At 40.6% G+C, this 144,179-nt stretch overlaps 1 protein-coding gene across 1 annotated transcript; it reads left to right on the top strand.

Annotated features, from left to right (window-relative positions):
• Positions 1 to 59,158: 59,158 nt before the first annotated feature.
• On the top strand, positions 59,159 to 141,759 carry LOC132819572 (plasminogen-like). The gene is given in 17 exon segments (XM_060831141.1): positions 59,159 to 59,245; positions 62,795 to 62,994; positions 76,000 to 76,139; positions 82,610 to 82,730; positions 89,575 to 89,693; positions 96,025 to 96,187; positions 96,448 to 96,569; positions 100,674 to 100,830; positions 112,855 to 113,045; positions 114,212 to 114,360; positions 117,132 to 117,228; positions 125,365 to 125,485; positions 128,273 to 128,347; positions 128,786 to 128,926; positions 135,632 to 135,738; positions 138,397 to 138,542; positions 141,601 to 141,759. Coding segments are annotated over 17 exon segments (2,295 nt in total).
• Positions 141,760 to 144,179: the final 2,420 nt, after the last annotated feature.

The raw sequence follows: 144,179 nt of genomic DNA, 5'->3' as shown, positions 1-144,179 counted from the left end.
CCCACTTAGTTCTGGGGTACACCTAATCAGGTCCTGGGGATTTATCCACTTTTGTGCATTTTAAGAACATCCAGCACTTCCTCCTATGTAATATGGATATTTTTTCAAAATGTCACCACCTACTACATTCTATATCTTCCACATACTTTTCCACAGTAAACACTGATGCAAAATACTCATTTACTATCTCCTCCATCTCCTGCAGCTCCACACAATGGCTGCCTTGCTGATCTTTGAAGGAGAAAGTGAGGACTGCAGATGCTGGAGACCGGAGTTGAAAAATGTGTGCTGGAAAAACACAGCAGGCCAGGCAGCATCTGAGGAGCAGGACAATCGACGTTTCGGGCATGAGCCCTTCTTCAGGAACGAGGCTGCTGTGCCAAGTGGACTGAGATAAAAGGTAGGGGGGAGGGAATTTGGGGGAGGGGCGCTGGGAATATGATAGGTGGAAGGAGGTGAGGGCGAGGGTGCTAGGCCAGAGAGGGGGTGGGGGTGGAGAGGTCAGGAAGAAGATTGTAGGTCAAGAGGGCGGTGATGAATCTGAGGGTTGGGACTGAGATAAGGTCAGGGGAGGGGAAATGAGGAAGCTGGAGAAATCTGCATTCATCCCGTGTGGTTGGAGGGTTCCTAGGCGGAAGATGAGGCACTCTTCCTGCAGGCGTCATGTGGCCAAGGTCTGGCGACGGAGGAGGCCCATGGCTACTCCTTTGGTTTGGAGAAAGTGGGAGGATTGGAAGGAGAAGTTGTTAAGAGTGAGGACCAGTTTAGTCAGTCTAAGGAGGGTGTCAGTGGAAGGGTCCTGGTTGGGTCGGCAGGAGAGGAAGAAGCGGAGGACTTGAAGGCCTTCATGATGGGGGATGGAAATGTATAGGGACTGGATGTCCATTGTGAAGATAAGGCGTTGGGGGCCGGGGAAGCGAAAATCATGGAGGAGGTGGAGGGCATGCGTGGTGTCCCGAATGTAGGTGGGGAGTTCTTGGACTTAGGGGGCCATGACAGTGTTGACGTATGCAGAGATGAGTTCGGTGGGGCAGGAGCAGGCTGAGACAATGGGTCGGCCACGGCAGACGGGTTTGTGGATTTTGGGTAGGAGGTAGAAATGAGCGGTGCGGGGTTGTGGGACTATGAGGTTGGAGGCAATGGATGGGAGATCTCCTGAGGTGATAAGGTTATGAATGGTCTGGGAGATGATGGTTTGGTGGTGTGAGGTGGGGTCATGGTCAAGAGGGCAGTAGGATGAGGTGTCCGTGAGTTGGTGTCTAGCTTCAGCGGTCTAAAGATCTAGATTACACCTCCTCCCACCCTGCCGCCTGTAAAAGCACCATCCCATATTTCCAATTCCTCTGCCTCCGTCACTTCTGCTCCAAGGAAGACCAATTCCACTACCAAACAACTCAAATGGCCTCCTTCTTCAAAGACCGCAATTTCCCCTCTGACATGATCAACGACATCTCCACCACATCTCCTCCACTTCCCGCACCTCTGCCCTTGAACCCTGCCCCTCCAATCGCCACCAGGACAGAACCCCACTGGTCCTCACCTTCCACCCCACCAATCTCTGGATACATCGTATCATCCTCCGTCATTTCCGCCACCTCCAGACAGACCCCACCACCAGGGATATATTTCCCTCTCCACCCACATCAGCATTCAGGAGAGACCATTCCCTCCGTGACTCCCTCATCAGGTCCACACCCCCCACCAACCCAACCTCCACTCCCGGCACCTTCCCCTGCAACCGCAAGAAGTGCAAAACTTGCGTCCACACCTTCCCCCTCACCTCCCTCCAAGGCCCCAATGGATCCTTCTATATCCGTTGCAAATTCACCTGCACCTCCACACACATCATTTACTGTATCCGCTGCACCGATGTGGTCTCCTCTACATTGGGGAGACAGGCCGCCTACTTGCAGAACGTTTCAGGGAACATCTCTGGAACAAACGCACCAACCAACCCAACTGCCCCGTGGCTGAACAGTTTAGCTCCCCCTCCCACTCTGCCAAGGACATGCATGTCCTGTATTTTTCCAGCATCACATTTTTCAACACAAGGCCTTATTCTCTCCCTAGTTGACTTTTTGTCCTTAATGTATTTGTAAAAACCATTGGATTCTCCTTAATTCTACTTGCCAAAGCTATCTCATGCCCCCTTTGTGCCCTCCTGATTTCCCTTTTAAATATACTCCAACTGCCTTTATACTCTTCCACGAATTCATTTGATCTATCTTGACATATGCTTCCTTCTTTTGCTTAACCAAACCCTACATTTATTTAGTCATCCAGCATTCCCTATACTTACCAGCCTTTCCTTTCACCCTAGCATGAATATACAGTCTCTGAACTCCCGTTATCTAATTTCTGAAGGTTTCCCAGTTTCCAGCTGTCCCTTTGCCTGTGACCATCTGCCCCCAATCAACTTTTGAAAGTTCTTGCCTAATACCGTTAAAATTAGCTTTTCTCCAATTTAGAACTTCAACTTTTAGATCTGGTCTATCCTTTCCATCGCTATTTCAAAACTAATAGAATTATGGTCACTGACCCCAAAGTGCTCCCCCACTGTCATCTGCCACCTGCCCTGCCTTAATTCCCAAGAGTAGATCAAGTTTTGCACCTTTTCTAGTAGGTACATGCATATACTGAATCAAAAAGTTTCTTTTGCATACTTAACAAATTCCTCTCCATCTAAACTCTTAACACTATGGCAGTCCCAGTCTATGTTTGGAAAGTTAAACTCCCCTACCATAACCACCCTATTATCTTACAGATAACTGACATCTCCTTACAAATTTGATTCTGAATTTCTCTCTGACTATTCCAAAGTCTATAGTATAATCCCAATGAGCTGATCATCCCTTTCTTATTTCTCAGTTCTACCCAAATAACTTCCCTGGATGTATTTCCAGGAATATCCTCCCTCAGTACAGCTGTAATGCTATCCCTTATCAAAAATGCCACGCCGCCTCCTCACTTGCCTCCCTTTTTGTCCTTCCTGTAACATTTGTATCCTGGAAAATTAAGTTACCAGAGCTGAAAATGTGTTGCTGGTTAAAGCACAGCAGGTCAGGCAGCATCCAAGGAACAGGAAATTCGACATTTCGGACCAGAGCCCTTCATCAGGAATGAGGAGAGGGTGCCAGGCAGGCTAAGATAAAAGGTAGGGAGGAGGGACTTGGGGGAGGGGTGATGGAGATGTGATAGGTGGAAGGAGGTCAAGGTGAGGGTGATAGGTCGGAGTGGGGTGGGGGCGGAGAGGTCAGGAAGAGGATTGCAGGTTAGGAGGGCGGTGCTGAGTTCAAGGGAATCAACTGAGACAAGGTGGGGGGAGGGGAAATGAGGAAACTGGAGAAATCTGAGTTCATCCCTTGTAGTTGGAGGGTTCCCAGGCGGAAGATGAGGCGCTCTTCCTCCAACTGTCGTGTTGTTATGTTTTGGCGGTGGAGGAGTCCAAGGACCTGCATGTCTTCGGTGGAGTGGGAGGGAGAGTTAAGGTGTTGAGCCACGGGGTGGTTGGGTTGGTTGGTCCGGGCATCCCAGAGGTGTTCCCTGAAGCGTTCTGCAGGTAGGCGGCCCGTCTCCCCAATATAGAGGAGGCCACATCGGGTGCAGCGGATACAATAGATGATGTGTGTGGAGGTGCAGGTGAATTTGTGGCGGATATGGAAGGATCCCTTGGGACCTTGGAGAGAAGTAAGGGAAGAGGTATGGGCGCAAGTTTTGCATTTCCTGCGGTTGCAGGGGAAGGTGCCGGGAGTGGAGGTTGGGTTGGTTGGGGGTGTGGACCTGACGAGGGGGTCACGAAGGAGTGGTTTTTGCGGAACGCTGATAGGGGAGGGGAGGGAAATATATCCCTGGTGGTGGGGTCCGTTTGGAGTTGGTGGAAATGACGGCAGATGATACGCTGTATATGGAGGTTGGTGGGGTGGTAGGTGAGAACCAGTGGGGTTCTGTCTTGGTGGCAGTTGGGGGGCGGGGCTCAAGGGCGGAGGAGCGGGAAGTGGAGGAGATGCGGTGGAGAGCATCGTCAATCACATCTGGGGGCAAATCTGCGGTCCTTGAAGAAGGAGGCCATCTGGGCTGTACGGTATTGGAACTGGTCCTCCTGGGAGCAGATGCGGCGGAGACGAAGGAATTGGGAATATGGGATGGAGTTTTTACAGGGGGCAGGGTGGGAGGAGGTGTAGTCCAGGTAGCTGTGGGAGTCAGTCGGTTTATAGTAGATGTCTGTGTTGAGTCGGTTGGAGGAAGAGCGCCTCATCTTCCTTTTGGGAACCCTCCAACCACAAGGGATGAACTCAGATTTCTCCAGTTTCCTCATTTCCCCTCCCCCCACCTTGTCTCAGTCGATTCCCTTGAACTCAGCACCGCCCTCCTAACCTGCAATCCTCTTCCTGACCTCTCCGCCCCCACCCCACTCCGGCCTATCACCCTCACCTTGACCTCCTTCCACCTATCACATCTCCAACACCCCTCCCCCAAGTCCCTCCTCCCTACCTTTTATCTTAGCTTGCCTGGCACCCTCTCCTCATTCCTGATGAAGGGCTCTGGCCCGAAACGTTGAATTTCCTGTTCCTTGGATGCTGCCTGACCTGTTGTGCTTTAACCAGCAACACATTTTCAGCTCTGATCTCCAGCATCTGCAGACCTCACTTTTTACTCGAATATATTAAGTTACCAGTCTCATCTATCCTTGAACCACGTTTCTGTAATTGCTATGATATCCCAATCTCATGTTCCTAACCATGGCCTGAGTTCATCTGCCTGTTAGGCCTCTTGCATTGAAATAAGTGCAGTTTAATTTATCAGTCCTACCTTGTTCTCTGCTTTGTCCCTGCTTATTTGACTGGCTTCTTTTCTCAACTGTACCAGTCTCAGATTGATCTCTTTCCTCACTATCTCCCTGGGTCCCATCCCCCAGAGTAGCTCTAGCAAATCTCCCTGCCAGTATATTAGTCCCCTTTCAATTCAGGTGCAATCCGTCCTTCTTGTACAGGTCACTTCTACCCCTGAGGAGATTCCAATGATCCAAAAATGTGAATCTTTCTCCCATACACCAGCTTCTCAGCCATGCATTCATCTGTTTTATCCTCCTATTCTTACCCTCACTAGTTTGCAGCACTGGGAGTAATCTAGATATTATTACTCTCAAGGATCTCCTTTTTAAATTCTTGCCTAACTCTCTGTATTCTCCTTTCAGAATCTCATCCTTTTCCCTTCCTATGTCATTGGTTTCAATGTGTACAATGACTTCCTGCTGGTTCCTCTTCCCCTTGAGAACATTCCGCACCCTCTCTGAGACATCCTTGATCCTGGCACCAGGGAGGCAACACACCATTCTGATTTTTCGCTGCTGGCCACAGAAACATCTGTTTGTACCTCAGACTAGAGAGTCCCCTAACACAATTGATCTCTTGGAACCCCTCGTACCCCTCATTGCATTAGACCCTGTCTCGATACCAGAAACTTGGATGTTCACGCTACATTCCCCTGAGAATCCATCACCCCCTACACTTTCCAAAACAGCATACTTGTTTGAAATGCAGATAGCCACAGAAGACTCCTGCACTAGCTGCCTACCTCTCTTCCCTTTCCTGGAGTTAACCCATCAATGTGACTGTATCTGCGACTTCTCTCCCTTCCTTTAACTGCCATCCATCGAATCCCCTTTCTCTTGAAAATTCCTCATTGCCTCCAACTGTCCCTCCAACCAATCCATTCAATTTGATAGGATTCACAACCAATGGCATGCATTGCAGGTAGAATCCTCAACAACACATAAGCTCTCCCTAAACTCCGACATCCAACAAGAAGAGCATATCATGCTACTAAAGGCCATTTTTGTTTCTTTCAATCTGCAGACTCAGAAAATAGCACCATCTTATTCCTCTACAAAACACTGCTCCAGGCTAACGTAATACTTGTGGCTTATACTTTTAAGTTTAATCAAGAGACATATCTCAATAAAATATATAATCAAGGAAGTACCCACTCTAACCACTACTGCAGACTTGCTGTAAGGCCAGACTTAAAAATATTCATTTATGCTGTGACCTCTCCCAAACAGGTTCCTCTAGGATTAGTTGTGAATTTCACTGTTTGTTAATTTTCCCAGATACACCCTGATGTCCGGCGATATATGACTTCAAACAGCAAATTCAGTAACTGCGCAGGTTCACTGCTGTGTCAGTTAGCAGTATGAGTTTCTTTCTCTCTCTCTCTCTCTCTCCTGCACTGATATCACCATGTGTTGCTTTTGTCTGTTCCTTTCCCTTTTAAACGTGCTGTTGTTCTGCCTTTTTTTCCCTCCAAAATTCCAAAACAATGCTACAGCATATAAAACAGTAATTGCTGTTCCTGGAATTAGATTAGATTAGATTAGATTAGATTACTTAGATTATATGAGATTACTTACAGTGTGGAAACAGGCCCTTCGGCCCTACAAGTCCACACCGACCTGCCGAAGCGCAACCCACACAGACCCATTCCCCTACATTTACCCCTTCACCTAACACTGCGGGCAATTTAACATGGCCAATTCACCTAGCCTGCACATTTTTGGATTGTGGGAGGAAACCGGAGCACCTGGAGCAAACCCACGCAGACACAGCGAGAATGTGCAAACTCCACACAAAGAGTCACCTGAGGCGGGAATTGATCCCAGGTTTCTGGCGCTGTGAGGCAGCAGTGCTAACCACTGTGAGGAAATTACCTCCAACACCTAAAATACCTCAAAAAAGGAGCAGCCTATTAAACTAGAACTCTTTCCTGTCCTCCATCTTGGATTGCCCAGAGTCCTCAATTGAAGAAGCTGAGACTATTCTGTTGGGGGAAGAAATGATTGACAGTAAATTTGATAGAGATATACAAAATCTTGAAGGAATTAGAAAAAGTAAATAGAGACAAATTGCTTTCATTGGTGGAATGATCAAGGTTCAATGTATACAGATTTGACGTAATTAACGTAATGACAACATGAGGAAAACCTTTTATTAACATACTGAGTGGCTAGGATCCAGTCCTGATAAAAGGTTCCAACTTGAAATGTTGACTCTCTTCCTCCACTGATGCTGCCTGACCTGCTGTGCTTTTTCCAGCTCCAGTCTTTATCCACTCTGATTCTCCAGCATCTGCAGTTTTCATTATCTCCAAGGGTCTGGAATGCACTACTGGAGAGAGTGAGATGGAAACAGATCCAATTATGGCATTCAAATGGCTGAAAGTGAAACATTTTTAGGGCTACCAGGAAAAGAAAGAGATGTGATACAAATTACTCTTGTCGATAGCCAGTGCGGGCACAGTGGAATGAATAACTTCCTTCTGGGTTGTACCCATTCTATAATTGATGTGTCATGTAACCATTTATCCTAATCCCTTGGAGATTATTTGAAATAATAGAAGGACTTGTGCGCTATATAAACAGACCGCTAGTCTGTGATGTCTATGATCAAATGCTGCATTATGATATTGAGTCACACAGATCAGAATAAGTTATGTCTTAGCCTTAGTCCTTATGGCAGATAAGGTCTACTGAGAACATAGAGTATTACAATTATCCTTGATGTTCTTGATGGAGGGAACATAAGATAGGAACATTAGAAACAGGACTAAGAGGCGGCAAATCAGCCCTTATGAGGTTGTTCTGCTATTCAGTAAGATTATGTGTGACTTTCTATCTCATTTCTGCCTTCTTGCACAATTTCCAAATCCTTCATTCTGTTAATTTCCAAAACTTTTATCAATATTTTATAAGTAATGCTGGTGAAAAATTTGGGGAATTAAATGAAGTAGCATAACATTATTAGTGATAAAGAAACTGGAACTGAGGACAAAGCAATAGAATGTGGTCATCTTCCAATCAGGATGGGATGTTTATGCACCTGGAGAATGGATAAATGATGGGATTGTGTGGGTGGGAGGACTAAATGGGGGCAATCATAAAGGGAAAGGAATTAGCCAGGATTCAGATCACTCGTCAACAATCTCTAGAGTCATTGAAATGTACAGCACGGATATAGATCCTTCAGTCTTACTCATCCATGCCAACCAGATATACTAAACTATTCTAGACCCATATCCCTCTAAATCCTTCCTATTCATATACCCATCCAAATGTTTTAAATGTAAATTTACCAGCTTCCATCACTTCCTCTGGCAGCTCATTCCATATATGCACCACCCTCTGCGTGAAAAAGTTATCCCTTAGTTCCCTTTTAAACGTGTCCTCTCTCACCCTAAATCTATCCCTCTTGTTCTAGAGTCCTCCACCCGACAGAAAAGACCTTGTCTATTTACCCTGTCCCTTATGATTTTATAAACCTCTATAAGGTCACCCCTCAGCCTCCAATGTTTCAGGGAAAACAGCCACAGCCTATTCAGCCACTCCCAATAGCTCAAACCCCCCAACCCTGGCAACATTCTTGCAAATCTTTTCTGAGCACTTTCAAGGTTTACAATTATCCGGGTGTGTATGTAGTAAGTAAATGGTTGAGCTTACTTGTGATGAATTTCAAAGTTTCATGGCCTACCATCAACTGCTGCCTTTACGTAATCATGGAAACTGAATTAGAATATGAAATGACTGATGGAGTTTATGAATATTACAGTATGAGTTAAAAAAATGCTGGACTAAATTAAAATGGATGAAAAACATAAACATGGGTTGATAACATTTGTATTCTTTAGTGATTAAGTATGCAATAATCAAGATTTGTGAATCGGTCGTGAAGCAGAACATTTTTGACTCAGTTGTCATCCAAACAAATACAGCAACTATTGTCTGATACTTCTAATGTGTTCCTAGGAATACCACACTTAACACAAATCAGTTTCCAGGAAGAAGCCATATAATATGTTCCTGACCTTCTAATTTTTGTACTAAAAACCTATCTGATTATCGTGAATCTAATTGGTCCTAAAATCCTCTTTAACTTCACTGCTCTTATAAACATACAATTCTTTCTCCCTTGCTACTTTCCACCATGCACTCATTGCATTTCTCACTTCCTCTCATTTTCCCCTTCTCACCCCAGACCCCTCACAACCTTAACTCTTTTGGTCCCTTCCAAGTTACTCTCATCATTTCAATCATTATCCCTCACTCCTTATCATTCACCATCCTCACTTCTTCCCATTCAGGCCCCCTTTCCCACATCCATTAGCACACCCGTCTTGTTGTGTCTTTCCTGAGTCCTTGTGATGAGCAAGGCAGTGAGCAGGGATGTAGGAGTGGGATGGAATGAGGGGGCTGGGAGTGAAAGTGGCAATTGGGAAGGAATGTTGAGGTCTAGGTAGAGGGGAGCAAGAGGGAAATGGAAGTGGCAAACAGGAGACAATGTGAGGGAAATAGTGAGGAAGGCTGGGAGAGGGATATGCTGAGAAGAGAGAAATGAGGAGGATCAAAGAGATAAATGGCAAAAAGGGCATGACATGGGATACATTGAGAGAATCAGAAAACAGGTCAACAATCAATGGAAAAGACTGAATAGTTTGGGAGAGGACTGTTTTGAGCAGGGAGTGAGTAAGGAATTGAGAGAGATTTTAAACTATAATAAAGATCTATATAAGGATATCAGCTGTTGCTTACAATGATTCATGTTGAAATTGCCACCTAATCTTGGCTTGAATAATATTATACAGCATGTGACTAATTTGTAAGCAAGTTCTGATTGTATGACCTGTTATTGCTTTATGTTTCGGATATTGGAGGCTGAGGAGAACATTATCATTTTAGTCCCACTCCTCCATGGCCCACAACATGAAATAAAAATACTTTTTCAGTTATCATGACGTCAGTCAAATACCTTATCTACATCAGGTTTTAAACAAGTGGATCTGTCCACCAGCTTTCTAAATAAACACACATTGATTTATTAACAAAACAAAACGTAGTCAATAAAGATCCAACAAATGATTAAGTAATATAGAAATGATTAAACTTTATAACTATCTTGCAAACGCATACATTCTTCAGGAAAAGTGGAAAAAAAATGCTTCTGCACAAGAGCCTGTTTTTTTAAAAAAATACTTTTTGCCAAATGAGGTGTTCTTAGAGACAAAGGGATAAAGTGTTGGATGTTCAGGAGTCTGTTGTTCCAATGATTTGTCATGTGTGAGCAAGTCACTAATCACGCATAATTGTCTTGGAAGATTTGCTGATGCTAGCTGCTCAGGAACTATAATATTAAGAAGCTTCTTCAAACACTTTTTCAAAAGAACATCCTGAATTCAAGAAGAGAGATTTTTTTTTCAGAAATGTGACAGATTAGCCAGGCCATTTGTTCTTAGCAAGCTTTCCTTCAATTCAGCAACTTTAGCAGACTTTCCTCCAACTTAGCTGGTTCTTAATATGCTTTTCTCCAAATGAACTAAATAAAAACAAATAACTTCTCCAAACCAGTTCCTGTTAAGAACAGCTCCAGCAGAGGTTTATAGCAAAGCAAGAAATTACCACGTTATGTGATGTTTAGGAAGCCTAATTTAAAAACAGAACCACTGTCCACAGTGAACCTTGAATTACCTTGTTTTAAAGAAACAACTCCAGTTATTTCCACAAAACATGAAATTAAACAATTTTCAAGAATCCTTCAAGGCCTGTGCCCTCTAAGCAATATTAATTATAAAGCATTGTTTTAACAGTTTCCCATTCCTAAGCAGATAAAAGTTCAGTGCATATAACAATCAATATATAACTGCAACAATTTGCATTTAAATAGTGTCCTGAATATAGCATAACATCCAAATGCACTTTGTAACAGAGAAAAATCGGCACTGAGTCAAGAAAGAGATACTGGAGTGTTTGGTTGCAGTACTAGATTTTATGAATCATCTTGACAGATTAGAGTAAGATGAAGATTGAAAGAGATTTGCTAGGAGAATGCTGAAGTTAAGAGACCTGAAAAGGTGAAACAGAGGGTATGAAAGGTGTAGAGCATGACATATTTGGACAAAACTAGTGCTCTGTGAGAACCATAGGACTGGTGGACATCACACATAATAAACTAACATAAAGGTTTTAAATAACATTCTCTAAAATTATCTATTCAAAGTCACATTAACTTTAATAATTCCTTAGAGTGCTCTAAATATTCAGAATTCAAACAATTGTGCAATATGCATTTTGGAAAATATAAACATCCCCTCTAAGACTTAATGTATTTTAGCGAAATAAAATATAAGTTATGAACAGTAATCAGTAATATTTGAAAAAGCAAAAGTGACCAATAAACAACACATTATTTTTCAATTAGGATCAGAAACTCCTGGTTCAAGTCCCATGCTCCAGACATATGTCATGTTATTTCTGAACAGGTTGATTAAAATAACCATTTGGGAATCAGAGAGACAATTTATGCTTTTAATGAAGCATTCATTAATTTATTTTAAACAAGACTTATGACTATTTGGTTTTCATGCTATAGCTCGCCAGCCAGCACTAAATCATTTGTGGTGCCAATTTACAGTTTGACAATTTTCCTCTAATGCTCTTTGTACAGATATAACAATTTGAAGAAACCGAAGTGTTGAAGTGAGCCATGCACTTCACTGTTTTAGAACATAGAACGGTGCAGCACAGTACAGACCCTTCAGCCCACAATGTTGTGCCTTGCATTTATTTTAATCTAAGATCAACCTAACCTACACATCCCTCAACTTAGTCATCCATGTGCTTGTCCAGCAATCGCTTAAATATTCCTAATGTCTCTGATTCTACTACCACTGCTGGCAATGCATTCCATGCACCCACCATCTTCTGCATAAAGAATCTACCTCCGACATCTCCCCTATATCTTTCTTCAATCACCTTAAATTTATGACCCCTCGTGACAGCCACTTCTGCCCTGGGGAAAAGTCCCTGGCGATCTACTGTATCTATGCCTCTCATTACCTTGTACACTTCTATCAAGTCACCTCTCTTCCTTCTTCTCTCCAGTGTGAAAAGGCTGAGCCCACTCAACCTCTCTTCATAAGACAAGCCCACCAACTGAGATAGCATCCTGGTAAATCTCCTCTGCCCCCTCTCTAAACATCGGTATCCTTCCTATAATGAGGCGACCAGACCTGAACACAATATTCCAAATGTGGTCTAACCAGGGTTTTATACAGCTGCAGCAAAACCTCACAGTTCTTAAACTCAATCCCCCGTTAATGAAAGCCAAAACGCCACACATCTTCTTAACAACCTTATCAACTTGGATGGCAACTTTGAAATATCTATGTATGTGGACCCCAAGATCCCACTGTTCCTCCACACTGCCAAGACTCCTGACTTTAACTTTGTATTCAGATTTCAAATTCAACCTTTCAAAATAAATCACTTCACATTTATCCAGATTGAACTCCATCTGCCACTTCTCAGCCCAGCTCTGCATTCTGACAATGTCTTCTTATAGCCTGCAATAGCCCTCAACACTATGTACAACACCACCGACCCTTGTGTCATCGCCAAACTTAATAATCCACCCTTCCACTTCTTCATCCAAGTCATTTATAAAAACTACAAAGAGCAGAGGTCCAAGAACAGATCCCTGCTGGACACCACTGGTCACCGACCTCTGGGCAGAATACTTTACATTCACCACCACTCATTGTCTTTTATTGGCCACCAATTCTGTATCCAGGCAGCCAAATTTCCCTGTATCCCATACCTCCTAACTCCTAGTGTGGGGAACTTTATCAAATGCCTTACTGAAATCCAGATACCCCACTTCCACTGCTCGATCTTTGTCAACTTGTCTCGTCACATCCTCAAAGAACTCAATAAGGCTTGTGAGGCATGACCTACCCCTCACAAAGCCATGCTGACTATTTTAAATCAAACTATGTTTTTCCAAATAGACATAAATCCTCCCAGAATCCTTTGCAGTACCTTGCTTACCACAGGTGCAAGAGTGACTGGTCTGTAATTCCTAGGGACTTCCATTTTCCCTTTCTTGAACAGAGAAACAACAGTCGCCTCTCTCTAACCAGCCAGTAGTATTCCCGTGGAGAGTGAGAATGTAAAGATCATCACCATTTTGTTAAATTTGCCAAATCTCTGGAGATAGGCACTCAATTGGGCTACATAGAAAGGTAAAAAAAGAGTTGTTGACAATCTGTTGTCATGTAGTCAGATATAAATAAATAGGTTGCAGCTTGAAGTTACCTCTGATGTGTCAAAATGACCCTGGAAACTAAACAGGTGTGTAATCAGAAAAAAACATCAACACTAGCTAAAGAAGGACACCTTAAGCAAGTGACCAAATGCTTGATTTGAGAGATTAAGCAATATTTTTAAAAAGGCAAGAGACAAAAAGGTTTATACAGTGAATTCCAGATCTTAGATCTTAAGTGGCTGCAACACAGCTACCCATTAAGAGACCAAGGAAAGGGCAGGGCAAAAGTGTAAAGGTCAAATTTTGAGGAATTAAGAGATTTTGGCATATTAGGAAAACAGTATTAGTTCGACTGTTTTGTTTAAGAGAACCACAGGGCCTGGCAATATTATTAGAAAAGATCACAACTGGTTCATATTATAATATAATTTGACATGAAAGCAACTGAACTGATTTATGTTAGTTGCTTAAACTCAGTCCAACTAGGACTTCTCAATCCTCATCATAATTGTTGTGTATCTTTATAAATATAGTGTACTGGCACTTTACAAGTCCAAATACATGATGTAGTGGTGACATTATCAGTCTCTTTGGGTAGAAACAATATTAACAATGGAGAAGATATACAGATCAATTCTTGGCAACCAGAACAAATGTGCCAGAGACAACATTAATTGAAGATCTACAAATCACTGTGCCAAAATAGAGACCTGAATATACCTGAGGACAGAACAGTAACTGAGGCAGCTGAGGAAGATAGTACCTTACTAGAGAATGCCATGACATTATGCAGACCTCTGAACATTTAGTCATCTCAGGAAAAGACAACAATGGAAGATGTTCCTAGTACACCTCAACACCAGAGTTAAAGCCAAAGAGAAAAATAAACAGACGCTTGAGGCTTAAATTGACAGCTCCATCGGAATTGCTGTCCTCCAGAATGTCTTACCTACTGACTTTGGTATGTATGATTGTAAATATTATGCATGTTTTCATTGCAGGAACCTCTCATATAAAGAAAGGGGGAGGAGAAAATGTTGCATACTTGTGCAAGTATGGTGAACTGTCACTTTTAAGAGTCCAATCATGCGATGTAATGATGATGTCATTGGTTAGTTTGGGCTGGAGACATTTTAGTGGCCTTGATGCCTGTAGAATGAACATCTCCTTAATAAAGCTCCTGGTGTTTAATATTCGGGCCTCTTGGTCTGATCATCATATATAGGTGCATTTTACAATCACATAGATTTCTGAATTTTCTTCAGCAACTAAATTGATTTGAAGTTATGCCAGCTATATTTCAAAGGATTACTTGAGCGCGACAATACCTCTGAGATGATCACCTTGTTTCTATTCAAATGTGGACTGGGTCTAACTGGATTAATGATAGCAGCTGTTCAATGTTGTCTGAGTCCAATGTTGATAGTTCCTAAGTAATGGTCAATTTTTATAATTGCAGAATTATGTTCCAGGAACAACAGAACAAGTGTAGATCATTCAGCCCCTTGAGCCTTCTCTACCTCTTAGTTCAATCACAGTTGCTGACCTACGCCTCAACCCAACCCCTGACCTTTGTCCTATGTTGCCTGATATCCTCACAGCAAAGAAATCTCCCAGTCTGAGCCCTGAAAATGTTGATTGGTCAATCACATCTTGAGAGAGAAAAATCCAGATTTCCACTCTCATTCAGGAGGAAAAAGGTACTTCCTGATTTCAAGTTGTGCATAGGTGGCATATAGGTGCTAATATTACATTAGCAGAACACAAGGCACTGAGTACTTCTGTTTCCCAATACAGTAGCTTAAAAATTGCGTGTGCTAGGTGTCAGTGCTCCATCAATTTAAATTCATTTCTTCCATACCAGTTGTTGAGTCATGCATTCAACTCATTGATCTAATTTATCATCATCAGCAGCTCTAAGTGTCCATACACATGGGCCAGCATGTGAATAGAGTCTAGATTAGAGTGGTGCTGGAAAAGCACAGCAGGTGAGGCAGCATCCAAGAAGCAGGAACATTGACGTTTCGGGCAAAAGTCCTTCGTTAGGAATGGAGGCAGATGAAAGGCTTTTGCCCGAAACCTCGATTTTCCTGCTCCTCGGATGCTGTCTGACCTGCTGTGCTTTTCCAGCACCACTCGAATCTAGACTCTGGTTTCCAGCATCTGCAGTCCTCACTTTTTCCTCAGCATGTGAACACATTGACTTCTGATTCCAGAAGTTGCTGCCATGCACAGACCTTTGTAGCAGCAGGAAAAATAAGACAAAGTGTAGTTTACTATATGACAATTTGTTTGTGGATTAAGTAATAACCCAGAGATTATTATTTCTAGGATCTATTTCTTTGTTCTCCCCATCTCAAAGTTCCTCTCTGAACCTAAGAAAATGTCCTGGTCCCTGGCACTGGTCAGGCAACACAGCATTCGGGATTTATTTTTCTGACTGCAGAGAACAGTACCTGACTAGAAGCAATCAGCATGGCCTTGTGCGTGGGAGATCATGCCTCACAAATCAGTCAGAGTTCTTTGATGAAGTGACCAGAAGGTTGATGAGGGCAGAGCCATAGACATACTCTACATGGATTTCAGTAAGGTCTTTTATAAGGTTCCATATGATAGGCTGCTCTGAAAGGTTAGATCGCATGGGATCCACGGAGGGCTGGCAAATTCGATATACAATTGGTGTGATGGTAGGAAGCAGAGGTTAATAATAGTGGAAGGATCCTTGTCGGACTGGAGGCCTGTGACCAGTGGTGTATTTCTGGGGTCAGTGCTGGGCCCGTTGCTGTTTGTTGTCAAAATCAATGATTTGGATGAGAGGCATGATTAGTAAATTGACAGATGACTCTAAAGTAGGTGGTATTGTGGGTTTTGAGGAAGGTTACCAAAAATTGCAATAGGACCTTGATCAGCTGGGGAAGTGGGCCAAGAAATGGCAAATGGAGTTTAATATAGATAAGTGTGAGGTCTAGCATTTTGGAAAGTCGGATCAAGGTAGGAGATTCATGGTGAATGGTAAGGCCTTAAGTAGTGTAGTGGATCAGAGGGACTTTGGAGTTCAGGTGCACGGTTCTCTGAAAGTGGAGTTGAAAAGTGTGGTGCTGGAAAGGCGCAGCAGGCCAGGCAGCATCCGAGGAGCAGGAAAATCAATGTTTCGGGGCATCAGCCCTTCTTCAGGAATGAGGTTGGTGTGCCAAGCGGGCTGAGATGTCATAGGTAGACAGTGCAGTGAAGAAGGCTTTTGGCACACCGTCCCTCAGCAGTCAGGGCATTGAGTATAAAAGCTGGGAGGTTATTTTGTAGTTATTTTACGTTGTTAAGGCTGAACTTGGAGTATTGTGTTGGGTTTGGTCACCTTGCTAAAGGTAGGATGTTATTAAACTGGAAAGAGTGCAAAAGAAATTTACAACAATGTTGTCTGGAATCAATGGTCTGAGTTATAGGGAAAGGTTGGACAAGCTAGAACTTTTTTCTTTAGAATGTCAGAGACTGAGGGGGGATCTTACAGAAGTATATAAGATCATGAGAGGCATGGATAGGGTGAATGCACTCAGTCTTTTTCCCAGGGTGGGGGAATCACGCACTAGAGGGCAGGAGTTTAAGGTTAAAGGGATTACATAGAATTCTTTCTCATCAGACAGACGCGGACAGGGTATTCACTTGATTGACCTAGGATAGCGACGATCCATATGTTGCAGACTGACATTGACAGTGTGCATGTGTTTTTGCAAGCTTTGTATCTTAATTTAGAGATGTTCTCTTACTATAAAGCGTTCTGCCTTGACATGAACAGCAGCAGTCTATACTTATAGTTAACAGCACTAATTTTAAGAAAATTGCTCCTAAACTGACAGCAGACAGTAATCATATGCTCCATAAAATCATTGCCACTTCTGCAGTATGGACTCCTGTGACAGCCTGGGCTTTTGCCCAAAACATCGATTTTCCTGCTCCTCGGATGCTGCCCGACCTGCTGTGCTTTTCCAGCACCACTCTAATCTAGACTCTAGTTTCCAGCATCTGCGGTCCTTGTTTTTACTTATCCTGTGACAGCCTGCACACACAGATTGGACTGCACACAAAGATTGTCACTAATAGATCCTACTACTTTACTGGTTAATCTCTTGTGACCATAATACTTATAAATGTGTTTGGATTTTCTTAATATTAACCACAAGTATTTTTTGCCCTCTTCCCTCTCCTAATTTCTATTTCACTGTACTTTCTAATAAAAACAAAAAAACTCCAAAATAAAGATGTTAGTGAGAGGTTATGTCTGGTGGCCAGAATTGGATGTAGAAGTAGCTGGGTTGGTGATGCAGGGCCCAGAGTGCCAATAAGGACAAAAATTACCACCAGCAGCTTCCCCACATTCGTGGGAATTGGTTGGGTAAACCCTGAACTCAGTTACACTTCAATTATGCCAATCCTTTCACATGGTCAATGTTCTTAGTCATTGTGGATGCACATTCAAAGGAGTTGGATGTGCATAGGGTTCATTCGTCAAACATGTGGACGATGATGGAAAAACTGCACGCATCTTTTGCAATGCACAGACTCCTAGAAGTGTTGGTCACAGAAAACAGGTCATCATATACCAGCAAAGAATTTGAGTATTTCCTGAAGTTGAATGATATCCGACGTATAAGGACAGCTCCATACCATTCATCATCCAATGGTCTGGCAGGAGTCCTAACTTTGAAAGCAGACTCAAAGAAACAGCCTACAGTTTTACCAGATACCAAACTGTCCCAATTTCTATTTGATTAGAGGACCACCCCTCATGCAACTGTAGGGATAGCTCCAGCAGAGTTGGTAATGGGGAGAAGACTCCACACCAGGTTAAATCTGATCTTCTTGGACCTGTCAGGAGGGGAAGAAATGGCATTAGGAATGCCAATGTCAGACACAAGACTCTGCTAAATGAAAGAAACAGTTTATTTCACGGTGTTATGAGCCAGGCCAGATCCCCTTTTCAAGAAGGTAGCCCAGACCCTAACTTTGCTAGTTGTTTTAGGAAGATGTAAGGTGGATGTTCCAGGAGTGATGTAGCTGGTCAAACCATTCAGTTTTGAACAAAACAGAGTTTATTTACAAACTAACAAATGAAACACAAACAAAAGAGAACAGAATACAGAATAACTTAGTCTCTGAAAACGCAACCGACTCTATCACAACTTAATGATGCTGTTTCAATTGCCTGCACCACCTCCATAAACACACCCTTTGGCAAAAAGAGGTAAATTCAAACCCAGGTTCTTACAGGAGAGAGAGATCTCAGAGAGGATTCGCTGGGGATCATTTCTGAAGCATCGAACCTCTATTCACTCCAGCAGCTTCTCAGAGTCCCCAGCTAAAACTAAACCAAGCTAGAAAAATTCCTGAACTAGGAGAACTAGCCATTCCCTATCATTGTATGACTGTTATAAAATAAAACCAAAAGCTGTTTTTCCCTGCTTATTGCCTTGGTATTACCTGTCAGCCATAATCAAAGTGGCCTTATCCCAGACAAATCAGAACCTCTGTCTTTTACACCCCTTTTGAAAAAAAACAAGAACAACATAACCTTGTTAAAGGAGCAGCATCATTGCAAGGGACAAAGTTTGCTGTAGAAATCATGGCAATGGTCCTGCATGGGGAAGAGACATGGTTGATGAGAGGTTAATTCTAGTGATGTATAACTTTGAGTCAGAGCAAGGGTCCTGAACTAGCATGTGAATGACATGAAAGCTACAAATTTGCAAATGGTGCAGGAGCACAACATGCCCAGCAGATTAAAACAGTCTTTCCAACTGTTCTGAAACACATTTGGTTCTCCTTTTTCCATTAAGCATTGAAGATACCTAGGAGTCTGAAAAGGAGATGATGGATGTCATCACCTCAATGCTTTTGCCACCTGAAAAAGACAATTAATTTCCTCTGAGATGATCCAGGGACATGAGGCAAGCCAGTGTGTTGTACACCATCTGTATCAAAGGCACAGTTGCAGGAACCTGACCCAGGATGAGCTACAAAAAAAAAGAACCTGCCTAAGTGTTTGGATTCATAGGAGTAGGGATGTAATGATTGAAATAAGGTCAGCCAGGTGGACCTTATAGGAACGCTAACTCTGATTTCTTTCCACAGATGCTGCCAGATCTACAGAGCTTTTCCAGCAATTTCCATTCTTGATCTTCATAGGTTCTGTGTTCCCTGACTGGAGCTGTTAATCTGGTCCAATCAGGGAACCCTGGCTGACAGATATGAACAGGAGTGTTGGAGATTCCATTTGCTCTGACAGCTGGCTCTGAGGAAGCTGGATCAGTGTCAAGGACTGTCCATGTGTAAATAAAAGGTTTACAGGTAACCATCCTCTGTGGGGTTATTTCATGTACAATCAAGAATTCTAGTACTGAGGGAACATTTCATGACTAGACAAATAAATGTGATAGGAAGAATTTAGGTTACTTTTGGTCTGCAGTAAATCAGAAGGAGTTAGGAAAAAATAAAAGCAGCAGATTAAACCGAAAGACATTAACAACTGGCTTGTGAACCAGATAGAACACAATGAGTACAGGAAAAAACTGGGAAAAATGCATAACTAACCCCTCTATTAATTCCTCCATGAATTAAACAGTGGGTCAGTGTTATTTAGATTAGATTACCTACAGTGTGGAAACAGGCCCTTCAGCCCAACAAGTCCATACTGACCCGCCACCTACCCAAACCCATTCCCCTATACCTAACACTATGGGCAATGTAGCATGGCCAATTCACCTAACCTGCACGTTTTTGGACTGTAGGAAGAAACCGGAGCACCCGGAGGAAACCCAAGCAGACACTGGGAGAATGTGCAAACTCCACACAGACAGTCGCCTGTGGCAGGAATTGAACCCAGGTCTCCGGCACTGTGAGGCAGCAGTGCTGACCACTGTGCCACCCACCATTTAGCCTAGGAGAAAATATGCTCAACAATATTTTTGTGCATTAATGCACAATTCACTTGTGGAAAATATATGAGTCTTTAAAGTGGGCAAAATAATAAAATATGGAAGAGATACAATTTCCACAGCACCAAAACAGGTTTGACTCAAGTATTATCCACTAAATTGTACAGGTTACATTTCATGTTGTGAGCAAATAAATGTCAACATCAAGGCTGCCTTGCTTTAAGTGGGAATCAGTTGAATGCAGGAATTCAAGGTTGGCGAATATGATTGAAGTAATGGAGGAATGTGAATGGAATGTGAACTAGCAAATATTAAATATAAGTGGCCTGTGAGGCACTGACATCAAGCAAACAGTTTTAGTTCTGAAAAACATGTCTAAAGGATTAAAGAAAGCAAAGATGATGATGACAAGTCATGTTTATTAATCATTAAGTAATTAGAGAAGGTTATTATAACGTTATTGTTTATGGCCTCATTCCTGCCACTTCCTCGGACTGCCCTGGGCCACCTGATCTTGCGAATGTTGCCTTATTTTGCCATTGCCACTGAGAAAAGGAATTAGATGAAGATGAAGATGAAAGACAAAAGAAGAAAGAAAAGGAGATAGAAGGATGCCATTGAGCTGGTGCTGGGGAACGGACGGGTTGAGGAGTCAGAATGATGCCTAAGCTGCTGCTGTTGCCATCTTTTGATGTAAATTCATTGGAAGCAGTTCAGAGGAGGTTGACTAGACTAATATCTATAATAGGCAAGGTGCCTTGTGAGAAAACGTTGAACAGGCTTAGCTCGTACTTGCTGGAATTTAGAAGAATATGAGGTGATTTGATTGAAACATAAAATCCTGAGGAAGCTTGATGAGGTGAACATGGAAATGATGTTGGGTCAGCCATTTCAGATCAAGATAAAGACAACTTTTTCCTCCAGGTCATTCTAGGGCAGGCAATACATGCTAGCCCAGACAATATGTTCCATGAATGAATGAAAAAGAAATCACAGTGTTGTGTATATTTGGAACCATTCCTCAAAGATTGGCAGATGCAGAGTCATACAGAGTTTGAAGATTTTTAAACCAGAGGGGGACGTTTTGCAAGCAAGGGGTTAAATGTTTTTGGGGTTCTGTGGGAACATGGAGCTGAAATTACGATCAGACCAGTCATGAAGGACGTTAGGTTTGAAGAACTAAATTGCTTAATCCTCCTTCTAACTTGTATATTTTTATGTCTATAATTCCCTGGCAATGTTCTGTTCTACTTTTAAATATATGAATTGTGTTCATTACCGACTTGTTCTCTGACACCCCTTTTTTTTGTTTTTATACTTTAGATTTTTTCTAAAAAGTTGTTAAACATAAATAGCAATGCCTTTTTCTGAGATTATTTTAAAATAATTGGATGCAATCAATCCAGACCAGGGATTAATCCTCACTGAATTTGATTAGTTGTTAACATTTTTTATTTTAAAACATTAATCTCATTGCTCATCTCATCATTTAATGTCACGCCCACCTGTTCTATCTCCCTGGTAAATACCGAAACAAAATAATTAGTTAAGATTTCTGCAATCTTTCTATCATTTTCTGTGATACCTTCCTGTCTATCCATTAATGGGATAATTCCCATTATAGTCTTCCTTGACTGCAAAAGATTTTGCTATTTTGTTTTATATTGCTTTAAAAAACAATCCTAATTTCTTTGTATTGTCTCTTTTCACAGACTTTGTTTTTACCATTAACTTACGGCCTTTGGGGTGACTGGCTGGACCAACATTAATTCCCCATCCTGAATTGCCCTTGAGACAATGGTGGTGAGTTGTCTTTTTGAACCACTGCAGTCTATTTTATGTTGGTACACACATTATACTGTTAGGATGGTAGTTTCAGGACTTTGATCACACAATGCTAAAGGCACAGCAATATAATTCCAAACCAGAACAATGAGTGGCTTAGAAGGGAATTTGCAAGTGGTGGTGTTCCCATGTAGCTGCTGCCTGCATCTTTCTAGATGGTAGTGGCCATGAGTTTGGAAGGTGTGGTTTCTTGATGAATTTTTGCAGGGTATCTTTTAGATGGCACACAGAGCTGTTACTGAGTATCAGTGGTGAAGGGAATAGATGTTTGTGAATGTGGTGCCAATCAAACAGACTTGCTTTGTTCTGGATGATTTCAAGCTTCTTGAATATTTGGGGAGCAACACTTAGCCAGACAAATGGAGAGCATTCCATCACTCTCCCCACTTGTGTCTTGTAGACAAGCTTTGAGGAATAAAGAAATGAGTTGTTCACTGCAAGATTTCTAGCTTCTGACCTGTGGTTGTAGCCATAGTAATTTTATAGCTGTCCAGTTCTGTTTATGATGAATGGTAACCACCAGGACGTTGATAGTTGGGGATCCAGTGATGGTGCAGTTGAATGTCACTGGGCAATCGTTAGATTTTCTTTTGTTTCAGATTGTCATTGCCTGGCATTTGTGTGATGTGAATGTTGTTGCCACTTGTCAGCCCAACCCAGGATGTTGTCTAGGTCTTGCTGCATTTGGACATTGACTGTTTCTGTATCTGAGAAATTGTGGGTGGTGCAGAACATTGTGTAAGCATCAGCAAATATCCCCACTCCTGACCTTACGATGGAGAGAAACAGCTGAAGATGGTTGGGCCTAGACCTGAGGAACTCCTCTGCTATCTATGTAGACTATAAAACCATAAGATGTAGGAGTAGAATTAGGCCATTTGGCCCATTGAGTCTGCTTTGCCATTTGATCATGGTTCATATGTTTCTCAACCTCATTCTCCCAGCTTCTCTCCATAACCCTTGATCTCCTTAGCAACCAAGAATCTACCTATCCAACAGGCATTCAATAAGGCATCACACACAAGGCTGCTTATTAATAGCATCCAATGCTGAGATGAATAAATTAGCATGGATAGAGGATTGGTTAACTAATAAAAGGCAGACAGTTGGGATAAAGAGGCATTTTGAGGATGACCACTTGTAACAAGGACCAGTGTTATGGTCACAATTAGTTGCAATACATATTAATGATCTGGATGAGGGAAATAAATATGCTATTGTGAATGACACAAAAGTCAGAGGGTGAAGTAAGTAGTGAGGATGATGCAAAGAGTCTACGGGGGGGGATGAAAACTTATTAAATGGAATACAATATGGAAACATGCGAGGTTAGTGGATTTTGGCAGGAAGAATAGAAGGGCTGAATATTGTTTATTTGGAGAAAGATTGCAGATAACTGAATAGCAGGGGAACTTGAGGATTCTTGTGCAGTAATCACAAAAAGGCAACAACCAAGTTTAGCAAGTAATAGGCATGGCAAGTGGAATTTATTTCAAAAACAATGGAGTGTAAAAAAATGCGTTTTTTGCTAAAACTGTACAAGGCACTAGTCGGACCACATCAAGGTCAAGGTAAAGTAGCTGTCGTCCCACCTTCCTGTTGAAGAGGCAACTAGCGGTGGTTTAACCTGAGGGTCACTATGCCCCAGGCAAGGTGCAAGATTGAGAAGGTGGGACCATCATGGTAACCTCAACTAGTCCAGGGTGGTACCTGCTCTGTTGGTGTCACTTTACCTCACAAACCAGCCAACTGAACTAATCAACCCACTGAACACATCTAAAATACCATGAAAAGATTTGGTTCCCTTATCTAAGGAAATATCCATTATAATTGGAGGCACCTCAAAGAAGATTCATCAGGAATGGAGGGATTCTCTGATGAGAAGAGATTGAGTAGTTTGGGATTGCATTCATTGGAATTTAGAAGAATGAAAGGGGACTGTATTGAAATATGTAAGATTCATAGGAAGCTTGACAGTTTAGATGCAGAGAGACTGATTCCCTTTTGGGAGAGTCTAGGACCAGAGGACATAATCTCAGAGCGATGAATACAGTGATGAGGAGGTTTTTGTGTGTTAAAGGGTGGTCAAAGTGTGGAATTCTTTACTAAAGAGGGATGTAGAGGCTGATTCAGATTTTTAATCTTAAAAGGATTAATGTTTACGGACATATAACAGGAAGTGGAGTTAAGAATGATCATATCAGTGAATGGCAGAACAGACTCAATGTGCTGAATGACTTCTTTCTGTACCTAAGTCTTTGTCAACAAAGCCTACACTCAGTGAAACAACTTTTCTCTTACAAGAAAAAGGAACCCTGAATCAGTGAATGTCCTTCAACATGTTTGAGTCACATAGTTGACATCATTGAAAACAATCATTCTGCGTAAGCTATGAGTTTCAGGTCTAGGGCTTGCAACAATGTGAAAAAGACATTGCACATGAATGACAAGATTGACTTCTTGGTAGTATTTGTTGCTAAGTGGATGATGTTGGTGTATAGAACAGAGCAGTGGATGATGTTGGCGTATAGAACAGAGCAGTGGATGATGTGAGCAACATAACTGGTAGTTTAGGCTATTTGAATATAAATATATTTACTTTGACAACTCATGAGATTGTTAATTCCTTCCTGCACTGTATCCAGAGTGAAGCATGCCATAAGTTATGAATGGTTACGTTTCAATTTTGTTTTTATTAATTGCATGGGATTTAGGACATTACTGGTCAAGACAGCATTTATTACATGTCCTTAGTTGCTCTGAGGATAGTATTAGTGAGCTGCCTTCTTGAGCTGCCACAGTTTTGAGATTAGGAACAAAACCACGATTTTGTCTCAGCAAAATTGAAGGAATGGTAATATATTTCCAAGTCAGTCAAGTAAGACTCAGACACTTGCTTAAGCAGTTTGTTGGACCAAGTGCCTGGGTCAGCATTTAATGCTCATGCCTAATTGCTCTTGAGAAGTTGGTGGTGAGCTGCTTTATTGAACCACTGCAATCCATTTGAATCCAGTTTTTTTTAGATTTTGTAGCAATTGATACAACTGGATGGCTTGCTAAGCCATTTCAGAGGGCAGTTAAGAATTAACCACATTGCAGTGGTTCTGGTGTCACATGATAGCCAGCCCTGGTAAGTTCAGCAGTTTACTTTCCTAAACGACAGTAATGAACCAGATGGGATTTTCGGACAATCAACAGTAGTTTCAGGGCCATCATTAGACTTTTGATTCCATGTTTTATTGAATTCAAATTTCACTAAGCCTGGATGACTAACTAGCAGCAATACCATTAGGTTTTGCTTCCTCTTTGATGAACCTTTCAGCAGTCAGACTTCAGAGAAAGCTGAGGAAATTAGTTGTAGGATTCTGACTTGTACATTATAAATAGTACTAGGATTCTAGCTGTTATGGCACAGGGAAGATTATGTGGTAGCGGTATATTTAGAAATGGGACTAAATGTTCCCTCCTAAAATAAAAAAAACATATTAATGGGTTTACCTAAGTGGCTCCTTTCTTTGAAGTTGCCAGAACAATTGTTGATTTGCAGTCAAAAATTACTATCACTTGAAACTCTAGTGATTTGAATGATTGCTATTGTATATTATTTTGGTTTCATCATTGAATATCCTTTTTATTCCTTCATATTTTATTTTGAAGAAAGTATATTTTTCTTGGCTCCATTATTTTTTAGTATGTGATTTACAACTTATCGAAATAAACAGATAGTCTTTTTAAGAGAAGCCAATTTATTTCTAAAGACTCTCATATCAAATGCTCAGGATGTCAGCTTGGATACAAATAAATCGAAGCAAGTTATATCTAAATTTATAAATAAGCCAAAACATTCAATTTTACTAAATGCATGCTGACATCTAGTGGCAAGATACAAAACTGAATTAGTCTTTTATTAAGATAGCAATGTACGAGTAGAAATAGCCATGTGGGAATATGACATGGTGGCATAAAGTGTGGCTGAAAATTGGTGAGGACTGGCTGTTTAATATTCAAGAAAATAAAATGATCAGAAAAGATAGGGAAAAAGGAAGGTTGGGAGGCAACGTTATTGGGGAAGACTAAACAAGATAATAATGGTGCAAATTGGCGATGCCTTTGAGAATGCATAGACAGAATCCATTTGACTAGTGTCAAGTGGCAGAAAGGGTAGATCCAGGCTACTGGAGGCATTCCAGAGGTATCCAAATCGTATGAGAGAATAGTGGAACAAATCTGCAGGGAAATAGCAGAGATGCAGTATATAGTGAGATTGGGGGATTTTGTCGCACAATTATCATACAAACATACAAATTACAAACAGAAGTTGGGTCATTGAGTCCCTTGAGTCTGATCTGCCAATCAATAAATTCATGGTTGCTTAACATTTGGTAACATTTAAACTCCTTGCTTAACAAGAACCTATCTACCTTCACCTCAAAAATATGTATCCCACTACTTTTTCAGGAGGAGAGTTTCAAAGACTCATGACCCTCTGACAGAAAAAAAACCTGACTCAAAATATTTTTAAACAGTGAGCTCTAGTTCTAGATTCTCCCATAAGAGAAAACACCTTTCCCACATCAACCCTGTCAAGACACCTCAGGATCTTATGTGTTTCAGCATAGGTTTAAGGTGAGAGGGAAAAGACTTAAAAGGGAGTTATGGGACAATTTTTTCAAATAAATGTGTGGATGGAATGAGCTGCCAGAAGATGTGGTGGAGGCTAGTACAATCACAACATTTAAAAGGCATCTGGATGGGTATACGAATAGGAAAGATTTAGACGGATATGGGCCAAATATTGGCAAATGGGACTACATTCATTTAGGATGTCTGGTCAGTTGGACCAAAGGGATTGTTTCTGTGCTGTACATCTCTATGACTCTATGACTCTGTACAGATTAGGTATAGTCCAACAAGGGTGAAAGATAGGGAAACCAAAGTCAGTACTTCTGGGGGGGAAGAGAGATATAAAGATTGTGGTAAAACAAAACAAAATGACTGGGTGTTTAATGTACACGGAGTGACTCCTTCACTCAAGAACAAGGATAAGGACATATAAAATAAGGAGAAATAGGAGGTGAAGAAATTAAGAATTGTGAAAAGAAAATGTGAGAATTAGAAGGGACGCCAAAGAGCTTCTACCAGCATGTCAAAACCAAGCAGGGAGTGAGTCTTTCAGGGCAAAAAGGTAAGATTTTCGTGGTTAACTGTTTTTGATTTGAGGTTGTATGAACTCAGTTGCATGTTTCGAGCATGGATCTTCATGCGACTGAACAAGACAGTTCTTGACCCACAGACGTTTGGCACAAGGGGCAGATACAGATTGACTTCCTATATTTTCCTTCTATTTGACTGCTCTAAATATTATGACACAAAGCGTGATGTGGCTTGATGGACTAGTTGTTGCTATGTTGACCAAGTGATAGCAAGCTGTAATCATTGTAAATGTTGTAGCTCTTCAAGGAGAGGCTCAGAGTGCAATTGATATATTTGCTTTGCCCTCTGTTGGAACTTTGGGCATTTGTGAATTGAGAAAACAGGAGCTAGTGGGGGAGATGCTTTTCAGTAATCTCGAAAGGTCCAGTCCACTGGAGTATATTTTCCAATTTTTTTTTTAAATGCTTATGAAGCTGGCTTAAAGAAGGTTATTGTTTGATTGTTTCCACCCTTTCTATTGAATGTGAAGGACGGATTGGAGTATTGCTTAGTGCTGGTATGAGTTGTTGATAAAAATCCAAGTCTCATGCTGTTCACTTCGACACTCGGAAAATTAACTTGTGGAGATATTTGTTGCCGAACAATCACTGCCATGGTTTGTAAGAGGATGGGGTGATGTGACTGATCCAGTAGTGGCCTTTTGATAAAAGTGACTACCAAGGTGTGGAAAGTGTTCAGCATATTCCATGATCTATCAACATGTATAGGATAAGGAATATCTGACTGATCAGGTGTGGTTTAATATATGAGTTTTGTCATTCAAGGGCAGGCTGAGTTTCTTGTCTTCAGAATTGAGGTGATCAAGAGTGGCTTGCAAATATGACGCATTGTGGGTAATGTCACTGTAGTCATGAGGTGATTAAGAATTTTCAATATATAAGTAGGCAGTATTTAATACTGACACAAGAGGGCAGTCGATCTTCAATGAAGTTTGTAGCTTGTAACTGTTATGGGAACTTTACATAGTCATGCTTGACCCTGACCTGGGTTTTAAAAAGAGAGTCATGGGTACACATGTAGGCTATTCAGCCCATCTAGTCTGCTCTAACGTTTAGTTAGATGATGGTTGATCCTTTCCCTCATTATCCCCCTTTCCCTTAATGATTTTTAGTTTTCAGAAATCCATCGATTTCTGTCTTGCATATGTTCAATGATTGAACTTCCACAGTTTTCTAGAGTAGAGAATTCCAAATATTCACCATCATTTAAGTCAGAAAATCTTCTTCATCTCAGTCTTAAATAGCTTACCCCTTAATCTGAGATTATGCCCCCCTCATTCTAGAGTTACCAGCCACAGGAAATATTTTATTTACATCCACCCAATAAGAACTTTGTAAAATTTTTGGCAACAGTTCTCATTCTTTGAAACTCCAGAGAATACAGGGCCAGATTTTAAAATCAAAATAATTCCATCATGCCACAGATTAGTCTAGTGAACCTCCCTTTTCCTTAGATAGGGAGACCAGGTTCCGCCTTACCATGGTTCTATATAATTGCAGCAATATACCTCTACATCTTATGATAAGCCAACATACCATTTATCTTCTAATTAATTGAATTCCGCTGAGTACAAGCTTAATCTAGTCAACCTTGCTGCATAATAAAATCCCTCCAATCTAAAAACAACCTTGTGAACTATGTCTTGACTATCTCCAATACCAATATGTATTTCCTGTGATCTGATTAATGCCTTATATACTTTTAGCAATATCTCCATATTTTTAATACTATATTCCATTTGAAATACAAGCAAATAGTCCATTTGCTTTCCTTATTACCCACTCGTGACTCATACATTAGCTTCTGATTCATGCACGAGAACACAGATCCCTCTGCAGCTTTCTGCTGTCTTTCTGCATGTAAATAATATTCAGTCCTTTATTCTTACTTCCAAAGTACACTGCATCTCATTTTCCCACATTATATTCTATCTGTCAATTTTCCCCTTCACCTAACCTGCCTAATTATCCTCACTACTTGCCTTCCCATCTATTTTTGTGTCGTCTACAAATTTTACAATAATGCATTCACTTCGTTCATCCAATTAATTAAAAGATATTGTAAATAATTGTGGCTCCAGTATTGATCCCTGTGGAATCTACTTGTTACAGGTTGCCTTCCCTGAGATACTCCCTTTATTGCAATTCTCTGTTTTCTATTGTTTAACCAATCCTCTATCTAGAAAGTGAGGACTGCAGATGTTGGAAAGTCAGTGTCGAAAAGGGTGATGCTGGAAAAGCACAGCAGGTCAGGTAGCATCCGAGGAACAGGTCAGTCAATGTTTCGGGCATAAGTCTTTCATCAAAAGTGTGTGTGTGTGTGTGTGTGTGTGGTGGTTGATGGGCGCTGAGAGATAAATGGGGCGGGTGAAGATGGGGCTGGGGGAAGGTAGGTGGAATGGTGATTGGTGGATGCAGATGGGAGGTGAAGCAGATAGGTGGGAAGGAAGATGGACAGGTACGACAGGTGAAGAGGGCAGTGCTGAGTTGGAGGGTTAGATCAGGGATGAGGTGGGGGAGGGGACATTTGGAAACGAGTGAAGTCGATGTTGATGACGTATGTTTGTAAGGTCTCAAGGTGGAAGATGAGGTGTTCATCCTCCACTCGTCAGATGGCTTGCATTTGGTGAGTTGGCATCCTGCCACTGCACCAGGTGTAAAACCTGCACTCACATTTCCGCCCAAGGCCCCAAAGGATAATTTCATAACCAGCAGAGATTTTCCTGCAATCCACCCATCTCATTTACAACATCCGTTGCTCTCGATATGGTCACCTCTAAAGTTTGTGAGAAGATTTGTAGCTTGGGTGCTCGTTGTTGTGGTTCTGTTCGCTGAGCTGGGAGTTTTTCTTGCAAACATTTCGTCCCCTTTCTAGGTGACATCTTCAGTGCTTGGGAGCCTCCTGTGAAGTACTTCTGTGCTGATTCCTCCGGCATTTATGCTGGTTTGAATCTGGTGCTTCCAGTTGTCAGTTGCTGTCCGTTGCAGTGGCTAGTATATAGGGTCTAGGTCGATGTGTCTGTTGATAGAATTCGTGGATGAGTGCCATGCCTCTAGGAATTCCCTGGCTGTTCTCTGTTTGGCCTGCCCTATAATAGTGGTGTTGTCCCAATCGAATTCATGTTGTTTGTTATCTGAGTGTATGGCTACTAGGGATAGCTGGTCGTGTCGCTTCATGGCTAGTTGTGGCAACTAGCCACGAAACGACACGACCAGCTATCCCTAGTAGCCATACACTCAGATAACAAACAACATGAATTCGATTGGGACAACACCACTATTATAGGGCAGGCCAAACAGAGAACAGCCAGGGAATTCCTAGAAGCATGGCACTCATCCACGAATTCTATCAACAGACACATCGACCTAGACCCTATATACCGGCCACTGCAACGGACAGCAACTGACAACCGGAAGCGGCAGATTCAAATCAGTATAAATGCTGGCGGAATCAGCACAGAAGCGCTTCACAGGAGGCTCCCAAGCACTGAAGATGTCACCTAGAAAGGGGACGAAACGTTTGCAAGAAAAACTCCCAGCTCGGCGAACAGAACCATAACAATGATCACCTCTACCTGACAGGTCGCCAACTTATGGAGCAATTCAGAGAACATCTCTGAGACACATGCACCAAATAACCCCACCACCCTGTGACCAACCACTTCAACTTGCCGTTTCACATCCCAAGGGCATGCAATTCCTGGCCCTCTTCACTGCCAAAGCAAACCCACCCGCCAACTAGAGCAAGAACGTTTCATCTTCTGCTTTGGGACCTTACAACCACATGGCATCAATATGGACTTCACTAGTTTTCAAATCTCCTCTCGCCCCACCTCACCTCATTCCAGATCCAACCCTCCAACTCAGCACTGCCCTCTTTACCTGTCCTACCTATCCATCTTCCTTCCCATCTATCCACTCTACCCTCCCAGCCAACCTATCACAATTTCCTCCCACCTGCATCCACCTTTCACCATCTCACTTACCTTTCCTCCACCTCTACCCCCACCCTTCTATTTATCTCTCAGCCCCTTTCTCCCTCCATATTCCTGACGAATGGCTTAAGCCCAAAACATTAATCTACTGCTCCTTGGATGCTGCCTGACCTGTTGTGCTTTTCCAGCGCCACACTTTCTGACTCAATTCTCTATCCAAACTAACATTGTGTGTGCAAAACCACAGAAAATGTAGCTTTACTTGTGGTTATTGAATGTTTTTTGGAAATCCAAACATATAAATAACTTATTCAATGCTTTTGGAAATCCAAATATATTACATCTACTGGTTCCCCTATATCTATCCTGCTTGTTACTTCCTCTAAGAATTCTAATAATTTTTTCATGTATGATTTCCCCTTCATGAAGCTATGCTGACTTTGCTTGATCATATTATTTTTTCTAAATGCTCTGCTATTACATCCTTTATAATGGTTTCTAACATTTTCCCAATGCCAAATGTTAAACTAACTGGCCTATAGTTAACTGTATAGTGATTGTCTCCCTTTTTGGAATAAGAGTATTACATGGCAGTTTTCCAATCCTCTAGAAATCTTCCAGAATTTATGGACTTCTGAAAGATTACTACTAATGCACCCATTATCTATGTAGCCACTTCTTTTAAAAACCTAGGGTAAGGGGCCAGAGGAGTTATCAGCTTTTAGATCTTCGAAGTTTTTGATTTATGGGCCTTCTTTTTGATTTTCAAAGGACACTTTCCATTCTCACTAACTCATTCATTAGGTGATACAGTCACATAGTAGCGTTACCTTTGTGTATTCATGTTGGTATTTGAACTCACATTAAAGCAGAACTAGAAGAATTCATCATTGTCTTTGATGCTTTTTGAACCAATTAAACTTGAAGTCAAAACACAAAGGGAAAGCATTAATTTCTGAGACACTGTGATAACTGGACCATGGGCAAGGTTCCTGATTTCTGATGGCTCCAGCTATTAAACTTGTGGATGAAGAGACGTAAACTGGCTCCTTTCCTTTTTCACCCACCCCTTGATGATTGCAACAAGGTTAATTTGAAAAGGATTCTTTCCTTTGTGAATACCATTCTCCTAGATCAATTTAACATATGCCTTGAAAAGAATCCAATTTATCCAGGCTTTGTTGAATTAACAAAAAGAACAAGTTGTTAATTACTACACATGAGAAGAATTAGTAACACAACACAAATAACAGGTTAGACCTAAAGGATATAAGTTATTAAAAAAACAAGTCAGTCTCTAAATTGTTCGGATAATTGAATGTTGCATCTGTTGCAGTGGAGGTTGCTGGCAATGTTGACATTGATAGTTGAATAGTTGGTTTCACAATTTTTAATTTTGCAGATTGGTTGAAATTATGTAGTCCTGATTCCTTTAAACTGTGATTAAATTCCAGCATTCAGGGTGAGAAAGAGTCATTTTGTCTGCTGTTGGTTTTCCACTACTGAGTTTTTACCTGCAGCACAGTGGTGATCAGGGGATAATTGTTTAACTGTTTCCTTCACTCTATGCTAACCCTCAAACAGAAGGATTCAATCCCATTTATATACACCAGGTGTGTTTAAACTGGCTTTTTCATCCTAATTTTTGTGAACTCTTCAAAGGGAAAAAATACAAAATTCAGTTTAGGACATAATCCACAGGGGGTTGCTTGCTGTTGAGCAGATGGTCATCAGTCTCACATTATCTTTGTAGTCACAAAAGATTGCAGTCCAGTGTGTTTTGACATCCCTCTTCCTTCTATCCTTTGAAGGGCTGGTGTTTGAAGCCCCCACACTATCCCAGCTTCTATTATTGTGACATTCTGTGGATCTCTCTTTCTCCAAAAAAGCACTTAATTCAAATCTACAGTCATTTTTGGCCATATCAGATCCCCTTAAACAAAAGCACATTTTGAAGTTAAAAGTTAAAAATGTCTACATTACTTCGGGGTTCTGACTCATGATCATGTCAATACCTCAGTATTTAAACTGGCATGGACCCCACTCCACTCCTCCAACCCAAACCAACACATCCCATCCCATTAAATTCAATGTTCTGGACCTGACATCACCACTACCCTATTTGCCACAGCACTGAATAGACACCCAGCCCACCCCTAACCAGATCTCTTAACACCTGGTCCAACACACCACCCTAATTCAAGCAAACACCATCTTGATCAACCTGGCTGACTCCCTTGGACAGGACACACTCATGGAACTGATATCCTCACCCAAGTCAATACCTCCTGGGACCCAATTTTCTTCCTACCAAACACTCAAACTGACTCCACCATACCCCACCAGGATGTTTCAGGGCTCTCCGCTTCTTCATGGAGCAAAGGCCATACCTACCCACTACAACCTCATCCACTTGGCTGTGCCTGTGCTCACCCTCAACAACTTCTCTTTTAACTCCTCTCATTGTCTTCAGGTCAGGTGGGGTGGCCATGGGTAAATGCATGGGACCCAGTTATGCCTGTCTCTTCATGGGGTGCGTGAAACATTCCTTTTTTCAGTCCTATTCCAGTTCCCACCCACTACTGTCTCTCTGATATATTGATTATATATCGGTGCTGCTTTCCTCTCGCATCTGGAATTGGAAAAGTTCAACAATTTTGCTGTCAATTTCCACCCCGCACTCACTTTCATCAGTCCAGTGACTCCTCCCTTCCCTTCCTCGATATCTCTGTTTCCATTTTTAGGGATAACCTGATCACTAATATCCACTATTAACCCACAGACTCCCACAGCTACCTGGACTATACATCCTTGAACTCTGCTTCCCATAAAGACTTCATTCCATTCTCTCAGTTCTCCATCTCCTTTGCATTTGTTCTGAAGAGGTCAACTTTGACAAGGGAACCTCCAAAATGTCCACCTTCTTCCCCGCTGCTGTCGACGGGGCTCTCATTCGGGTCTGACCCTCTCCCCCACATCCGCCCTCATTCCCTCTCTTCCCTCCCACAAATACGATAGAGTTTCCCTTGTCCTTACCTATCATCACACCAGCATTCACATCCAGAAGATCATCAGCCGCCATTTCTGCCAACTTCAGCAAGAGGCCACCACCCTCCCTTATCTGCTTTTCACAGGGACCATTCCCTCTAGGGCACCTTGGTCCACTTTTCCTTCATTCCCAACACACCCACACAGCCTTAACTGCATCTTCCTCTGTAATGCCTGAAGGTGTAACACCTGCCCATTTACTTCCTCCCTGCTCAATATCTAAGGCCCCAGCATACACTGGGTGACTGCTTCACAGGAGACCTACGTTCTGCCTACAAAAGTGATCCTGAGCTTCCAGTTGCTTGCCACTTTACCACTCCATCCTCTTCCCTGACCAACATCTCTGTCTCAAGTTGGCTGCAGTGCTCCAGCGAAGCTCAGCACAAGCTGGAAGGACAACATATCATTTTCTGCTTGGCGACCCTGCAGCCCTGGGGACTCAATATTGAGTTCAATAATTTTAGGGTCTGAACTCTCCGATATCCTAGTCCCCAACTCCACAAACCAGGCGTTGTTATCGCACAGTCTACCATTACGCACTACCTGTTGTTAGCTGCTAAACAGTCTCCATTAACAGCTATTCACTCTGCTAGCCAGATCATTATCTATTCCCTTGTCTGTCCAAGTATTCTTCTCTCATATTTGTTGCTGGTCTGATTGACGATCTTCACAAAAACTTTAAAGTCCCTCTCAGTCTTTGGACTCTATCTCCACCTAACATTTATTCCTTACTCCCTCCCCCCCTCGCTATCTTCTGCATGTAAACTGATATTTTCCTAGCTATGGTCTGTTCAAGGAAGGGTCACCAGACATGAAACATTAACTCTGATTTGTCTTCACAGATGCTGCGAGACCTGCTAAGCTTTTCCAGCAACTTTTGTTTTAACCCAGAGGGGGTTACCTGGGGCAACAGTCCAGGCCTAACTGTGTAGGTATAAAGACACATAGTAAACTGTTCCTGGTTCAAATTTCTACAGCCTTACATTGAGGTCTTTTCTAACTTATAATTAGATGCAAACATAATGTCCAGTCAGCCTGATTTCAGTGGACCCAACACGATCCCCTAACCTGGCAATCTTCCAACCTGACCTGGTTCCTAACCTCTCCTGCCAGACTTGAGACCCCCTGACCCGATATTGTTCCTTTGTGCCAGACCTCAACTGCCAACCCTCCATCTCTGGACTGACAACCACACGACGACGTGACCTGACATCTCTCCATCCACTAGACCCGACACCCACAATCCTGATCTGATGCCACCCCTGCCTCTCTTCCCCCTCCCCATTCTTGGGATTTGCAAAAAAACACTTTCCCAGCTGAAACAAAACTGCAGCTGCTTCCTAGTTCTGGCCTTAGACTCACTAATTCTGGCTCTCAGCTGTCAGCTGCTACTGAACATCGGCCCTATCCCCATTCCTAGCCCTTCTATTCTCGTCTCCCAGGTCCTGGATGTCGACTCTAGGAATCCTCTCAGATCTTGGCTCTATGTTTCCCACTTGTGGACTTCTGCATCCTGTTCCCCAACAATTCTTTCACATCTGGCACTAACTTACCTTGCTGACTGCTGCTCTCATCCAATTGCCATTTCTTTTGTCTCCCTTGTTTGTTGCTCATAGATTTACTATAAATCTATCAGTACTGACCTATCAGAGTTAAAAATCACACAACACAGGTTACCTGGTGACAATCATCTGATGAAAGAGCGTCACTCCAAAAGCTAGTGTGCTTCCAATTAAACCTGTTGGACTATAACTGGTGTTGTGTGATTTTTAACTTTGTACACCCCAGTCCAACACCGGCATCTCCAAATCATGATCTATCAGAGGTAAGCATAAGAGGGAACCACCCTGTGATTGAAGGAGCTGAAGGATGTGACTGCATTGAACTGAAAAATCAAATGATCTAAAAAACTCTAATCCCATGAACATGACCTTGTACTTTAAATGTTAACAACTAAACCATAACACAATGCACAGAAATGAGTTATGCAGGCATGAAGGGGTTAGTTGTAACTTTGCAGAATAGTGAGTCAGCTGAATCTTTGGCTTATTAGAAGACTGGAAGTAACATTATCACAAACAGTATTGCAAAGTAACTGCTGCTACCTAATACAATGAAGCAACAATGATACAGAAGGGACATTCACATATCCACTAATCCTGAAACCAGATATCTCTCATCATACAGTAGGGACCGCATCGAGTTAATCATCTCAAGGAGATCAATTTACAACAGAATGCAGGAGCTATATATCTCAGGCAATTTGGTTGAGAAAGACAAGAGATGTTTGGTTGAATTTTGCCTTAACAAAGCAGCTGGTTGGTTAATATATCTGTAAAATGAAAGTAAGGTTTCCAGTTTGTATTCAAGTCTCCTGTTGTTTGTTCTCTTTAAAAACAGCTTGTTAGGTATAAGGTTAAAAAAGTAAAATAATACAATAAAATGTAATGAGCAAAGGTAGTGGAGTGATTTTAATTAATTTAATTAAATAGGGTAGAGATAGTAGGTCAGAAAAGTGAGTTTAGCTGCAAAGCCTGGGACATGCTGAGCATTAAGGTGATCCACAATGATCACATCTGTAGGAAGTTTTTGAAGCTTGAGCAACTTTGGATCCATGTTGAGGATCTGGAGTCAAAGCTGCAGACATTGCATTGCCTCAGGGACGGGAAATGTTATCTGGACACTTTGTTCCAAGTGGTAACCACAGTCTTTAACTTAGGCCATTCTGATTTGGACAAGATGGTGCAATTGTGGGTGAGGCAGGTAAGGGGACCCAAGAGACAGCTCTCAAGGGTTTCAGTCCCTGCAAATGTGCAATAGAGCAATGTTCTTGCAAGCTATGCAGATGTTCATGGAGACTGTAGAGAGGATGAGCAACTGACCTTGGCGTCATGGTAAGAGAAGTTATTCAAGTGAAGGGAGGAAATAGGAACATGATAGGGTTAGGGGACTGTATAATTCGGGGGATGGATGCTACTTTCTGTACCTGTGAGCATGAGTGTCAGGCTGTGTTGCCTGCCTTGGTGCCAGGGTTAAGGAAATCTGCTGAGTACTGGAGAGGAAATTGAAGAGGGAGGGAAGGGATCCATTATTGTCATCCATGTCGGTGCGAATGACATTGATTGAACTGAAAAGGAAGTTGAGCTGAAAGACTTTGAACAGTTAGGAGCTAAACTAAAATGCAGAATCTACAATGATTGTAATCCTCAGATTATAACTAAATACCTTTACTTGATTTACTCTCTTAATGTAGGCTTATAGATTGGCATGGGAGGAATAGGTTTTGTTCATGGGTGACTGGCACCAATACTGGGATGGAAGGGAGCTATTTTGGTTGAACAGGATTCAGTCAAACTGTGCTGGGGCCAATGTCCTGGTGAATTAAAATCAGGCATTTTGAGGGCTATAAATGGATAAAGGAGGAATTTTGGGGATGACAACCCATTATTAGCGGAGTGCAACATGGATTAGAGTTGGAGTCACTATATATATATACACACATATATATATATATATATATATATCTATATATATATAAAGAGATGAAGGAAGTGAATGGACTATCATTGCCAGAAAGAACAGTTGAGCAAGTGCATTGCTGCTACAGACTGAGGATGTCCCAGGAAGTTATCACAAAATTGTGTCAATTGCTGGAGAGAGATTTAGAGACTTGGAATCCTGGTGGCTGTCAATTGCACTAATTTTTTTTATACAACTGGCTGTTTCCAAGGACCCACTGCAGACCTACTTGGGATCTCTATCTTCAACCCACAAATATATAAAGGCTATTACTGTTGTTTTTGCCAAATCATGTGACTTCTACACTTTTCCCTATGAGGAGCCCAGTGCTACAGCTCAGACAGTAGGCTATGCTGGCATAGCTATCATCCCCAGTGTGCAGAGCACCATATAATGTACACAGGTCACATTGAGAATACCATATCATAATGCAGCTGTCTTCATAAAAAAAAGGTTCCATTCTATCAATGTACAATTTATCTGAGTTGATTGGTACCATATCATAGAAATCTTCACTGGGTATGCTGGATGCTTGCGAACTCTGATGTTCCAGGTTTATTTCAAGGGCCACATGCCTTACAACAACAGGGAGACAAGGCCTACCCTCTGTATGACTGTGGTCTGCAAACCCATGACTGAGGCCAAGTGCAGATACAATGCTGTCCATTCTTCAATTAAGGCTGTCATCAAGCAAATGATAGACCTCCTGAAGATCAGGTTCTGGTGCTTTGAATGTGATCTTTTGGTATGTGCAGTCCATGGCAGTAATGCTCCTTGTTCATCTGGAGGAAATGGTATTGAGGGTGGTAGATTCTGGACCTTCTGTATCCCTGCCACATCCTGAAGGCACCTTCAGCTATGACTCCTTCAAGTGCAAGCTGTTCAGCAGCCACTGGAGATCACAGGTCCTGGTGCAACAAAGGCACAGAGAAAGTGAGGAGGAACAAATGTGCCAGCAAGAAAGCCATCCTTACCTGGTCTGGCCTACATGTGACTCCAGATCCAAAGCAATGTGGTTGACTCTTAACAATTAGGGATGGGCAATAAATGCTGGCCTGACTAATAACACCCACATCCCGTGAATGAATAAACAAAAGTCCAAGACCCCAAGATGCTAAACAACTGCTGTGGTTGGGTCCATTAGTCACAGTTCCAATGAACTGTATGAAGAATATACGTGACATGAGCAGTCAGCATTCGCATCACATAGAAATGATAATTCAGCATAGTTGTTGATACAGTCTGACATGGAGGATTCCAACAGGGAGGAGCATGGAATGCCTTGGCTTTCAGTAAATAGACATTTAGGACTGACCGGGGCCCATTTCACAACTGGCTGGGAAAGACAATACTAACTGATGAATGACCAGAGTCGAGAATGTGGTGCTGGAGAAGCACAGCAGGTCAGGCAGCACCTGAGGAGCAGGAGAATCAACATTTTGGGCATAAGTCCTTCGTCAAGAAGTCATAGAGTCATCGAGATATACAGCACGGAAACAGATCCTTTGGTCCAATTTGTCCATATCGACCAGATATCCTAAATAAATCTAGTTCCATTTGCCAGCATTTGGCCCATAACCCTCTAAACTCTTCCTATTCATATATCTAACCAGATGCCTTTTAAATATTGTAATAATACCAGCCTCCACCACTTACTCTGGCAACCATTCCATACCTTAAGTTCCTTTTAAATCTTTCCCCTCTCATTTTAAACCTATGCCCTCTAGTTTTAGACTCCTCCCACCCAGGGACTGTATCAATGTCCCTCATGATTTTATAAACCTCTATAAGATAACCCCTCAGCCTCCAATGTTCCAGGGAAAATAGCCCCAGTCTATTCAGCGTCTCCCTAAAGCTCAAATCCTCCTTGTATATCTTTTCTGTACCTTTCAAGTTTTACAATATCTTTCCTATTGTAGGGTGACCAAAATTGCAATAGTGGCCATAATCAATGTCCTGTACAGCTGCAACATAGCCTCCCAACTCCTATACTCAATGCACTGATCAATAAAGGCAAGCATACCAAACACCTTCTTCACTATCCTATCCACCTGTGACCCCACTTTCAAGGAACAATGAACCTACACTCCAAGGTCTCTTTGTTCAGCAACATTCCCCAGGACCTTAACATTAAGTCCTATCCTGATTTGCCTTTTCAAAATGCAGCATCTCATATTTATCTAAATTAAACTCCATCTGCCACTCCTCGGCCCAGTGGTCCATCTGATCAAGATCATCTTGTACTCTGAGGTAACCTTCTTTGTTGTCCTGCTAAATCTTGGGAAGAGAGCATAGAAGAAGAATTGATGTATTTACGGTGGATTTGATATACCATTTCATGAAGTGGAGATTCAGAGAAATGCAGTTTGACCTTAAAATTATTGTGAGGTTATTTAGGAGGCACATCGAGAAACGCGTTTTCAGACAAAATGTAATGAAAATTTGGAATTCTTTCTGCTTAAATGTGCATGAATTTTGAGCCGAGACTGAAACTTTATTGGGTAAGGATAGTACATGAAGATGATTGAAACGGGGAACAGCTATGACTTACCTGAATGACAGAGTAGTCCCAATGACTTACTCTTTGATCCCACATATCCACATGTATGTAGTCGCATATTATTAATTTATTACTAAGCTTATTGAATTTTCGAATCCTCCACATGATCAAAAAGAACTACTGAGAAACATGTTGAAACATTATGAACTATTTGTTCATGGTCAGTCTCTGCAGGTATGTTTGTAATGCATATTGACAAAAAGAAAGTTTATTCATTAACAATTAGTTTCCTTTGATCAGGACTTAGAGTAAACCATCTACAAGCTTATTCCAACGGTTAATATTTCACAATAGTTGACATGTATTAGCACAATCTTATCACTGCACAGTGAAAGTGGGTAATAAAATTTACAAACTCCAAAAAGGTTTGAGCTCCAGCATGCAAAAATCTAATTGTTCTTTTTAAAGCAACATATACCATTTTTTGCAAGGAGTAACTCATTTGAGACCACAGACTATGGTATGGTGTTATGTTACTGGTAATCTAGAGGCCTTACTAATATCTAATAGGATGGAGCAAGGGTTCAAATTGCAACATTCCATTTGGTATGTTGCTGGGAAAGCACAGCAGGTCAGGTAGCATCTAAGGAACAGCAGAATCAACGTTTTGGGCATAAGCCCTTCATCAGGAATGAGGTTAGTGGGCAGGAGCTGAGAAATAATTAAAAGGGGGTGGAGTGGGTAACTGAGAAAGTGATAGGTGGATGGTGAGGAAGAAAGTGATAGGTCAGTGGGAAGGGTATTGGACAGGTCCGGAGGGCGGTGCCAAGTTGGAGGCTTGGGACTGGGATAATATGGGGGGAGGGGAACTGAGGAACCTGTTGAAATCCACATTTATCCTGTGTGGTTGCAAGGTCCCAAGGCAGAATATGAGGCATTCTTCCTCCAGGCGTCAAGTGGTAAGGCTTTGTCGGTGGAGGAGGCCCAGGACCTGCATGTCCTTGATGGAGTGAGAGGGGGCATTGGGCAGTGGGATTGATAGGTATGGGTGTCCCAGAAATATTCACAAATGATCTGCAAGGAGACGTCCTGTCTCCCAGATGTAGAGGAGACCACACCGGGTGCAACAGATGCAGTGGATGACATTGGTAGAGGTACAGGGGAATTTCTGATGGATGTGGAAGGATCCCTTGGGGCTCTGGATGTAAGTGAGGGGAGAGGTGTAGGCGCAGGATTTGCACTTCCTGTGGTGGCAAGGCGAAGTGCCAGGTGTGGGGAGTGGGCTGGTGGGGAGGGGGGCGGTGGCATGAACCTGATGAGGGAGTCCCCTACAGACAAGCCCTTCACATATCCAGGATCTGTTCAGATGAGGAGGAACACAATGAACATCTGAAGGATGCCCTCATAAGAAAAGGATTCAATGCCTAAGTCAGTGATCTCCAGTTCTAACATACCACAGTGAGAAGCTGTAATGACCTCCTCAGGAGACAGACACCCTTCGTTGTCCAGTACTTCCCTGGAGAAACTACATTATCTTCTTTGCAACCTGCAACACATCATCGATGAGGATGACTACCTGACCAAGATCTTGCCTATGCCTCTATTTCTCGCCTTTAAACAACCACTAAACCGTAGACAGCCGGACAGGCAGCATCCGGGGAGGAGGAGAATTGACGTTTTGAGCATAAGCTCTTCATTTACAGTCTTACAAACCACAAAAAGATCTGCGCACCAGAATGCAAAAATCTAAATGTTCTTTTTAAAACAACATATACCATTTTTGTTTATGCTTGAAATGCCAATTCTCCTGCTCAAATACAACACTTCTATCATATCTTCATTTTATGCCGTCAGTAACATCCTTTAAAAAATTCCACAAATTTGTCAAATATGATTTCCCTTTCATGAGTCCATGTTATGCCATTATTTTCTAAATGGTCTGTTATCACATCCTTTGTATAGTAGGTCTAACATTTTCCCTACTGCTGATATCAAGCTAACAGATCTCAACTCTAGCTCTGTATGCATTTTTAGTTGTGTTGTAAACCAGACCAAATCGCTTCAAAATATATATAAGAAGATAGTCTAGACCTTCGTTATTTCTTCTTTCAAAGGCAAACATAAGGTGTTGCATTCCAGGTGCAATTCCAGATGCAGATCAAGCTACTGATTTAAAGCAAAATTCACTTTATTCATCTACTTTGAAAGAAAGAATTGGAATAAATTAACTCTGTTGGAAACAAAACAGAATACCAATTACTAATTAACTGTTCCAGTATAGTAACATCCCAGAAACATACCTTTGGCAAAGGCAAATACAGAAAAAAAGATTGTCTCAGGAGCAGAAAGAGAATCCTTAGCTTTTGGCTGTATTTGAGAGAGGGAAAAAATGTTTCCACTTCTTCAAAATTTCAACAACCACTGCTGAAAAGTAAAACTAAAAATCCTGGTTCTGTTGGAGCTTGATCACACCCTTTCAGGCTGCTTCTATTGTTCCAACTTAAAAAATAACCCAAAGCCTCACAAGCTATTTACTCTAGTGTATCTAGTAGACTGCTCTCCACTTCTGCTTTAAAAGCTCGCTTAAAAAAAATCAGACAAAATACACCTCTTAACGCCACAGTCTCGTCACAGTTGGGAATGATATTCAGTGTTATTCAGTGAACTTGTGCAGACCAAAGGGATGACACAGTGGCTCATTGGTTAGCACAGGAACCCTGGTTAGATTCCCACCTTGAACAACAGACTGTGTGGAGTTGCACATTTGCCCCACGTCTGCGTGGGTTTCCTCTGGGAGCTCTAGTATCCTCCCACAGTCCAAAAATGTGCAGATTAGGTGGATTGAAGATCTAAATTGCCCATAGTATGCAGGGAAGTGCAGGTTATGTGGATTAGTCCTGAGAATGCAGGGTACAGAGATAGGGTGGGGTGTGGATTTGCGTGGGATACTCTTCAAAGGGACAATATGGACTCAATGGATAGAGTGGCCTGCTTTCACACTGTAGGGATTCTTTAATTCTAAGTTTATGAAACAAGCTTTGAATCAGCTGTCCTGGCTATATGGCCATGCAATAGGAGTTCTTTCATGTTTCTGATGCTCGGGCTACATTCCCATCATTAGCACACTACACAGGATGGGGTGCGCTCTTGTCCTTGTTTGGAGCAGCTGGATGCACGGGTTACACCATTTTTAGTATTTTTGTAGCACCAGTATCATTGGCACTATGGAATCCAATTTTATTGCTTTCTTTTGTGAAAGGAAGTGGAACTTTGGATCCATTCAAATCTCTGTTTAACTTTACAAATTGTGAACATTTGTCTGTATTTGCTCCCAGAAAGATTCAAAAGGCTGCAGACGTTGCTGGATTAATTAGGATTAACAAAAGTCAAATGAAATTGATTAGATAATCAAACTGAAATATTGACTTTTTCTCCCGAACAAAGCTGAAGCATTGAAAATGTTTGAATTCTCTTGTGTAATGTTAGCAAGTGTGCAGCGTCTTTGTTTAGAGAATGATTTACTGTATTTAAATGCAAAGTGGCTCTTTCTGTCCAGGCTTGTTTGCTTGATGATGCAAAGTCCTCAATCAGTAAACATGACTCATTGCCATATCAGGAATTTCTAAAATGGTTCAAATCAGGAATAAAATGCTTGTGTTTACGGGGCTTCTTTTTCTGATTTTGCCATCTTTTGGTAAGTGAAACTAATAACTGGTTTGGATGGTTAGTGTCTACATAGTGTAATAAATGAATCATATTACTGCAATGTATATAGTTTTGGGCAATACAAACTGATATATTGGATGATTATATAAAACACAGAAGGGATCTGGATTTACTCTGCATTCAAATCAAGATACCCAGCATTCAGTATTGAAAATGTGCAGCAAAATCTAACATAGAAACCCAATTTCTTGCAGATTTGTTTTTGCTATCTTGAATAAAAAGTTAAAAAATATTGGGAATACATATACTTCCATATGTGCAAAATCAGTTGTGGTTCAGTGCCCTGGGACTCAAATTGTTATGGATTAGCTCCAGAGAATTCAAGTCTAGGCTAATAGTACAGTGCATTACCTAGACAATGCTAGAAAATTAGCTTTTTGTACAAACACAGGACCCATGTTGTCTTTCAAGTAGGTAAGTGATTCCATGCCATTAATTTTGAAGAAGAGTGAATGAGTTTGTCTCTTGTGTCCTGGCAAATTGTGAATATCAACAAAATGGATTCTCTGGCTATTTATTGCTGTTTTCAGGAGCTAACAATGCAACTGTGCCTATGTTTCAAAAATACTTCATTGAATTCTCTTGTGTAATGTTACAGCACCTTTGTATCTGATGTCATGAAAGACACAACACACATACAAATCTTTCTTTAAGAGAGAAGACAGGGTCGTGTTTAGATTGTAGATCTCTTGCCAGTACTGAGACTATACAGACTAGCGTTTCCCAAATTTACAGTTTATGATTTCTGATCATGAAGATTAAAAGTTCTTCAACACATGACACTTGAATCTGTCATCAGAACCAAAGAGGGGCAGTGGTGGTGGTAGTGCTAAACATTACTCAACATCTTTGTTCATTAACATTTTCTCATCTCGTGACTTCTTTGTTTCTTCAGACAGGTTGATTGAAAATGTTGTCACTGTTTACAGATGTGTGCACAGAACAAAAGATGTAAAAGATTTCATGGTACTGGTATGTGCAAATTGACTGCCATGTCTTTCCACATTCTGACAAAATCTCTAGAAGTGCTTCACTACCAACATTCTGCAGACACTGGTTTCATACACTGGTTTGTGCTATTGGAAACATGGCAGCCAATTTCAACACGGACATCTCTCACAAAAAGTAATGTAATAATAACAACATGACTCATTTGTTCTAGTGATGTTGGTGGAGGGGTAAATGTTGCCCAGGCACTGGTGGAACTCTCCTTCTCTTCAAAATCTGTATGAATGGATATGTCCAAAAAACTAATGAGGGAAAACATACAAAAAGCATTCTGAAATAAAAGGCATTCACAGATTACAAGCTATGGACATCCTGTATTGCATCAATCCTTTTTACAAATTTAAACAGGAGACGTGCAGGTGAGTACGAGACAGTCGTAACATGTGCCGAAAATCAGCTTTTCGATGAGCACAATGTCCACTCCTGAGTGCAGAGAAACTACTCTATCTCCAAGAATGAACGCTTGCTTCCTAAATGCAGGTGGGCTTCTAGTGCCACAGTAGATGTTAGGCAAATAACTCCCATTGAAAGTTAGCCCCAATTGAAGCCAACTGACCACTATAATATGGTACACTGAGTGGACTTTCCCCAGGCCAGCAATCAAAACAGGGAACCCTTTGTGAAATTGATGCAGAGTGTGCTGACTGTTTGGTTATTGATCTTAGAGAGAATGTGAAGATTAATGCAGGCCTTTTAACTGAAATTCCTGATGATGGACAATATAAAGGTTTTCAATATTTCCCTGCTTCTATTGGAAAAGGTGTCAACATGTTCCTTTAAAGTCATAATTCCTGGTCTGAGGAAGTGAATATTCAGAAACTTCAAATGAGCCAAGGAGTCGAATAGGACAAGACAGAGACTGCTATACCCATATCTAATTTGAAAGCAGTGGTGAGCCATTAGTGAAGATGCCTATGGTCCAAGCCTGGGCATTAGAGACATCTATTTTGTGGACAGAGATGTCTTGGAGTTGTGAAGAAACAGGTATCATTGCAGCTTTAACTGGTTGAGCCAAAGTTGTAAGGCTTCCATGGCCACTACTGAAGGAGAGTGCACTGTCTGATTGCCATGTCATGCTCTGTGTGAATGGGGGGAGTTAGCTGAAAGATGGACATTTGGCACAAAAACAAAAAGATGAAGTAATGGCTGCAGGCATTCTCAGCTGATGGCTATTAAAGGATGCATCGCTGGGTTCCAGGATTACTGCATAGGTAGCAGTTGCCATGTTAATTCTCCAGTTTGAAATAATCTTGCTCAATACTTTAATTATACCACATAGTGGGACCTTTCCAGTTTATGGACTAGCCTGGAGGTGACTAAACAAGTGGTGCAATTTGGGCTCTCGTGAAGTCTCTGTTGCTGAGAAGTAAGTCAGGTAAAGAAAGGGCATTTTGCATTTTTGAGAGCTGCACCTGTATTGAATTGATGTTATGGTCTGTGTGTGGCTGTCTGTGACTCCCTGCAGCCCAGACTGGGAGCCTACTTGCTTTCTAAGCATTCCGTGATTATGCTGCGTAATTACCATCGGGCTGATTGATTTCAGAACTCATCTCCATGTATGCCATTGGCTAATCACATGTGAGGTTTACTGCTTGTGCCTCCTCTGAGGATTCTTGCGCAGCCAACTGATTGGACTGTTCCTGCATTAATTGGGATTAGCGGAAAGTTTTACTGGGCGCAGGGTCCTCTATTGTTGCCACTAGTTGAGATCATACAAAAGACAGAGCGATTCTGTCCTCATATGTTGAGCAACTGTCTTTGAAATTGATCACAATATAGACATAAATCAGAGGAGAGAGCATTCCTAGAAACCTTCAGACTCAGTCCTAGTTCTACCCGGCCCTGACTTCACAGATGTAGTGGCTTTTTATTAGCATAATAGACTTAGTCATTATCCTAAACCCACTTATCTCTCAAATTGAGGAAAGAATTTGTAACAGTGAAAAAGAGTATCTTTTCCAGTGTCAGTTCTGCACCCACGCACTTTTTCAGAAGTTATTGCCATCTCCTTTCCCTTATGTTCCTGCCATTGAATTATTTCTCTTGGCATCTGATGGTCAATCTGCTTCTTTGAGAAACTTTCATTTTACACAGTGGAGGTGGATTGTAGCCTCAGGTCTTATCATCTCTGCAGTGAAAGTGATTGGTAGGACTGTGAATCCTAGCCATCAATCAATTGTCCAACACAGCCTTGCTGTTTCAGCAGAAAGGTTTGTTTCTCTTGTAATACAATCTCTGCCATACTTTCCAAACATCAAGCCACCCCTAAGATTTGTTTTCAGAACCTAAAAGGCATTAGTGCAACCTATTATTACATTTCCCTTTTCATTTGTTCTGTGACTGCCTGAAAGCTGGCAAGTAGAACTGAGAGAGAGTTCATGACAGAAGTTGCAATCTACTCCAATGAGAGAGATTTGAAATGGGCCTTGAAGATGTTTGGGATATTTTGTATTATAGTGACCACTTTGAAAACAAGGATACCTGCAAATAAAGGATAGCCTGGGTAAATTCTTAAGGTGACCATAACTTAGAGGCTATGCTATGAGGCACAGCTGATGCAATCTTGGTTGGATGTTTCATCTATAAGATAATACTCCTGACAGTGCAGCATTCTGTCAGAATGACTCAGAAAATCAGCCTTGCCCATATGCTGAAATCACTGGAATGGGCTTTGAACAGATAACCTCCTGATTCAGAAGCAAGAATTGTTAATGAAAATATAAGTTGTTGGCTAGATTTACAGCGAAGGTGCAGAGCTGAGTCAACAATATTCTCATTGCTCCAGTACAGAGATGAGAATTTTGATGATGTTACCACAGCACTTCAAGGAAGAAGGGTGGCTATAGAATAGAAAATTGCATTGCCAAAACATTTTATACTCTGTATGATTTTCTTGTGGGACAGAAATTCCATTATCGCCTGGACTAGATGTTTTTTATTGCTTATGTACAATCACTAGATCTTTGTATCTGGAATTCATGTGTGGTTGCTGATAACATTGTTTAACACGACTCCATTGACAGTGCCTGTGGAATTTCCCCACAGTTCATAGCAACTGGAGAGAATGTATACCCCAGCAATTCTTAGAAGTTGGGGCACTATTCAACTGCATTATGGATATCTTGTACTGTTCATTTCTGAAATGGCCAGAAATCTAGTCATAGAAAAAGAATAAAGATTTACTTACTTTGCACACCTTAGCATTTTTTGTGAGGCATTATGGAGGGCATTCTCCATGAGGGCTATGTGCAGGTATTCTAAACAATAAAGAAATTAATAAATCCATACAATATTCCCTCCCCCCTTCCCCTCCCCCTCTCCATTCATTGCTTTCTTCTCTTCAATCCCCCACTACTATATACAAATGCACAGTGAAATAAAAGTTTTAGCATGGTTATATATACTTATGAGACAAAATATACATCACAGGAAATGGCACAATGTTACACAATCATTCTACAGCATTTTCTGTGTTTGTTTGAGATTTCCAACATCTGCAATATTGTTTTAAATAAGACTTTTTCTTTTGGCTAACTGGCTGAAAAACGTGAACCTGATGAGCTGACATTTTTTATTACTAGCGCATCTTGAATTCCCTTGTTATTTTCATCAAATCAATTCCTGTTCCTCTTGGTACTGTGTCTAATGATCTAATCTAAAGTACTCAGTACTGGAGCTGTGTCCCCAGATTTCTCCAGGAGTAGAATTAGCAGTGAAATCAGGCATTCTAATCTGGTCTGTTCGATTGCTTGATATCTGTCTCTGTAAGATGAGGTTTGCAGTTTGTTGACTCAATTTCTTTGATGGGTTGTCTTGAGATTTGTTCTTGGACTTCATCTTTGAGACAGAACTTCATCTCTGAGTGATTAAGCAGTGGTCTGTATGACGGTCAGCATTAGTTATCTCAGCAGTTTGTAGAATATCCTTTAGATCGCACAAGTGCACCTTCAGATGCTGGTGCTTCGAACAATATGGTGTAGAAATAATTTTTTTTGCTGATAAAAGGAATTGGTTATGGACAATTGTCTTTCTGCATAAAATTCCAAGAGTTTCCGTCCATTTTCATTGCAGTTTTCAACCGAATTGTTTCTGAGTATTCCCTTCCTGCCAGGTTGCAATGGTCAGTTCTGGTGTTCAAATCACTGAGGATGACAACTTTATCCTTGGGAGGAGAATTCTAGATGAGTTCACAGATCTGTGTAGAACTTACCTTTGTCATACTACAAAAGTGAAAGATTGCACATTTAAAACAGAGATTAGGTAATTATTTTTCTCAGATGCCTTGAACATTTGAAACTGTCTTCCTGAAAAGGTGATAAAAATATGCAAGGATTCTTTTTGTAAGACAAAAGTAGACAGATTCTTGGTAAATAAAGGTGTGAAAGTTTATCGGGGATAAGTGCAAATATGGATTTGAAGTTAAAATTAGATCAGCCATGATCTTATTGAATGGCGGAGTAGGCTGCAGTTGCTGAATGGTCTGCTTTTGCTTCCTGTTTATGTTATCAACTGGGTTAGCCTTCCTTGTTGGAGCATGAGTGCTGATGACAATTGCAGGCTGCTGGTCTTGGAGGTGGATGTGCAACAACATGACGCATTCAGAATGGCCGCTTGGCAGGCTTGAAATTTTAGTGGCAATTGTTTTGTCTGCCATTGAAGAGCTAGTAGAGTAAAATCACACTATTCAATGGTTTTGAACAAATTAAAATAAAGTTGACTGTACAAAGTTAGAACTGTGAAATAATTTACAAGATATAAAACATACTATAGCATCCAGAATTAATATGAGTAAAATGAATAACAGACAACCTGAGGTAAAATCCTGCACAAAGCACTTCAAATACCAAATGCAGCCAGGACAAGTCTCAGATTTCTCAGCATCTCTGATATTAATGACATTGTCACAAATCTCAATAAACTTCTGTCACGTTCTCATGGCATTCTAGTTCTTCACCCACAAAGATCTAGTTTTGGAATTACCTCATTAACCTCTCCATCATGGACTCCCCCAATAATTATTTGCATCCAGCAAGTTTTGTTTCTTCCCTGAGACAAGATTCCTAAGATTGCACTTGCAGGGCTATTTCAGAGATAGAGCTGAAAATGTGTTGCTGGAAAAGCGCAACAGGTCAGGCAGCATCCAAGGAACAGGAAATTCAACGTTTTGGGCATAAGCCCTTCATCAGGAATGATTCCTGATGAAGGGCTTATGTCCGAAACGTCGAATTTCCTGTTCCTTGGATGCTGCCTGACTTGCTGCGCTTTTCCAGCAACACATTTTCAGCTCTGATCTCCAGCATCTGCAGACCTCACTTTCTCCTATTTCAGAGATGCCAGTTTGACTAAATTAAACTGTACAATTCATCAGGAGACAAGACAATCATTGATGTCCTTTCTTTCCATCAAAACTACAGGAACAACTTGGGATCAACATCCATAAACACTGAGGCAAAATCTTTTTGATATAGAGGGTTATACAATAATGAGAGGTATAGATAAGTGTCTTTTCAATAGTGTGTGTGATTTCAGGACAGGGGGCATATTTTCAAGAAGAAAAGAGAAAAATTTTAAAAAGACATGAGGACAACCTTTTTAAACAGAGAGTGGTTCGTGTGTGGAATGAATTTCCAGAGGAAGTGGTGGATGTGGGTACAGTTACAATGTTTAAAAGACATTGGATAAGTGCATGAATGAGAAATCTTTGAAGGGATATGGACCATGTGCAGGCAGGTGAGAGTGGTTTAGTTTGGGATTATGGTCAGCATGGATAGGTTGAACTGTTTCCGTGGCCTGTTTCCGTGCTGTTTGACTCTATGACCACTTAAGATAGATTGAAGTCAAACAACTGCAGAATCTCATTTTGAAACATTTATTATATCACTGAAAGAGATATTTAGAATATTTCAAATTTACAAAGGTGTTTCCAGGACTGGAGGGTTTGAATTATTAGGAGAGGCTAGATAGGCTACGGTTTTATTCCCTGGAGCATTGGAGGCTGAGGGATGACCTTATATAGGTTTATAAAATCATGAGGGTGATTAGACAATGTTTCGTTTCAAGGGTAAGGGAGACCAAAACTAGAGATTTAAGGAGAGGGGGTAATATTTAACAGCGACCTAAAAGACAACTTTTTCACACAGCAGGTAGTGAGTGCATGGAATGAGCTGTCAGAGGAAGTGGGGTAGAGGCAGTTACAGTTACAACATTTAAAAAACACTTTGACAGGTACATGAATAGGAAAGGTTTAGAGGGATATGAGCCAAACAGGACTAGTTCAGTTGAGTATATTCGGTCAGCACAGATAAGTTGGATGAGTCTGTTTCCATGCTGCATGACTCTATGACTCCATGACAGTTACCTTGTAATCTCAGACATTGGGAGAAAGTGAGGACTGCAGATGCTGGAAAAACACAGCAGGCCAGGCAGCATCCGAGGAGCAGGAGAATCGACGTTTTGGGCATAAGCCCTTCTTCAGGAATCTCAGACATTGGACCTTAACTTACCAATACATACTTTAAAGAGCTCACAACATCATATGGATTTGTTCTATTACTAACTCACCAAGATACCCTCAAACCGTGAAGCTGAAAGAGGAGTGCATTCAGGGAAAGCATTGCTAAAGAAGAACAATAACATTCAACTTGATATTTTGAGCTATCATTCAATTCCACTCCAAAATCATTGAGCTTCATATGAGGTTCTCACAGGATGACTGAGAAATCAACTTTCTAGAATCCCATATTTACTAAAGCCACATGTATGAGATGATGACTTGATAAATGTGAGGGAATAAGAGAATGAGCACTGTACCAGTCAGATGTGGAACTGTGACAAATGTAGTGAAGCATGCAGAGCTTGAACTGAGAGAAGCAATCTGGAATTGATACAAAGCTTATTTTGGACAAATGGTAGAACAGATGCTACATCCACTGTCTTACCTCATTTAAATTGAAAATGCCACAGTGCAATGGAACTGTGGCACTAGTTTCCATAAGACTTTAAAATCACAAGTTTAGGAGCCGAAATAGGCCATTCAGCCCATAGAGTCCAGTCTGCCACTTATTGAGATCACAACTAACCTGGTAATACTCGACTCAACCTTTCTGCCTTTTCTCCATAATCCTTGATTCTCTACTGATTATAAATCTGTCTATCTCAATCTTGAAAATACTTAATGATCCCAGCATCACCATCCTTCAGTGGTAAAGAATTCCTCTGACTCATCATCCTCTAAAAGAAAATATCCTTCTGATCTTTGTCTTAAATGGTCACCTCCATATTCTGAGATTATGTCCTCTGGTCCTAGACTCTCCTACAAAAGTAAGTAACCTCTGGACATTGTTAGAGGTCTTGATTGGGTCAAACACCTATTTTCTCATTCTCCTAAATGCTAATGAGTACAAGCCCAACCTACTCAACCCCTCCATACCCAGATCAATCTAATGGACCTCTTTGGACTGCCTCCAATATCTTTCCTTAGATAAGCAGATTAAAACTGTCCAGTTTTTCAGTTGTAGTCTGGCTCCAGTGCTGCATGTACACTTCACCACAATGGAAGAATTCATCAGCAGAGTCAAACAGACCAGAAATGTTGCAATCAATATAAGATCCAGACAATGACATGATTGCTGAACTAGTGTCATCTGTCAATTCTCCTACTGTACACCACAAAGAGCACTCGAATTCCTGTTTCCTTCAAAGGATCTGAGAACACCTTAGGTTGGACCAGTAAAATTGCCATTATGTTTCATTATATTAAAGAAATTGAAGGCAGTGACTTTGGTTGGGAATAATGCAACTTAACAGGTACAATCAGAGACTTGGGTTCAGATGTGGTGTAAAGTGGCAAATGCAAATGCAATATGCTCAAGGGTTCAGGGTACATTATCACAGGAAGTGATGCAATATCATGTGGCCAATATTTAAAGAAATACTGGGAGACCTACAACAGATATACACTAAGGTACAAATACCAAAATGAAAAATTGATTCAACATACTTAACAAAAAACTCAAATGTTGTACTAGATAAAGGGAATGGCTTATACAACTTCCAGAAACATAGTTAAATCTCAGAATAGGAAGATGAAATAACTTCGCAGAGGCTGGCATCCCATCACCAAATTCCCTTTTATTTCCATGTGGAGAAGTTTTGACACTGATCCACCTCCTTCAGAGCCAGCTCTCAGAGTGAACAGAATGTCTGACAATCCTGTTTATATCTGTCAACCAGGGCTCCCTAATTGGGCCTATTAATCTGGTCCAATCAGGGAACTCATATTCTATCAGGTCCAACATAATTGCCTGAGGATGAAATCAAATCTAGGTCCCTGGCACTGTGAGGCAAGGGTGCTAACTACTGTGCCACCATACTGTGGATACCTTGCCTCTCTAAAGTTCATAAAATATAGGAGGAGAATTAGGCAATTTGGCCCATCAACTCTGCTCCACCATTCTATTATGGTTGATATGTTCCTTGCTCCCATTTTCTTACTCTCTATCCTTAATGCTTCAACCCATTACCAATAAAAAAAATCTGTCTAAATTCTCCTTAAATTTACTCACTGTCCCAGCATCCACCACACTTTTGGGGTAGCGAATTCTACAGATTCACAGCCCTTTGGGAGAAGTAGTTTCTCCTCAACTCTATTTTAAATTTGGTACCCTTTATCCTAAGACTATGATCTCTTGTCCTAGGATGCCCTGCAAGAGGAAGCATCCGCTCCGCGTCTATTTTATCCACCTCTTTCATCATCTGGAATACCTCAATTTGATCTCCCCTCATTCTTCTGAATTCCAGACAGTATAGGCCTAAACTGTTCAATCTCTCTTCATATGACAAACCCCTCATCTCTGGGATCAATCTAGTGAACCTCCTCTGAACTGCCTCCAATGCCACTACATCTTTCCTCAAAAACAAAGGGACCAAAACAGTTCACAATACTCCAGGTGAGGTCTCACTAATACCTTGTATAGTTGCAACAATACTTTCTTACTTTTATATTCTATTTCATTCGCTTTCTTTATTATCTGCTGTGCCTGCATGCTAGTTTTCTGTGACTCATGAACGAGTAAACCTAGATCCCTCTGCACTGGAATACCCCAAAGTCCCTCCCCATTGAGATAATAGGTTGCCTTTCCAATTTTTAAATCCAAGCACTAATCCATGTTAAAATCCATCTGCCACATCTTGGCCCACTCTCCTAACCTATATCCATTTGTAAGGTTCTTATTTCCTCATTCTAATTTACCGTCCTGCCTATTTCTGAGTCATCCACAAATTTTGCTATAGAGCCTACTCTCCTTGTATCCAAGTCATTGATAAATGTTGTAATTGGCTGGGGTCCAAGGACTGAACCCTGTGGCCACCCCGCTAATTACATCTTGTCATCCAGAAAAAAAAGCTTATCCCAACTCTCTGTTTTCTGTCCATCAGACAGTCATCTATCTAAGCTAATAAATCACCCCTAATCCCATAAGATCCAACCTTGTGAATTTACCTTTTGTGCAGCACCTTATCAAATGCCTTCCAGAAGACCAGATGTATTACATCTACAAGATCCCCATTACCGTCTTTGCTTGTTATGTCTTGGAAGAACTCTAGCAAATTAGTCAAACATGATTTGCCCTCCATAAAACCATATTGACACTGATGGATAGCGTTTTGACTTTCCAAATGTCCTGATATTGCTTTCCTGATAATTGATTCTAACAATTTCCCAACAACTGATGTTAAACTAACTTGTCTTTAATCTCCCACATTTTGCCTCCCTGCCACTTTTTAAATAAGGGCATTACATTAGCCATTTCCCAATCCACTGGAACCTTTCCCATGTCCAAGGAAGTTTGAAATATCATAGCTAAGGAATCCACTATCTCTGCCACCACTTCCTTTAATACCTGTGGATGTAGGCCATCAGGCCAGAGGGGACTTGTCTATTCTCAGTCCTAATAGTTTGCTGAGTACCTTTTCCCTGTCTATGTTGATTGTTCTAAGATCTACCTTTTCTATTGCCTCAGGAACTTGTCTGTTCCAATAGGCATGGTGCAATTACCCGCCACTGTGAAAACTGAGGCACAGTATGATTCAGCATCTCTGCCATCTCATTGTTCCTCACTACTAACCCTGTGGTTTCAGCTTCCAAGGGACCAATATACACTTTAACGACTCTCTTCCCTTTCATATACCTATCGAAGTTTTTGCTATCCTTTTTGATATTTTGTGCTTGTTTTCTGTCATAATGTCATAGAGTCATAGAGATGTACAACATGGAAACAGATCCTTTAGTCCAACCCATCCGTGGCGACCAGATATCCCAACCCAATCTAGTTCCACCTGCCAGCACCCTTCCTATTCATATACCCATCCAGATGCCTTTTAAATGTTGCAATTGTACCAGCCTCCACCACTTTCTCTGGCAGCTCATACCATACACGTACCACCCTCTGCGTGAAAAAGTTGCCCTCTCACCCTAAACCTATGCCCTCTAGTTCTGGACTCCCCGATCCAGGGATAAGACTTTGCCTATTTACCCTATCCATGCCCCTCAAAATTTTGTAAACCTCTATTAGGTCACCCCCCAACCTCTGAAGCTCCAGAGAAAACAGCCACAGCCTGTTCAGCTTCTCCCTACAGCTCAAATCCTCCAATCCTGGCAACACCCTTGTAAATCTTTTCTGAACCCTTTCAAGTTTTGCAACATCTTTCTGATAGGAAGGAGACCAGAATTACATGCAATATTTCAACAGTGGCCTAACCAATGTCCTGTACAGCCGCAACATGACCTCCCAACTCCTGTACTCAATACTCTGACCAATAAAGGAAAGCTTTCTTCACTATCCTATCTACCTGTGACTCCACTTTCAGGAGCCATGAACCTGCACTCCAAGGTCTCTTTGTTCAGCAACACTCCCTAGCACCTTACCATTAAGTGTATAAATCCTGCCAAGATTTGCTTTCCCAAAATGCAGCACCTCGCATTTATCTGAATTAAACTCCATCTGCCACTTCTCAGCCCATTGGCCCATCTGGTCCAGATTCTGTTGTAATCTGAGGTAACCCTCTTCGCTGTCCACTACACCTCCAATTTTGGTGTCATCTGCAACCTTACTAACTGTAGCTCTTATGCTCACACCCAAATCATTTATGTAAATGACAAAATGTAGAGCACCCAGCACCGATCTTGTGGCACTCCACTGGTCACAGGCCTCCAGTCTAAAAAACAACCCTCCACCACCACCCTCTGTCTTCTACCTTTGAGCCAGTTCTGTATCCAAATGGCTAGTTCTCCCTGTATTCCATGACATCTAATCTTGCTAATCAGTCTCCCATGGGGAACTTTGTCGAACGCCTTACTGAAGTCCATATAGATCACATTTACTGCTCTGCCCTCATCAATTTTCTTTGTTACTACTTCAAAAAACTCAATCAAGTTTATGAGACATAATTTCCCACGCACAAAGCCATGTTGACTATCCCAAATCAGTCCTTGCCTTTCCAAATACATGTACATCCTGTCCCTCAGGATTCCCTCCAACAACTTGCCCACCACTGAGGTCAGGCTCACCGGTCTATAGTTCCCTGGCTTGTCTTTACCACCCTTCTTAAACAGTGGCACCATGTTTGCCAACCTCCAGTCTTCCGGCAGTTCACCTGTGACTATCGATGATATAAATATCTCAGCAAGAGGCTCAGCAATCACTCCTCTAGCTTCCTACAGAGTTCTCGGGTGCACCTGATCAGGTCCTGGGGATTTATCTGCTATCAAGACATCCAGCACTTCCTCCTCTGTAATCTGGACATTTTGCAAGATGTCACCATCTATTTCCCTACAGTCTATATCTTCCATATCCTTTTCCACAGTAAATACTTCTCAGTCCATCTGGTCAAGATCCTGTTGTAAACTGAGGTAACCTTCTTTGCTGTCCACTACACCTCCAATTTTGGTGTCATCTGCAAACTTATCAACTATACCTCCACCACCACCCTCTGTTCTACCTTTGAGCCAGTTCTGTAATGGCAAGTTCTCCCTGTATTCCGTGAAATCTAACCTTGTTACCCAGTCTTCCATGGGGAACCTTGTCGAACGCCTTACTGAAGTCCATATAGATCACATCTACCACTCTGCCCTCATATATCCTCTTTGTTACTTCTTCAAAAAACTCAATCAAGTTCATGAGACATGATTTCCCACGCACATAACCGTGTTGACTATCCCTAATCAGTCCATGCCTTTCCAAATACATGTACATCCTGTCCCTCAGGATTCCCTCCGACAACTTGCCCACCACCGAGGTCAGGCTCACTGGTCTATAGTTCCCTGGCTTGTCCTTACCACCCCTCATAAACAGTGCCACCGCTTTAGCCAACCTCCAGTCTTCCGGCTTCTCACCTGTGACTATCGATGATAGAAATATCTCAACAAGAGATCCAGCAATCACTTCTCTAGACTCCCACAGAGTTCTAGGGTTCACCTGATTAGATCCTGGGGATTTGTTCACCTTTATGCTTAGATTTAGATTAATTACTTACATTACTTACAGTGTGGAAACAGGCCCTTTGGCCCAACTAGTCCACACCGACCCTCCGAAGAGCAACTCACCCAGACCCATTCCCCTACGTTTACTCCTTCACCTAACACTACAAGCAATTTAGCATGGCCAATTCACCTAACCTGCACATTTTTGGACTGTGATAGGAAACTGGAGCACCCGGAGAAAATCCACGCAGACAGGGGAGAATGTGCAAACGCCACACATACAGTTGTCTGAGGCGGGATTGAACCTGGGTCTCTGCAGTTATGAGGCAGCAGTGCTAACCACTGTGCCACCCGTTTGAAGACATCCAGTACTTCCTCCTCTGTAATTTAGACATTTTGCAAGGTGTCACCATCTATTTCCCTACATTCTATATCTTCCATATCCTTTTCCACGGTAAATACTGCTGCAAAATATTTGTTTAGTATTTCTGCCTTGTTGATCTTTGTGGGGCCCTACTCTCTCCCTTGTTAACCTTTTGTCCTTAATGTATTTGTAAAAACCCTTTGGACTCTCCTTAATTCTATTTGCCAAAACTATCTCATGTCCCCTTTTTGCCCTCCTAATTTCCCTCTTAAGTATACTCATACTGCCTTTATACTCTTCTAAGGATTCACTCAATCTATCCTGTCTAAATCTTACAAACGCTTCCTTCTTTTTCTTAACCAAACCCTCAATTTCTTTAAGGACGGAGGGCTCATGCCCGAAACGTTGATTCTCCTGCTCCTTGGATGCTGCCTGACCTGCTGCGTGTTTCCAGCAACACATTTTCATCTCAATTTCTTTAGTCATTCAGATTTCCCTATACCTACCATCTTTTCCTTTCACCCTAACAGGAATATGCTTTCTCTGGATTCTTGTTATCTCATTTCTGAAGGCTTCCCATTTTCCAGCCGTCCCTTTACCTGTGATCATCTGCACCCAATCAGCTTTCGAAAGTTCTTGCCTAATACCATCAAAATTGGCCTTTCTCCAAATTAGAACTTCAACTTTTCCATCTGGTCTATCCTTTTCCATAACTATTTTAAATCTAATGGAATTATGGTCGCTGGCCCCAAAGTGCTCCCCCACTGACACCTCAGTCACCTACCCTGCCTTATTTCCCAAGATTAGGTCAAGTTTTGCACCTTCTCTTTTTATTAAGTTTTCAGTATCCTTTTATTTATGTTTGAAAGTTTCCAAATCGTCCAGTTGTGAGGAATTGAGTATGTCCTTAAACATCTACTATTGCTCATCCGCTATCTTACCATTTAGCTTTCCTGCCCAATCTACTCAGGCCAAATCTGTCCTCATGCCTTTATAATTTCCTTTATTTAATTCCAGAACACTACTGAAGGACTCCAATTCCTCACCCCAAACTGAATTTTGAATTCTATCGTACTATGGTCACTACTCCTGAGAGGATACTTAGCTATGATGTCATCAATTAATCTCTTCTCATTATGCAACCTGCTCCCTGGTTGGTTCCACAACATACTGCTCCAAGAAACAATATATACAATAAAAAGGAAGAAATATCAAGCAATCTCCCAGCCATTGATCGCCTTTACTCACCATCACCTCCTTACACTCTCTATGGCCATCTATGACAGCCCACAGAACTGAATGCTGTCTACCTATCTCCCATGGTTCCTCATGTCTCTACGTTAACTTAACACCTACCACTATCCACACGTCTTCCCCTTTCACTTACCATGACAACTCTTTGGGTATTCACAAGTACTCATGAACATAGGAGAAAAACATAGGGCCTACACTCTATTGAGGTAAGCACTGTCATTCCTAAAGACGCATTTTGCACTTCTTGAAACCTTATGACGCTTGTTGATGCTTGTGAAGTGTTAACAAATTATGTGGTTCCAAGGGGTTTATGCATCATTTACACACAATCTTCTCCACAGGTAACAGTCCCAAACAGCACCTGACTCCCTATAAATATTTACCTGTTTCCCTTTCCAAAGTTGGTCTGAGACCCTATCTACAGGGGTACCTCAGCTCTCTAAAGGGGACACTAGCTAGTCAAAAGAAACCACACAAAGAACAGACCTTTTACTTGGCCTAGTCTTCTTCACACCCCAGGTTGCAGTCACAAGGAATGTTAGAATCTGATTTTTGTGTAGGCAGTTTGTCATTTAAATGTCCATCGCGCTCTGGGAACCAGACATGCTTGAAACACAATTCATCCCATTAGACATGCTGTGTTTGAGAGCAGGACTTAGATTCTCAACTTCTTCCAGTAACTGAAATATTCTCTAATTTGGCAAAAATTGAGGCCTTTATTTTGATGGAAAAGAACACCGAGATTTCTCTCTTGTTTATTCTGCAAAGGCAATTGTGATTCTGCCAGAATTCTCAATTCAGTATTCAAGATTAATCTAAATGTCTATTTCTAACCATTCCCTGAAAGATTTCCCTGAATTAGTTGCTGTGAAATATGCTGCTGCCTTTTAGTGCCCACCAGGAGTCTACTTTGTCATGTTTAATCATGATCAGGTCGTCACTGGTTAACAATTGCACTCAAATTCCTCAAGCCTTTTGCCCAAATCTGAAAGTCTGTGTCTCTTTAGTTTTGCTTCTTAAGTAAAGAGATAATAAAACTTTAAGAAACAGAGTTGGAAAGACATTGGTGTATTGTGAGCAGTGAATACAGCAGACTTAATTGAAAGAGGTTGTGGGCCTTGTCAACCATTAAACTCTTAATGGTAATCCCTTAAATTTTATGAATGACTCTTTCCCACTGACCAGGTTATACCCAATGACCAGGAAGCTGCTCTTTTTAAAAAAAATGCTTTAAAATGCACTGTGATGTGGAGGTTCCGGTGTTGGATTAGGGTGGACAAAGTTACAAATCACACAACATCAGGTTATAGTCCAATAGGTTTATTTGGAAGCACTAGTTTTCAGAGTGCTGCTCCTACATCAGGTAACCTGGTGTTTGTGTCATTTTTAACTTTAAAATGCACCAACTGCCATTTTGTCCTTGAATCCCATGATCTCAGTATTAACCCCACCATAAAGGGCAGCAGTTATCAGGGCACCTGACTGAAATCATTTGTTTTGGATTGATTCCTACTTAAGTTAAAATGATTGATTATGGTTTAATTCCTACTGGAGATTTCCTTACACAATAAAGATAACTGTTCTATTAGGTATGGTGTATGATTCTAGGCCAAGGGTTGGCTTTACAGTACTATATCAATGATGGGATGCAACTGGGGGCATGGTGAAATGCTCAATTCATTTGAAATTGCCCACAAAAGCAATCCTCAAAGAAAGAAACTCGAGGCAGTGTTCATCCCATGTTGTTATTAGTGATTCTATGGTGAAATGGAGAATGTGAATGTCAGAGGCTTGGGACTGAGTCAGAACGGCATTAACAGGCTGGAGAGAGTGAAGTTAAAACAAGTTGCAGTAATAGGCTAGAAATTCATATTGGGAAGTAACACAAAATGGGTGTTGGATTTGTTGGCCTGTTAAATACCAGCTATTCAATTCCATTATTATCAATCCTTCCATGAAAATGAATGACAATTATCTAGGCACGTGGTTTTGTTTATGTGGAGTTATTATTTTACCTCTACAGTTTAGGGACCTGGGATCACTCTTATGAAGGGTATAGGTTGCATGATAAAAAGTTTTGCTTTTCCTGGACAATAATGCATCTTTTTTGTGATGAATATTGTTTCACTGAATTCCCTCAAGCAAAGGTTAGTGATGCTAAACATCCACAATTATCTTAGATTCTCCAGAACTTGCATTACACAAAAAAACTCGCAGGAGCACTGAAAAAAAGTATAATATTTTTAAACATACAAACACTTTTATTTATTAGTTCCAACAGTTTAACCAATGGGATCCAAGACAGTTTGACTCAGTGTGATAATTGCAGGTTTCATATAGTGTAAAGCACCAAGAAAATTGCCAATTAGAATTTCTGCACTGGACCTGTTTCAGGTTGGAGTAGTGATTACCTTCAATCAGAGTCAGGCTATACTATAATATAACCATTGAGTAGACTGGTCTCTTAGTCTAGTTTTAATCACCTAAGGGATTAGAGAGGACATTTTTAGACTGTTTTCCTCAATCAGCTTGCAGTTTTGCTCTCCTTTAGGATATTCCATGACATTATAAACTTCATAGAACTTTGCTTGCATGTAATTGTAAACTATTTTTTCCCTGAAACTCAGTGATGATACCACAAACATTTATTTCTAGTGAACTGGAAATCTTGATGATGATGCTAGAATGATAATCCTAAGGCCCAGGTTCAATTAAGATGCTTAGGCCCAAACCTTATCTTGGCCACTTGATTGGAACTTTAATCAATAAAGTTTGGATTTGAAAACAAATCTCACTAATGGTGACCATGAAACCATCCTTAATGGCTGTAACAACCCAATTGGTTCACTAATGCACTTTAGCAATGGAAATTGACTGGTATCACCTGTTCTGACCAACATATGACTGGAGACCTACAGAAATGCATTTAAAGATTAACTTCCCTACAAAACAACTGAGCTGACCATTCGGTTCAAGGACAATTGTTGATGGGCAACAAATATGTCAGTGAAACGTACGTCCCGTGAGAGCTGAAGAAAGAATCTGTGGATATGATTTTCCTCTCCCTGGAGATAGTAAGAAAAGGAAGTAATCAGGCGATAGCGTCCTGAAAGATCTCACCCCCTTTTAGCCACTTCACTAAGTTATTTGTGGGCAAGAAGGTCCATCGGAGACTTTAATGACTCATTCAGGCAATTGAAGCCCTTCAGTAATCAATGAAGGTTACTTAAGGGCCTCAACATTTCATCTCCATGATTACCTGCCTTCTTGGCAAGAGAGAAAAGTTGTTGGTTTCCAGACTAGAGCAATCTACCTGCCATGTTGGGGAGGGACCACCAATTGTCCCAGTCTGGGGTAATTGCAGGCATAGACATTGGGAAAAAAGGGGTAGCTTTTGATGGCCTTTGAAAGCCAGCCATGTGACCTCCATCTTGTGAAAAGCAAGAGATCTGGTTTCTTGCTGTTGGATCACCTGTAGAATGATCTGTAGGAACTAAAAGCTGCAGTTCTCTAATTGTCTAGCAGTTTCTGATGGAGTAGGATACTAATGTTGAAATCTGCAAAAGGCCAAGTAGTTTTGTTGGTCAGCCCTTGACAAGCTGATTGGTGTGTTAAATGATTAGCTTCCTAGGCAGTGATTAGCCAACACTTAACATACCTGGCCCCAGGATTGTAGCAAGGATTCCCAATCTCACTGCTGCCAGAAAACAGTATTGGGCTCATTTATGTTTTCCATTGTTTAATATCCTCCCCACATCAATGCCACATTTTTACTTGTATAAAGGTCCCTTTAGTCTGATATTGGGCATGAACTATGCAACTCTATGAATGAAGGGCAGTGATAGTGAAGAAAGGGTGTTGGAATGAAAGGAAGGTCTGGATTGTTTTAGATTGATGTTGCTGCTTTAAATCCCTTGTATAACATTCTTTAAAAGCTGCAAAATGTACTAGAAACTTTATTTTCTTCCTCCTTAGCTTTTACTTTGGAATGCAAGTCAGGCAATGGAGTCGACTACAGAGGAACCACAACAAAAACCGTTTCTGGAAGAACCTGTCAAAGATGGGACAGCAGCATACCACACAGACCAAAGTTAGTTTTAATCTTCTTCATTAAAATGTTCAACTTATCACAGGGTAAAGGACAAACAACATTGTAAAATGTAACAAATGAAGTCAATGGCAAATATACTTCAATGTTCTTTTCTCTAATTTGTTTACTTTATGGACATACAGATTGTCCACCATTTGTTATATTTTTAATCTATTTTCTCACAATGTATAAAATGTTTAATAAAAAAAAGGTATTAAATCAAACCACAGCCAGTCGATTATATTAAAAAAAAATGCTTGGAGAAACAAGAGGGGCTAAGATTGTTCCCCTTACAGCAAAGAAGATTATCGGAAAATTTAATAACTGTTTAAAAATACTGAGCAAAAATTATTCCACTCTAAATTGGAAAGCATGCAAAGAAGATTTACAAGGATGTTGCCAGGATTAGCAGGCCTGTGTTATAGGAAAAGGTTGTCCAGGATCGGACTTTATTCCTTGGAACATAGGAGAATGAAATGTGACTTTATTGAGGCGTATTAAATCTTGAAGGGCATAGAAAGGATGAATGTATATTCTCAGGTATGGGGATTTAAAAACTAGAGGACATAGATTTAAGGTGAGAGGGGAAAGATTTAAGAAAGACCTGAGGTGCAACTTCTTCATAGAGAGAGTAGTGCGTATAATTGAATTGAATTGAATTGAATATATTGTCATGTGTACCGAGGCACAGTGAAAAGCTTTGTCTGTGAATTTTTCTAATCACAGAATTAAATAGCATACATAAGTAAATAATAGGTAAACAGTGGCAAAACCAAAAACACGGGCGCATGTTAAAAGTTAGTTAGTTAGTCCATTCAGTATTCTAACAACAGTAGGGTAGAAACTGTTTCGAAACGAGCTGGTGCGTATATTCATGGTTCTGTACCTTCTCCCTGATGATCGAGGTTGTAGAAAAACATTGCCAGGGTGAAAAGGATCTTTGAGAATATTGTTGGCTATTCCTTGACAGTGGGCCTGGTAGATGGATTCTATACGGAATGGACTGCCAGAGAAAATGGCAACATATAAAAAGCATTTGGGTAGGTACATGGATGGGAAAGGTTGGAGGGATATAGACCAAATGCAGGCAATTGGAACTAGCTGAATGGGCACCATGGTCAGCATAGACCACTCTGGGCTGAAGGCCTGTTTCTATCTGTATTATTCTATGACTCTGTGACTCTATGACTGGAGGATCAGTTGTCACTGGACAAAGATTCAAAATGATTGGCAAAAGGGCCAGAAAAGTGGTAAGGAGAAATGTTTATAGTTGTTGCTATAATCTAGAATGCTGTATGAAAAAGGATGAAGTACAAAGAGACTTGGAAATTCTAGTCCAGGATTCTCTCAAGGTAACTTTGCAGGTTGAGTCAGTAGTTAGGAAAGCAAATGCAACAATGACGTTTATTTTGAGAGGACTTGACTATAAAAGCAGGGGTGTACTTCTGAGGTTCTATAAAGCTCTGGTCAGACTACATTTGGAGTATTGTGTACAGTTTTGGGCCCCATATTTCAGGAGGGATGTACTGGCTCTGGTTCAGTGGAGGTTCATGAGTGGTCCCAGGAATGAAAAGCTTAACATACAAGGAATGTTTGAGGACCCTGGATTTATATTTGCTAGAGTTTAGAAGGATGAGGGGGGATCTAAATGAAACTTACAGAATACTGAATGGCCTGCACAGAGTAGAAGTTGGGAAGATGTTTCCATTGGCAGGAGAGACTAGGACAGAAGGGCATGGCCTTAGGGTAAACAGAAGACCTTTTAAAATGGAGATGGGGAAAAAAATCTTCAGCCGGGGAGTGGTGAACTTATGGAGGCCAGGTCATTGAGTATATTTAAGACTGAGATAGATAGGTTCTTGAGTATCAAGGGGATCAAGGGTTATGGGAAGAAAGTGGGAGAACGGGGTTGAGAAACTTATCAGCCCTGATTGAATGGCAGAGCACACTCGATGGGCTGAATGGCCTAATTTCTGCTCCTATGTCTTATGGTTTTATGATGTCAGTGATCACTTCAACAATCACTTTCAAATAGGAAGTGGATAACTCATTCAAAGGGACTGACAAAGGAACAACTATGGTGTATATTTTCTGACATCCCATGAAAAATAGTTAGCCCCCTAACAGATGGCAAGAAATGTAGAATTCACAAAAAGTTAAGCTTGAGCGAACATTGAAACTAAAGTATTTATGGAAGAAAAACACAGAATAAATTTCCTGTCAGTTAGTGTACATAGGAAAGACTTGTATATCACCCTCCAGGACATCAGCGTGTTGTGACATGTTACAGGCAATTCAGAATTTTTGAAATCTAGTCATGATTATAACCCAGGAAAGACAACAATTGACTTGAGCTCAACAGGTTCCCACAAACAGCAATGACTAGACTATAAGTTTTAGGTCATGAGGATAAGTTGGGACGAGGGAAATGGAACTAGGGGAGGAAACAATTCTCCTCATCTCCAACTCAAATGGGAGACTCATTATTTTAAAATTGTAACATAAACCAAGTTTGTCTCACCCTGACAAATACCCTGAGAATCACATATGTTTCAGTAAGATTGCCTCTCATTCTTTTAAACTTTAAGTGGATACAGACCCAACTTATAGAGCCATTGTGCTTTACAGCAAGGAAAGAGACCCTTCAGCCCATCATATTCATGCCAATTATCAGCAGTCTATCTACTTTAGTCCCATTTCCCAACACATGGGCTGTTGAATTGTATGCTATAGTGTTTTAAGCACTCAGCTATTTTCTGAAATGTTGTGATGGCTCCTTCCTCCACCTTCCTCTCGGGCAATGGGTTCTAGAAACCCATCGCCCGCTGGGTGAAAATATTCCTTCTTAAAATCCCTTTAAATCTGCTGCATGTTTGCTTAAATCTAGACCCTGTAGTTATTGACTCCTCCCTACCTACCAATCCTCGTCCCTCAGAAGTTTTCACACCTCAATTAGGTTCCCCCTCAACCTTCTCTGCTGTAAGGAAAACAACCTGAGTCTATCTAGTCGATCTTCATAGCTAAATTGTTCCAACCCAAGCAATATCTTGGTGAATTTCTTCTGCACCCACCTTAGTTTTTCCCTACATTTTAGCCCCTTCATGATTTTGAATGCCTCAGTCAAGAGGCCTTCTCTTCTCAAGGAGTATAGATCTGACGTCTCCAGTCTATTTTCATAAAGGAAGTTCCTCATTCTTTGAACAATTCTCATAAATCTTTAATTCACCTCTCCAATGTCTTTGTATCTGACCTAAAATGTGAAGCCCAGAACTATATGCAATACTCCAGCTAAGGGTGAATTTTGTCTCCTGTAAGATCAACATTAACCTCCTTGCTCTTGTGTATTCCCCTATTTCTAAAGCCAATATATGTTACAAACTGTTCTCTCAACCTATGCACATATACGCTCATGAAGCTATTCCTGAATCTTCTTTTGAATTATGCTCTTTACTTTCTTTTGTCACTCCATGTTTATCCTAACAAATAGAATTACTTCACATTTCACATGAAGATCATCTGTTAACTGTCTATTCATTCCAGCAATGTGCCTATGCTGTTTTGAAGTTTTATGCTATCCTCATCATAGTTCACAATTGCTTCCAAGTTTTCTATCATCTGCAAATTTTGAAATTGTTCCCTGTGACCAAGCTCTGGGTCAATATTACAGATCAGGAAAAGTATGGATCTGCCATTAACCCCTGGGATTACGAACTTTCCTCCAGGCCAAAAGACATCCATTAACCATAATTATGTGCTTCCTGTTACTCAGCTAATTCAGAATCCATGTAGCTACTGATCCTTCACTCCATGAGCTGTAACTTTGTTCACAAGTCTGTTGTGTGGCCTTGTATTAAATGTCTTTTGGAGGTCTATGTACATCACATCAACAGCATTACTCCATCAATTTTCCCTGTTACCTTTTCAATACCTTCAGTAAATTATTTAAATATGATTTTTCATTAGGAATTCCATGCTAGCTTTCTTTAGTAAATCCACATTGCCTGTGCACCTATTCATTTTGTCTCAGGCATTGTTTCTAGAACTTTCACCACCAAAGTTAAACTGAGCTCTTACTTTATGTCATAACCTTGATGTGACACTTTATCAAATGTCTTCTGGAAATCACAGATTCCCCATTATCAACATTGCTTGTTACTTCCACAAAGAACTTTAATAAATTTGTTAAATTTGATTTCCCTCTAATGAAACCAAGTTGATTCTGTCTGATTGCATTGATCTTTTCTAAGTAATAGCCACCTTTAATTATAGATTGCAGAAATTTCAAAATATGACAGATGCTAAACTAATTGGCCTGTAATTTCTTGATTTCTGTCTCCCTCCTTTCTTTGTTATTTTGTAATCTGATAGGATGTTTCTTACCACCAGCTATTTATTTAAGGACACTAATTTGAGGTCCAGCAGGATAGAGTTGTAGAGTCTTAGAGATGTATGGCATGGAAACAGACTCTTCTTGTCTATGCCGACCAGATATCCTAAATTAATCTGGTCCCATTTACCAGCATTTGTCCCACATTCCACTAAACCTTAACTATTCATATACCCATTCAGTTGCCTATTAAATGTTGTAATTTCTCAGCCTCCACCACTTCCTTTGGCAGTTCATTCCATACATGAAATACCGTCCGTGTGAAAATGTTGTCCTTAGGTCCCTTTTAAATCTTTTCCCTTTCACTGGCTTAGAGTTTTGGGGTCCTTCATCCTGGTAAAAGACCTTGACAATTCACTCTATCCCTGTCCGTCATGATTTTATAACTTCGATAAGGTCACCCCTCTGGTGCTCCAGAGAAAGTAGCCTCAGCCTATTTGATTTGATTTTTTTGTTGTAATATGTACATAAGTAGAGTGAAAAGTTTTGTTTTGCATGCAGCACAGACAGATCATAACATGCAAGTACATGCAGATCATACGGTGAGTGAACAGAGTGAGGCACACAAAGTTAGAACAGTACAAAAGCAAGATCATCATTACATTTGAAATTTGAGAGGTCCATTCAGCAGTCTAATAACAATGGAGAAGAATCTGCTCTTGAATCTGTTGGTACGTGTGTTTAAACTTTTGTATCTTCTACATGACAAAGTTTGGAAGCGATTATAACTGGAGTGGGAGGGGTCTTTGATAATGTTGGCTGTCTCTCTGCAGCAACAGGAAGTGTAGATGGAGTCAATGGATAGGGAGTTGGCTTACGTGATAGCCTGGGCTGTGTTCACAACTGAAGTTTCTTACGGTCCTGGGCAGAGCAATTGCCAAACCAGGTCGTGATGCATCCAGATAGAATGCTTTCTGAGGTGATTCTATAAAAGTCAGTGAAAGTCCTCATGGACATGCTGAATTTTCTTCACCTCCTGAGGAAACGAGGCATTGTTGTACTTCTTGATTGTCTCATCGATGTGGGTGGTCCAGGACACATTGTTAGTTATCATTACTCTTAGGAGCTTGACATTTTCAACCTTCTCCATCTTAACTCCATTGATTTTGCTTTCCTGTATTCTGTCTCGTCATTGTTTGATATCCAGCCTAGAATGGTGGTGTCATCAGTAAACTTGTAAATGGAGTATTCAGCCTCTCCCTATAGCTCAAACTCTGCAACCTGGCAACATCTTGTCCTGCCCTGATTTACTCTACTAAAATGCAGCACCTCATATTTATTTAAATTAAACTCCATCTGCCACTCCTCAGGCCATTAATACTTCTGATCAAGGTCCCGTTGCATTCTGAGGTAACCTTCTTCGCTATCCACTATACCACCAATTTGGTATCATCTACACAAACATGTAAACTTTGTGACAATAATTTCCTCAGTAACTTTCCCATGGTAATTGTAATTTGCTTTAATTTCCCATTTGTTAACCTCCTTATTTACAATTATTTCTAGGATGTTATTCAGATCTTACACTTAGAAGGCTGATGCAAAATGTCTGTTCAATTCATCCACAATTTCCTTACAATCTATTATTAATTCCCCAGACTAAATCTGAAGAAGACCATCATTGATGTAACTTTCATTTTTAAATACTCAAATAAACTTTTATTATCTGTTATGTTTCCTGCTAGCTTTTTATTGTACTGCAATTTCTACATCATCAGTCTTTCAGTCATTCTTTGCTGTTTTTTACTTTTGGCTGATCTTCTCACATGCTACTAGTCTTCATGGAATTGTGCATCTTCTTTTTCAATTGATACAATCCTTAACTTCCTTAGTTAGCAATTGTTGGGGGAGACATGTAAAAGAGGAGTTTTGAGTCTTGTGTCTATCAACACAAGTCCATCTTTATTCAGAGCTCTTTACCAGAGCAGCATGGGAGAGTTTCCACTGAACATTCTGCCTGTCTCAGCCAAGAACAGCATTTTTATATATTCTGCATAAAGGAATTACATGCAACCTTGATGTCATTGTTCGCCACCTTCCCCCTAATTTACACATTCAATCCTGTAAACAAATGATTAATGATAGACAACTCTATGGATAGCCCTAGGTCCTCCCATGATCTCATGATGTTTACTTGACACCTTTATCACCTGTCCTTGAGTTCTTACAATACGTTTTATTCTATCACATTCCAAAACTGACAGTCATACTCCTTCCCAGACATTTACCAGCTACATCACATTAATTGTCAAAAGAACTAGAGACTTGCTTATCACAGGACATGGTTGAAGAGCTTCAGGGCAGAGGAAATGACCTGGGAGTTGCAGTGAGAGAGGGACTCCCTGAGATTCTTGTAGAGAGATGAGGAAAACTTCTTCAAGGCAGGCATCCTTGCAAGAGGATTCGCAGTAGGGTTAAAATCAACTAGGTAAAAACAATGACTGACTGCAGATGCTGGAAACCAGATTTTGGATTGGTGGTGCTGGAAGAGCACAGCAGTTCAGGCAACATCTGAGGAGCAGCAAAATCGACATTTCGGGCAAAAGCCCTTCATCAGGAATAAAGGCAGAGAGCCTGAAGGATGGAGAGATAAGCTAGAGGAGGGTGGGAGTGGAGAGAAAGTAGCATAGAGTACAATGGGTGAGTGGGGAGAAGATGAAGGTGATAGGTCAGGGAGGAGGGTGGAGTGGATAGGTGGAAAAGAAGATAGGCAGGTAGGACAAGTCATGGGGACAGTGCTGAGCTGGAAGTTTGGAACTAGGGTGAAGTGGGGGAAGGGGAAATGAGGAAACTGTTGAAGTCCACATTGATGCCCTGAGGTTGAAGTGTTCCAAGGCGGAAGATGAGGCGTTCTTCCTCCTGACGTCTGGTGGTGAGGGAGCGGTGGTGAAGTAGGTCCAGGGCAGATGATTTGGTTTATGCGAAGGTTGGTAGGGTGGAAGGTGAGCACCAGGGACATTCTGTCCTTGTTATGGTTGGAGGGGTGGGGTCTGAGGGAGGAGATGCAGGATGTGGACGAGATGCATTGGAGGGCATCTTTAACCATGCGGGAAGGGAAATTGCGGTCTCTAAAGAAGGAAGCCATCTGGTGTGTTCTGTGGTGGAACTGGTCCTCCTGGGAGGTGGAGGCAGAGGAATTGGGAATACGAGATGGCAATTTTGCAAGAGGTAGGGTGGGAAGAGGTGTAATCCAGATAGCTGTGGGAGTCGGTGGATTTGTAAAAAATGTCATTGTCAAATTGGTCGTCATTATTGGAGATGGAGAGGTCTAGGAAGGGGAGGGAGGTGTCAGAGATGGTCCAGGTAAAGTTAAGGTCTGGGTGGAATGTGTTGATGAATTGCTCAACCTCCTTGTGGGAGCACGAGGTGGCACCAATGCAGTCATCAATGTAGCGGAGGAAGAGGTGGGGAGTGGTGCCGGTGTAATTACAGAAGATCGACTCTTCTACATAGCCAACAAAGAGACAGGCATAGCTGGGGCCCATACGTGTGCCATGGCTACCCCTTTGGTCTGGAGGAAGTGGGAGGTTTCGAAGGAGAAATTGTTAAGTGTGAGGACCAGTTCGGCCAAACGAATGAGGGTATTGGTGGAAGGGTACTGTTGGGGACGTCGGGGGACGATAAAACGGAGGGCTTAGAGGCCCTGGTCATGGCAGATGGAGGTGTAGATGGATTGGATATCCATGGTGAAGATGAGGCATTGGGGGCCAGGGAAACGGAAGTCTTGGAGGATGTGGGGAGCGTGGGTGGTCTCAAACATATGTGGGGAGGTCCTGGACTAGGGGGGATAGGACAGTGTCGAAGTAGGTAGAGTTGAGTTCAGTGGGGCAGGAGCATGCTGAGACAATGGGTCGGCCAGGGTGGTCAGGCTTGTGGATTTTGGGAAGGAGGTAGAACCTGGCAGTGCGGGTTTCCCGGACTATGAGGTTGGAAGCTGTGGGTGGGAGATCTCCTGAGGTGATGAGGTTCTGTAAGGTCTGGGAGATGATGGTTTGGTGATGGGGGGTGGGGTCATGGTCGAGGGGGTGGTAGGAAGAGGTGTCCTCGAGTTGGCGTTTGGCTTCAGCAGTGTAGAAGTCAGTGCGCCAGACTACCAATGCGCCCCATTTATCTGCTGGCTTGATGGTGAGGTCGGAATTGGAGCAGAGGGATTGAAGGGCTGTGCATTGAGGGTGAGAGGTTGGCGTGGGGGAGGGGGATAGACGGGTTGAGGTGGTTAATGTCCCGGCAGCAGTTAGAAATGAAGAGGTCGAGGTCAGGTAATAGGCCAGCGTGGGGTGTCCGGGTGGATGCAGTGTTGGAGGTGGGCGAAGAGGTCCTTGGAAGGTGGGTGGGAGTCCTGATTGTGAAAGTAAGCTCAGAGGTGGAGGCAGCGGAAGAATTGTTTGACGTCATGGCGTGTGTTAAATTTATTGATGCGTGGACAGAGGGGGATGAAGGTGAGTCCTTTGCTGAGGACTGATCATTCGTCCTCCGTGAGAGAGAGGTCTGGAGAGATGGTGAAAACTCAGCAGGGCTGGGAGCTGGGACCTGGTGTGGGTGTGCAGCTGGAAATGGGGGTGGAACCGGTAACTGGAGTGGGTGTGATGGTGGGGGGAATGGGGATGGAGTCATGAGCAGGGTTGGTGTTCCCCTCAGGATTCTGGGTGGTGGGGATGGTGACAGTGGGATCTGTGAGGGGGGGGGGGGGGGCATGTAAGCAGAATGCAGGTGAGTGGCGTTGGTAGGGGCGGAAGTGGTACCAGACACGGCAGTAGGGGTGGCGGAAGTCACTGAGCATGTGACAGCAGTGATGATGTGAGATGCAGAAGTGATGTCACGTGTGATGCATGAGGAATTGTGAGGGGTGGAAGTGGCTGTGGGAGTGGTCATGATGGGGGCGGAGGTGACATCATCAATCAGCATGGGGGTGGCAGCTGCACCAGCCGCATGGCTAATGGCATCCGAGCAGTTCCAGAGGCCGTGGGAATCTTCTGGAATGTTTGAGGAGCGCTGGTTATGGGAGTGGGTAGATAAAAGTTTGTTGTACTTACAGTTTTTGATGTTTGAGATGGAGTTGAAATCCTGTTTGTTGAGAGTATGAATTCTCCTGAGGATGTAGTACAGAATGGATCCTTTGCAATTCTGAGAGAGTGTGGCTCTCAGCTGAGGCAGGGCTGACTGTAGAGAGGTTAGGTGCCGGTGCATTGCTGCAAGCGTGGAGCGGAGGATCTTGAAGGAGAACCGTTGCTGGTGTTTTTGAATCTGTATTGACTTTTTCCAAATTCTGCTATACAATTTACATTCCCTCCTAAGCGTCTTATAAGAGACATAAAATGATCTAATTTCAACCAATTGTTATAAAATTTGTAATTTCATTTCCAATATTCAATTTTACTGTTATTAATGGTATTATAATTCTTTGACGAAGCTGACAAATTGGGGAGCAACTTCTCTCTCTTTCTTGACTTTGGAAGATCAAACAAACACAGGCTCTTTGTCTTGTAGCTCCAGTTAGAACTTCTACTATTTACATTCTGTAAGTTGGCTTTAAAGAGAAGTTTGACTGGATGATTGAATCTTAATTCTTACTGTCTCCATCCTGTATACATCTCATAATATTGCTCCTGACTTAATAAGACAGCATCTATTTGAATTCCATTGATGTGTGAAATGCAATCACTTGCACGGCTTTACCAAGTCATTAATATAAACTTATTTGGATTCTAAAGATACAACAGGACATGGCCTCACCCTCACCCTTATGTTATAATTTGTCTGTCATTCTCCCCTTAATATCTTGATGCATGTATTTGCTCAAATTGACTACATCTATACTTAGGCTGTTTGCTAAACTGTGAAGCTGCAATAGTTTATTTTCAAGAAGTCACACTGACCATGTTTTACAACCTCTTTACATCCATCTACCTTGCTAACTGTCTCTGGGTGCTCTCTTAGAAGTAATCTGCTTACACCATTTGTCACTTCATCTTCCTACTAATGAAATGGGCCTGTCTTTACTGTCTAAGGTTGACTGCTCCTAGAAATTAGCTTGTAGGTTGCATTTTTCATTACAGTTACCTAAAAAAATTCAGAACACTGGGAAATCAGACTTTTCCTTCTACAATTTTACAAAATAACAAATTTGGGATTGTGGTTAGTGTCCAGGTGTCTCTTATTTGGGTTTTTTAAGGATATTCCTGACCACAAATGCTTCTGTGTTTAGAGCAGTTATGCCAACAGAAATCTAATTAAATTCTCCTGTCTTTTCCCACCAGGACTCTATTATGATTGCCTTGAGATCTTTCATTATCTTATCTGGTGACTTTGTATAGACGCCACAATTCTGGTTGTATAAGTCTGCTAAAGGCAGCTGCCAATCCTGTTGTGGCCTTCTTGGGTCAGCTATTGGGCAGCCATTTTATGTCATCTTTAGTCATAGGCAGCTGCAACATAAGCTGTCTTTCCCCTAGAGCCTTTCTTTCTCATTGGAATAATCTTTGATTGTTCTGAAACTCCTTACATGTTTTCCATCGTAGTCAGACTGCCCAACTCCTTAACCTAATTTTGTGATTCACTTTATCTAGCTTTATCTTCATCTCTCAGGAATGCCTCACTTATTTAATTAAAACACTAGTATTTGGCCCACTTTTCTCCCATTCAATCTGAATGAAGAGATGTTTAAATGATAACTGTCTCCTAACCTTCTCCAGTTCTTTTTCAGTCTAAAAGGAACAGAGCTATTTCTTAGTAAGCACACCTGCTTAAAAGTCCAATTCTGATATGCAGTACTCATGATCCTCCAGGAGTATCAAATGAGTGAATACCCTGATGGATTTTGACTCTCAATTATAAGGGTTTAATTCCAACTACCCAATACAGGTTGGTTAAGATCATACCAGAGATTAAAATGAATAAAATCTGAAACAGAAATTGAGGTAATTTCAAACCCTTCCACTTCTGGTTTAGGGATAGGACAAGGGCAAGTTATCTGGTCCACTAGTGGGAAGCCAGTTGGTCATTTAAATGTTATAACAATAGTACCTGCCTTCACTTCATTCTGAACTCCTTTTGGTGACATACCAGACCATGAGGGGTAAGAAAGGCAAAATCCACAAAGTATGTATTTCTGCAAACTTCTTGTGGCTCTCAAGGAAATGGAGTGCATCTTCCAGTCACAAAAATCTATCCAACAAATAACTGCTCTCAGGATTTCTATCTGCTTACTCCCTACTACCTATCTCTCCAAAAGTTGCCACTACCATCCTCCCACTTAGTCACCATCTACTTTCCAAAAGATTAGATACTGCTCCCTGCCCTTGTCCACCACCAGACCTCCATGACTCAGAGTTGCCCCACATTTCAGTTTTACACCAGGTTTCAGATTCACAGCTTTGTCCCCACCCTGTAATCATTAATCTCCCTTACTCTCCCATGACATCTAATTGCTCTCCGAAACTGCCAATCAAATGACTTGTTTATGCATATTCTGTTTAGAAAATGGGACTTTGTGCTTCTATTCTACAGGATACTTAGAAAACAAAGTTTATGGGGTGTCCTGGACTCAGAACAGCCCCCACTTCACTGACAATAAAAAAAATGACCTGTAGACATAATCCGGGCCAAGGGGTCTGATAGCAAGTCACTTCAGCCCATCAGACTTTGTTTTATATTTTTGACTTCAGGGAGTTTGAATTTCATATCCTCTAAAGTCAACTCCTAATTGGAAATACTGATGAATCCAAACACTTGATGAAGTACTATCAAAGTAGTGAGAAATCTAAAGCTGATGGGGTGGAATTATGCTGCATAATGTCAGAGTGAGAGAATGAGGGTGTTTGGTGCTGTCAATGTCAACAGGTTAACACCTCCAAATCAATATGAATATAGTGGAATTAATTAATTTTATAAGAACATTTTATGCCCCAATATTGAGAAGAGTCAGCTTTATTTCAGTGGTAGCACTGTTTCCTCTGACTAAGAAGATAGTGGATTCAATCACCCCAGTTGATCCTCAGGAAATATTCGACCATTAAGAGGTTCTACCTTTCCTAAAAGATTTTAAATCAAGGTTCTATTTCCCTATTTCACCTACAGGTTATTTTGCTTTTATGTGCATTTTGTTAACACAAATTCGCTGTAACATGATTGACGAATTGGGGACACTATTTCTGAAGGGCAAACTTTTAAAACTTGTGTTGGCTGTAAAGTGCTTGCATCACCAACACTTAAAGAGCAGTTTCTAAAGAGTGATGTTCTTATAACACAGGGTTGCACAAGAACCCAACCATCATGTTATAGAAGATGTCAAAGCAAAAGATCTAATTATACTATTTGAACAAGCTAAAGCAGGCTATCTGGGCTTTTACTATATTGCTGTTACAGGAGCTAACTGTATGCAAATTGGTATCATATTTTCCTTATTAGAGTCATGACTACGATTCAAAAATTACTCGTTGGATTAAAGCACTTTAACACAAATTGAGTAAGTGAAAGCTACTATGTAAATGTTCAAGTTATTTCTTGTTTTTTGTTCAAATTTTGCTCCAATTCTCCATGCCAAATACAGATTGTCTTCAACTGAATTATTTTTCTTAAGGTGACTTTGTTGATAATGAATAAACTTCTTCTTTTAACAGTTACACCCCAGAGACTAGCCCGTATGCTGACCTGAAAGAAAACTACTGTAGAAATCCTGACAATGATAGCTCAGGGCCCTGGTGCTACACTCAAGATGTGAATAAACGCTGGGAATACTGTCAGATAGAAAATTGCAAAGGTATTGTCATGTGGAGCATAACAGTTGAATTAATATCTGAATGTTCAGCCATGACAAAAGAAACAACAGATACCAAACTGGCTTCACAACAGAAGACAAAGAATAGGGTTGAGGATGCTCAGATTAGTGGGAGGCTGGAACTAATATTCTACATGCATTAGTTGTCCATTCAAAAATTGAAGAAACATTTCAAAGTTTGCAGATGGCAGCGAATTGCAAATGGTAAAATCTGGCAAATGGTAGAATTTTTAAAATTTATTCATTTGTGAGATGTGGCCATTGATGGCTGGCCAACATTTATTGCCTGTCCTTAGTTGCCCCTTGAGAAAGTGGTGGTGAGCTTACTTTCTTGAACCACTGCAGTCCATCTGCTATGGGGTTGACCCACAATGCCAATAGGGAGGGAATTCCAGGATTTTTATCTCAGAAGTGGGACTGTAGAGTCAAGTGTTTTCCTGATGTTGCAATCTTGTTTCCACCTGGGCATCGCCTGCCCATGCTGTTTTCACAATGCTAGAAAGAACCACCATGTCCACTGCCATTGACTGCTTTCATCATGTTACTGATGATTGAGAGTGGACTGATGGGGTAGTAAGTGGGCAGTTGGATTTGTCCTGCTTTTTACATACAGAGCATATCATTGGAAAGTTTTCACATTTTTGTGTGGATAGTAGTATTGTAACTGTACTGGAACAACTTAGTAGGGGCCAGGTGTATTCAGCACTTTCAGTTCCTCTCCTCAGTCCCAAGCTCCTCCATATACCTTTGAATCTCCATAACCACTTATTATCCCATTGGCTTCACATTTCCCTCTTGTATAATCCAAATATTCTATGCTTACTCTCCTAATATTTACTTTGGACAGAATCAATGACCCTATAATGTTACTGGGAAATCTGTTAGATACTCATGAAACTGTCAACATAAAGAAGTCTTAACATAGTTGTGAATAAAGATAGGATAGGGCCATGGGTTAAGGTGCTAAACTGGAGAAGGGTCAATTGTGGGGCCAATAGACAGGATCAATTTGGTAAATCTGTTTGAAGAAAAAGGAACGACTGGCAAATGTGAGGCTTTTAAAAGTTTGATATCAAGAGCCTAGGGACAGTATGTCAAGGGCTATTGAGGCTCTGGTTAGGAAAAAGAAGAAGGCATACATTGGGTTTAAGCTATTGGCTCAAATGAATCCCTAGATGACAATAAAATGTGTGTGAGGAAAATCATGAGCAAAAAGAGGGTAGAGATGGATCTGGCAGATAAGGTTAAAGATAAGCCCGAGAGATTCTATAGTTTTATTAAGAGTAAAAAGGAGGTTAGGGAGAGAATAGATCTCTTTAAAGATCAACATGGCTGTCTAATGGGGGAGATTTTAATGAATATTTCTCCTCAGTGTTTACTGAGGAGAGAGTCATGGATGCTAAGGAAATAAGGGAAACAAGTGAGGATGATTTGGACCACATACATATTACCAGAGAGGAGGTGTTTGCAGCCTTAAAGCACATAAGGTGGATAAATCACCTAGGCCTGATCAAGTCCATCCTCATATGTTGTGGAACAGTAGGAAAGAAATGGCAGAGGCCCTACAGAGATTTCTGCTTCATCTTTAGCCACTAGCGAAGTTCTGGAATACTAGAGGATGGCTAATGTTGTTCCATTATTTAAGAAATGAAGCAAAGACAAGCAGGGAACTACAGGGCAGTGAGCCTAACATCAATGATAGGCAAGTTGTTGGAGAGGATACTGAGGGATAGGATCAACTAACATTTGGATAGTCAAGATCTGATTAAGGATAGTCAACATGGATTTATGTGTGGGAAGTCATGTCTGACAAATCATTTCGAGTTTTTCAGAGGTAATCAAGAGGATAGATGAGGGTAGGGCTGTGGATGCTGTTTATATGGACTTTAGTATGGCATTTGATATGGTCTTTCACAGCAGGCTAGTCATAATGGTTAGGTCGCATGGAACTCAAGGAGAGCTAGCTAATTGGATTCAAAATTAGCTTGATGTTAGGAAGGAGAAGGTGATGGTTGAAGGCTTTTTCTTGGACTGGAGGCCTGGGACTAGTGGTGTTTCACAGGGGTCGTGCTGTGACCTTTGTTGTTCATTATTTAAATAAATGATCTGGATGTGAATGTACAAGGCATGATTAGGAAGTTTGCAGAAGATACAACATTAGAAGGTACCATTGATAGTGAAGGAGGTTATCAAAAATTACAGAAGGACCTTGATCAGATGGGGAAGTGGGCTGAGGATTGGAAAATGCAATTCAATACAGACAAGTGTAAGGTGTTGCACTTTAGAAAGTCAAACTAAGGTAAGACTCATACACTGAACGGTAATATCCTGAGGAGTGTTGTGGAACAGAGGGACCTAGGAGTACAAATGCATAGTTCTTTGAAAGCGGTATCACAGGTAGACAGGATGGTGAAAAAGGCATTTAGCATGCTGGCCTTCATCAGTCGAGACATTGGGTAGAGGAGTTGGGATGCTATGTTACAGTTGTATAAGTCGTTGGTGAGGCTGCACTTGGAGTATTATGCATAGTTTTGGTCACCCTGTAATGGGAAAGACATGGTTAAACTAGAAAGAGTGCAAAGAAGATTTACGAGGATGTTGCCAGGACTACTAGGCCTGAGTTATAGAGAAAAGTTGGCCAGGATAAGACTTTATTCCTTGGAATGTAGGTGAATGAGGGGAGAACTTATTGAGGTGTTTTAAATTATAAGGGGCATAGATAGGATGAATGCATATTCCCAGGGATGGAGAATTAAAAATGAGAAAGCATAGGTATAAGGTGAGCGGGGAAAGATTTAAGAAGTACCTGAGGGGCAACTTCTTCATGCAGGGAGTGGTGCATAGAAGGAATTTGCTGCCAGAGAACGTTGTTGAGGCAGGAACAATAGCAACGTTTAAAAAACATTTGGATGGGTACATGGATGGGAAGGGTTTGGAGGGATATGAAACAAATGCAGGCAATTGGAACTAGCTGCGTAGGCATCATGGTCAGCATGGACCAGTTTGGACTGAAAAGCCTATTTCCATGTCGTATTACTCTATGATTTTATGACTCTAAGAAGCCATTCAAAATCCTCTTCAAAACCATAGATCCTATTAAATCTGTTAATTAAATAAACATCAGTTCAAATTCCAATTAATAAAACCTAATCTTCTTAGCTGCTTAGAAAATTAGCAATATAAAACCAACCATTCAAAAATGTCTTCAATAGGGCTCAATTCAAATAATCACTCATAAAACTGTAACTCAAAGCCAAACTCACCATTCCCTTGACAGACATTTCAACATTCTATGCTGGGCTGAATCATTTAATGAGGGTATGGAAGCTAGCCAAGTTTATATAATGGGGTCTCATTACACAACCTGGTCAACAAAGCCTCCAGACCAAACACATTAAGCCGATTTCAAGTAATAGAGCAGATGATTACTTGTACCCAGTTATGCCTGTCTCTTTGTAGGTGACATGACGTATTCTTTATTCCAGTCCTACTCAGGGCCCCCACCCACAACACTTTCTCCAGTACATCAGTGATATCAGTTGTGCTGCCCCCACCCTCCCTCATTCGAAATTGGAAAAATTAATCAATTTTGCTTCCAATTTCCACTTTGCCCTTGCCTTTATCAGGTCTATCTCTGACTTCTTAATCCCTTCCTTGACATCTCTGTTTCCATTTCTGAGGAAGGGCTGGCTACCGATATCCATGACAAACCCACTGACTGCCACAGTTACCTCAAATGTACAACCATGTGCTTTGCTTCCTGTCAGGACTCCACCCCGTTCTCCAAGCTTCTCTGTCTCATTTGCATCTGTTGTGATGTCACCTTCCATAGGGGGCGGCCATAGAAATGTCTACCTTACTCCTCAAATGATGATTACAACAACTGTGGTTGATAGGGTTTTTTAATTGTGTTTGACCCATCTCCCATACTTCTGTTCTCACCCTTTCTCTTCCCTTGCACAACAATGATAGGGTCCCCATTTATCACACAGCAGCCTCCGCATCCAAAGGATCAGAAGCTGCTATTTTGGTGAACTCCAGCCATGACCAGACACACATTCCCTTCCCTCCATTGTTTGATTTCCACAGGATTATTCCCTTTCAGACACCCTGGTCTACTCCTCCTCCACTCCCAACACCTCCCCACACTCCCGTTGCCCCTTCCTTTGCTTATGTAAAAGGTATAACATGTCCCCATTTACCTCATCCTTCATCATTATCTAAGACCCTAGACATACCGTCCAGGTGAAACAGCGATTTATCTGTACTTCAGTTAGTCTAGTGTATTGTATTGGCTGTTCACTATGTGGTCTCATTGACATTGGGGAAATGAAACACAGATTGGCGACACTTTGCAGAATAGCCTCTGACCCCAAGTCTTCAGTTGCCTACCACTTCAACATATCACTATGTCCCCATGACAACATTTCCACAGCAGGCCTGCTGCAGTGTTTCAGTGATCCCCAGTGCAAGCTTGAAGAACACAACATCTCATTTTTGGGGACCTTGCAGCCTCTAGAGGTCAAAATTGGGTTCAGTAACTTGAGAGCCATATTTTGTCCTTTCATGTTTTTTAACCACCCCACACCTGGTCCTGTCATGACATGGGTTGCTTTCAGCACAGCCAACCCATTCTCTCCAAGACTCAACTCTCATTATAACTTGTGCAGCTTCTCCTCAGTCCTGGTCTACTATTAATCATCTCCTCATTTGTCTACTCCTTTCATATCTCTCTCTTTGGGCTCCATCGCCACCTATCTGCTCACTTCTACTCCAACACACCTTGTCAACTTTGACTTCAGCCACACAGATGCTACCAAACCTGCCGAGTTTCACCAGCAACTTCTGTTTTTTTTTGTGTGCTCACCTGTACTGTTGCCTCAAAATGCTGAACAAAGAACTGAATTGTCACTCAAAGAAAAAAAATCAAATCACAGCAGAAGATTGACACATCAGAATTATAATCACAAAACTCTTAAATGTAGAAGAGTACATTTTCCAATGGATAAAGTTCTTTAATGTATCCAAACACTTTCTATATAGTGGTCTATTTAAAGGTTTATTAAACTTATCATTTCTAAGCAAATTTCTATAACATATTAATGATTGAAAGCATAGTTAACCTACCATGCATCATTACATAATGACAAGTAGAATTGTCATCACCTTTTGAACTTGACTGTCTTAACTGACCCCAGACTAGGCTACATGATAGTACACAACTTCTCTGAGATACCATGAACCATGTCTCCTGTCAAATGAGCTAAATTCCATGGAAACAGCAGATGCATGTGGCAATGGGGAAGGCAAGGATATGATTGCTGCAAGTGGATTCAAAACCGACACCTTATCCAAGGGTTATAAGAATCCCACATGACTGGAATAGAGGTGGAAATATATAGGAATCAGATTCCTCTCTATGTTTTAATTCTGTCTGCCTTAATTCTAAGATGCAAGGATGCATGACTATATATGACTCTATGTAATGATATTGATCCCATGTTCCTACTCAGGAATGGTGCTGGCAGGGAGGCAAGTCAGAGGCTGGTCTCCTACACTGTAGCACTTCCTCTGGCAGGTGGAAGCAGGGAAGTAACCTGATCACATTTTTCACCAGGATGCTCAATATTGAGAGGAATATTTCTGATCAATTTGAATTGAAGAAGTGCAATACTCCTAAATACTAACTTGCAACAATGTGGAATAGATTTAAACTACAATGACAGCTTGCCATTTCCCATGAGTGACGCTTGACAGTCCTTGACACCAGCAAGTCAGAACTGGATTTTTCAAATGGACGTTACCTCATGAAAAATCAGTTGTAAACCTTCTTCTATCATCCATTTGTATATGTCAACATGCATGGCTCTGCCACTTGATCTTGATATGCCTATAAAATAGTGACTTCTGTTTACAGTTATGGTTAAATTTAATTTTAGGGTTAGTTAAACAAAACAAGAGGACAACATTTTAAAATTAGAATTTTAAATTTGGAATAATGTCAGGTTACACAATAGGGTGGCGGACATTTGGAATTTTCGTTTGCCAACAAGCTGTGGATCCTGGGTTAATGGAGATATTAAAAACTGACATTAACATATTGTGTTAGGTGTCTGATGTGGGGCTCACGGAGGCTAAAGGGCCCACATTTTCCTATGTTTCTACAAGACTATATCCCTTTAAGCATCTCTATTGATTCATACCTTTATTTCAGTGAAAATCAGTCAACTCTATAGTACAATCAGAAAGGCACTATGTTATGTAGTTGAAAGGTTACTAAGAACTTTGGACTGATCTCTCCCAAGGTAGAATTTGGAGATTTTGTTTACCAGTAATGGCATTTCATTATTAAACAAATAAATGGTTCTCAATATTTTGCTGCACACTTGTATAACACTGCTCCTTGGCTGCAGAATAGTAGTGCCATCTGCTAATTGACATTTTGATTACAGAGGAGTGCATGTTCTGCAGTGGTGAGAATTATCGTGGCAAAATTTCCCAAACAGTGGATGGTGTCACATGTCAGCGCTGGGATTCACAAACACCTCACCATCATGAATACACCCCAACCACGTAAGTAAGAGAATGAGGCAATAATCCAAAATCTGTACTTTACTCTCTTGTTTTTGATTACTCAGTATCGTCACATGGAGTAAAGCTCCTGACCTCACTCTGAACAAAACACACAAATATTTGCTGAATATGAAGTCTGGACCTTAATTAATTAAACTGTAATAATTTGTGTTATGTTCCCATTACAGGCCGCTAATATTTAAAGGAAACCTGAACACCTATTTTTAATTAATGGAACCATTGACATGAGATTCCACATTTCGAAATAAAAATCAAACTTGTGGTATATAAAAGTCCTAATCAAATCAAGGACAATAAGAGTAACATTGTAGCTTTAAAATTTATTCTACTACCTACTTTCCATTTTACAAGATCTTTAAGGTTTGTTCACTTTCCCTGGACTAACACAAAAAATGTGTCACCATTCTGAATAAATCACTGATCTCTTCAATTTTCTAGATATTTGAGAAAGTGCAAGTTTTCATGGTACTTCTTCTAACAGCTGTTAACTAAGTGGTCTGACATTTTTTCTTAAAAACCACGTGATGAGATACCATAGCTGCAGCGTGGGAAACCCCATCATCCTGCACACTGGCTTAAAATATTAGCAAACAATCTTGGCTTTCAATAGTCAGCTACTATGGTTCCACACAGCACTCAAGCTGAATACTGTTAGAATCCCATCTGTGATAAGATGAACTGGATTACTGAGAGGCTTACTATAGGTTTCTTCCTCTAGCTTCCAGTTCAACAAATCTTAGTCATTGTTCTCCTTTCCAACTTTGTCTCTTAAGAAATATCAATAGATCTTCCATCTCCTGCACTTACACCAGTGGATCTAGCTTTATGTCTCAACTTTCAAGGACATGGTGTTACTTGATAAACTAGTTAGCAGGGTTACATCACATGGAATCCAGGGGGAGCTAACCAGTTGGATACAAAATTGGCTTGCAGGTAGGAGACAGAGGGTGGTAAAGGGTTGTTTTTCAGACTGGAGGCCTGTGACCAGCTTTTTGTCAATTATATAAATTATTTGGATGCAAATATAGAAGGTATAGTTTGTAAGTCACCAAAGTTGGTTACTTGGAGGAGAGTGAAGAAAGATATCTCAGAGTACAACGACATCTTGATCAAATGGGCCAATGGGCAGAGGAGTGGCAGATGGAGTTTATTTTACATAAATGTAAGGTGTTACATTTTGGTAAGGCAAATTAGGACAGGATTTATACAGTTAATGGTAAGGCCCTGAGGACTGTGTCTGAACAAAAAGACCTAGGGATGCAGGTATACAGTTCATCGAAAGTGGAGGTGCAGGTAGACAGGGTGGTGAAGAAAGCATTTGGCATGCCTGCCTTCATTGATCACTGCATTGGAGTTGGGATGTCATGTTGTGGCTGTCCAGGACACTGATTAGGCTGCTTTTGGAATTTGCATTTAATTTCAATCTCCCTGCTATAGGAACGATGTTGTTAAACTTGAAAGGATTCAGAAAAGATTTATAAGGATGTTGCCAGGATTTGATCTATAGGGAGAGGTCGAATAGACTAGGGCTTGTGTACTTGGAGCATCAGATGCTGAGGGATAGAGTGAACAGTCAAGGTTTTTTCTTTCCCCAGGGTGGGGGAGTCCAAAACTAGAAGACATAGATGTAAGGTGAGATGGGAAAGTTTTAAAAAGGACCGGAGGAGCAACCTTTTCATGCAGAGGGACATGATTGTATGGAACGAGCTGCTAAAGGAAGGAGGCATTGCGTCAATTAAAAGGCATTTGGACAGGTACATAAATAGGAAGGGTTTAGAGGGATATGGGCCAAATGCTGACAAATGAGGCTACCAATTTAGGATATCTGGTCAGTGTGGACAAGTTGGACCAAAGGATCTGTTTTGTGTTGTATTACAATATTGCCTCAGGCAACTGTCTGTGTGGAGTTTGCACATTCTCCCCACGTCTGCATGGATTTCCTTTGGGTGCTCCAGTTTCCTCCCACAATCCAAAGATGTGCAGGTTAGGTGAATTGGTCATGCTAAATTGCCTGTAGTGTTGGTGAAGGGGTAAATGTAGGGGTTTGGGTGGGTTGCTCTTCGGAGGGTCGGTGTGGACTTGTTGAGCTGAAGGGCCTGTTTCCATACTGTAAGTAATCTAATCTAATCTGTAAGTAATCTAATATGACTCTATGACCTGCAAGTTTTTAAACAGGCTTTGAAATAAGATGACAGGAGTCCACTGCCTTCCTCTAGTCCCCCGTCTTCATTATTCACAACATAAATTTAAATGTTTATCCAGATATCAATAGTGCTAATTATACATTTTATCAATATTATAGTTAGAATTTTACAACAATCCATCAACCAGGGTATCTTTCAGAAACAACAAGATTATTGATTGATTGTTTAACCACGATTTATTTGGCAAAGAAGTAGCATTTGAAAATTTGAAATAAAAAAGTATAAATAACTAAATCCACACAAGAAAGTTTCTCTGCTGAGATTCACTTAATAGTTGGCCAATAATTGATAGTTCTCAAGGCAAAAGGTGAAGGAGTAGAATGTTCAGGTAGCTCTCAGTCTGGCATTCTGGCACATGTGGTCAGGGTACGAGATGTGTAAAGTTGTCCCTGGCATCTATGAATATGTAGTTGTTCACAAAATATTGGAACAAACTCCCTGCAATGCTTTTTTCCCTGAAAGCTCCTTGATCAATGTTCCAGGTATCACACTGGATGCACAAATAGAGCTTCTCTCAGAAATAAGAGACGTTGAGCTGGGAAGCTTCCGTTCTTCAACAGGCTAGGTGTCAATTCGCACTGCATCAAAAGCTTTGTTTGAACATTATCTAACTTTATGATAGTCATAAAACTCACAAAGGGACTTCCAGCAAGCAAGGTCAGAAATTAGCTGAAACCATGCTGTTTCTAAGATCTGCCTTGTTAAAAAAATGCTCTAATGCGTAACCTTAAAAACTTCAGCTGTTCATAGAACCTGAAATAAAACAGATTTCCCATTATCCTTCAAAACTTAGGTCCTCATAACAATTTCAAAGTCTTTTAATTGCTTTTTCAAAAATAATAAGTACTGCCTGCTCACTGTGCCCTTAGTCAATTCAAAAAACAGGTTCAAATCTTACTATACTACTTGATGAGATTTAAATTCAATTAATAAATCTAATCTCAGCAAGGGGACCATGAAACTGTCAGTGACTCATTTTAAAATAGGCAGCTAGTTCACAAATTCCCCTTTAGAGACAGAAGGTTGCTTTTTTTTTACCTCATCTGCAAGTATGATTTTATACACAAAATAACTTCTAACTGGCTTCCAAAGTGGCCTAGCAGTTCAAGGGAATAATAAGGAATGGACAACAAATATTGACTTTAAGTGAAGTCCACATTCTGTTTTGTAAAAAAAAATGTTTCTTAGCAAGGGATTTGCCAGAGTTGTGCTGGACGCAAGCAAAGAGTGAAGATGAGCAATGTTTGAGAGACTACTTTGGCAGCATCTGTGGTGGAGCTGGGCTACTGCAACAGAGAGATCAGGAAGAAATGTAATAGAAGGACTTTTGCAGCAATGGGATGGATATGGGACAACAGCAGGAATGAGAGATGCAGATTGATCCTAGGTTGCTTGTATCAATTACAACTCAAAATGGGACCACAGGAAATTTTGAGGGTGAGCTTATTGAGGGGATGGTGGGAGTGCTATCCTTGACTGTTCACTGATTCAACTCAAACCAGCTCCATTCCCAACAATTGCATAAATTTAATTTACGTTAGTCTACTTTCAAACATTCCTCATCATATTTCCATTTTAAGATTGTAAATTAGATAAAGAAGTGAATTAATGATAATATTTTGTTGCAATCCCAATACAGGAACCATAAACCAAAACAACTAAATTTACTCAATGATCTTCAAACAATATTTCACTTTTGCAAATTTACTTTAATTACATTTGCAATACCATGTAAATGATAAATTTACATTTCCATCTGAATTATCTTTTAATAGTCAAAGTCCTTGAGAAAATTTGTAGCTCAGGTTATGGATGAGATTGTTGACTTTGTTGCTGAGCTGATAAATTTGTTTGCAGTCATTTTGTCACCATACTAGGTAATATCATCAGTGCACCTCTGGTGAAGCATTGGTGTTCTGTCCTGTTTGCTATTTATGTGCCCTGGTTTGCTGAGGTAGGTAGTATTATTTCCAGTTTTGTTTCTTAGCGGTTGGTATATGGGGTCTAAATCCACATGTTTGTTAATGGAGTTCCAGGTTGACTGTCATGCCTTCAGATATCACCAGCAAGGCTCACATCTACTCTCACTAAGGTCACATCGGACCTGATAGCATAGCTTTCAGAATTCATTCTCAACTAAACAAATAACCTTTCTCAATATGCAATCTGATCCTCTGATTCAAACACTCAGTTCTTTGGCATGTCTAAGGTATTCACACCTGTTAGGATTCAGTTGCTTACTCTGTCCTGCTACAACACCCTTTTGTATCTGCATCTATGTAGTCATAGAGTCTGAGAGATATACAGCACAGAAACAGACCCTTTGGTCCAACTCGTTCATGCCGACCAGATACCTTAAATAAATCTAAACCTATTTGCCAGCATTTGGCCCATATCCCATTAAACCCTTTCTATTCATATACCCATCCAGATGCCTTTTAAATGTTGTAACTGTACCAACTCCACCACTTCCCCGGCAGCTCATTCCATGTACGCACAACCATCTGTGTGAAAAAGCTGCCGCTTAGGAGCCTTTTAAATCTTTCCCCTCTCACCGTAAACCTATGCTATCTAGTTCTGGACTCCCCAACCCCAGGAAAAAGACCTTGTCTATTTATCCTATCCATGCCCCTCATGATTTTATAAATCTCTATAAGGTCACCCCTCAGTCTCTGGGGAAAACAGCACCAACCTATTCTGCCTCTCCTTGTAGGTCAAACCATCCAACCCTGACAACATCCTTGTAAGTTTTATCTAAACCCTTTCAATTTTCACAGCATCCTTCCTATATCAGGGAGACCAGAATTGAACACAATATTCCAGAAGTGGCCTAACCAGTATGGTTGCAACATTACCTCCCAATTCCTGAACTCAATGCACTGACCAATAAAGGCAAGCATACCAAATGCCTTCTTCACTATCCTATCTACCTGTGACTCCACTTTCAAAGAACTGTGAACCTGCACTCCAAGATGTTTTTGTTCAGCAACACTCCCCAGGACCTTACCATTAAGTGTATAAGTCCTGCCCTAAGTTGCTTTTCCAAAATGCAGCACCCCATATTTATCTAAATTACATGCCATCTGCCGTTTCTAGGCCCATTGGTCCATCTGATCAAGATCCCACTGTACTCTGAGGTAACCTTCTTTGCTGTCTTCTAGACCTCCAATTTTGGTGTTATCTGCAAACTTACTAACCATACCTCCTATGCTCACATCCAAATCATTTATATAAATGAAGAAACGCAGTGGACCCAGCACCAATCCTTGTGGCATACTGCTGGTCACAGGTTCCAGTCTGAAAAGCAACCCTCCACCACCGCCCTCTGTCTTCTACCTTAAAGCCTAACTTCTGTATCCAAATAGCTAGTTCTCCATATATTCTGTGTGATCCAACTTTGCTAACCAGTCTACCATGAGGAATCTTGTTGAGTGCTTTACTGAAGTCCATGTAGATCATGTCCATTGTCTGCCCTCATTAATCCTCTTTGCTACTTCTTCAAAAAAACTCAATCAAGTTTGTGAGTCTTAAAGTATGGAAACTGGTCGTTCAGCCCAACACATCCATGCTGACCAGGTTTCCTATCCTGAACTAATCTTGTATACCTGTGTTTGGCCCAGATCCCTCCAAACCTTTCTTATCCATGTACCTATCCAAACGTATCTATTTAACTGTAACAATTGTATCCACATCTACCACTTGCTCTCGTAGCTCATTCATGTGTGATGATCCCCTCCTGCTTACACCTCTACCTTGTGCTTGCCAGCCACAGGAAATCTGCTCTTATCTTCCTTCTGTGGATATTGCTTCTTGGTAATGGCTGGAGCAGACTTTTTTATTATACAAGAAAAATATAATGCAACCCTTTAGAATTGATCCAAATTCCTAGAGGTCTTTTTAAAAATTTTATGACAAACAATTTGAGATTGTAAAGAAATTGTTATTTTTTCTTTCTGCACTGTTTCTGAGTTAAAGCTCATCACAATTTAGAAATCAGGAATACTTGTTTAATTAATTCTTAATAGTTAGAAATATTATTGTGTGAGAACTTTGTTCAAAATATAACTGCAATTGCTAACTAGCCTGTCGTGTGTATATAAAATGATGCAGGACATTAAGTTACACTACCTTTGTCAATATTGTTGCATGCCTACTACTTTAAAATTCTTATTCATGTATTTAAATACCTCCATTTTTGTTTCTACATTTTCTCTTCCAGCCTTACAACTCTCAACCATTTCTGGCCCCTGCACAAACGAGACTAATATTCCCTGAGCAACCACACCTTTAGTTATTCAGATATTTAGCTTTTTCCTGTCTGACCTCCCTTAAGACACTCTGTAAGCTAACAGTTTGACCAGGCGTTTGCTCACGTGTCCTAATACTGCCTATCCTGTGACTCGGCAGCAATTATTTTCTGATAATCATCTGACGAACACTTTGGGATATTTTGTGTAAAAGGCCTGTATAAAGTCCAAGCTGTAGTTATTGTGAGCAATATTTAAAATTATTACATTTTTGTAAACAGCATTTTCCTGAGCGCATAGTGCAAGCCTCATAGACACATTGCTATTCATTAGCAAGGTTTTCTCACTGGAAATAAAAGTAAGGACCTTCAGTTTTCCAGATAAATATTTCGAGGAGAACTACTGTCGCAATCCTGATGGAGAACCCAGGCCATGGTGTTTTACAACTGACATCCAAAAGCGATGGGCATTCTGCAATGTTCCACGTTGTAGTAAGTTTTTCATTTTCTTCGTGGGTTCTTGAGGATTTGGCTTCAAGGTGAATTAGCATGCTGTTATTTTACTTTTAGGATGTGGTAATTTGATCTGAACACGTTTAATAGATGCAAGTTTCCTTCTATTGACTTGTACTGTTCCATATTTACTGCAATACTGAACAAAGTGCTAGATTGTTGAAGATGCTGTTGTCAAATGAGATATTGAACCTTGGGCCCCCTCAGGTGAACATTAAAGATTCTATGGTAGTACTTTAGTTCACAATAGTTCAAGGTGGGTACACTGCTCTCCTCACTTCCATTCTGAAACATGCTCTAATAAATGTCAAAACCAATGATTCCTCTATTGTTTCTTCAGAAATCACCTGATATTCAATTCCACTAAATTATTTTTTGTTACTACTGATTTAATGTCCCAAAAGAAATGATAGTTAAATGTCTGATACACTTTTTTTGGTGTGATGCATGAGCAATCAAATCAAGCCAAAGAAAATTTCTGAATTCTATTGTGAAAATTTCTGCTTATCCTATTTGGTGCTATCACTGTAGCTCAGTGCCTCAAGATTTCCTTAACATAAAGTTGGTTCAGATTAACATTAGGAGAAAGTGAGGACTGCAGATGCTGGAGATCAGAGCTGAAAATGTGTTGCTGGAAAAGCGCAGCAGGTCAGGCAGCATCCAGGGAACAGGAGAGTCGATGTTTTGGGCATGAGCCCTTCTTCAGAAATGAGGAAAGTCCTCATTCCTGAAGAAGGGCTCATGCCCGAAATGTCGACTCTCCTGCTCCTTGGATGCTGTCTGACCTGCTGCGCTTTTCCAGCAACACATTTTCTGCTCAGATTAACATTAGGAAAAATGAAATGATTAGTAAAACTTTGAAGTCAACAATGGATATTGTCTTTTCACTACTGAGGATAAAATGTGGGAAATTAATACATAAAAGGAATTTTCCATGGAATTTCCCAGTTATTATCCAGGCTAGACCCCCACAAAACATTTAAGAAAGTAGCCCGGCCCCTATCTTTGCTGGTTGTTTTAAGCAGGTATAAGGTGGATATTCCGGGATTGATGCAGCTGGCCCAACCACTTAGCTTTAAAGAAAACAGATTTTATTTGCAAGATTACCAAATGAACAAACACAAAAGCGAACAGAATATAGAATAGCTTAACTAGTTAAAAACTCCATCAAATCTATCGCAACTGAGTGATATTTTTCCAAATACTTGCAACAATCCCATAAACATCCCTTGGTAGAAAAGGAAAAACCTAACAGGAGAGCAAGAGATGGCAGAAAGATTCAGCAGAGAGTACCTTCTCTTATGAAGCTCTTTCTTTGATCAACTGCCTCAAAACTGACTGACTGCTTGCTCTGAATGGCCAGACTGCTAAAACCCAACCAAACCAAGCCAGAGAAAAGCTGAGCTGAGAGAACTTTCATTGTACAAATGTCTTTTTAAACTTAAAAGCTTCTTCAGATAGATCAAGCCAGATCAACTCTGCCTCGTACAACACTTCTGAATAAAAACCAAAGACAAACACCAGCTTGTTAAAGGAACAGCATCGTCACAGTTTGTCCAAGTTGTGTTACACACCGTTTTTGCTCCGGCACCCTATTACTTGTTACACAGTTAGGGAAAATTACATATGAGAAAGTTAGAAATTAAGGTAAAGAATGAAGGAAAGAGCCATTCTATCTTGCCTTTCCTGTCCTACAAGTTTCCCAAAGCATTGCAATGGCCCTGAACTGCACTCTTAGTTATCAGATATTTTGCATGCAGCAAGACTATAAAAGGCCACAGTGAGTTGTATGTTCAGTTAGTCTGTCTTGCTGGTGGTAATTGAAAATTAACAGAGCAGTGAAATTTATCATTACTTCTCAAATAAACAGTGCAAAACATTGTCACTGCTGCACTTTGTATCAGAGTCAAAAAATGTGGTGCTGGAAAAACAAGCCAGTCAGGCAGCATCCGAGAAGCAGGAGAATTCCTGATGTCGACCTTATGCTCAAATCATTGACTCTCCTGCTCCTTGGATGTGATCTGACTGCTGTACGTTTTCAGCACCACACTTTTCGACTCTGATCTCCAGCATCTGCAGTCCTCACTTTCTCCCTGCACTTTGTATCAGCCTGGACACAATATAATCACATGTAGGAACCTTTATTTGCCTGACTCTGAATCACACCTTCTTGTTTTTGACTACTGGCTGATCATTAAACTTTGTTTAACCCCATGACTCCATCCTGGAACAAAGAGTCAGAGAGTTGTAGAACTTTACATCACAGAGATATCTGGTCCAACATGTCCATGCTGACCAGATATCCTAAATTAATGTAGTCCCATTTTCCAGCATTTGGCCATATCCTTATAAACCCTTCATATTCATATACCCATCCAGATTACTTTTAAATGTTGTAATTTTACCAACCTCAACCACTTCCTCTGGCAGCTCATTTCATACACACACCATCTTCTGTGTGAAAAAGTTGCCCCTTAGGTCCCTTTTACATCTTACCCCTCTCACCTTAAACCTATGCCCTCTGGTTTTGGACTCTCCCACTCCAGGGAATAGACTTTAGCTATTCAGCCTATCCATGCCCCTCATGATTTATAAACCTCTATAAAGTCACTCCTCAGCCTCCAATGTTCCAGGGAAAATAGCCCCAGCCGATTCAGCATCTCCAAATAGCTCAAATCCCCTAACCCTGCCAACATCCTTGTAAAACTTTTCTGAACCTTTTCAAGTTTCACTACATCCTTCCTAAACCTGGAAGACCAGAACTGTATGCAGTATTCCAAAAGTGACTTAACCAATGTCCTATGCAGCCAAACATGACCTCCCAACTCAATGCACTAACCAATAAAGGCAAGCATACCTAAAGCCTTCTAAAAGTGTCAACTCTACTGCAACCCTAACCTATTCATTTTCCCTGTACCCCTCACCAATCATCTGAACCACGGGTCTCAGCTCCAGACATAGCACAGATATGATTGTAAGGTATCACAATGCTTCCCACAATCTTTCAGATTACATCGCCCTATCTGCCTTACCATTCCAATCAAAACGTACTCATTTATTTAATTAGTTAATTAATTTTAGTTGAATTGATTATTTTAGTTTTAAATATTTTCAAACCAGTGTTACTACAGACCTCTGGAGCCTGTGGGACTTGAACTGGGACTCCGGGTCCAGAAGTAGGGAAACTACCACAGCACTACCCATACCCTCTCTTTTAGTTTTATTGATTGATTGATTTATCTAGTTTAAGTTATTAATTTAGTAATTTAAGTAAAGCGATAACAGGCTAGTTTCCTAGCTTATAGATAAATGAAAACTATCCATTAGCTCTAGGAAAAAACATTTAAAATTTACTTTTACCATTCTCTGCAGAGAATTCCCACATTTACCAGTTTCTTAACCTGAGCACGCTCTTAACAAAATAATTTTACAACCACTTTATAATCTACACTGTCTTTAAAAGTTGTTCATTGACAGGCAAAAGTGCAACTGAGTAATTTATAATTCCAATTTACCTCTGCAATATTCTTATTCCTCTCTGCTGAAACTGGCCATTCTGCAGTTAATCGATTTTGGTCAACATGGCCCCTTGTTCTTTCCTGCAGATGACCTAAACATTATAGTACAATATCAGTGTTCTTACCTTTTCTCCTAACTTTGCTTGATCCATCTCATTTCCCAGAGCCCAATCCTTCAGTACCTCATTCATCATTGACAGAAACAAGGGTGCCTTTTACAGATGCCATCAGAATATTTGGAGGTGGAGAGGAGAATGTGAAATAAACAAGAGATGGGATTTATAATCATCTTGATAGGAATAAGTTGATTATAGATTGTCAACACAGTTTTGTGAAGGGTAGGTCGTACCTCACAAACCTTATTCAGTTCTTTGAGAAGGTGACCAAACAGGTGGATGAGGGTAAAGCGGTTGATGTGGTGTATATGGATTTCAGTAAAGTGTTTGATGAGGTTCCCCATGGTAGGTTGTTGCACAAAATACGGAGGCATGGGATTGAGGGTGATTTAATGGCTTGGATCAGAGATTGGTTAGCTGAAAGAAGACAGAGGGTGGTGGTTGATGGGAAATATTCATCCTGGAGTTCAGTTACTAGTGGTGTACCAAAAGGACCTATTTTGGGTCCACTGCTGTTTGTCATTTTTATAAACGACCTGGATGAGGGCGTGGAAGGATGGGTTAGTAAATTTGCGAATGACACCAAGGTCAGTGGGATTGTGGATAGTGCTGAAGGATGTTGCATGTTATAGAGCTGGGCTGAGAGTTGGCGAATGGAGTCTAATGCAGAAAAGTGTGAGGTGATTCACTTTGGAAGGAGTAACAGGAATGCAGAGTAGTTGCACGATTCTTTATAATGTAGATGTACAGAGAGATCTTGGTGTCCATGTACATAGATCCCTCAAAGTTGCCACCCAGGTTGATAGGGCTGTTGGGAAGGCACACAGTGTGTTAGCTTTTATTAGTAGAGGGATTGAGTTTCGAAAGCATGAGGTCATACTCCACCTGTATAAAATTCTGGTGCCGCCACACTTGGAGCATTGCGTGCAGTTCTGGTCACTGCATTATAGGAAGGACATGGAAGCTTTGTAGAGGATTCAGAGGAGATTTACTAGGATGTAAAGGGAAGGTTGAGAGACTTGAGTTTGTTTTCATTAGAGAGAAGAAGGTTGAGAGGTGACTTAATTGAGACATATAAGATAATCAGAGGGTTGCATCCGGTGGACAGTAAGAACCTTTTTCCTCTGGTGCTGGCTAGCATGATGGGACATAGCTTTAAACAGAGCGGTGACAGACATAGGAAAGATGTCAGAGGTAGTTCCTTTACTCAGAGAATAGTAGAAATGTGGAATGCGCTGCCTGCAACATTTGTAGACTCGACAACTTTAAGAGCATTTAACTGATCATTGGATAGGCATATGGATGAGAATGGAATAGCGTAGGTTAGATGAGCTTCAGATTGGTTCCACAACATCAAGGGCAGAAGGGCAGGTGCTGCACTGTAATGTTCTATGTTCTATGTCCAATCCAATTCTTTCCTGCCAGCCCTTGAGCTATTCATCAAAATAAGCTATGCGGATAAGGCATTAGATAGCCCATTTACCCTTTAGCTTATTGAGGCCTTTCATTGGCCAATCAATGGCCAGTTAAGGGACTCATCTGCCACCACAACAATGTTGTGTGCAGCAGGGTTTGATAAGATGATAGAAGTCAGCCTAACAGGCTTCACATATAAGACAAAAGCTGAGATTGAAAAGGGTACCTCCTTTGGCGTGTCCCAGTACCACTGAGGGCAACTGCCCAAGATGGCAATTCATCCCCTCCACCCCCTTTGTCCTTTTGTCCTTTATCACTCTTATTACTAGTGCATCTGATTCGCCTTTGACCAGCCTCCAACTCCCCCCCGTGTCTAAATTCTGCCTTCTCAGAACTCCTTGTAGTTCCAACAATGGCTATTATATAAGTCTTGACAGGATGCAAATGGGTGTGGCCAAGGGTATATGAATCATAGAATTCCAACAGTTTGGAAAGAGGGGCCATTCAGTCCAGCTGGTCTGCAAAGAATTTCCCATTCTGGCCTGGCTTCCCCCAATGCATCTCCATGAGCCTGGATTTACCATGGCTAACCCACCTAATCTGCACACTACAGAACAATTTAGCAAGGCCAATCCACCTAACTTGCACATCTTTGGACTGTGGGAGAAAACTGGAACACCCACAAGGAACCCACACAGACACAGGGATAACATGCAAACTCCACATAGAAAGTCACCCAAGGCTGGAATCGAACCCAGGTCCCAGGCACTCTGAGGCTGCAGTATTAACCACTGAACTACCGTGCCACCCTTCATCAATTCAGTTAACTGTACATATACATCTCTTCCTTAGATAATGATTATCCACAGTAGAGGATGTAGAACAGCACCAGAACTTCCCTGGTGCTATATCTGAGAGTGGGATCATAACAACCATACCCATGACAGCACTGCAGTATTCTGCAATGTTCTGTAACATTTCACTATCCTTAAATCCAACACTTTTCATTTATAATAATCTGCATTAAGTTTTGGTGCTCCAGTTAAAAAAATATGAGGCCAGAGCATGTTTAAATAAATGCTTGAACAAAGTTTTAAAAGTTGTAGCCCAGTATGACTCAGTTCTGTTCTGTCCCCACTGTGCTTTGCTTCAGAAAACTGGAAACAAGTTAATCCATTGTACCACCATGTTGCACAAACACTAACATAACTGCAGAAACCCTGTAGGATAAATATTATAATTGTCCTGTATCTGTTGAAGGTGCAGAGCCTCCTGATATTGAAGTGGAGACAGAGTGCTACACAGGAACAGGTCAAAAGTATCGTGGAGCCATATCGACCACTATTTCTGGTAAAATTTGTCAAAGATGGGATACTCAGTTTCCACACATGCACTCAAGAACACCAGAGAACTACCCCTGCAAGTAAGTAAATGTTAGTAGCCCTTGTTTAATGTACTTTTCACCATTATCCCATTTGACAGGATAGATTTAAACTACTTGCATGGGCCATGCAGTAAGATTGTTGATTTGTTCGAAGTTATGGGGCCATAACATTTTCAAAAAGACTTAGACTCTCCATTCCTTTGTATATATGCTAATCATGAGATGAAACCAGTTGCACACTGAAAACAGTATAATATTTCTTTCTGGTGATTAACAAAATTGCTGTGTTTTTTTTTAAGAGGACTAGAAGGTAATTACTGCAGGAACCCAGAAAATGAAAAGGAACCCTGGTGTTACACCACCAATCCAAATACAAGATGGGAATATTGCCAAGTACAAAAGTGTGACCATCTACCTCCAGGTAAAATCTTCATGGTTCCATAGAGTGATCAGCTTCATATTATTGGACCTCCTATTAACCCTTCACTAAACTGTTTGCTGCTTTGCTCACTTCTCTATGCAATTATTACCAGAAATCTATTTACCATTTCGAGACTCTTTTCTCCAAACCTTAGTCTGTTTCTAGTTTTCATATTTTTGTTTGCACAAAGGGCTGACCTTTATTGTGCTATTAACGCCTAATGTAGGCATGTTTTTATTTCTTTTGTATTACATTAACATGCTCTTTGCCATTATGTTTTCAGTATTTAATTTTCCCTAACTACACGTCGTTCTGCTATAACGTGACAGTTGTGTTCCTGTGCAATCTCACGTCATAGAAAATCTCACTATGGAAAACTGCTATCGAAAATCGTGCTGTAGAAGATCACTGATAGGAAATCACTATATCTGTTCAATAAAAACTTCACAATATTCCAAGCAATATCTACAACTCGTCGAGTTATAGCCAATTTGCACTGATCAAACACACATTATAGCAGAACACCTATATCTTTGATCCTCACTTTTCTTCAACCTGACCATCCCAACTTTTTCAACAGCTTAAACATAACCCCATTGTTACTTTATTTTACCACTTTAAATTGTGCCCCCTGCTTCTAGACTCCCAAACAGGGAAAATATTTTATTTGATCCACTCTGTCTATCCTTTTAAGTATTTTGTAGGTTTCAATGCGATACAAGCCCTGTTTGCTAAATCTCTCTTTATTGACAGTCTTCCATTCCAGGAACCTTTGTTGCACTCTCTCTATGGCAATAATATCCTTCCTGTGGTAAGGAGACCAAAACTACACACCGTACTCTATGATGCTGTCTAACCAAGCTTCTATGCAATACTTCAAACCTCAATACTCCTGTATGCAAATCCACTTTCATTATCCTTCCTAGCAGCTTGCTGCACCTGCAGATTAATCTTCAATAATTTGTTGACAACGGCACTTTTCAGCCCCTTTGTAATCCACAGTTTCTAACTGAAAGACATTTGAGCAGGGGCATGAGTAGGAAAGGTTTAGAGGCATATTGAACAAACACAGGTTAATGGAACTAATTTAGTTTGCAAGACTTGTCAGCAAGGAAAAATTGGACCGAATGCTCTGTTTCCATGCTATACGACTCTATGTCCATTAAAGGAGCTCACTGCACATCTGGTTCTTCTACCAAACTAGATCGTTTGTCACATTATATTCCATCTCCTATATTCTTGATCAGTAACACAGCATATACAAAGCCTCCTGAAACCACTTCATATCTTCTTTACAAGACACATTCCTGATTAATATTGTATTATCAATAATTTTTGAAATATTACATATGGTCCCTGCATCTAGATATTTTCTGATCAACCTATTCAGAGATGTTGTTGTAAACTTCTGGTGCAGTTGAGACTTGAAGGCAGGCCTCCTGATGCCAAGGTAGGGACATTTTCACAATGCCACAAGAACTCCTTGGTCCCCATACCCAAATCATTGACAAATATCATAGGGGTGGCATGGTGGCACAGTAGTTACTGCTGCCTCACAGTGCCAGAGACATAGATTCAATTCCTGTCCTGGGCAACTGTCTGTGTGGAGTTTGTACATTCTCCCTGTGTCTGTGTGCGTTTCCTCCAAGTGCTCTGGTTCTTCTCCCACAGTCCAAAGATGTGCAGGTTAGGTGGATTGGCCACAGGAAAATGCAGGGTTTCGAGGATAAGGTAGCCTGCTGGAGTTAGATTTGTGTGGGATACTCTTTGGAGGGTCTGTGCAGGAGCTTTGGGCGGAATGGCCTTTTTCTGGACTGTAGGGATTTTACGATTAAAGGACCAATATGATAACAGTCAAGGTAAAGATGCTGTGAGCTTGGAGGTAGCAGTTAAGTGAATGAGTACTAAGCGAGCATGCAAGCCTGTTCCAGTCTGTGAGTAGAGTTCCTGCACCTGTGCACCAAGTCATTTAGCAGCTGCTTTTCATTATTAGATGTCAATGCACCTGACAATGGGAGTCTGTGCTTGCCAAGCTTCTGCAGTGGGTCAGAGAGTGGCCGTGATGGTTGTGAGCAGTTTTCAAGTGTTGGTTGCCAATGACCATTGATGAGGGTCGTGGTACCTGGTGCCTCTGGATTGTCCTTTCATCCCTTGGCAAAATTATAAAATTCCAGTGAAATGCTCCCAACATTGAGGTAGGCCTCACTGGATCCCTCATCTGATTCTGCCTTAACTTTCACAGTTGTCAACATTGCTCAGACCCATATTAGATCCTGCTCAATGTCAAATTCTATCATGTTGTGGCCACTCATCCAAAAGAGTTCTTTCCCAACAAGTTTATTAATTGGCTATTTTCCATTTCAGAAGACTAAATCTAAAATAGATTAGTTTACCCATTCTCTAAACAGATTGACGTCACCCATGATCACTGTGTTGCGCATATAATGCACCTCTCTCATCTCCTGATTTATATTATGGCTCATAGTATCACTATTAATTACGGCCTTTAAATAAATCTAACCAAAAACTTTACTCTCAATTTGGATTACCCCTCAAGTTTACATCCCATGACTAGTGAACAAGAACTGGTGCATACAAGATGGTCTGAATTGCCTCCTGCACTGTAACACATTCTTCTCATCTGTGTCCATTTCATTATTTCAAAGTGTTTATCTTTTTGTTGTCTTTAGTATTTGTGTGTGTGTCATTGTATTCCTTTATGCTCCAGAACTATGAATTAGTCAAGTGACCGAGCTCCTGGTCTCCCAGGGGACATTTTCACCTGTTCAATACAGAATTGTACAGTCTTCCAGCACAGAAGGAGGCCATTTATCAGATGCACTTATATTATCTCTTGGAAAGAGGTTTTCAATTAGTCTCACTTTTCCAGTCTTCCCCAAGGCTATAGAACCCTGCATTTGTTTTTCATGTACACATATCTACTTCAGTTTGCAAAGTTACTGTTGAATCCATCATCCTTTCATGCCAGATTCTTAAAAATCAATCAGCAAAAAAAAAAGTTCTCCTTAAATCTCCTCTGGCCTTTTACCATGTAATTTAACATTGTGGTCTCTGAACCTTTTTGCTTTTGGGAGAACCATCCTATTTTCTCTTGTCTCTCCAGAACTAAATTCCCTAATCCCCAGTACTATTCTGGTGAATTTCCACTCCTTCATCTTCACAGCCTTGACATCTTTTCAATATATGGTGCCTCGTATCAGAAGCAAGGAGCCTGATGTTAATTCTGTAAAAATAGATGGGTTTTGAGGTGAATTAAAATCTCCCACAAGCCTTCAGCAATGGTCTAAGCAGTGACTTTCTTGGTATCATACTGTATGCTTTTATTTATAAAGGTATTATTCCAATGACTTCACAGTTTTATCACTTTAAGTTCTGTGTAAATACATTTAGACATCAGAGAATGGCAAGAGTGTTGTATTATTATGAATACAGCACCTGTCAACATTTCAAAAGATCCCAAGTTATTTTACATTAAATTAACACAGGAAACAAAGCAGCAAATTTGATCATAGCAAGTTCCTATAAACGTGATATGATAGGGACCATTTGTCTTAGTGATGTTGGTTGAGAGATAAATATTAACTGGGACACAAGATGGAACTTCCATGCTTTTCTCCCAGCATTATTACTGACCTCATTTGTGAACCACAGCCAGGCTGGGTCATGTGGAACTTGACTCCAAAACCATCTAACTCAGAGTGAGGCAAGCATGCTACCATTGAGCCAAGTCTTGAAATGATTCAATGGAGTTTTTTTTGTTCCAGTTTCATCCAGGTTTTCAAGAACCCTCATGTCTATCTTGTAGTTCTTAAACTTTCTGGATTGTGCAGCTATTGACATTATTCCTCCTCCAAAGTACTCAACATGAAAATAATTGATGCAAGACCCACTGAAAGATTCTTTCTTCAGGCTACATCTGATATTCAGCTTGCTATTGATGCTGTTAATAAATCTTCAAAAATGACAGTTCTTCAATGCATAGTTATTGCATAGTGCAAGTTAAACAGAAGTGTTGGTACCTATCAACATTGAGAACTTTACATCAATATGTTCCTTAAAACTTTGCATACTATTTATTTTCAGGGCCAGTGAGTGAAGGTGGATCGACTGATTGTTTTAGTGGAAATGGTTTTAATTATCGAGGGACAACATCTGTGACAGTGTCCGGAAGAAGATGTCAGGAATGGGATTCCATGACACCCCACAGACATGGGAAAACTTCACAGGATTTTCCGAATGCGTAAGTACATATTTTGATTTTGCATACAGCTGATCACCGACTCCTTCATGACCTACATTCCCACTATTTTTTCCTGTCACTACATGACAATGATTTCTGGAACTGCACACCACTGCATGCTGGTTGGTGTGTGTGTGGACCCTCAGTGCAATTGTCCAGCTTTGAGGAAACATTATTTATGACCTCAGGATAAAGGGTCTTTTGGCCAATGTAATACTTTTAAAGTATAGTCACTGCCTTCATGTAAAAAAGTAGTTCATTTCCCTCAGTGACGACACACAATAACATAATACTGAGATAACCTGCATTAGTGTTGGTGGTTGAGAGATAAATATTGGGGATATCATCATTGTTATTCTTCAGAATAGTGCCATGGGATATTTTAGATCTGCTTGTGAGGGAGAAGAGGCTTACTCCTGCATCTCATCCAAAAAATAGTATTTCTGACAGTGTTTACTCAATATTGCAGTGGAGGGTTCATCCAAATTATGTTTTCAAAATTCTGAAGTTGGATTTGAACTCTCAACTTGCTAAGTCAGAGATAAGAACATGATAAATGTGCTTACTTGTCTCTAATGGTACTCAATCATTAATGAACCAAAATCAGTAAAAGAGGCTCTGTATATTAATCGGTGTGTCCAAAGTGCTCCTCAAAGGACATGCAGGAACATGAGAAAGTTGTGTAAAGACATTTGTCTGCGGTGAACTCCATTTGCCACCTTACAGCCCAATAGGTTTAGGGTGAGAGGGGAAAGATATGAAAGGGACATAAGGGGCAACTTTTTCACTCAAAGGGTGGTACATGTATGGAATGAGCTGCCAGAGGAAGTGGTGGAGGCTAGTACAATTACAACATTTGAAAGGCATCTGGTTGGGCATATGAATAGGAAAGATTTAGAGGGATATGGGCCAGGTGCGGGCAGTGGGACTAAATTGGGTTGAGTTATCTGGTCGGCAAGGATGTGTTGGACTGAAAGGCCTGTTTCTGTGCTGTACATCTCTATGACTTATTTAATATTAGTATATCAATGACTGCATAGTAACACTCCATCACTATGTTTATGATATTGAGAATATCAAGGAATTCCACTGTCTGTTTTCTCAACAAATGGCTCTTTGTTTTTTCTTCTTTTCTGTTTTGTATATTCTTCAATCCTCATTTTCTCCTGACTTGTGTTTTTATTACTGCCTTCTTTTCCCCCCCACTCCAATCCCCTAACCCTTTTGGTGTCCCTCTTTCTACTGTCTTTTCCTTGATCTTATTTTTATTTCATTCTTTGTTATTTCCTCTCTTACTACTTTTTATTTCCTAATAGCCACTTACAATGGGGCCCTTTTTATTGTTGTTCATACTTAAGAACAATCATCTTGTCTTCAGAACTGTGGTAGCTATTTTGAAAACACTAAGAACAAAAAGCACTGTACTATTCTATAGGTTAATAATATTTGATTCAACTGTGCATCTGGCCACTGGGTCTCTTGATATTTAATTTCGTTTTATCCAGAATTGTTGTTATATACAACTGATAGTCTCTTAATTTTTATGAGAATCTCATTGGTGTGGACTTGGTGCTCCTCACTGATGTTCATTTACTAATTGTCTACATCTTGTACTTGCTACCAGAATTTAGATTGGTTCTGCAATTCTGCACCATCGATTGAGCACTCATTGTGTAATTGGCAATTGTCATCATTATTTTCATCCCCATTGAGTTATTTTTCAAAGACTTTTTCAATAATTATTTGTCACTCGATTGCTTACTCTAAAATCAGTTTCTTATTAATAATGCAACAATTCCCTATAATGCTTGTTCGTTGTTCACTATCTGCTTGGGGTTTGGGGATGAACCATTGATTCACTGTGAACAAAGGGAGAAGGAAAGCAAAACAAAAATGCGATAGCAACCTCCGCCATAGTAATCAAAGTGCAAGAGGTTACAACATCACCTCCAAGGGAACTATCATCATAACTTGGATATTCATTACCCTTCTTGCATCTCCAAAACTTTACATATTAGAATTCTATGTTGGACCAAATGACAAGAACATATGGAATGGGCAATTGATGGTTGCCTAGCTACCATACTAGTCTTTATTTCCCACACCAAGGAAACTTGGTCATGTGACTCCCATTACCTTGAACTCAATAGTCTTTTTAACTTGAGAATTTTGAAACAGAGCTAAGAGGTCAGCTGTCCTCCATCTACTGACAAAGCGAACACTCCTAACTCCAGTGCACAACTACAGCCTTTGGCCTGTAAAAAGCAGCTATCCAACCTATATTTTTGCTTTCTGCAATAAAAGCCACCTTTCATCAAAACAGTGGAGCAGAAGTCACTTTTCAGCAAAACATCATCAGAACAATTTGGAAGGTTTTTTGAAAGATAAGAAACAGCCTCTCATCCAAATGGCCTATCTCCACACTGTAGGGAATCTATCTAATCTAATCCACCTTGACAAAGGAATTCTAGACTGCTAACTCCAAACTAGTATTCCTTGCTTACTTTGTATTTAAGTCATTACTATTTGAATAATCTCTATCTGTTCTGATTCAAAATTTCTTTGTATGTTTGCAAGTGTTCTTGTGTTGTAAGATCGCTCTGTGTTTTGTCATTGACAGCCATTTGCTGATTCATTTCTCAGGGTAATGCCTTGACCAATCACAGCCAACTTGCCAGATTTAATATTTAACACAGCATGGCTGTTAACTGTCAGTCATCATTAATGGGTGCATGCTATATGACAGTACCTCTACCAATCAGAGTTCACTTGCCAACCAATCAACACTCTCCTCTCATGCAGTGTAAACGTTCATTTTCCCTTTGAATTTATATTTCTGTGAAATTTTCTAATGAGTGCAAATCCAAAAGCTCTGACAAAATGTCCTTCTTGTCGCACTGCTCAAGTTCTCTACTACCAAGGATAAACAGTGAATCAAAAGAAACTGATTAAAAAGCAAAGGGGGAAAATTGGATGGTAAAATAATTTGTTAAACAACATAAGTGACCCCAACAAAAATTTCTACATCTAACATAAATAAGTGGCCCATTTTGATTCAAAGATGTTCTTGGAACAGGATAAATTAACTGCTGAAATATTGTCTACCCTGAGCACAGATCAATTTCTGTCTCTGAAAATTGGAATTTGAGTTACCGGCTCAGAGAGAGCTAAGAACAGATGGAAGCTGCAAGCAAAAACTCCTCTCTGCCTGATAAAGGTCAAAATCGTCTTGCCCCAGAAATGAGCTTTGAAATCCTTAAGTACACAAGATGTCTTATAATAGGAGAAGGTGATCTGGAGTCCTTCTTCACTATTTTTGAAAAGTTAGGACAATTACAATGCCCACAAGAAATGTGGGGCCCCTTGATTTAGGGCCAGTTTAAGAGGGAGGACCCTAGATATCTACTCTAATGCTGATGCCCGAAATATCTGCTGATCATGAACAGATCAAAGTGGCCATTCTGTATGCATATGTGTTGGTTCCAGAATCATATCGCTAGTGATTCAGAAATGCTGGAAAGAAACCCATGCAGAGCATTTGGCGTTTGTAATGTGAAAGAAAAATTGTTTTTGATTGGTGTGCTTGGTCCATAACTATTCATCCTTGATGAGTTACATGAATTAATGTTGAGGGAAATAAGTTTATTGCTTTATTTAGTGACACTGGGATTACCTAATGCAAGGGAGGATTCTTTCCAAGTCTGCTCTGAGTGTCAAAATCCAAATTAGAGGAATGAGTGGAAGATGCGTGTCTGATCCTCTCCACAGGGTTCACCTACAGTGTACTTGGTGTCAGACCCGTGATTGTGGGAATAGTGGTTTGAACTACTGGTAGCAGTGATAGATTTCCTATTTGGGTACAACCTGGCAGGTAATCAAGTCATAGTAAGCCCAAGAGGCACCATAAGGGAGACTGCGGCCACAGCAACTTAAGGGAGGGCTAGTTAGAACCTGCCAAAGTGAATAAGTTCAAGTTCTAACTGGCTCACGGTAAAACAAAGGTATGGAGAGCCAGAACAGAAGACCCCGAAGAGGCAATAGAATAAAAACAGTTGGGATAGTCCAGGTATGTGATTTTGTGATACATTGTCTGATGAAGGCCCTTCCCATTTGAAATAAAAGATGAGAAGTTTTGGTGCCATAGGACTGTGAGATGAAAATTCAGAGCTCTAGAACTTCTACATGGAGAGATTCAATTATTTTGTTGAAGCTAACAAATTTTGAAACGGATAGAATTGCCTTTGTGTTCTTTAGTATTAGAGGGAAGAACCTCCTGAGGTTCAGCCAGACAAAATCAGGGTACAAGACTGATGAAGAAATAATAGGAACCCTACAGAACCATTTTCAGCAAAACTTTTGGTGATTGCTTTAAGGCTCAGACTCCATAAACTCCATGCCAGTGTATCTACCTCCCAGTTCATAGTGAATTTAAAGAAGTTAGCAGAATCCTGTGAATTTGAAGACAACTTCAACTATGCTGGCAGAGACAGACTGATGTATGGTTTAAGATGTGAAGCAATCCAGAAGAGATTACTGAATCTAGACTTAGACTGGAAATACCAATCTCAATGGAATTAGTAACCAAGGAATCCCAACAGATAAGCTCAAGCATGAGACTCAAGAAATGGCAGCAAAGAGACGAGCACCAATACAGACTCGAGCCTATCATTGCTGTGGAAAAACCGATCACAAAGGAGCAAATTGCTTGTATAAAGAAGATTTGTGCAGAAACTTTGGCAAAAAAAAGGGCACATTGAATGGGTGTGCTTAAGGAAGAAACATGAACAACTTACAGTATAAGTACAAAAACTGAAGGGTAGCAAGAAAATCTATAAGGCACAAAAAGTGCATGAGAAAATTCCAACTCTCCATCCAAAGCAGAACTGTTATTAAACATTTTGGCCATTGCTGGGGACACCAACCAATACTGAGTCTTAAATGGCAAACCAGTAAGAATGGGGGGAGACACTGGAGCGACAGTTTCACTGATTCTGATGTATAGGAAACAGCTGAGTCACATTGCACTGCAATCCTCATGAACTATAATAGCAACATACTTAGGCAAAGTGGTGCCTTTAAGCAGTTTTATCAACGTGAAAATTCACTTATACAGTCAGTCTGATGATTTGTCCTTAATCGTTACCAGAGGAAATTTTCCAGCTTTATTGGAAAGAAGGTGATTGGAGAAAATCAAACGCAACTGGGCTGAAATATATTGCTTCTGAGACTGAGCGAACACAAATTTCAACGAAACATATCATTGTTTTCAGTGAGGACCTAGAAACATGCAAAAGATCCTCGTCAAATTGAAAATCAAGGATGAGAATTAAGGAAAATAATGCAACATTAAATCAGTGCCTTATGTAATCAGATCAAAGATTGAGGCAGAATTAAAGAGGCTGGTCAAGATGGGAGTCCTTGAACCCATAAATGTGAGTGATTGGGCTATGCCTATTATGTCAGTGATGAAGAAAGATGGATCTGTACACATTTATAGTGATTTTAAACTCCTTATTAATTCAATACTTTCTTTTTAAATAGCCTTCTCAGTGGTGTTATTACACACCTCTGGTGCAGGTGGAGCTTTATCTCAGGCCTTCTGGCTCAGAGATTGGGATATTACCAGTGTACTACAAGAGCCCTGTCCAGTGCTGTGTGCTGAGCAGTATTGTTTATCTTTAATCATTGCTGAACTAGCTGGACATTACCTTTCAGTAAAATTGATCTTAGTCAAGTCTATCTCCAGATGAATGTTGATCCTGAGTCACAGAAATACTTGATGATTGTAACACATAACAGTAACACAACACACTCTTGGCTCTAACCTCCAGCATCTGCAGTACTCACTTTCGCCCTACTAACGGACTGTCCCTAGAGTCTATGTCTGTAGGAGGGTGTTTGAATTCATCTCATATTGGACATTTTGGAACAGCTGGAGAGGCAGTTGGAGTCACTGAGGAGCGGACAGGAGGCACAAGTATGATGGCTACTAGCTTTAGAGAGATTGGCACACTGCATGTTCTGTCAGATAGATGAGTTACTGCCAGGACAGGTATAAAGGTAGTGCAGGAGGCTTTTGTGGCTATCCCTCACTTAACAGAGCTACCATTTTGGGTACTGTTGTTGGGAATAGCCTCTCAGAGGAAAATAACAAATGGCAGCAGATTTTGGGGATTGTAAATTAATCTTAAGTGACATTTGTCAAGGCTCAAATGAATAACTGTTATAGGGAACTCTCCTGTTGGGGCACAGACAAGAGATTCTGCAGCTGAGAGTGTGAATTCAGGATGGTGTTGCCTCCACCAGGGTCAAGTATGTCTCAGAGCAGATGCAGCATATTGTCAAAGGGGAGAATGAGAAGCTGGAGGTTGTTGTGCACATTGGTAAAACAAAACATCATTAGAGAAAGGATTGCGGCTTTCCAGAGTGAATATAGGAACTTAGGTAAGAGGGTAAAAACCAAAACCTCAAAGGTAGTAATCTGGGTTACTCTTGGTGTCAATGTGCTGGTGAGAGTAGGAATAAGTGGATAGAGCTGATAAATCAGTGGCTGTGGAGTTTGTGGAGTGGGCAAGGATTCAGACTTTTTTGATTTTGAAGAAGTAACAAAGAGGATTGATGAAGGCAGAGAGGTAGATGTTATCTATATGGAGTTCAGTAAGGCGTTTGACAAGGTTCTCCATGGGACACTGATTGGCAAGGTTAGATATTATGGAATACAGGGAGAACTAGCCATTTGGATACAGAACTGGCTCAAAGGTAGAAGACAGAGGGTGGTGGAGGAGGGTTGTTTTTCAGACTGGAGGCCTGTGACCAGTGGAGTGCCATAAGGATCGGTGCTGGGCCCCCTACTTTTTTCATTTACATAAATGATTTGGATGCAAGCATAAGAGGTATAGTTAGTAAGCTTGCAGATGACACCAAAATTGGTGGTGTAGTGGACAGCGAAGAGGGTTACCTCAGATTACAACAGAATCTGGACCAGATGGGCCAATGGGCTGAGAAGTGGCAGATGGAGTTTAATTCAGATAAATGCGAGGTGCTGCATTTTGGGAAAGCAAATCTTAGCAGAACTTATACACTTAATGGTAAAGTCCTAGGGAGAGTTGCTGAACAAAGAGACCTTGGAGTGCAGGCTCATAGCTCCTTGAAAGTGGAGTCGCAGGTAGATAGGATATTGAAGGCATTTGGTATGCTTTCTTTTATTGGTCAGAGTATTGAGTACAGGAGTTGGGAGATCATGTTGTAGTTGTACAGGACATTGGTTAGGCCACTGTTGGAATATTGCGTGCATTTCTGGTCTCCTTCCTCTCAGAAGGATGTTGTGAAACTTGAAAGGGTTCAGAAAAGATTTACAAGCATGTTGCTAGGGTTGGAAGATTTGAGCTATAGGGAGAGGTTGAACAGGCTGGGGCTGTTTTCCCTGGAGTGTCGGAGGCTGAGGGGTGACCTTATAGAGGTTTACAAAATAATGAAGGGCATGGATAGGGTAAATAGACAAAGTCTTTTCCCTGGGGTCGGGAGTCCAGAACTAGAGGGCATAGGTTTAGGGTGAGAAGGGAAAGATATAAGAGACCTAAGGGGCAACTTTTTCACACAAAGGGTGGTACGTGTATGGAATGAGCTGCCAGAGGAAGTGGTGGATGCTAGTACAATTGCAGCATTTAAGAGGCATTTGGATGGGTATATGAATAGGAAGGGTTTGAAGGGCTATGGGCCAGGTGCTGGTAGGTGGGACTAGATTGGGTTGGGATATCCGGTCGGCATGGATGAGTTGGACTGAAGGGTCTGTTTTCATGCTGTTCATCTCTATGACTCTATGACTGGGTTCTCTTTTTGGGGCAGGAAAGACTTGTTCAAAAGGGATGGGTTTCACCTAAACTGAAGGGGGACCACTATCCTGGTGAGGTGATTTGCTCGTGCTATTCGGGAACCTTTAAACTATTAAGGAGGCAGGGTGGGGGGATTCTAAGTAGTAGTGAGAATAGAAAGGCAAATGAGGATGGGATTTGAAAACTAAAGAGAACAAATTAATTAGACAAGACAGACAAGAACAAATCAGGAGCAAGTTAACTCTGAAGAATTAAAGTACATTTATTTCAATGCAAGAGGAATGACAAGTAAGGTGGATGAATTCAAGGGCATGTATGGAATCTTGGGACTGGGGCATCATAGTTATGAGGAGAAACATGGCTGAGTGAGGCTGGCAGCTCAATGTTCCAGGGTTTAGAGGCAATAGGAAGAATAGAAAGGGAGGCAAGAGAAGAGGGGAAATTACGTTTTTGATTCGGGATAAACATTGTTGCTGCACCTAAAGGAGGATATTGCTTGGGGATTGCCAGTGTATGATAGGCTCCCCCCCACCCCCACCAATAGTCAGTGGGAAACTGATGAGCAAATATGGAGAGAGATTGTAGATATTTGTAAGAATAATAACATGATAATAGTAGAGGATTTTAACTTTCCAAACATTGACTGGGACTGCCATACTGTGAAGGGTTTGGATAGAGAGGAATTTGTTAAATGTGTTCAAGAAAATTTTCTTCATCAATATGTAGATGTATCTACTAGAGAAGGAACAAAACCTGACCTTCTCTTAGGAAATAAAGCATGATTGGTGGAAAAGCACACTGGGACCAGTGATCATAATTCTATTAGTTTTAAAATAGTTAGGTAAAGGATTGGCTTTGTATAAAAATTAAATTTCTTCACTGGAATAAGGACAATTTTGACAGCATAAGACAGGAACTTTCAAAAGTTGATTGGAGTCGACTGTTTGCAGGTAAAAGGATGTGGGAGGTTTTCAAAAGTGAGATAATAAGAATTTAAAGGCAGTATGTTACTGTTAAAGTGAAGGGTGAGGCTGGTCTGAGAAGGGAACTATAGATGAATAAAGATATTGAAGCACTAGGGTGTGGGTTTGCTCGCTGAGCTGTAGGTTTGATATCCAGATGTTTCATTATCTGGCTAGGTAACATCATCAGTGGCAACCTCCAAGTGAAGCGAAGCTGTTGTCTCCTGCTTTCTATTTGTATGTTTGTCCTGGATGGGGTTCCTGGGGTTTGTGGTGATGTCATTTCCTGTTCATTTTCCGACACCTTTGTCATCACAAAATGAAACAAGATAGAAGACACATTTAAAATCATCAACAACACCCTCACAGGCATAAAGTTCACCAAGGAGGACGAAACCAACAACAAACTCGCAATCCTGGATGTCACAGTCGAAAGAAAGCACATCGGAGAACTACAAACCTGCGTATTCAGAAAACCGACAAACACTGACCAAATACTTAACTACACCAGCAACCATCCCAACACACACAAACAAAGCTGTATCAGAACACTATTCCAATGAGCCACTACACACTGCAGCACAGACGAACTTTGGAAAACAGAGGAGAACCACCTATACAACGTATTCAAGAAAACGGATACTCAAAAAATACAGTGCACAGATTCCTCAAGAACAAACCATGACGAGCAGACCAAACACAGCCAGAAACCCTAACCACCTTACCATACATCAAAAAAGTTTCAGAAATGACAGCCAGACTACTAAGACCCCTCGGAATCCTAGTAGCGCACAAACCCACCAACACACTCAAACAAAAACTAACAAACTTGAAAGACCCAGTACAACCATGAACAAAACCAACGTCATCTACAAAATTCCACGCAAGGACTGCCACAAACACTACGTAGGACAAACAGGAAGAAAGTTAGCCACCAGGATACATGAACACCAGCTAGCCACAAAAAGACACAACCCTTTCTCTCTCGTAGCCCTACACACGGATGAAAATAACCATAATTTCAACTGGGACAGCACATCTATCCTGGGACAGGCTAAGTAAAGACATGTCAAAGAATTCCTAGAGGCCTGGCACTCCAACCACATCTATCAACCCCTCAAAAAATGAACAGGAAATGACATCACCACAAACCCCAGGAACCCCATCCAGGAGAAAGATATAAATAGAAAGCAGGAGACAACAGCTTTGCTTTACTTGGAGGTCGCCACTGATGATGTTACCTAGCCAGGTAATGAAATGTCTAGATATCAAACCTACAGTTCAGAGAGCAAACCTACATCCTAAACTTCAACCTGAGCTACAAACCTTCACAAACCTTGCATATTGAAGCACTGATCAAGGAGGCATATCTTAGGAATAGGCCATTAGGATCAAGTTGGCAGCATGTTGGTTCAGTGGTTAGCACAGTGCCAGGGACCCGGGTTCAATTCCAGCCTTGGACAACTGTCTGTGTAGAGTTTGCACATTGTCCCCTTGCCTGCGTGGGTTTCTTCTAAGGATGTGCAGAATAGATTGATTAGCCATGGGAAAAAGCAGGGTTACAGGGATAGGGTAAAGAGATGGGTTTGGGTGGGATGCTGATCAGAGGGTTGGTGTGGACTCGATGGGCTGAATATCATTTATAAAAACAATTTGCATGAGAACATAGGAGGCATGGTTAGCAAGTTTATGGATGACACCAAAATTGGTGGTATAGTGGACAGTGAAGAAGGTTATCTAAGATTACAAAGGGATCTTGATCAATTGAGCCAATGCGCTGAGGAGAGGTAGATGGAGTTTAATTTAGATACATGCGAGGTGTTGCATTTTGGTTGGACGAACAAGGGGGGAACTTCTTCAGTTAATCGTAGGCCTTGGGTTGTGTTGTCGAACAGAGAGGTGTAGGGGTTCATGTACATAGTCTTTTGTAAGTTGCATCACAAGGTTGTTCAGAAGGCATTGAACATACTTGCCTTCATTGTTCAGACCATTGAGTATAGGAGTTGGGACATCATGTTGCAGTTGTACAGGAAGTTGGTAAGGCCACTTTTGGAGTATGGTGCACAGTTTTGGTCATCCAAGTATAGGGAGGATATGATTAAATTGGCGAGGGTTCAGAAAAGATTTACAAGGATGTTGTTGGAAATGGAGGGTTTGAGTTATGGGAAGAGCCTGGATAGGTTGGGACTTTTTCACCGGAGCATAGGAGATTGAGGGGTGACGTTAGAAAGGTTCATAAAATCATAAGGGACATAGATAAGGTAAATAGGAAAGTTCTTTTCCCTAGGATAGGTGAGTTCAAAACTAGATGGCATATGTTTAAGATGCGAGGAGAAAGATGTAAAAAGGATCTGAGGAGCAACCGTTTTACACACAAGGTGGTTTATATGCGGAATGAACTTCCAGAGGAAATGGTAGTTGCAGATACAGTTATAACATTTAAAAGACATTTGGATAGGTACATGAAGGGTTTAGAGAATTTATGGGTCAAATGCAGGCAATTAGGGCTAGTTTAGTTTGAAAAACTTTGTTGTCCTGGACAAGTTGGATTGAAGGGTCTGTTGACATATTGCATGACTCTATTACTCTATAACAAAAAAAAATTGACCATAATATTTGGGGCTTACCAAGGGATACCTTCATTTGCAGTGAGCCGAATGTAGAAGTCGGAGTTAGTGCAATCAGATCACACTTAAAAGTATCGGCAATCCAAATTCACGTGTGAATGCTGATTGGCTCTTGCGATTACCTTTGTGAAATGAATCGACTGCACACATTCCTAATGTACATATTTTCTGCTACAATAGGAGTAAAAAGCAGCCACCAACCCGAGCTTATATACACTCCAGGTAAAAACTTCCTCTTACCAAAATAAGAAATCAGGAGTCATATTACATCAAAACTTCCTCATGAAAGCTTGTGATGGGCTTTTTGAGAGTAGAAACTACCTGCAACTCTTCAACTGCAAATCTATCAGTCTGTCCTTAAAAAAAGGACTTCCAGTCTGATAACTGCAGCTCTCGATTTGGACTCCATCATAAAAGCAAGGACACTAATAAATTGTAACCCCTGTTTTGTAGTCATTGCTAACTGAATGTTCTCTTCGTGTTCCAAATTTGTACTTTTTTGTAAGTTTTTAAATGTGCTAGTGTTACAAGATTGATAGGAATGAATTTGGATTTTGATAGAATATAGCTGTGAGTGGTTTTTTTTCCAATTTCAATCCACAGGGGTCTATTTGACAACTACTGTAGAAATCCTGATCAGGATAAGGCTCCTTGGTGCTTCACAACTGACCCTTATGTCCGATGGGAATATTGTAGGATTTCAAAGTGTGGTACTTCACCATCTCAATCCACCACTATAGTTCCTGTACACGGAAGAAGCAGCGAGGCCTTGCAAGTGACTGATGGTCAACCAGGTAACTGGAGCTAACTTCACTGGGAGGAATAAACCTAGCCATCACAAAAATGCTACAATAATGAAGCATTGCAGCATGTGTAGAAAAGAGAATTAATCTGATCACATTTTAAACTGACCAACAGATCTGCTTAAATCATTAATTACAATGCATCAGGATTTTTTGTCTTGCAGTACTGAGGCACACCTGCTTAGGAAAGATAAAATGAGAGACTTGAGGGCTGCATATTTAAAATTTCCCATACAGTTCTGGTTGCCGACTGTTTTCACTGGGTCAGGAGCCATGGCGAGCTCTGACTGCGACTCCGAGGGCAATGTTGGTTTTGCAATTTAAATTCCCGCTGGGTGAGATCCTGAAGGCTCTAAGAAACTAGCCAAGTAAATTGGTTTATTGACTTTGAGGGAAGCCTTTAATGGAGTCTGGAACCTCTTGACAGATAAGTTTAAAAGGTCATTCTAATGCCTCCTCATATCACCCCAGCTCTACTCTAAACTTTTCTGCATATGAAGCATCAATTGGTCCTGCCACCTTTAGAACCCTATTCTTCTACGAATGAAATTATATTGATCGATTGTTGTAAATTTATCACAATTAAAAGTTAGACTAAATTTTGGTGGTGCAATTAACCAGATGAGTCTATCACCTCAAATTCCAATAGATTATGCGTGTACATTGAATAGCAGTTCCAGTGTGTTTACAGATATAAATGTAAAGGAAAAATTTAATAACTTGGGTATTTAAGAAAACAATTAAACTTAAATACTATGTTACCTGTTGATACGTTTTTTTTCTTATATTAATTGTGTCCATTTATTGTCTACTCCCATTTTCTGGGTTGTCCAAAACAATGCTTCATTTCCAAAGCATGTGGCCTCTACCATTGACTATCTTGACTTACCTTACAGCAGTGATCGTTTTTGATTTTTGCTTTTGTTTACAATTTTCCTCCCTATGAAAAATTAGTTCAGCATATGAGCTCAATCTGAAAATGTATAGATTTGAATTCAACACTTCCATACTTCTCTGATTTACAATTTTTAAAATGGAAATACAAAATAGTTTATTTCATATTCTGTTGGGCTGTCAGCACATTTAAATTTACTCGTTTCAGTAATGCTGCAATGAAAAAGAGGGGTGTCTTTTTTTTTAAAATTATATTTTAACAGATTGCCAAGTAGGTAATGGAGTGACATATCGTGGAACAAGATCAACTACATCAAGTGGAAGAACATGCCAGCACTGGTCACTGATGTCACCCCACTTTCATATCATCTTCACTCCTGAATCACATCCTGACGCTGGACTCGAGAGCAATGTGAGTTTTCTGTATAACCTGCAGGTTTTGTCAGAATTTTCACCACAAAACATAAGCATTAACCCTCTACCAGCGGCTCAGAGTCTTGAGATTGTATAATTAACTTCAACGAATTGTAATCTTAGTGGTTCGTTGCCACATTTTCTTTTGCCTTGGACCCATCAAGGAAAGCAGATGGTGGCAATAAATTACCCTAACCATTTGTATAGACTGGATGGGCCAAAGGGCCATTTTCTATGTTGTCATATTCTGAGTCAATGTTCCTATTCCTTAGATAAATACTGTGTTACCATCAGAGCCTTTTATTCCTCATGAACTTCGCTTGAAAACATCAAATTTTTTAAACCTTATTCTGTCCTTCATGGTGTCACAATGTCCTTTGAATTATTTTAGAGATTTCAGCTTTAATGAAAATTGGGTCCTTTCAGAAAGTATATAAATGCATTCAAAAATTCGAACTAATTGTGGTACCTTCTAGAGCATTGGATAGCATTAGAAAGCGTTGACTATTGGATAGCATTGATGGAAATTTGTGATTTCATTCTTAGACTAATTGGAAGGGACTGGAAGCTTTAAACATGAGTTCTTTGCATGAACTGTCCATGCAGTTAAATTCTGGCTGCATTTCATCAATCACTGCATAATAACATTCATTTTTACTGGTCCATTGGTGAAAAGATTTCCAGATGCAGTGTTCATGACCATGATGTTCATATTTTCAAATGTGTCTCTGAACTAGTCATTTGGCAAATTCCTCTCCACTGTCAGTCAAAAATGTTGCTGGTGTCTCATGTATGATTCTTATACATTTCTCCAAGGTCTGGATTTTACACTGCAGGTAAGATCTCACTCCTTAGCACAACTGTTGGGGACAGGCCCGCTTCTGCTTGGGTGATTCAATCCACTTTCAAATTTTGGGCGATAGCCCTTCAGTTAATATGAGGTGAGACTTAAATCTAGCTTCAGGAAGATGTCCTCTCTCAGAGAGCTGCCAGACAATGGAAGGTCGGTAGCAATATCTAAGTTGGTAACATAACTTACACCCGAGTATAAATAACATCTTACTGAAGACAACGATCTCCCTTCATTAAGGTCTACTCATGGTTTTCTGATCAAACTGCAAACCAAGTAGGACATCAGGTCTCATCCACTACTTCTGCAGAACTGAACGTCTTGTCCAGCCTATTTGTGAATGAATATGCACATGCATTGAGATTTAAAGCTGGTATAGGTTAGGTTTATACATCATTAATTCACTAGTTCAGCCACTTATTGAAAGATAACATTGCTACAATATATATGTTTCATTTTTCTGTTCATTGATGAAACCTGGCGTGTGTTTCTTTTATCTTAGATAGTGATCAAAGTCCAACAAATTAACCATTGTATAGATTAAATTGACCATTTGTACATTTATGACGACTTGTTGAATAGTGGCACTTGATTTTCATTCTTCCCATTAAGGTCATGAAAAGAATAAATAGAATGTATGAACATAGGAATTCAAAGTAGGACTAGGCCATTTGGCTCCTCAAACATGTTCTGCTAATTCAATAAAATACCGAGTTTTGAGATTTGTAGCTCAGGTTGAGCTTTTGGATGGAGGTTTGCTCGCTGAGATGAAAGGTTCATTTCCAGACATTTTGTTACCTTAGTAGGTAACATCTTCAGTGACCTCATGTGAAGGAATGCTGAAAATTCCTGCTTTCTATTTTATATGTTTCTATTTATATGTCCACCAATTTCTCAGCAACAAACACAAACAAGCAGACAAGACATGTCCAGAAACCCTAGCCACTCTCCCCTACATCAAAGAAATCTCAGAAATGACTGCCAAACTTCTCAGACCCCTTGGCATCATGGTAACCCTTAAACCCACCAACACACTAAAACAGCAGTTAATGAATTTGAAAGACCCTATTCAGGCAATGAGCAAAACTAATGTCTTTTACAAAATACCATGCAAGGACTGTAACAAACTCTATATCGGACAAACAGGCAGAAAACTAGCCACCAGGATACATGAACACCAACTAGCCACAAAAAGACATGACCCTCTCTCACTAGTATCCTCACATATGGATGAGGATGGACACCACTTTGACTGGGAGAATACATCCATCCTAGGACAAGCTGAACAAAGACATGCACAAGAATTCCTAGAAGTGTGGCATTCCAACCGGAACTCTATCAATAAACACATCGAGTTAGACCCCATCTACCATCCTCTGAGAAAAGGAACAAGAAGTAAATTCACCACAGGAAATAACATCACCACAGGTAATAACATCACCAACCCAAAGAAACCCAAACATAAAAATAGAAAGTAGGAATTTTCAGCATTGCTTCGCGTGAGGTCCACTGAGGATATTACCTAGTAAGGTAACTAAACGTCTGGAAATGAGCCTTTCAGCTCAGCGAGCAAACCTACACTCAATAAAAAACCTTACCCAGGCTACAACACTGCAGAAACAATGTTCTCAACTATGACTGATAGCTAATTGATCTGGCGAGCATTTGATGTTTGTTACACTTGACTGAAATGTTTGGGTCCTAATCTCACTTATTCTTTCTTTAAACTGTCTTTGCCTCTCCCTTTTCTTTTAAGAGACACCCAAAAACCTACCTCTTTGACTCACATATGTGGCTTAGAGCCAGATATTATCTGAGTACCTCCTTGTATAACACCAAGGGATGTTTTTACTGGCTTAAAAACATTATGTAGTTACATCTTGGTGGTGTTATTTCAATACATTCTTTTTTAATTGCAGTATTGCAGAAATCCAGATGAAGACCCCAGTGGTCCATGGTGTTATACAACAGATCCTCAAAAAAGACATGATTACTGTAATGATATTCCCATATGTGGTAAGTTCTATTTTTGAATTAACTCTGTATGCACTTTGCAAAATACATTTCCTAATATTAACAACTTACCTCTGCATAATACTGTTGCCTTAGTTTAAATTTTGTAATAGCAAATAATTAATGATGTCATATACTTTCCCTGCAGACTAATAGCTGCAATCATAATTTATGCTGACTTTATTGATAGGACTTCTAGATCAGGCCAGTGCACTTCTCAAAAATGGGCAAATAGATGGTTTCTAACTTTATTCACATAGACACTAAGATTAGTGGAATAAGAGAAAGGAATTGGACCAGGTTCGACAGATACTGTCAGATATTCAATCCATAAGAGAGTCAAGGGTTATAGGGACTGGCAGGAAAGTGGAGTTAAAAGCATAATCAGATCAGCTATGATCTTATTGAATGGCAGAGCTCAAGGAGCTGAATGACCTGCTCCTAATTGTGTTTCTTAAGATCATATGATCTTAGAGCAGTAAAGGTGTAATGGCATGAATGGTGGCAGGAGTACTGGTTTAGTAATGGCCAGGAAACACAGGTGTTATGGACATTCAACCAAATTTACCAGCAGAATTACAGTTAATATTTTTGTCTATTTCTCAATCAGTGACCAGGGTGAGGGGTTGTTGGGCAAAATTCCAGAAATGAAGAGGAGAGAGAAATTGGATAACTATGCAGAAGACAAATAGTCATGGAGAAGTGGCTTGGCCAGATCATGAGTTGTACTTGGGACGAGGATAGAAAAAGTTCACAGGTTGAGGAGCAGATTACAGTGTTGTGGAAAATGATATCTCATGGGGAGAGTGCAGGCCACTGGAGTTGGTGGCATTGAGGGGGAGTTTGCAGGCTTGTGGGTGATCACAGTGTCACTGGTGAGGTTGAATTTGGGTTAAGGGCAGATGACCAGGTCTAGATAGAGATCACATGTTCGTAGGGCGTTTTCATGGTTATAGAGAGATTGTGAATTGATGGGAGAGTGAAAATCTATGGGAATTGTGGGTTTGAGGCGGGTGATCCTAAGAAAATGGGAAGATCACAGATTGGGTGAAAATTGTAGATCATGAAAAATATGTGTTTTTGGGAGAAACTGTGAAATCTAAACTCTCATTTGTCAAAGGATTTTGGATCACGGTTAGAGAGTGATTCAAATTATAAGTTGGCAAGATAACGAATTGGGATAGAGTGGATTGGAGACTTTGAATCATATAAACAGATTACTTATTGAGATGGAGAGGATCTGATTGTTCTTGCCTCCATGGGAAATTTGATCCAGAATTGTTAAATCAATTGTGATTAGCATATTGAAATAACTGACATAACTGCTGAGAGCAGGTTAGTCACTCTCCTTAAGGAATGAAGACAAGCTCAAGGTAGGAGCAAGTTTTCAAGTGTTGGAGCTAGACTGGTCACTTATAAACAGAATTGTTAGAAAATATTTAGAATATTCAAATAGTCCACTCAATCTGTGTTCCATGCATGCAAACACTGTGACTATGCTGAAGGAGATCAATATATTTATTGCTCAACATTATCTTAAAATAGACTTTAAGGAAATTGAGAGGACTATATTTTATTTTAAGTGTGCTTTCTTCTTATTGAAGAAAGTAATTGATTGAGCATAAATTTCTCAAAACAATGTCTGTTTTATATGCTCCATAGAGTTTTGATTGATTGTCCTGGAACAATGAGATACCAAATCCAACCAATGAACTGAAAAACAAATAGTTCGAGGACCATATTCTCGATGTGGGCTGACAGCTTAATACCGGGACAAATTTTGAGTCCCAATACCTTCCCTGCTTGCATGTATTCTACAGATTGAAATGGTTTAATCAGTCAGCAGGTGAGCTCAACAGCCAGTTAGAGGCACTGAGCACCTTGAGGAAGCAGAAGCTACCTTTTTGGAATCTGTTGCATGTTGGGGGCTGCCAGTGCCTTGCCAATTAGAGTAAGAAGTTCATGGAGGTGAAATTAGGAGACAGCTGTCTTGAAATTCAAAATAAGGGCGATAGCTGACCCCACATCTGCTTTCAAGATAACTGAAGAGCTATTTATTGGGCATTGTGGTGAGAAATTAAAGGGGATGCAATAATCTAGTGGTATTATCACTATTAATCCAGAAACTCAGCAAATGCTTGGGGACCTGTATTCAATCTCACCATGGCAGATGGTGGAATTTGAATTAATTTAAAAGAAAACCAGAATTAAGAATCATGGCGACCATGAAACCAATGTTGATTGTCGGTAAAACTCTTTGGGGCCTTCAGGGAAGGAAATCTGTCACCCACACCTGGTCTATATGTGACTCCAGACCAAAGCAATATGGCTGGCTCTCAACTGGCCTCTGAAATGGCCTAGTAGGCCACTCAGTTCAAGGGCGACTAGAAATGGACAATAAATGCTCGTCAGACGCATGCATCTCATGAGGGAATTTTTTTTAAAAAAGGCATCTGTGCACTCATAGACTGGGTTTACTGGAAAATCTGTGAAGATTGCATTCCGTAACAGATAGGGTCCTTAAGGAACTTAAATGGCCATTAATTGGTAATGAATATGTTCCAAGCCTTTGAAACTTATCCACCCATGTCAGTAACATTCATGCCACACAAGTCCAACAGTGACCATCTCCACATTGCTCTGATCAATAAATGTACAATCATTGAATGTTCCCCCATCATCAATATCCTGAGGGGTTACCATTGAACTGAAGCTTATCTGAAACATAAAAATACGGTGGCTACAAAAGCATCTTGCATCCCTTTGCTTCCCTATGGTCAGAAGACCACCTGCATGTCAGGAACATGATGGCATTTTCTCTATTTATATGGAAGAATGTAACTCCAACAGCACTCAAGAAGCTAAACACTGTCAGGGAAAGATTTGTCCACTTTAACTGGCGTTCCATCCACAAACTTAAGCATTCACTTGCTTTACCACCAGTGGCAATATTATGTACCAACTGCAAGATAAACTGCAGCTATTTTCTATGGTTTCTTTGACAATAACTTCCAAACCTGCAACCTCTACTGACTACAAGGAAAAGGCCAATAGCATAAGAAAAGCACTACTTGTAAATCAGGGAGCCCATGTATTTTGTCATGACTCACTGGGATAGTGCACTTGAAATCAAGCCCCACAGTTCTGGATTTTCCTCTAAAGTTAAAGATTTTAAAGTAAGTCACAAGATTCCTCAATGTATCTGATTTTCAGGCCAGGTTGATAGAAAGCACACAGCAGGTTTCTGTACATAGCAAGAAGTATTATTCATTATAAAATATTAGATTCTAGCTACAGATAAACTGTTTTAAACCATTGGCATATAACATTACCAATTAAAACTCTAATTCTCTTATTAACTCCCCGAACACACACACACACACACACACACACACACGCAGAAAGGGAAAAGAAAACACATGGACAAAGAGGAAACTCTGGAAAAACAGTTCAGTAGTCTTTGTTTCTAAATTCTGTTGAGATTTTTGCTGATCTAAAAAATTCCTCTTGGCTTCCCTTTTCCAAATGTTTTCCCTGGTTTGCTAAAGGCATAGGGTGGCTGGCTCACTTATGAAATTGCCTCTGATTTATCAATTAAAAGTAATGACTAACAGCAACTGCTGAAGAAAAGATTAACTGGTTTTCTTCACGTTTAACGTAAGTTTTGACTGCAGAGAACAGAGAGACTACTTCCAATTTATTGGAAATCAAATTCTTTCTCTGTGTCTTCTCTGCCTCAAGATGTTCAGTTACCTAAAAACCAAATACAAGGCCTTTGTCATCAATAATTGATAGCAACCATAGTGTCTATGGGCCAATCAATTTCTTGATGCCACCAGCTGCATCTGCTATTTGTTTTTCAAAGCATGCAGCAATCCTTTGAAGCATTCATTTTAAAATAGCTCTGACTCATTTTGGTCCACAATCTTCCAAAATTCAAAAATAAAAAGACATTGTCCTAACTTGTCTCTATCCTTAAAGAAATGAAGCATCATTTTAAATGTTTGTTTTAGTAGAAGATATGCAATACACAAACAACAAAATAGCCTTACAGTCTTGCATTTTTTAAACCTTTAACCTTTCTCAGCATATTCTATTTGGACTAATGCATCTATAATTGCATATCTTTTATGGGAATATGAATAATCTTTACATTAACTGGTTATAATTTAAAACTCCATCTGAATTGTCTTGAGTTCTGATTGTTAAACTTCTCAGTGAGGGCTGGATTATGATTAGTGTAATTGACATTTTCATGTTTCCTCGTCAGATATAGACTTCAAAGTGCTGAAGACCCAACAACAATTTCAACAACAACGGTGTCTTTTTCTACTAATAATGTGCAGTTCTAATCTTCTAATAATGTGCAGTTTCTTAGATAAATACTCCACTCCATGATCCTATAGCAGGAAGATGTGTACCCCTTCAAATTTCTGCTAAAGTTCACACATTCCTAAAATCCTCATGATTTCTCATTTAGTTCTAGGAACAGGGAATTCTGTTCAAGCTTTCACTTTCACTGTCCTTGATAATACTTGTCATTATCTAACAATATGTCAGAAATAGTTTATTCTTGCATTCGAGAAATCACTTTTGGGAAAATTTATTACTAAATTACAAAATTACTAAACTATAATTGTTCAAACCCATCTTCAGCTTGTCTCATATGTTCTTCGCAAATGCTACTACATATAACAGCAACCAAATACACCACAAAGTTACAAACTTCAGCTACAACTTGATTCATAAGAGTCTGGAATGTAGCTGGGGCATTCTTTAACCCAGTTTGCATTACCTAACATTGGTATGCTTCATTTGGTGTAGCAAAGTCAATATTTCAATAGTCTTCACCAATAGCCTTTCAATAGATCAATCGTAGAAAGGAATGAGGCACTGTCAACATTATCAATGCACCTTCTAAGCATGGAATTGGGTATGATTCTGTTTGCATGGCCACATTTACATTTCTGTAGTCTTTACAAAGTCTTGTTGATTCATCCAATTTAGGAATCAATGCTATTGAACTACAGCTGCTTGGACTATGTTCAATCAAATGGTTCTCCAGCATGTTTGAATCTTTGTTTCCAGATGAGATTTTTGTGCTTGACACAATTGTTAAGGATATTGTTTTATTGGTCCTGACTTATTAAATCCACATCACGTCTATCTAATGTAATACATCTAAGTGTATCTCTACAGATTACTTCATACTTTCTCAGTAGTCTGACAAGACCCTCTCATTGTCCTTTCTATAAATAAGAGACCAATTTCTAACTGTGCCAATACTCAACTGTCTACTTCTCTTTCCACTTCACTCTTGTTATCTCTGACATCCTTCACTAGTCTTGATGCACTGTTTCTCCAAATGCTCTTCTCTATGATACTACATTTTCGGCATGTTTATATGATATATTCAATACTTCTTCCTATCATCAGCAGTATTTATTAAATAATTCAATAACCTTTCTAACTACTTTCTATGGACCACTGAAATTTATTTTCAAAGGTTCACCTTGTAATGATGAACCAAACCAATATTTCATCTCCTGCTGGAAACGTTCTAATGCTGAATGCTTATTTGACCATTCTATATTTTTGTCTGTGAAATTTTTTAATGTTCCTGTGAGTCCTTTTAAAAACATAATCACATAATCCAACATTGAGGATTTATCTTTTTAATTCAAGAACTTCTCCCTAATCAGCTTTAATGAACCTCTGATCTCATGACCATAAACCAATTAAAATGAACTCACTCCAGTAGATTTATTTGGGGAATCTCTAGTAACAAATAATAGGAAACTTAATCCTTTATCGCTATCCTGTGTATATTCATAACAGTATGCTTAATCATTTGAGAGTTGATGTTACCTCTCCAAAGCTCTGTTTTTGCAGGTGATATGCAGCTAACATCAATTGCTTTATGCTAAAGCTTTGGAAAGCTTTAGACCAAAAGTTAGAATCCAGATCAAACTATTTCTCATTCGATAGTCAAAAACAAACTGGATTAACTTTTTCAGTAATCTCTCCCTATCTCTAAATTGTCTTAACAGAATAGCTTTTGCCAATGGGTATTCATACCTATAATTGTGAAGATGAATAGATGACCTGCTTTCAGTTTTAGTAATGGTCCTACACAATCTACTAACAGTAGAATAAATGATTCTTTATAAACTGCTATGGATATTAAAGGTGCTGGTTTGATTACAAGCTGAGATTTTCCTACCCCTGACATTTAAGACAAGCTTTACAAAAATGCATTGTATCGTAATGAAGACTTGGCCATGTAAAATATTTGTTTATTGATACCTGCATTTTTCATATTCCTATATGCCTTGCCATAGGAACTTCATGTGCTACTCAAAATATCCCCTTATATTGGACCCGTACCACTCAATCACTCGTTCTTTGTTTGCAGGGATGTATGAAGATGTCTCCACTGCCTAATGAGAACTCAGAATAATAACGTTCTATAACTCCTTCAACCTCATTGTGAGGCATCTGTGCCAACTCACTTAACTCTGGATCTGTTTACTGATCCTCAATCAATGACACATATGCCAAGTACCCCTTTTAAACTATCCATATTCTTCAATAGAGTTTCATCTGCCCTAACATCCGAATTTGATATTACTGAGGCCTCTGGTTATGGACTTTGTTCAGCCAATGCTCTGGCACTACACATGATGGAAAAATACTTTGAACCTTTTCCTGTAACTGTTCTGTTTCTTTAGCTTCAACTGAACTTTCCATGATTATTAGTCAAGCTATGACTTTCACTCCTGCTAAATAATTTTCTAATTACTACAACTATTACTCCAGGTAAAATGTTACACTCCAATTGAACTTTGTACAATGGAACCAGGATGTAATCTCCACCTATCCCATTTATCAACACTTTGGCTTACTTTGAACTCTTTGGAGGGAAAACTAAATCCTTTTCCAGCAAGAGAATTTAAGTAGCCTCCATGTCCTTTAATATCATTATGGACTTAGATGCTTCCTTTGAAGAAAAAAGGGTTATCTTCCCTCTGAATAAAATCTCTTCATGTCACTAATCTACCTGTATACTTTTCTGCACTGTCAGCAGTGGCTCTTTGATCTCTTAGCTGTGCTTAAAACTACAATCTGATCTGTGGTCTTTCCTATCAGTTTCGTTTTTTGACATATTCCCACACGATCTAAAAAATCTCATGATTTCCCTCTCAATTTCCAACACACGGAATGAATGTGCTCCACCTTGTTACCATGGAAGGACTACTTCTTCTGACACTTACCTCCACCCCTCTACCTTTCTTCTCAATTTGAGAAGGAAACCTTGGAGTACTCCCAGCTACCTATGGCTAATAAATCAAATTGGTAATTTTCTAACCTTGTCACAAACAATGGGTGGAAGAGTAAGGAAAACCTTTCATGTTAGCCAGGTAAACCTATAGTTGTTGGAAAAGGTGCTGTTAGAACCTATAAGTCATCTGCGGTGCACTATGTCATGTGAGGAGTATGAGTATTGGAACTGCCTTGGCAAGAGCAATATCATGTTACTGGGGGGAGCAATCCACAAACCTTAGCTAATAATCCAGAGAACATGAATTCAAATTCCAATCTGATAATTTGAGACTTTGTAATTTTTTTAACTTTAGAAATAGTAAATTAAAAAGTGACTATGAAGCTGATGGATTGTTGTAAAACTTCAGGAAGCAAACCAGTTATGATTATCTAGTTGAATGGATATGTGACTCCAGTCCAACACCAATCTGTTAAATGTTTTATGAAATGTTCTAGTTAGCTGCTAAGTTTGGTGGCAGCAAGAAATTTTGGCTTTGTTTACTAAACCCATCCTTGGAGGATTTGTATTTATAATTCAAACATTCCAGGATGTGTGAATTCACTTACCATTGTTAGTTTAATTTACTCAGTCACAGCTTTGGCTGAAGCTGGATTAATATGAAATAGTGAAATGCTATAATTCATACCTTTGGACATGAATTGTTTGTCATTTGATTATTGAAGATGATCATTCTCCTCCTAAGATAACGTGGCATCAAGCTGACCAGGTTGGCAATAGAATCCTGACAACGCTGGTGAAAGGGGATGTGAACAGAAAATGAATAATACAACTAAATTATCTTTTTGTGATGCTAGAACAACAGCCTAATGAATGTGGAAGGCCTAGTGTTGAACCCAAGAGATGTTTTGGAAGTATTGTTGGTGTCTGTATGTCCAAACCATATTCCTGGCCTTGGCAAGTTAGTCTTCGCATTAAGTAAGTGATTTGCCTCAGAAACATAGATAAGAATTTTTTTCTTAGATAAGTTATAAGTGAAGCCATGCTACTAACCACTGTTACACACTAAAATCTTTAACTTGACCAGCCACATAAATACTGTGGCTACAAGACACATGGAAACTAACGTTTTGAGTCCAGATAACTCACCATGGATGCTGCCTGACCCAGTGTTACCTCCAACACTTTTTTGATTTCAGTTCAGATTCCAGCATCTGCAGTAATTTGCCCTTAGACAGATGGGCACTTGCTAGAAACATCTTCTTGATCCTCAAAAATTTCTTCACCATCTACAAGGCACAGCTTAGTAGTGTGATGGGATACTTTTCACTTGCCTGGATGAATGCTGCCCCAAAAAAATTCTAGGCACCACCCAGGACAAATCAGCCTATATTCTGACTCGCTACTACCAGTGAATAGTGGTAACTGCGTGCATCATCTGCAAGATGCATTACACAACGTATCAGGGCTTCTTCAACATCACTTCCTGGCCCTCCACTGCCTAGAGGGTCAAGGAATATGCATTTAAATACTACCACAATGTGCAAATTCCCCATCAAGCAACACATCATCCTGACTTGGAGCTATATCTTCTGTTGCTGAGTTAAAACCGGGAACTCTCTTTATAGTTTCACTTTGGGAGAGTGTTCACCTTGTAAGCGAAAGAGGTTTCAGAAGGCTGCACATGACCACTTTTTTGAAGGTGTTTGAGAATGGATAATGAATGCTGGGCTTGAAAGTGAGCCCCAAATTCCATGAACTTTTCAGAAAACACTGAAATGATAGAGATGAGTTGATACAAGAGGGAGGACTAGCTTTGAAGAGGAACAGAGAAAATATGCAAGGATGATTCCTGGGATGTGGAACTTCAGGGAGGTGGAAAAACTATAGAAACGAAGATTTACTTCCCTCAGAGGAGAGGAGGTGCTTATGAACAGCTGAATATACAAATCATGAGCAGGAGTAGACCACTCAGCCCCACAAGTCTGCTCCACCATTCACTAAAACTATGAGTTATCTGATTGTAACCAAGAATCAGCATTCCTACCTATCCCTGAGAACCTGTCAACCCCATGTTAAACAAGATCTATCTATATCTGCCTGAAAAATATTCAGGGACTCTGCTTCCCTCAACATTTAGAAAGAGAGTTCAAGAACTCCTGACTCTCTCTGAGAAAAATATTTCACCTAATCTATTTTAAATTGGTAATGACACAGGGATAGTAAGCCAAACCAAATCAGTTTCATTATCACTGGATTCACAACACAGGGAAATTAAAAGCATTCAATAACTGCCCAATTCTCCCTAGCCAGATTTTATAAATAAGTCTTTGGTCACCAAGTTTATAACTTAAACAAAAATTAAAGAAATTATTATTAATAATGTAAATTTAGCAGAACACAGATAAACAACACAGTAATGTAATTAAAAGCTACAATCTAAAGCCCAATCTTCTGTGATCATAACCCCTACTCTTTCACACACACACTGTTAAGGGATAATTTGACAAACAAAATTAAAGAATTAAAATTTGACAATTCAATAAACAGTTTCCATCAATTGATAGTAGACCTTCATGAAATCCTTGGATAAGGGGTTGTTCACAGGCAAGTAGAATTGTTTATCTTGCTTAAATTCTGAAATCACTGTTAATGCAAACAGGCTCAGCAGACTTTAAGAAATATTTATTTTCTTCTTACAGACTGGGATTCTCAGATATTCAACAATTTGACAATTGGAAAGAAACTAGAGAGAGAGTACAACCAAGCGATATTTAGATTAGATTACTTGCAATGTGGAAACAGGCCCTTCGGCCCAACAAGTCCACACTGAACCGCTGAAGCGGACCCACCCAGACCCATTCCCCTACATTTACCCCTGCACCTAACACTACAGGCAATTTAGCATGGCCAATTCACCTAAGCTACACATTTTTGGAGTGTGGGAGGAAACCGGAGCACCTGGAGAAAACCCACGCAAACATGGTGAGAATGTGCAAACTCCACATAGTCAGTCGCCTAAGGTGGGAATTGAACCTGGGTCTCTGGCGCTGTGAGGCAGCAGTGCTAACCACTGTGCCACCGTACCGCCCACACTGGGCCACCATGCTGCCCACTGTCTCTGGAAATCTCCAAAACTCATACTGCCTCCTGCCAAACAGTCAGAACTGGTTCTCTCTTGATTTTTTTTTTCACTTTTCAATCAACATTCTCTGTGGTTGGCTGGTTAACACCAGTTGCTTGTTGGAGCAACTCAACATCCAAGAGATTGCCAACCCTGAGCATAGGAACACCTCAGTGCCAATTTGACTACAATGTTCATAGACGAGTAATAAAGTTGTGTTATTTTTCCAGGCAAATTCCCAACGAAAAGCATCTATCTTTGTTCGCTTCACTTTTAAAAAGAGTTGCTGTTCCAAGTTCAAGGTCAATTCTAAACTTGTTCCAAGCCAGAAAATGAGAAAAATAAAATAAAAATTGTGATTGTCTCGTCAAGTGATCCCCAGTTCTAAATTCTTCCACAAAGAGACAACATCTCTCCACATCCACACTATCAAAATCCATCAGGGTTTTGTATGCTTCAATCAAATCACTTTTTACTCTTTTAAACACGGGCATTATAAGTTGGTGAAAAGATCAGGGGAGATGAGGATTTTTACACATTGTATTATTTGCATGATATTTATTGCAAACCGCTGAAGCTTACTTTTGAAAGCCTTTCAATCAATTGATGTTAAATCATTAAAACTGTCTTGTATATTACAGTTTTGACACTCACTTCTGTGGAGGAAGTCTTATTGATACCAAGTGGGTGGTAACAGCCAAACAGTGTTTAGAATGGTAAGAGATTGATGCTTTAGATCATCGTCCTAATGACCCTTGTTCCCAATGGCCAACATTGAATTCTAGTGTGGCAACACTCTTATTTCAATTTCTCAGTCATGCTTCTACATTTTTCCACGGCATCATCACTTCAACTGATACGTCACTTCACTCCTGGCAGTAACACCTCCAGGTGCCTTAGGTGTAAGCTCTTTACTGCCCAACCAATTTCTCGTCCTTCAAGATGTTCCTTAAGACTTACCAGTTTGATGACCTATTTGGGCATCTCTCCCAATATCTTCTTACATGACTCAGTGACACATTTTGTTGGGTATTGGTAATACTTCCATGGAGCATTTTGAGCAGCTAATAATGGTAAAGATACTATTTCAATGCAAGCTATTATTTTTGTTTAAAAAGTACAAGTATCTAACTCCTTCATTGCATCCATCACAGTTCCTTGAACCCCTTGGCCTACAGTGTCTATCTTGGAATATACAGAGAAAGAGGAGCTGAACCATCGAGACAGATCATTTTGGTTGACAAAATTTTTCTCGAACCCAGTGGGAATGACATTGCTTTATTAAAGCTTAAAAGGTATTACTTTTATTTCTGTTTTACATTTGTCTTCTGTTCTAATGATTTATTTCCTTCTGTAATGAGGCTTAGCTACCTGATGAAGATGCAGTACTCCAAAAGCTGGTACTTCCAAATAAAACCTGTTGGACTATATCCCGGTGTTGTGTGATTTTGAACTTTGTCCACTCCAGTCCAACACAGGCACCTCCTCTTCTGCAATGAGGCAGACTTCATCAGGGAGCTTAGGTTGAAAGAAACCCTAGGGGGCAGTGACCATATGATAGAATTGAGCTGGCAGTTTGAGAAGGAGAAGCTGGAATCAGATTTAGGCACGGTGGCACAGTGGTTAGCAATGCTGCCTCACAGCGCCAGAGACTTGGGTTCAATTCCTGACTCAGGCAACTGACTATGTGGAGTTTTCACATTCTCCCCGTGTCTGCGTGGGTTTCCTCCGGGTGCTCCGGTTTCCTCCCATAGTCCAAAGATGTGCAGGTCAGGTGAATTGGCCATGCTAAATTGCCCGTAGTGTTAGGGGCAAGGGTAAATGTAGGGGTCTGGGTGAGTTGCGCTTCGGTGGGTCGGTGTGGGCTTGTTGGGCCGAAGGGCCTGTTTCCACACTGCAAGTAATCTAATCTAATCTAATCAGATGTAACAGTATTACAATTGAGGAAAGGTAACCACAAAGACATGAGGGAGCAGCCAGCTAGAATTAATAGAAGGAGAGCTTAACAAGGTAGAAAGTGGAGTTGCAGTGGCAGGGGTTTTTAGGGGTAATTTGGGAGGAACAGCAGAACTTCATCCTAAGAAAGAAGAAACAAACTTAAGGAGAGAATGAGGCAACCATGGCTGACAAGGGAAGTCAGGGACAGCATAAAAGCAAAAGAAAAAACATACAATGTGGTGAATATTACTGGGCAGACAAGAATTGGAAAGCCTTAAAAACCCAACAGAAACAAGAGAGAAGATGAAATATTAGAGCTAACCATCTAGTGATACAAAAAATTGCAAGAGTTTTTTGGATAAAGGTCAAAGAGAGGCAAGATTTGACATTGAACCACTGGAAATGAGGCTGAAGAAGTAGTGACAAGGAATAAAGAAATGGTGAAAGAACTGAATAGGTACTTTACATCAGTTTTTACAGTGGAAGACATCAGTAACATATGAGAACTCAAGAGAATTGGGGACAGAAGTGAGTGCAGTGGATGTCATTAAGGAGAAGGTGGTGAGGAATCTAAAAGGTCTGGACTAGGTGGGCTACATCCTAAAGTTCTGAAGGAGATAGCTGGGAAGATTATGAAGGCATTGGTAGTGATCTTTTAAGGTGGAATACATGAGCAATATTCTAAACACTCAAGAGAGTGGGGGGGGGGGGCAGAGATAAGTATAGTAACCATCACCAAGGAGAAGGTGCTAGAAAAACTGAAAGATCTAAAGTGGATAAGTCACCTGGAGCAAATGGGCTACACCCTAGATTGCTGAAGGAGATAGCTGAACTGATGGTGGAGGCTTTAGTAGTGATCTTACAGGTGTCACTGGAGTCAGGTGGGGTCTCAGAAGGGCAGCTCCAGAAGTGGAGAAGTCAACATTTCGGGTGTAACCCTTCTTGAGAACCCATGGTGTTAGAGATAAGGTACTAGGATGGATAGAAGATTGGCTGTCTGGCAGAAGGCAGAGAGTGGGGATAAAAGGGTTCTTCTCAGGATGGAAGCCAGTGACTCATGGTGTTCCACAAAGTCGGTGTTGGAACCACAACTTTTCATTAATGATCTAGATGAAGGAACTGTGGGCATGCTGGCTAAGTTTGCAAATGACCCAAAGATTGGTGGAGGGGCAGGCAGTATTGAGGAGGCGGAGATGCTGCAGAAAGATTTACACAGGTTAGGAGAATGGGAATAGAAGTGATAGCTGAAATACAATGTGGGAATGCGTGAGGTCATGCACTTTGGTAGGAATGAACTATTTTCTAAATGGGGAGAAAATTCAGAAGTCTGAAGTAGAAAGGGACTCTGGAGTCCAAGTCCAGGTTTCTCTTAAAGTAAACTTGCAGATTGAGACGTTAGTTAGGAAGGCAAATACAATGTTATCATTCATCCTGAGAGGACTAGAATATAAAAACAGGAGCATATTTCTGGGGCTTTATAAAGACCACATTTCCAGTATTGTGAGCAATTTTGGGCCTTATACCTCAGGAAGGATGGACTGGCACTGGAGCAGGACCAGAGGAGATTCACAAGGATGATCCCAGAAATGAAATGCTTAAGATATGAGGAAAATTTGAGGACTCTGGGACTATACTCGATGGAGTTTAGAAGGATGAGGTGGGTATCTGATTGAAAGTTATAGAATACTGAATGGCCTGAACAGAATGGATATTGGAAAGATGTTTCCATTGGCAGGAGAGACGAGGACCCAAGGACACGGCCTTAGAATAAAGGGAAGACCCTTTAGAATATAGATAAGGAGAAACTCTTTAGCCAGAGAGTGGTGAATCTGAGGCATTCATTGCCACAGAAGGCTATGAAGGTCAGGTCATTAAATTTATTTAAAACAGAGATAGATAAGTTCTTGATTGCCAAGGGGATAAAAGATTACAGGGAGCAAGTTGGAAAACCTAACAGCCATGATTGAATGGTGGAGCAGACTTGATGGGCTGAATGGCCTAATTTATGCTCCTCTGTCTTATTGTCTTATGGAATCACTGGAGTCAGGGAGGGTGCCAGAGAACTAGATATTAGGTTGTGTAAAACCCCTTTATAAGAAGGAAGAGTGGCAAATGACAGGAAACCATAAGCTATTTAACCTGAGCTCAGCTGCTAAGATTTTAGAGTCCATTATTAAGGATGAAATTGCAGAGTACTTGGAAATGGATGGTAGAAGAAGGCTGAATCAGCATGGCTTCATCAATGGCAGGCCTTGCCTGGAAAATCTGTTAGAATTCTTTGAAGAGATAATGAGCAGGTTAAACAAAAGAAGCCAGTGGACTTAATCTATTTTGATTTCCAGAAGGCCTTTGACAAGGTGCCACACAGGAATCTGCTAAATAAAGTAAGAGCCCACAGTATTAAGGGCAAGGTAGTCATGGATAGAGTTTGGATTAGTGGTGCTGGAAGAGCACAGCAGTTCAGGCAGTATCCGAGGAGCAGTAAAATCGATGTTTCGGACAAAAGCCTTTCATCAGGAGGATTGGCTGATCAGCAGAAGGTAAACAGGAGGGATAAAAGGGTCTTTTTCAGGGTGGCAGCCATGACTAATGTAGTTCTGCAGGGATCTGTGTTGGGACCACAACTATTCACATTGTTCATTACCCATCTGGACAAAGTGGACTGAGGTCATTGTTGCTAAGTTTGCAGGTGACACAAAGACAGCTGGATGGACAGGTCGTGTTGGGGAAGTGGGGGGGTTACAGAGTATTTGAACAGGGTGGGAGGGTGGGCAAAAACTTGGCAGATGGAATATAATGTGGGAAAGTATGAGGTTATGTACTTTGATAAGAAGAATACAGGTGTAGACTATTTTCTAAATGGAGAAAAGCTTCAGAATACTGAAGCAGAAAGGGATTTGGGAATCCAAGATGAGTATTCTATTAAAGTTAACATGTAGGTTAAGTTGGCAGTTAGGAAGGCGAATGGATTGTTAGCATTGATTTCAAGAGGAGTAGAAAACAAGAGCAGAGTGTACTGCTGAGGCTGTATGAGGCTTTGGTCACAGCACATTGAAATATTGGGAGCAGTTTTAGGCCCTGTACCCAAGAGTCAGCATTGGAGGTGATCAAGTGGAGGTTTGCAAGAATAATCCTGGGAATGAAGGGCTGGTAATATGACGAGTGATTGAGGACTCTGAGTTTGTACTTGATAAAGTTTAGAAGGATGAGGGGATACTGACTGAAACTTACAAAATACTGAGAAGTTTGGATAGAGTGGGCAGGGAAATTATGTTTCCACTGGTAGAAGAGATAGGACTGGAAGCCACAGCCGCAATGTAAAGGGACAACCCTTTAAGACTGAGATGAGGAGAAATTTCTTCAGCCAGAGGGCGCTGAATCTGCAGATCGCATCATCACAGGAGACTGCGAAGGCCAAGTTATTGAGTGCCTTTAAGATAGAGATGGGTTCTTGATTGGTAACAGGTTCAAGGGTTAGGGGGAGAAGGGTGAGAATGGGTTTGAAAAGCATAACAGCCATGATCGAATGGCAGAGTAGACTCAGTAGGCCAAATGGCCTTATCCAACTCCTTTATCGTTTGGGTTTATATGGTCTTCTGTGTTCATGATGATGCAGTGCTTCTGAAAAGATCTACCTTCAGCACCGTAAGAGCCTCTGCATACTGTAGGATTAATATACACAGATCTGAATTCAAGCAATCTTTATCTGCTGCTAGTTTGCCCTTTTAACCAGCGGTGTGAGATTGTGGAAGCTCCATCTCAAAGAGTGACCACCTGGAAGTACAACAATCCCCTAGGAAGTTGTTCAGTGAGGAACCCTGAACTTGGAGATGAGTCCAGGAAAGCAGGGACAAGCTGGCAGACCCTGCAGAGGGTGTGGGAGAAGGGGGCATTAATATCATTGGAGAGGCTTCTGATGGACATAGTGGACACAGAAAGAAGGCACACCCATAATGTCCAAACATGAATCCATCAGATTCCACTTGCTGATGACTTTTCCTATGACAGGTAAAATCCCAGTGGTGGCAAGGGTGGTCTTTAAGTGGCTACTTAATGCCTTCACTCGTATTGGTAAAATTGAAAGTCAGGCCACATTGATGACAGGTGTAATGCTGGTGCTGATGTTTAATTTCCTGCCGTCCACCCATGCCATCCTGCCCTCAAGGTACGTAAAACTCTAGCCAGCTATGAAGGCTATAGTTTCGTATTAACATTTAACAGGGGGGTCATGCATTGCTGGAAACATAGTGGCCGTTAATAACACGCAACATTGTTAATGCACTGGTTGTCCAACATATTAAGGGATGAAGAGATTCTGCCAGAATTGCTTTGCATAAATGACATCTTGTCCTTAGCCTTCTAGTTACTGTATGTTTAAGAACTTGCTAGCTTAGCACATTAATTGCTCATTAACTTTATCACAGAAAATTAGCACTCTTAATTAAGAGTATAATTATTATTTCAACAATGTGATCAGTGTTAATACAATGCTGATAGCCCGGGTGTCCTTGGAGAGGGAGCATGCGGTGTCCACCAACACCCTGGAGTTGTTCAGGGAGAGGTGGGCGCTGCAGGGAGTGGAGTGCATCATTTCCCCCTCCAACTCTATTTTGGTTTAGACCCTGCCCTCCCCTTCAGTGTTTTGATCACACAGCATTGCCTTTTTTTTTGATGTGAAGGGCACTGCTTGTCACTCGCCACTCGGGTGTTTTCCTATTTTCCTGGTGGTGGAAATTGAATAAAGATTTGTACACTTTGTGTCTTTCACTCTGTCTCACACCTGCACACACACACCATGGGTGCTGGGGAAAAAATAAGCACTACCACAGTTAGGCGGTAGTGTGGGGGAATAATATATATTAAAAAAAATACAATGCTGATCAACCTTTCTAACCCAGAAATGGGTCAGTTTAAATTGTTCAGTATCATTTCAGTATGCAGCAGATTCTTATAGATTCAGAACATTTTATATTTTGTAAGTTTTAATCCTTAATTTTCCTTGTTTTCTTCTTTTTAGAATCATAGAATCATAGAGTCATACAACACAGAAATAGATGCTTCGCTTTGACTCATCCGCACCAACCAGACATCCCAATCTGACCTCATCCCATTTCCAGCATTTGGCCCATAAACCCTCCCTATTCACGTAACCATCCAGATACCTTTTAAATGTTGTAATTGTACCCATCTACTTCCTCTGGCAGCACATTCCAAACACATGCCACTGTCTGGGTGGAAAAGTTACTCCTCGGGTATTTTTTAAATCTTTCCACTCTCACCTTAAACCTATGCCTTCTAGTTCTTGTTCAGAAATATGGAGCGTACTTGAAATCAACAAAGCTCCTCCATAGGCGAGGATAGTTGGAGGGCGAGTCAAACCACACACCTCTTTGAAGCAGTTAATGTGCTGAGTTCTGAGATTTGAATGTCCAGAAGAATAGACAGGTAGCTGCTGGGAAAGCTATTTAAATCAACTGTAGTTTTAGGGTGGCAGCTGGGGAAGGGGTTAGATTTCTAGATGTCCAGGGGACAAGGGAGGTAGGTAGGGTGCCAGGTAAGTATGTTATCAGGTGAGCATTGTGTCAGGTATATGATGGAGTACTCAGGACAGTTGGAGGGCTGGGGGAATGGATGTGTCAGGAGGAATGTTGGACCCTGAAGAGGCCGAGGAGGGTGTTAAGGCCAGCAGTGGCCAAAGGGAATGTCAGCGCTGGCAGGAGTAAGTGGGGATGAAGGGGCCAAGAGGAAAGGAGTGTGGGTTCCTCGGGTTCAGATCAATGGAGGAAGTTGGAGGGGCTGAAGGTTGTCAGGTTCTGGATTCCCTATCCAGTGGTTTTGAGGCAGTTCTGAAAAAGGGTGACTGGAACTCAAACATTAACTCTGCTTTCTCTCCACTGATGCTGACAGATCTGCTGAGTTTCTCCAGCAATTTCTGTTTTTGTTTCTAATTTCCATCATTTTTTTAAAAAAAAGAAGTATACAGAATGATAGTTAAGAAGTAATGACCTGATGCAAATTAAATAAAAATAAAAAATGATTTGAAATACTGCTTTTGGTTTCAGGCCAGCTGTCTTGACTGACAAAGTGGCATTAATCTGTTTACCAACACAGGACTATATACTACCAAATGGAGCTGAATGCTATGTTTCAGGCTGGGGTGAAACTCAAGGTACACATTAACACAAATGTTGATCAAATAAAGTAACGTGTTCTAAATTGTTTGCTTTTATCTTTCCTCTTTTCTTCTCTAATTTGTGTCCTTGTTCACCCACCCTCTTCTAAAAGCGTTGATTCCAAGTTTGTTCATTGCTCCTTGGACACTGATATCATTGAGCCTTTGTGCCCAATCGGTTTGAAGTGATGCATTTCTCTGCCAGTGTACAACCTCCCCATTGATAAGGTCTCTGCTGTACACCCCCAATACTACCTAAGTTGTACAAGCTCTGTCATTGTAAAATGCTGATCTACCATAGCTACTTGCGTGGAGCTTAGATTCTCTGTTCAACAAATGAATGGAATCCAGTGCACCTGGCAAACAAACTGGAAGAGAGAAAATGCAAACTCTTTGATTTGCAAGTTGGAACATCAGGACCACGTGCAACCATTGAGAGATATCCTCTAATCAACTTGTACATTTGGAAAAAATACATGGATAGGAAAGGATTAGAAGGATATGGACCAGGTTCCAGGAAATGGGGTTAGCGTGGAAGGACATTTTGGTTGGCATGGACCAGCTGTGTCCATGCTGATTCTATGACTTGATGACTCTACGTTGTTATACACCTCTGGAATGGGTGAGACTTCAATCCAGGCCTCCTGGCTCAGAAGTAGTGACACTACCATAGAACTACAGATTGGTTGCAGTTAATTGGTACATATTAGCTCTGATCATTGTGGAACTTGATAGGCTAAACAAATAGTCACTTTGCATTACAGGATAGAATATTGTTGAAGATAGTGGCACATGGTTGAAGTGTTTCATCTTGTAATAATCAAGACTGAGGCAACGTTTCAAAGGTAACAGCAACTGCATGAGAAAATGGAGGCTCTTGGTTGAACTAAAATCATTATCCTTAAAGAAGTGAGAAAAGAAATGCTGAAGAGCATTCATTCAAGCCAATGAGCAAACGAAACTAGTCTCAGGAGGCCTGAGCAGCGTCCTAATGGCCAAACATGAACAATGCGATTTAAAATCACATGAACATCCATCTAAGCAAGTTAAAGAAACATGCAAGGCTTTCAAAGACAAATATTGGGTGAAGATTGGAGGAGCCCATTTCAATTTCACTGGCACCAATTATCTTGTCACTGTTGTCGATGTTCCTATGTATTTTTAAAATTATTTTTGTCGGTTATTGAGCATCACTTGTTAGGCCAGCATTTATGGCCCATTCTAATTGCCCTCAGGAAGGTAGTGATGAACTGTCTTCCTAAACTGTAGCAGTCATTGGGGTATAGAGACACCCAAGTACTGTTGGGGGTTCCTGGATTTTGGCCCAGTGACAGTGAAGAAACAGCAATTTAGTCTCAAGTCAGGATGGTGTGTGGTTTGGTGGGAAATTTTTAGGTGGTGGTGTTCGTATTCATCTGCTCTTCTAGGTGGTCAAAATTGTGAGTTTATAAACTGCTGGGCTCTGGAGTGCACTTTGCAGATGATACATATAGCATTGGTGGTGAAGGAAGTGAATGTTGAAGGTAGTGGATGGGGTACCAATTACATGAGATGGTTTGTCCAGATGGTATAAAGCTTCCTCAGTGTTGTGGAAGCTGCATTCATTCAAAAAAGTGGGAAGTACACCACTTCACTTCTGACCTGAGGACAGAAGTTAAGGAGGCAAGAGATGAATTGCTCAACACAGAATTCCTAGCTTTTGCTTTTGCTTTTCCTAGATTTGCTTCTGCATCCACAGTGTTGTTTTGGATAATCCAGTTAGTTTCTGATCATGGTAACTCTCCAGGGCGATCATAATTGGTCTTCCAGCATTTATAATTCTATTGAATATCAATGGGCAATAGATAGATTCTCTCTTGTTGGGCATAATCATTACCTGGCATCTGGGTGACACAAATGCTACATGCCATTTATATTAGTGCATGTTGTAGTGCCAAAATGTCAACTATTAAAAAAAATCAAATATAAACTCATAAGTTTTCTTTTCCAAATTAAATGAACTTGTACTTTGTTCAATTTATATCCCACTTGCCTATAACATTAGTCACATCTGTGGAACAGTTTACACAGCTGGTCTAAACTTACATCTCACATCTGTGGAACAGTTTATTGTAATGAATTTCTGCACAAATAGTCTGTTAATATTATAGGTCAGAATCTGCAGAGTTCCTATATTCAAATGGCGCTAAAGCTGAAAGGGCAGCTAGGCTCAGAATCACATGTTTGGGGTGAATGGATATAGTGGCCTCTCAATGAAGAAGGAGCAAGGAATGAGCAGAATATCTCAAACTATTAACACTGCATTTTCTTGCAATTGTAAATTTGAGTGTTTTCATGAGAGGGGAAATAAGAACAGACCTTACGAAACAGAAATCCAATTTTCATAATCCCTTGTTGATAGCTGTGCCTACAGTTGTCTAGATTTTAAGCTTGAGAAATTGATACACCACAAATTTTCTCTCTTCCTTAAGCCTAATTCATTAACCAAACTTGGTTACCAATTCTAATAATGCATTATGTGCTTTCGTGTCCAATTTTATTTGATTATGTTCCCATGAAGCATTTTGAAATGTTTTACAACATTAAAGGTGTTGTATGAATAACAAAAGCTGTTGATTTCTGGAATTCTTTTTCATTTGTCCCATTTGGTTTTAGGAACTGGACGTGATGGGGCTTTAAAAGAAGCCGGTTTTTCAGTGATAGAAAATAACATTTGCAATCAGCCTGAACACTTGGATGGAAGTGTGAAAAGCAGCGAGCTGTGTGCAGGAAATATTGAACATAGTGTTGACAACTGTCAGGTATGTGATTATGCAGCTGGATGAAAAGAATTGAATGGTTTAAAGTTAAAAAATGGGAAGATCAGCCTCATCAATGAGAGATTAAGATACAATTTAATAAATTGAGGGAGACAATTACTCTGTCTTAATGTTAAAGTTCAGTTTTCATAATTTTGTTATTGTATTGAACATCAGAATACAAGGACAGGAAGAGACCATTCCATCTCTTGAACCTGCTCTTCCATTAGGCAGTTAACAGGAGTCGAAATAATTTCTGGTTTGACTGTCAGCCCTAGGAGAAAGGGTCAGGAATGATGGAATACTCATTCTGTTGGGGCAGGTGCTAACAGGACTGGGGCCACTGACTCTTAAATTTTTGAGACAGCTGGTTGCAATAGTGGACTATTTAAAATCCTCACCTCAGTGCTGTGACACTGCATTCCAGTTAGTTTAAAAAGAGGAAAGCCCTCCAGTTTTCACACCTTCTCAGCTCCACACATTGTCCATGCCCCCCCTCTTATCTCCAGCATGGCAATGGACCATCAATCATCCAGATACTTTAAAATTTCAAGAACTATAGAACTTCAAACACTTGTAATTTCTTCACTTTACATACATTAACATTGTGAACTTGACAGCAGAGGTCAGACAGAATTTCAGGTATTTCTGGTACTTCAACAGAATAATGGATGTCTGGTCTCAGGCAAACCTCATTATGTATTCTTAGCTAAGAGCTGAGGCATCCATTACTCTGCTGAATTCGTCAGTGCCTATTTGACTGATGGCTTTTTATATTACCTATTTTGCTTAATCAACCTATTAAAAGTTTTAATTGCAAAGCCCTAGTGTTGAGAGTTGAACATGGGCTTCCCAGTCCAGGGGCAGAAACACTATCACAGCACCATAAGAGCCCTCATAATGTCTAGTTTTTTTAATCAACGTGTTCAGAGATGTTATTACATATATCTGGAGTCGGTAGGTCTTGAACCTGAGCCTCCTGTACCAGGGGTACAGACATTACCATTATGTCACAATAAGGCCAATCCCAGACATAATGGCATTACTTTCTATTTGCAAATGGCTGCTTAATTTTTCTCACTGGTTTTTCACCTACTCTTCCTAAGCAATCTGTTCAGAGATGTTATTACACACCTCCGGAGCAGATGGGACTTGAACCCGGGCCTCCCAGACCAGTGGTAGAGACGGTACCACAATGCCACAACCATCCCCATAATGTCTAATTGCAAAAGGCTAAGAAGTTTCATATACTCGCAGTTTCAGTTATTGAACCTTTAAAGAGTTTGGGTGATTGGCATTATGGTTGCTCTGTAGTAGCAAGGAGATTTTTTTAACATTGTGGAACATTATCAATTAATTACTGTCTTTTAAATTTTCACTTAACACATTTTAACAGATGGGTGGCACGGTGGCATAATGATTAGCACTGCTGCCTCAGCGTCAGAGGCCCGGGTTCAATTCCCGCCTCAGGCAACTTCTGTGTGGAGTTTGCACATTCTCCCTGTGTCTGCATGGCTTTCCTCTGGGTGCTCCCGTTTCCTCCCATGGTCCAAAAATGTGCAGGTTAGGTGAATTGGCCATGCTAAATTCCCTGTAGTGTTAGGTGAAGGGGTAAATGTAGGGGAATGGGTCTGGGTGGGTTGCTCTTCGGAGGGTCAGTGTGGACTTGTTGGGCCGAAGGGCTTGTTTCCACACTGTAAGTAATCTAATCTTACTGCCTTACTGTTACCTTATGCAGCTGGGTAATTGAATCATAGTCTGACATGCGGGGGGTGTGGAGGGGGGGGGTGTCAAGTTTGCATACAACACCATGGGGCTGGGTGACATACCCATGCATTCTCCATGGCAATGTCTCTGCCAATTAAATTTCACTTGCTAAACAATCAACACTTTCCTCATGTATTATTAATATTTGATTTCCCTTTTACTTTATATACTTGGGAATTGTCAAAATGAGTACAAGGACTACATTTGAACTTAATGTTGGTGGCATGCTCATGAACTGAACCATCCCACATCCTTAACTGGCCCTGGTGTAAACCAAAAACCCTGGGAATGTTCCTGGGAATATTCAAATTGAAACTCACCTGTTACGTTAACTTGGTGAAATTCCAGGTCTACACTGTGACAATTCTTTTAAAAATTCTAAGTTGAAAGATGTCAGGTAGTTACAAAAGCCCTTTTACTTCACTGATATTTTTTAGGGAAGGAAATCTGTTGGTCTTATCATGTCTGACCTATATATGACTCCAGATCACCAACAAGTTTGTCTATTAACTAAAGTAGATTATTAGACCACTGTGTTGTATCAAATTGACAGTGGTTCAATGTGAATGTCCTTCTCAGAGCAACCAAGACAAGCAATAAAATCTCAAATCCTGAAAGAAATGAAAAGAAACTCAGTATTGCTGAAGAAAGACACATTTGTCAAGGTATTTCACCTTGTACTCATTTTGACAAGTCCCAAGTATATAAAGTCAAGGGGAAATCAAATATTAATAATACATGAGGAAAGTGTTGATTGTTTAGCAAGTGAAATTTAATTGGCGGAGACATTGCCATGGAGAATGCATCAGTTTATGATTATTGACAGTTATCTGCCAGGTTTTGTTTAATTTCAAAAAAGACAGATTGAGTCTGACTGTGAAATAACCCAATGAATGGCTGTCATCAAATTATGCTGAATTGAAATGGTGGCAGTATGTGAATATTTTATTGCTCACTGTCAAGAACAGTGGCCTGTGTTTTAGTAAATGCATCTTCCTGTGCGCACACAAGAGTGCCAAAACATGAGTCTTACTAATAATCCTAACTGGTTTTTGGCATTCTTTGTTTTTCTGAATTGCTTAAGTTCTATATTACTAAATGACTTATTTGTAATTAAAATAAGTACTTGGCTTTTCACTTAAGTTTTTATTTAATTCCAAAACAAGTGATCTCAAAGTTACAGGACTCAAAAACCTGTCAACCATTTATCTGATATGAGTGCTACTTAATGGCTTTAAAGCAAGTTGGTTTCATTATTATCGGTTGATTCCTTGACGATGGTCTTTTATTTTAGAGTGACACTGGAGGCCCTTTGGTATGTCCAAACTCCAGAAACCAATATATTCTCCAAGGAGTAATGTCTCGGGGTTGTGCAGGTCGGACGAAGCCAGGAGTTTACGTCCGTGTTTCACTTTTTGTTGACTGGATTGAAAACACCATAAGGCATGGTTAACAAAGGTATAACTCAGTACAACAATCAAATGTTTCCTGTCATTCAGAATGTAAAATTCCAAATGTGAATTATTAAATTCTTTCACAGTTACAGATGTGGCTTCGATTTAATTTGGAGAACTTTGAAACTGTCACTGACACCACATTATGGCTGGTCACTGTTTGAGAGGCAGGATACCTTGTCTTATTTTACCAGTGGTGCAAGAGATGCACAAAGGTTCACAGATCCACCTACTCAAATGAATTGTAGTGTGAACCGTGAATATGAAGCTGCCTGGATTGTCAGGAAGTAATACTGCCAAGTTTCAAGACCCTGCATTGCTGCTTATGAAAACGTATCTCCCAGGTCCTCAGAGATCACTGGAGACAGGACAGGATTCTAGAAAAGCTTGATCTATCTATGAGCTCAGTGCATTTAGATGTTGATCATCTACTGAGGAGAAGAGTAATGCAGAGATGGGTCTATAGCCACATTGAATTCCAGTGAATTGAGGAAGCCATCAGATTTGGACAAGGAGAGTTCAAAACAGCAGATTTGGGCAAGTGGGCAAACTCTTGGTCACAAAAAGCAATACCCAGTTCAAAGGATGTATTGTCAGAGGTTCAGCTTCATTGAAATATCTGAGCACTGATGTCTTTGAACACTGCATCTCTCTAGGGGAGGTGTTAGTGGAGCTGTGCCATATGGTTCTATAGCCAGTCGACTGTTGTACAAAAAGAAATAGGCCATTAGACCCAACAAATCCACGCCTACCCTCCAAAGAGTATCCCACCCAGATCCGTTCCCTCTACCCCATTACTCTACATTTACCTCTGACGAATACACCTAACCTACTCATCCCTAAACCCTATGGGCAATTTAGCATGGCCAATTCACCTAACCTGCACATCTTTGAATTGTGGAAGGAAACCAGAGCACCCAGAGAAAACCCACACAGACACGGGAAGAATGTGCAAACTCCACACAGTCGCCCAAGGCTGTAATCAAACCTGGGTCCCTGGTGCTGCGAGGCAGCAGTGCTAACCACTGAGCCACCATGCTGCCCAAATAAATGAGAGATTATATTCTTAATGTCAAGACATTTAACTGTTGTAAAACATTAAATTCCCTTGACGTTAAGAAAGCATCACCCAGTGAAGCCTCATGTGCTGGTCTATGTTTTACATGTTTATTTATAGTTGTTTCTATGAGGTGTTTCTGGTCCATGGAGGTGTTGCATGAACAGATGCAAACATTCCTGTTCTAGTGCATTAGATGGAAATGTGCTGCATTGTCTAGGTGCCTCAGATCTCCTAAGCTCCAGCATATTTGGGGATATCTGTCTGAGCAAGGGTTACCTTGTTCACCAGATCAGCTTTGGTATCATCATGAATCCTCAGTGGTGGAAACCATGCATATACATGTTAGTGAAATTGCATTATTCAAGATGTCGATGGATTTCTCTATCATTTCCACACAGAAACTGCAATGCCTTTGGATATTTTTACAGATGTTCCCACATTTCACCCTGCTACTAATTCATCTGCTCTTTTGCTGATGACACCTCGTGCTCAGCATCTGCATTAAATGATGCTTCACTTCAAGGTGAAGTAGCCACAGTTGTCTCTCTTTGTGTTATCTCATCCTGTGTGGCTGTGTAGTGCTCATCAGATTGTGTAACCCATTCTACACATGCAACTAAGGTAACTACTGACAGCGCATCTGAGTTGGGTAGAGGCTGCAGTGGAATAAAATGATGCAGTATCCTGAGATTGCAGTGGATCCTCTGAGCTTTTGAGTGTTGAATTGCCTCATTCCATTTCTCATCTGCTGTTGCACTGGTCAGGAAGACGTTTTGCCTGGCTGAATGCTACACTTTTACCTTTAAAACTGGTCTGCCACAGCAGGTGTCCACCTATGTAACTCTCCCGCTACCCTAGATTGGCTGACCCTTTCCCTGCCAGCATTTAATGGGCTTTTCTTTGTAAATATTTAGAAGAATTCCTGCCGCCCATCATCCACCTGTATGTGAATGGAGCGTATATATTCCCCTTGACATCAAGTCATCCAGTAAAATTCAGGCCTGTATTATATTGTCACATTTATGATAGTAACGAGGTTGCTAATTTTACTCAAAATTAAAAATTCCATGTAAAAGTAAAGGCCTTCAGAGTGGGCAGTGAACACTGAAACACCTTTCAATGTTTTCATTAGGTTTAGCAAGAAATGTCTTTCAGGTATTGAAATAAGATGATTTTTTTTACTCAGTAAAACAGGCAATGGCAGTACATCTATATGGTTCATATTGGCAGCTATTTAACTTCAGTTACAATCTGTGGGACTCAGGATTGAGTGAATATTATCACATGGATATTGTATAGATGGTATAATAGCAAATACATGGATCTGAGTGATTGGTTTCTGGAAAATAAATACTATTT

The sequence above is a fragment of the Hemiscyllium ocellatum genome, chromosome 10, assembly GCF_020745735.1.
Source record: "Hemiscyllium ocellatum isolate sHemOce1 chromosome 10, sHemOce1.pat.X.cur, whole genome shotgun sequence".
Classification (NCBI taxonomy): Eukaryota; Metazoa; Chordata; class Chondrichthyes; order Orectolobiformes; family Hemiscylliidae; genus Hemiscyllium; species Hemiscyllium ocellatum.
The sequence above is the reverse complement of the archived record's forward strand: the minus strand, read 5'-3'. Positions and strand labels throughout refer to the sequence as shown.